The sequence below is a fragment of the Primulina eburnea genome, chromosome 10 (assembly GCF_022965805.1).
Source record: "Primulina eburnea isolate SZY01 chromosome 10, ASM2296580v1, whole genome shotgun sequence".
In the NCBI taxonomy this organism is placed as follows: Eukaryota; Viridiplantae; Streptophyta; class Magnoliopsida; order Lamiales; family Gesneriaceae; genus Primulina; species Primulina eburnea.
Window position 1 is genome coordinate 1804112 of NC_133110.1, and position 139080 is coordinate 1943191.

At 35.8% G+C, this 139080-nt stretch overlaps 21 protein-coding genes and 1 pseudogene across 30 annotated transcripts; 6 read left to right on the forward strand and 16 right to left on the reverse strand.

Moving 5' to 3' along the window:
* Positions 1-2309: 2309 nt before the first annotated feature.
* LOC140842379 (uncharacterized) lies at positions 2310-8354 on the forward strand. Of its 2 annotated transcripts, XM_073210235.1 has the most exons (14): positions 2310-2635; positions 3148-3317; positions 3704-3807; positions 4805-4871; positions 5168-5260; positions 5354-5518; positions 5610-5750; positions 5849-5926; positions 6256-6368; positions 6477-6537; positions 6613-6780; positions 7143-7244; positions 7683-7772; positions 7955-8354. In XM_073210235.1, exons 1-14 carry the CDS (start codon positions 2344-2346, stop codon positions 8015-8017), a joined length of 1707 nt encoding a protein of 568 aa, XP_073066336.1. In that variant the 5' UTR covers positions 2310-2343; the 3' UTR covers positions 8018-8354. The 2 variants fall into 2 exon arrangements, with proteins under 2 accessions (XP_073066336.1, XP_073066334.1); XM_073210233.1 differs by having other exon boundaries at positions 6256-6537.
* A 2824-nt stretch (positions 8355-11178) lies between these two features.
* On the reverse strand, positions 11179-11900 carry LOC140803851 (putative germin-like protein 9-2). The gene has a single exon (XM_073159713.1). The coding sequence runs from the start codon at positions 11860-11862 to the stop codon at positions 11245-11247; it is 618 nt and encodes a 205-aa protein (XP_073015814.1). The 5' UTR covers positions 11863-11900; the 3' UTR covers positions 11179-11244.
* A 3718-nt stretch (positions 11901-15618) lies between these two features.
* LOC140803660 (uncharacterized) lies at positions 15619-16317 on the reverse strand. Its single transcript, XM_073159561.1, has one exon. It carries the CDS (start codon positions 16315-16317, stop codon positions 15619-15621), a length of 699 nt encoding a protein of 232 aa, XP_073015662.1.
* A 1569-nt stretch (positions 16318-17886) lies between these two features.
* LOC140842380 (rho GTPase-activating protein 4-like) lies at positions 17887-22717 on the reverse strand. Its single transcript, XM_073210236.1, has 5 exons — positions 21936-22717; positions 20152-20272; positions 19875-19994; positions 19132-19362; positions 17887-18638 (listed from the first exon to the last, which is right to left on the reverse strand). Exons 1-5 carry the CDS (start codon positions 22361-22363, stop codon positions 18045-18047), a joined length of 1494 nt encoding a protein of 497 aa, XP_073066337.1. The 5' UTR covers positions 22364-22717; the 3' UTR covers positions 17887-18044.
* Positions 22718-25341: 2624 nt separating this feature from the next.
* Positions 25342-27556, reverse strand: LOC140842381 (glucan endo-1,3-beta-glucosidase 14-like). Its single transcript, XM_073210237.1, has 3 exons — positions 27284-27556; positions 25544-26574; positions 25342-25433 (listed from the first exon to the last, which is right to left on the reverse strand). Exons 1-3 carry the CDS (start codon positions 27324-27326, stop codon positions 25350-25352), a joined length of 1158 nt encoding a protein of 385 aa, XP_073066338.1. The 5' UTR covers positions 27327-27556; the 3' UTR covers positions 25342-25349.
* Positions 27557-28682: 1126 nt separating this feature from the next.
* On the reverse strand, positions 28683-30937 carry LOC140842382 (ferredoxin, root R-B2-like). Its single transcript, XM_073210238.1, has 2 exons — positions 30779-30937; positions 28683-29338 (listed from the first exon to the last, which is right to left on the reverse strand). The coding sequence occupies exon 2, from the start codon at positions 29331-29333 to the stop codon at positions 28872-28874; it is 462 nt and encodes a 153-aa protein (XP_073066339.1). The 5' UTR covers positions 29334-29338; positions 30779-30937; the 3' UTR covers positions 28683-28871.
* A 1302-nt stretch (positions 30938-32239) lies between these two features.
* LOC140842383 (large ribosomal subunit protein uL1z-like) lies at positions 32240-35085 on the reverse strand. The gene is made up of 6 exons (XM_073210239.1): positions 34960-35085; positions 34825-34859; positions 33929-34148; positions 33182-33347; positions 32786-32991; positions 32240-32611 (listed from the first exon to the last, which is right to left on the reverse strand). The coding sequence occupies exons 2-6, from the start codon at positions 34827-34829 to the stop codon at positions 32558-32560; spliced, it is 651 nt and encodes a 216-aa protein (XP_073066340.1). The 5' UTR covers positions 34830-34859; positions 34960-35085; the 3' UTR covers positions 32240-32557.
* Positions 35086-35657: 572 nt separating this feature from the next.
* On the reverse strand, positions 35658-37571 carry LOC140842384 (cytochrome b-c1 complex subunit 9-like). The gene is made up of 3 exons (XM_073210240.1): positions 37333-37571; positions 37107-37154; positions 35658-35939 (listed from the first exon to the last, which is right to left on the reverse strand). The coding sequence occupies exons 1-3, from the start codon at positions 37447-37449 to the stop codon at positions 35892-35894; spliced, it is 213 nt and encodes a 70-aa protein (XP_073066341.1). The 5' UTR covers positions 37450-37571; the 3' UTR covers positions 35658-35891.
* Positions 37572-44233: 6662 nt separating this feature from the next.
* LOC140842385 (transcription factor TGA9-like) lies at positions 44234-50099 on the forward strand. Of its 3 annotated transcripts, none has more exons than XM_073210241.1 (11): positions 44234-44450; positions 44909-45003; positions 45254-45327; positions 45565-45813; positions 46729-46788; positions 47200-47277; positions 47445-47490; positions 48792-49063; positions 49339-49560; positions 49653-49795; positions 49901-50099. In XM_073210241.1, exons 4-11 carry the CDS (start codon positions 45739-45741, stop codon positions 49980-49982), a joined length of 978 nt encoding a protein of 325 aa, XP_073066342.1. In that variant the 5' UTR covers positions 44234-44450; positions 44909-45003; positions 45254-45327; positions 45565-45738; the 3' UTR covers positions 49983-50099. The 3 variants fall into 3 exon arrangements, with proteins under 3 accessions (XP_073066342.1, XP_073066343.1, XP_073066344.1); XM_073210242.1 differs by having other exon boundaries at positions 44912-45003; XM_073210243.1 differs by lacking the exon at positions 44234-44450 and adding an exon at positions 44459-44802.
* A 1849-nt stretch (positions 50100-51948) lies between these two features.
* LOC140842387 (probable lysophospholipase BODYGUARD 1) lies at positions 51949-62761 on the reverse strand. The gene is made up of 6 exons (XM_073210244.1): positions 62495-62761; positions 62146-62410; positions 61794-61839; positions 52998-53163; positions 52663-52924; positions 51949-52504 (listed from the first exon to the last, which is right to left on the reverse strand). The coding sequence occupies exons 2-6, from the start codon at positions 62404-62406 to the stop codon at positions 52178-52180; spliced, it is 1062 nt and encodes a 353-aa protein (XP_073066345.1). The 5' UTR covers positions 62407-62410; positions 62495-62761; the 3' UTR covers positions 51949-52177.
* A 6191-nt stretch (positions 62762-68952) lies between these two features.
* LOC140803552 (protein CENTRORADIALIS-like) lies at positions 68953-71334 on the forward strand. Its single transcript, XM_073159463.1, has 4 exons — positions 68953-69307; positions 69411-69472; positions 70846-70886; positions 70981-71334. The coding sequence occupies exons 1-4, from the start codon at positions 69104-69106 to the stop codon at positions 71199-71201; spliced, it is 528 nt and encodes a 175-aa protein (XP_073015564.1). The 5' UTR covers positions 68953-69103; the 3' UTR covers positions 71202-71334.
* Positions 71335-76546: 5212 nt separating this feature from the next.
* On the reverse strand, positions 76547-77940 carry LOC140803613 (beta-1,6-galactosyltransferase GALT29A-like). The gene has a single exon (XM_073159515.1). The coding sequence runs from the start codon at positions 77765-77767 to the stop codon at positions 76586-76588; it is 1182 nt and encodes a 393-aa protein (XP_073015616.1). The 5' UTR covers positions 77768-77940; the 3' UTR covers positions 76547-76585.
* Positions 77941-79284: 1344 nt separating this feature from the next.
* Positions 79285-81255, forward strand: LOC140803661 (uncharacterized). Its single transcript, XM_073159562.1, has one exon. The coding sequence runs from the start codon at positions 79285-79287 to the stop codon at positions 81253-81255; it is 1971 nt and encodes a 656-aa protein (XP_073015663.1).
* Positions 81256-85601: 4346 nt separating this feature from the next.
* Positions 85602-88237, reverse strand: LOC140803807 (uncharacterized). Its single transcript, XM_073159679.1, has 3 exons — positions 87207-88237; positions 86531-87111; positions 85602-86444 (listed from the first exon to the last, which is right to left on the reverse strand). Exons 1-3 carry the CDS (start codon positions 88099-88101, stop codon positions 85926-85928), a joined length of 1995 nt encoding a protein of 664 aa, XP_073015780.1. The 5' UTR covers positions 88102-88237; the 3' UTR covers positions 85602-85925.
* A 3791-nt stretch (positions 88238-92028) lies between these two features.
* Positions 92029-95250, reverse strand: LOC140842388 (uncharacterized). Its single transcript, XM_073210245.1, has 5 exons — positions 94923-95250; positions 94718-94824; positions 93546-94041; positions 92602-92717; positions 92029-92486 (listed from the first exon to the last, which is right to left on the reverse strand). The coding sequence occupies exons 1-5, from the start codon at positions 95169-95171 to the stop codon at positions 92288-92290; spliced, it is 1167 nt and encodes a 388-aa protein (XP_073066346.1). The 5' UTR covers positions 95172-95250; the 3' UTR covers positions 92029-92287.
* Positions 95251-96497: 1247 nt separating this feature from the next.
* Positions 96498-101004, forward strand: LOC140842389 (protein SUPPRESSOR OF K(+) TRANSPORT GROWTH DEFECT 1). Its single transcript, XM_073210247.1, has 8 exons — positions 96498-97155; positions 97323-97428; positions 98080-98278; positions 99159-99227; positions 99297-99371; positions 99467-99565; positions 99659-99814; positions 100613-101004. The coding sequence occupies exons 1-8, from the start codon at positions 96693-96695 to the stop codon at positions 100736-100738; spliced, it is 1293 nt and encodes a 430-aa protein (XP_073066348.1). The 5' UTR covers positions 96498-96692; the 3' UTR covers positions 100739-101004.
* A 1498-nt stretch (positions 101005-102502) lies between these two features.
* LOC140842390 (uncharacterized) lies at positions 102503-106148 on the reverse strand. Of its 4 annotated transcripts, XR_012120393.1 has the most exons (6): positions 105508-106144; positions 105137-105215; positions 103818-104618; positions 103612-103700; positions 103312-103536; positions 103055-103192 (listed from the first exon to the last, which is right to left on the reverse strand). XR_012120393.1 is itself a non-coding variant. In XM_073210248.1 (5 exons), exons 1-5 carry the CDS (start codon positions 105929-105931, stop codon positions 102631-102633), a joined length of 1719 nt encoding a protein of 572 aa, XP_073066349.1. In that variant the 5' UTR covers positions 105932-106030; the 3' UTR covers positions 102503-102630. The 4 variants fall into 4 exon arrangements, 1 of the variants encoding a protein (XP_073066349.1); XM_073210248.1 differs by lacking the exons at positions 103312-103536; positions 103612-103700 and adding an exon at positions 102503-102793 and having other exon boundaries at positions 102941-103192; positions 105508-106030; XR_012120391.1 differs by having other exon boundaries at positions 103312-103700; positions 105508-106147.
* Positions 106149-106527: 379 nt separating this feature from the next.
* Positions 106528-109210, reverse strand: LOC140803662 (pentatricopeptide repeat-containing protein At2g27610-like; annotated as a pseudogene).
* A 2155-nt stretch (positions 109211-111365) lies between these two features.
* LOC140842391 (serine/threonine-protein kinase AGC1-5-like) lies at positions 111366-115209 on the reverse strand. The gene is made up of 2 exons (XM_073210249.1): positions 114484-115209; positions 111366-112238 (listed from the first exon to the last, which is right to left on the reverse strand). The coding sequence occupies exons 1-2, from the start codon at positions 115092-115094 to the stop codon at positions 111440-111442; spliced, it is 1410 nt and encodes a 469-aa protein (XP_073066350.1). The 5' UTR covers positions 115095-115209; the 3' UTR covers positions 111366-111439.
* Positions 115210-117446: 2237 nt separating this feature from the next.
* Positions 117447-124148, reverse strand: LOC140842392 (histone deacetylase 9). Of its 4 annotated transcripts, none has more exons than XM_073210251.1 (14): positions 123889-124146; positions 123744-123800; positions 123482-123599; positions 122228-122302; positions 121929-122148; positions 121111-121174; positions 120359-120451; positions 120167-120275; positions 119960-120009; positions 119794-119884; positions 118729-118799; positions 118377-118475; positions 117797-117863; positions 117447-117675 (listed from the first exon to the last, which is right to left on the reverse strand). In XM_073210251.1, the coding sequence occupies exons 3-14, from the start codon at positions 123489-123491 to the stop codon at positions 117590-117592; spliced, it is 1035 nt and encodes a 344-aa protein (XP_073066352.1). In that variant the 5' UTR covers positions 123492-123599; positions 123744-123800; positions 123889-124146; the 3' UTR covers positions 117447-117589. The 4 variants fall into 4 exon arrangements, 3 of the variants coding, with proteins under 3 accessions (XP_073066352.1, XP_073066351.1, XP_073066353.1); XM_073210250.1 differs by having other exon boundaries at positions 123688-123800; XR_012120394.1 differs by lacking the exon at positions 117447-117675 and having other exon boundaries at positions 117798-117863; positions 118729-119253; positions 123688-123800; positions 123889-124148.
* A 2662-nt stretch (positions 124149-126810) lies between these two features.
* Positions 126811-127464, reverse strand: LOC140803663 (ethylene-responsive transcription factor ERF027-like). The gene has a single exon (XM_073159563.1). The coding sequence runs from the start codon at positions 127462-127464 to the stop codon at positions 126811-126813; it is 654 nt and encodes a 217-aa protein (XP_073015664.1).
* Positions 127465-133620: 6156 nt separating this feature from the next.
* Positions 133621-135292, forward strand: LOC140842394 (arogenate dehydratase 1-like). The gene has a single exon (XM_073210253.1). The coding sequence runs from the start codon at positions 133751-133753 to the stop codon at positions 135068-135070; it is 1320 nt and encodes a 439-aa protein (XP_073066354.1). The 5' UTR covers positions 133621-133750; the 3' UTR covers positions 135071-135292.
* The last annotated feature ends 3788 nt before the right edge of the window (positions 135293-139080 follow it).

The window sequence follows — 139080 nt, forward strand, 5'->3', positions numbered from 1 at the left end:
TAATTATGATCTATTAATAAAATTATCTAATTTACCTACGAGAATGAATATTATTATTAATTTCTGTACAATTTCTTACCCTTCTGAATTTAATAATTAGAAATATATTTAATTTAAATATGATAAATAATGAATGAAAATTTAAGTAAGAATCGATAAAGATACATATAATCTAATAATTTATTGTGTGTAATTTATTAGACAAGTCAAGTAAATGTCTTGAACACTATAATAAAATTTGAAATAAATTTTTTTTTTCGATTTGGTTAAGCAAGAGTAGAATGCAAGAACGAGAGAATGTGAAAGGTCTCTTCCAAGGAATTGCAAAAGATGTCATAGACTAGTTAGACGATTTTCGCCTTGATCGGTCCGATATTCGACGCACCCGATCACACGCTCTTACGCGAACACATAAATCAAGCCTTTTCCAGTTCAAATCGAGCCCATGATGTTCACTTGGAGTTCTGAAGACTTTGTTCTTGTTTCACAGCTACTGCCGGCTATGGTTGGGCTATTTGCGTATAAGGCTGCTACACTGGTGCAAGTATATAGAGATAACGAAGACCTTCAATTTATCTTTCTTGATAATGCAGAAGATCCGATGGACTGAAAGATGGATTTTTTGTGAGAAACAGCTTATCATGACTGACAGGTCTGCCTACGAACACGAACATTCAGGATCTTGAGGTGAAATGCTCCGTTCTTCTTATTCATGCAATTTCACTCAAATTCTCTACTCCGCAATCCCCTTGTTTGGACATTTATTTCCCTTGAAGTTCATGCACAGAAGCACTCCAATGTACGTTGGTTTAGAAGTTTCTTATTCGCCTATTCGAGACTGCTTCACTTTTTTTTTTCTCACGTCCTATTGCAAATGGGCGATTCCCCTAAACTTCTTGAATTATCTGCTGGTCCTATTCTGTCAATATTCTAGTTCAACAGTTTTAAGGGAAGATATTATATATAGGAGCTTGAATGTAAGAATGGATTCTGAATAATATGGTCATTGGGGAGTTGCATACTCATTTGGGGTTCACTCGACCTTATCCCTGCGGACATTGTCCGCAAAGGTCGATCCAACGGCTCGAATTTTTCCGAGTCAAATTTTTTTTTCCTTTTTTTTTACATGGAGGTGGGGGATCACTCATGTGGAGTGATTTAGACCGTTGTCTATCCCTCATTCATTTGGATGTAACAACCAAGATCTTTTTATATACAATTAATTAATGCTTAATTAATATACCAATTGCGCAAAGAAAGCAATAATAGGCTCTTAATGGTTACAAAATCTAATATTTGGTGCCACAAGTAACATTTATTAAATGCACGAGGGGATCTGATGTAAAATATTTTAAAACTAATATTAAATTCCATTATAAATCTAGACTATCTATTAACTTAAGTACAAGGTCTTAGAAAGCTTTGTGCGTTCTCCAAGCAAATCGAATCGATCGAATTTTTCATCAAAATGAACTAAATAAAAAAAAATTAAGTTTTTTTTTTCAGATGATCTTATTGATAAATAATATTCATGAGACGAATTGATCTTATTCATATTTATAAATAAAATTAATATTTTTTATATAAAAAATATTTTCTCATGGATCGAGTTGAGTTGACGTTTCGTTTCATAAAAATGATTCATGAGATGATCTTATAGAAATATTTGTGAATTAAAAATTAGTCTTTTCTATATATAACATAACTAAAATTTCTTTAGAATTAGAAAGTTGAACTAGAAAAGACCGACAATTAATCATATCTGATCCTTATAGCTTATATTAATGAAAGAGTAGGTCTCTTGGAGACGGTCTTACGAATCTTTATCTGTGAGACATGTCAACTCTACCGATATTCACAATAAAAAGTAATATTCTTAGCATAAAAAATAATATTTTTTCATGGATGACTTAAATAAAAGATCTGTCTCACAAAATACGACCCGTGATATCGTCTCACACAACTTTTTGTCTTGATTTAAAACCTATGATAAAATAATTTGGGTCAAAATCCTAAATGAATACAATGGTTCCAATAAAAAAAAAATCCCATTTTCGATTTTTTAGTACAGAAACCAAACCAAATTTAAAAAAAAAAACAATTTTCATTAAATAAAAATACAAATTCATCAACCTATAAAAATCGGTTCTGCCGGGTTTTTTAGATATATCATTATCGGAAATTCAAAAAATACATATATATTTTTCTTTTTCTTTCTTTTATTATTATTATTTTCAATTAATTATTGACTAAATATCAATCATAATTTATATTATATTAATATATTAAATAAAAGTAAAATTACAGATTCTTCCTCTGAATCAAAGCTCTCAGCTACTTCCAATGGCGAAACTGCAGAAATCTCAGCCGCCGGCGTTGGTGGACCCGGTGTGCTCCTCGGTGATAACGTTGCTCATCATAGTCATGGCGTGTGTGGAGCTATGCGACGCCGCCACGGTGGTTGACGTTTACCGGCTCGTTCAGTACGATCTCGGGGGAGTGCCGTTTGGATCCCGCCTCGCCGCTCTCAACCACCACGCTGGCTCCTCCCTCTTCTCCTCCTCTGAAGTCGCTGATCTATCCCGCACGGTCCTCATTCTTCCCGTGCGTGAATTGAATCTCACTCTCATTAGAGGTCTTTTGATTTACTTCTTTCACTTGATTTTACTACTTTTCTTAATCAGATACAAGGTTTACAGCGAATTAACCTTTTTTTTGTGCGCGTTTGATGATTCTTTGAGGAGTTTAGTGCTTGGGGTATTAGTAGTCGTTCGTTTTGGATTGCTTGAGCTGAGTTTATTTATTTAATAATTTATCAGAAAGAGCTGTTCAGACTAATATGTTAATCTGGGTTGCAGTGTATTTTCTTCACATTTGCAGCGTTCTTGAAGGGTGTGAGTATCTATTTGTCTTTCCATATATAGAGAAAAATTGTAACTTAGGGAGCTGAGCCAAGCAATGCCCGTTATGAAGTTGATCACTGAAGGAAATTCTAAAGTTGAACTCTAAAATTGTGGAGTCTAGAAATTATTTTTGCTATCTATTTATTTTTAGCTCTTGCCACCTTAGTCTAATTTGGATACATGTCAATGGTTTCCTCGTTATCATGATAATGGGGCTGATAATTCATTGGCAATCTTACGGCAGAATATATTGGACAAAGGAAGCCACTAGGTGGTTTATTGCTTTTACTTCCATCAGTTTTTAGTCCTCAAAACTTAGACAGCGGGGCTGGTGCCGGTCTTGATTCTGAGAAAGGCTTCATGAAGGAAGTTCTTTCTGAACTAGAACGTGTGCTTATACATGCAAACATCCCTGTGAGTAAAAAAGAACTCTATTTTGTTCATAAAACTCCGTCTTCTCTTTTCTTTTATTTTCTTATAATTTTTTTTAGGGTGACTTACTCTTTACTTCTTTGGTATTGTTTGATTAAAAATCAAAATTCTTTTATCTGCTTGCTATATTTCAGTTGGAGAAAACAGATAAACAAAGTTAGGTTCTTGGACTCAAAATACTTTTTTTCTGAGACTATAGGGACCATTGTATTTCTGATGTCTACATTTGGACCAAATTCCTACCTTATTGGTATTGAAAAATAAATTAATAAATTTACACATATGTAATCATTTACCTTGAACTTCACAATGCTGGTTGGCAGCTGTACGTGTTGTTTTCTATCTGATTGGATGATCAAATGTTTCAGTATCCAGTGTATTTTGGTTTTGAGGATGAGTATGTTAATGCTGTGCTAGCTGATGTGAAGAAGAATGATGCTACAGGTCAGCTGGCAACTGCCACAACAGGAGGGTTAGTTGAATAACTCAATGCATTATTTTGAGAAATTATCCAAACTTAAAATCACTGTAGCCAAGTGTGCCCGCAAACGATGTGGTTATTGGGGAGGGGGAGTAGTATTCTTCTTACACGTCAGACTTTTTTCTATGGATTATGCTCAAGGTTTTATGCCGGTCCTTGATTTTGTTATGTTCAGAGTTTTTTTATCTCTTATTCGTGTCTTATATATCCTAGTGGATTCTTTGTTTAAATCAATCAGAATGATACAAAATAATTTTTTAAATGGTCTGCAATTCGTAATTAAAGAGTTGCCTGGCCTTTCCATAAATTTTTAGATGTCATAAAAGATGTCATAAAATATCTACTATATATCTACTAAATATAAATATATGTAAACTGGCTGGACAACTTGATTTATAGTTTTCTATCCTTAGTTTTCGTACAACTGTTTCAGCTATAGTGAAAGCATTCCGTTATAAATGCTATGCATTAATACTAGAATTTCCAAGTTCCAAACAGCAATCTTCAAACTGGCACTTCTTCAGTCGCGCTTTGTGGCCTCAGGGTTCCATGGTGCAACAATAGTAAATCCGCACTCTCAGTTTCTACCTTATTATAAATTTTTGTAAAGCTACAAGGACTTCTATAACTGTTCCGGACCTCCGGGATATTGATAGTTGCCATCCTGTGCCATCTCCTTATTAATTGGTAAACAAATTTTGAGACTCTGCCGCTGCTATTGCTAGCTATTTATTTAATAATATTGGGTTTTTCCTTTGCTTTGTAACTGTGTCAATGTCATTTGTTTTTATATTTTAAATTTTTTGGATGGCTATTACAACCTCGTTATGGTTTTTGTGGCTTCATAAGTTGGCATCACATTAACATAGTAATACTCCTGATCATGTTCAAGTTTTTTGGTGTTGCTTGTGTCTTTTAAAACTATAATGGGTTTTGAAGTCCATAATGAATAACCTTTTTATAATGGAAATCTGATTTAAAATGTCAGGTACAAACTTCTTGTTGCTGCAGCAGAACCCAAGAAAGTTACCTCTCCCACAATCACAAATATTCAGGTCTAGCTGTGGGCCTGTACCTTTTATATTAAATCGAACTCGCCTGCATCCGATGTGATTAAATTTTCTGTATGCTGCATTCTGTTGTTTCAATTCCTCAATGTGGTGCCAATGATCTTTTAATTGACTTGGCACTGCACCTCCAAAAAGAGGAGGGGTCACTGGTTTGAGTCCGCAATCCTCCTACCCCCATGTCAAAAGAAGTCCTTGATGTGACCGATTTATCTCAGCATTAGTTCCGTTGATATTCAGGCTGTGTTAATTATTTCAATCTTTTGGATTTTGTGGTATGTCAGGGGTGGCTACCAGGCTTGAGAGCTGACGGCGATTCCAATCAACTTCCAACTATTGCTGTGGTGGCATCATATGATACATTTGGAGCTGCTCCAGTTAATTATTCCTTACTAAACATTTACCTTTCTTTCCTTTTTCCTTTTATATTTTTGACAGTCTATAGCCTTATGCCATCTCAATGCTTACAGGCATTGTCTGTTGGAAGTGATAGCAATGGAAGTGGCATTGTTGCACTTCTAGAAATAGCTAGGTTATTTTCAGCTTTGTATAAAAATCCTAAGACAAGAGGAAGGTATAATTTACTCTTTGCACTCACATCTGGAGGACCTTATAACTACAATGGAACTCAAAAGGTGCCTTTTCTTCTCAAAAGACGTACTATCCTTTTCACACCTGTATGCTGGGTGTTGTGTCAGAAATTGATTTGATACCTATCTTTTATAGTGGCTACGGAGTTTGGACCAAAGGTTGCGTGAAACTATTGACTATGCTATTTGCTTGAATAGCCTTGGTTCATCTAACAATGAGTTATGGATTCATGTCTCCAAGCCTCCCGAAAATGCATATATAAAACAAATTTTTGAGGTAATCCTGAGTAATTTTTGTGATGTAGAAACACGGTGATTGGCAGGCAGCTATCTATATGCAACTTTGCTTCCATCTTATTTAGTGGAATTTTACAGGGTTTCTCCAATGTGTCTGGAGAATTGGGGCTTAAAGTTGGTTTGAAGCACAAGAAGATTAACATATCTAATCCTCGAGTAAGTATCTTGTCAGTTTTTGCATAGCTGGACTACAATGGCAATATCTTGACTGTAGTATACTTATGACTACAAATTTTATCTGTCTTGAAAAATTGCGTGTAAGTAAAATTAATGGTGGTTTCTTCAGAAATAGGATATGTGTATGTAGTGAGTTCTGGGTATCTTGATGGTATTTGTTGAGTTCCAGAAGTAGTGTATTGCGTGAAACATGTCTTATTCTTAAAACATTGTCTTGTGTGTTATATTTTATTAATTCTATATTTTCTCACTTTTTCTGTCAACTTTCATATTGTTCTTCCTAAGGCCTAGGCTGTGAAATATTCCAGGTTGCATGGGAGCATGAGCAATTTTCAAGGTTGAGAGTCACAGCAGCAACAGTATCTGCTCTTGCTGTTGCACCTGATTTTCTGGAAAGTGCTGGAGGTTTGTCTGACAACAGGTTGTATTTGTGGGAGGTTTATTTTGTTCTTCACATTCCTTTCTTTTTTCTCTATGTGCTTTTTTTTGCCACGAGTTATCCTTTTCTTCACCTTGATCTCCCCTGCAGACATTTTGTTGATGAAGCTTCAATAAGCCAAAGTGTCAAATTAGTTGCTGAAAGTCTTGCTGTAAGATTATTTTTTGTCTAGATATTATTAAAAATCAGTCGCAGTTTCCTAATAGTGGTCCTTTCTTGCAAGCAGAGGCATATTTATGGCCAGGGTGGGAAAAACACTGATATATTTGCGGATGACAGCAGTTTATCTGTTAACCCATATTATATCCGTTCTTGGTTAGAATTTTTGTCAACAACACCTCGAGTGGCACCATTTCTTGCAAAGAACGATCCTCTCATCATGGCTCTAAAAAAGGTTGTTTTTGCTAAATTTATGTGATGTTATTTATCCTTGGGACAGTATATTTACGTTTGATCTTGTTTTGAATACTTATTCTCATTTTTTTATATGGTTGACACAGTTTTTAAGTTTACAATTAGAAAATCTGAATTAAATCAGACTTGACTGAACAAGGATAACATTCTTTGCGACACAAATGGCATATTGGGATTCATGTATTGTGTATGGTGAACAGCGGGCAGTTTAAACCTTTATTGTTGTTGGATCCTTTTAATTGAATTTTGTTGCTATTTTATCTTTCATGGATATGTAAAATCAATATCCAATACATTGCACTTCTTCTCATACTGGCTAGTGCAACTTTTACCATTGGGTAGGAATTAGAAGACCACACAGTGGAGGTGAATATACAGCAGGAAGTATTTGATGGGTTGCTCACCTTTTATGGTTCAACATCTGCGAGGTTACACATCTATCAGGTAGCAATCAAACTAGATCTCTTTTGTCTACTCTCGCCGGTCAGGAAAATGCACACAAATGGCATGCATAACAACCATGACAAGCAGAATTGCGGCTTCTACATTGATTTTTCTCTTTCCTTCACTTACTATATGTGCTTTCGAAGATCCCTTCTACCTCATTTGATCGTTAATTGGAGAATTAATTGAAGCTTCATATTATTTTAAGAGATCTTGGAACTGATTAGTCTTGAACCATTGCCACAAACTTATCATTACATGGTCAATGTTGGCGAAGAGCTGATTAACACTGTATATCACAAGAAGCCGCTCTCCATCTGTGAGCATGGTTCTGAATGAAATATTTAGTAAAGCAAAGACAGCACAATTTTCCGAAGTAGCAGTTTTAGAATATACTTGGATTGTCAATGGACCCACAACTGTTGTTTCTTATCACAGGTTGCAAGTGTCACATTTGACTTGCTTTTGCTGCTGGTTCTTGGATCATATTTGATTACACTTTTCAGTTTTCTGGTCATCACAACTAGGGTATGAGTTCTTAAACAAATCCTTCTTTTCTCTGTCCCTTTGATCTATTCGTTCTACTGTAAAACGGATAGAGATCCCTAGTAATTTTGGAGAATGAAAACAAGTTTACCTTTTTGCTGATAGACTTGTAACACAAAATCATAACATATATTCAATCTCTCTGGTTTCATCTCTTTTAACAGGGTCTCGACGATCTTATCAGTCTGTTTCGTCGTCCCACTTCCCGTAAAGTGAAATCTGCTTAATTAAGCGGTGGCCACGTTCATTTTTCATAACATTTCAGTTAAGTCTCTGCAGACTGTTTTTTGTAGCTTAAATTGACCTAAGATTACGGATAAGATTTGCCTACGTTCATTTTTTCGCCGAGGCACCTATGGATGGGCTCTTTTCTTCTCTGGTTCTCAATTGTATGTTTCGTAGGTGTGATAAAAAGTTTTGTTTAGACTTAATTTTCGTCAGATGTTATTGCCTAGAAAATTGAGTTTTTACATGAATTTTTTTAATCATGAAAGCAAATTGTAACGTGATATATGACAGCTGGGATTTATTGGGTCGACGTATGTTAAACTCATTATTTATTTATGTTTACTTTTTGAAAGAATGAATCAATTCCATAGTCTTTGTCAATATTTATTTATGGCTTAGGACTTGCAACTCATGGTTTTATCCGACAACAAAACTGTATTTTGTTGCATTATTCACTTGTTGGAAATGATACCAATATGCATAATGTAACTCGTAATAAGCAACTTCAGATGCTATCATTCCCTCACTTTTGGATGACATCACGTGCTTCAATCGGTGCTTCATCATGCGCTATGCTTTGCGCTCAACAAATATGTACAGATAAAAAATACGTACAGATAATGCGAAATCTTCGGTATCAAAATTTTCCAGTTTCAACCTCTATTGTACAGGCCGTGTAAGATAAAGTGCTCTTGTGGTTGTAATTTCCATCCGCGCTGAGCAAGTGCTATATATAATAAGGTATGCATGAATAAATTATGCCAGGGCCACAGCTCCAAAACCATAGCTATTGGAGATACAACACAAGCAATGGAGCCTATGCAGGTAGCGTAGAGCTCAAAGGCTATGATTAAGGCCAGAAGCACGCCTTGTCGAAGCAAGCATATCAAGACGTAATATTTGAGCATCTAAGTATGAAATCTTTTTGGTTAAAACATAATGCAATTTGTGTTACAATCTATTGCACTAATAAACAAATATCCAACGTTCTCAGAGCAGAAATTAATGATTATTGAATTGCGATTCCTATAGGCTATATTTACAGTGTGGTTAATGAGCTCTAGAGCATTTAGAGCACATCAAGCCCATTCTTTGTGGCCAAGGAGCACACTTTATGGGAGGATTGGGCATTCAAACAAAACAGAGAATGAGCCAAACCAAGCTGGAGATGAATAAATCAAGAAACAAGATAAAAAATGATTCTTCCACCCATTACTTGGAAACGAAACTCAGATGATAAACAAATAATGGCAATATAAGTTTCAGTCGAATAGAATATATTTACAATATCTCAGCTTCTATACAAAGAACATCAAATTACACACTTCCCGACTTAAAGACATCAAATACCTTACACAGTAACTAAAGCAACGATAAGAACAGATATGAAACAATCAATCGCTGAAACCTGTCTTTCGCCAAACGGCATTGCGCACCTGCCTGAGATCCCTCCCTTTCAATGTCCTACCAACCCCCTCCATCACCGAGCATGCCAAAATAGGCGAATGCCGCGCCGCCACCACCTCATGCGGCGGCAATATCACCCCGTTCCCTCCACTTCCTCCTCCTTCTCCTCTTCCGGTAAGACACCTTCAAATTCCATCACCTTCTTTCGCAAAGCTTCAGGAATCACCGGCACATTAACCGGTAGCGATTGGTGGTACAAACGCATCCTGTCCACCTGAGAAGGCATAGGAGGAGGCCGCTTTGGTACCATTATCCGAGACGAGAACGACGTGGAGGGGGAAATGGAAGAGGACGAGGAGAGCGACACCGAAGTTGCCGCCTTGTGGTTGAACACAGGCCTGGAACTGGATCCTGATCGGGCTTTCGAGCTATCATTCAAGGCAGCTAAGATACCATGATTCTTCTGGCCGTGATTCTGCGCGTTCGCGGTGGGGCTGAGGCTCGGGTTAGCGTCGAGGTTCGATGGGGAAACACTACCGGAAGAGGAGCTGAAAATATCGTGCTCGGAGAGTTCTAGCGGAGGCGTGGCAGCGGATGATTGAGGTTGAAAGGTTCCCAAGAACCTATCGGCGGAGGGAGGGCTACGGCGGTGGTTGAGGGACCGGGTGACGGCGCCCCCGAGTTGTTCCATAGGAGAAGAGTGCGTGTGGAAAGTGATAGGAACCTTCCTGGTTGGATCAATAAATATTAAGTAATCCCCGCATGACTGGAAGCTAACTAATAAGTCGGTCAAAAAACGTGTCCACAAATGACTTGGACATCAATTCACTCTGGGTCAGTTTTCTAATACAAAATTAAACAACATATTTATATTTTGGTAAAATTCTGTGTGATACGGTTTTACAGGTCGTATTTTATGAGACAAATCTCTTATTTGTGTCATCTATGAAAAAATATTAGTTTTTATACTAAGAGTATTACATTTTATTGTGAATACCGTTAGGTTTAACACGTCTCACAGATAAAGATTCGTGCTGCGAGTGTGCCATATTACATAGAATTGGGATTGTGCTCTCCGCTGGTTGACAGCATAAAAGTGGATAAAGACACACAGCGTTTCTTGATTTCAGAAAGCATATGCTTTTGTTTTGTTTTATCTTATATGTGGTGCAAACCCAAACAAACAGCAAATGACTGGTTTTCAAATGGTAATATCTGAGAAATTTTCTAAGTGCTTTGTTTGACAAGAGCACTAGTTTGAAAACATCTTTAACAGACTTCATAATCCAACCAAATTCTAGCTAATGGGTATTCGCATGGAGGGCATTGCTCTGTCAAAGTTTCATCCTATGAAAAAACCTATTGAAAACCTTGATTCGAGTGGCGGGTGTGGAAGCCACAGAAATCTCAACTATAATAGTTTTGTTCGATGCGAACGTTGACATGTTAATTAAAGTCATGCTTGTATTTATACAACACTTACAGTAAAATGATCTGAGAAATATTTTAAAAAATGAAAGGTTTGTATGTAACAAAATAAAAGGATGCTATATTGCCTGAGGGCTAAGGAAATTAAATCGAAATTGAAATTCAATATTTCTAGGCCAATTTATTGTCAAGTTAAAGTAAAAAATTACCCAAAAAAACTAAAACTTGAAGGCCTAAACAAAGAAATTTATCAACTGGACACAAGGTCTGTGTGTTGAAAAAATATATATGATTCCCTTCCAATAAGGAAAGGCCCTTTATTCATTACAAAGTCTAATGAAACCCCATAAATCCCATATAAAAATCATAGAAAAGGAACATAAAAAGTTGATCATCCCTGTAACCCTGCCTTAATCTTCGAAATGGTGGCGACATCAGTCTTGAAAGACAGAGCCAAAACATTGTCATCAATGGTGGAATTAAACAGGGTGTTTGGCAAAGAAATAGTGCCCGGATTAGCGCTCCCGAATGCAGAAATAGCGATGGCTGGATTCTTGGAATCAGCATTATACTGGTAATGAACCAGTCCTTTAGGAAACACAAACATGTCACCTGTTTGCAAAGTTTGAGTGTAGAGCTTATTTTTTGAATCCACAAATCCGACCTCCAATGAACCCATAATCACGAACAAGAGCTCGGCGGATCGGGGGTGCGTGTGAACTGGGTTGACGGATTGGCCCGGGTATACTAAGGCAGCACCGGATACACTCTGTCCGTTTAGGGCAGGGAGTTGTTCCATGTTTGCTTTTAAAACTTTGAAGGATGGAGGGATTGGGTCGGAAACAAGTGATCGGAGACCCGTGAATGTGAAGAAGTTTCCATCTACTTGGGACAAGTTTGGTGGTAGGATAAAGTCAGTGAGGATATCAGGATCTCCTGCCTTTGCCGTTTGGGATACTGCAAGTGCAACTAGTACTAGGAAGATCATTTTGATCTTGCTGAAAGACATCTGATTTTTCACCTTTTCTCGGATAAGGTGATGATGTTTTGATCTTGTATTGTGGTGGTTTTGGATCCAAAAGTAATGGGATTTATATACACTGCGAGTGTGTGATCTTGTATTGAAATTGGATTGTATACTCCGCTGGATGACATCGTGAATTTGAGACTTGAGGGTACAAAGTGGATATATATGGACATTTTTCTTGTTGGAGTTGTCTTGCTATTTAAAAGGATGTGCTCTTGTTTTGGTTTATTTTATTTGTTGTTGAAGCACATATCAAACGGCAATGACTGGCTTTCAAATGGTACTATCTGATAATTTTAAGAACTTTGTTTGACAAGAGCACAAGTTTGACAACATAAAGAGGCGGCTGATTTAATGTACTAGAAATTAAATGTACTAGAAATCCTGACCATTGGCAATACATATGTGCGTATAAATAGTTTACTTTATACATCTTTTTTTAATTTTAAGTAAATTCAATGATTTTAAATTCAGAAGACGAAAATACTTTAATGAAAAATGAATTAGTTTAAAACTTTTGGCTCGAATTACTTACACGGATCGTCGAGGGCTATGGTGGCAATGTAAGTCGGGCACTCTTTGGTTGCCCTATAATTGAGGTTAAGAACATAGGAGACATGATTGATTAAGCTGTCGGGAAGGAAGCAATCTCCGCCAGGCTTGACCGCGCTGCAATCCAGCCTTGAGCAGGCTTCGTCGAGGAAATGTTGCATGAAGGTTGGCGGGGCATAATACAACACGATACACCAGTCCAGCCCCTGTGCCACCAAATCAAAATAAATTTAAAAACTAGGGGAGATTTTTTATGAAGAAATAGACACTACTATAGTGAATTAAAATCGTTATAAAAACAAAACCAGATATAAAAACATTATTATATTATTAAGGTTCAGTCGTCTATAGTAACCAATTTTGATGTCATAAAAACTTGAAAATTTAAATTTATAATTATGCCAACAAAAAAAATTGTCTGTAAAAACTTGAAAGTTTTTGTACCATGCATGCACTAACGCTAAGAAGCAACAAAAACGAGCAGGAGAACACTTGTAGAGTCGCCATTGATTTTGCTTGATTATGTGTTTCTACTCCAACCCTCGTGTTGATTATATATATGTGCATACAGATATACGTACACAGATAGATATATACTGGCCCCACAAAATCAAAATCCAACATATATAATCTAGTGAAATATTTCATATTACATTAATTTGCCTCGTACTTTAAGTTAATCACCTTGACTTGATTATTTATTACATCGATATATATTATATTCAAGGAAAAAAAATTCAAAAAAACGTATTAAAAGTTGATTTGCCTACATAGATTTTAATAATATAATTAGTTAATTTTTTATTTTTTGTGCAATAAATTAGTTTATCGTAGACCGATTTTCGTCATTTCGTATATTAATAATATATTCGATTAAAATTTAGAACTTAATCGAACTAAATATGGAAAAATATGTCGTAACAAGATAAACTTTGACAAGTTAGATCGATTGCCGAAAATTAAATATATATAGCTAGTTTATATATAGATTAATGCTAGAATTTTTTGACTCACGAGTGACACTGAAGTAATAGGAGGATCGAGTAAGAAAGTACTTTGGGACTGTAATTGATTTGTAATAATGATTAACTCAAATTTACATATGAATCGAGTGTAATCCCTTGTATTTCAAAATTTCCAGTCATAAGTTTCGTAGTAAATTCTATTACAAAAAATTAAATATAAATTTTATCAAAACAATTATATATAAAAATAAATTTTTAATTCCATGTATTTTCCTTTTGTGTGGAAATAATATTGGTGATATTTATCTTATATATATTATAAATGAAGAGATACTTATAATAACTAAATTTGTATTTTTTTAATTATATATATCATCTTCTTTTCAAAATTACTTTAATTTATTGGATTATTCATAATATTTATTTTAATTTATTATCAAGCAAGGGAAAGTTACTCTAGCTAGCCAATTTGTTTTCTTTCATTGTGTTATTTTAACAATCACTTTCCCATTTACAATTTTAGAAAATCTATATTTTCATGCAATTAATTTTGGTCTTGCGTGCTTTATTATATGTTATTTAATTTCTTATCACAAATTTATAAAGTTTCAATATGATATACGAAAATAAAAGTAGTAATATAATTCATTTCTGTAACAATAATTTGTTAAATATAAAACACATTTATTTTTAGCTATATAAGAAAACATTTGATTTCACCCCTTTCAACTTTATTCAAGAGACTTCTCTTTGATCCTAAATCCATTCAAGGGTATATGCACTTGCCACAAGCTGCAACATAAAAGAAACGAATTCCAAATAAATCTTAATAAATTTATTAATAATTAAAAATCACACAGAAAATCAAAAAATAAACTGAAAAAACATTTAACAGGACGAATGGCTTACATGGATCAGTCAAGGTTTTGACAGCAATGTCTGGACACTCACCGGTTTTCCTGTAATAACTGCTAAAAGCATAGTTCAAATGGCTCTTTATAAGGTTGGGTTCGTAGCAATCTCCTCCGGGCCTTATCGCGCTGCAGTCTAGCCTCGCGCAAGCTTCGTCCTTTGTGTTGTCATTATATTTCAAAATAGCCAATTACTCGTATATATCTACACACACACTTGCTCCTATGATGACAAGGGTTCCTTTTTATACATATGTATTCTAAGCATATTTGTCACTGTAACAGATGGTATAATAACAATTACTATCATATCAAAAACTACAGCGGATGAGAGACCCAACGATAATCTCATTTGTACATATAATGACGACTAGGGTTCGAGTTATACTCCCTACCCCTTAACCCCACCCCCGGCCCATATTCCAAAATATATGATGATACTGAAATCTTTGAAAGTTAGTTACAATTATTCTGTTGCTTTCTAACTTTTTTGTTTTTTTGAAAGTTGTTGCTTTCTATCAATTATTGTGTATTTATTAATTCAAGAAAATCAGAATTTATTTATTTAAAATGGGATTCGACAATGGCAGCCCCAAGATTCTGATCTTGAGCTAATGAATGTATATTCTGTATGGAGTAAGGAACGATCGATTATTTCATTTTCATGGATGTTCTACAGAATTCTTCTATTTTGTTTCACCATATAATTCAGCCCCACGTCATGCTTCAATTGATTCCACAGAATTACACTACATAAATCAGTTTGAAATCGTGATCAATTTTGTATACTTTTGTTCTGCCTTTTTCATCGAAAAATACATCATTTCTTCTTTAAAAAAATCTTCATTCCATTAATTTGTTAAATTGTTCTACTCAAGTAGCTAGGTTAGATTTCTCAAATCGGAGAAATTATTATATATCGTGTCGTTTTTTATTGAATGTGATTTTTCCTATCTGTTTGTTTGTGTGTTGTTTTTAATTGATTTGGTTTTTGGTCGACATGATTCTATAATCTTGTAATTTGCTTATTTGGTTTGTGGACTGCTTTAATTTTACTCAATTCACTCATAGTCATCTCTTGCATGCGTCTTCCTTTAATAAAAATATTATATAAGACATTTTCTTAAAACATAACATAATTGCCTCAGATTTTCAGGAAACGGTGGCATATGTTGAGAGTTCGGACCAACTCGTAATGACCAAACTATGATCACCTAAAAGAAATTGATCCCCCACGCCGGAAATCAATTTCTTTTTTGGTTCCTCAATTCCTGGAAATTATATATTTTCACAAGCTAAGAAAAATGAAATCAAGAACTGCCGTGGCAGGTTTCTGCATTCTCTTGTTCTTCATCGGCATACTTTTCTTCATCATCTTCATCAAGAATTTCATCATCAGACAGAATCAACTGCAACCTCAAGCGTCCATTCTCGCGGCATGCATGCAAAACTTCCTGAGTTGGGATCCTTATTTCCTTGAGTATAAATCTGCCATCTTGCCTGTATGATTTGAAACAAACCCCAGGTTGTCCACTGCTGCCGATACAAGAAATCGGTGGAGGAAATTCCCCTCTGTTAAAACGATCATTTTTTGAAGATCTAATATTGTTTCTTTTATTAACTTTTATGTCTTCATGTTGCTGATGATCGTTACGACAAGTATGATCATTGCTCAACAACTCGTCAACATCATCGGAACTTTCGAACCCGAGTCCTTCTGTGCACAGAGAAAAGCTATCACTGTTCTTGTCATATTGCTTTGTCTGGTTGAAGGGATAGCAGTAACTGGATGTAAGGATCTTGTTTTCATGCTTGTCCCGATGGGGATCATCCTTCCCGGCATGGCTTTTCTCTTTGAAATGCAATTCGCCAAATATTTCGGTGAAGGAAGAATCGTCAATAGGTTTCATGGATTTCATCTGTTTCCATGATGAGAGTGACTCAAGAAGAGTCGGATTTTCTGGCAATGGCTTCTCAAAGATGTGATCTAGTCTACCACAGGTAGCCATTGTTTCAGCTTTTCAGTGCTTTTTTAGTTAATTTCTTGTACGAGGAGAAGTGGGACGATTCTTGATGATGGAAAGTGTGTGCTTGATCATACACAAGAAGGGTGTGAAATTAGTAGTTGCTGGTAAAGTCAAGGAGATGAGGCTATTTATACAAGTCGGGCAGTCGAAGGACAAGTGGTTACGAATGCGCTCTTTACAATTTTTAAGATTCTACACCTTTTTCTTATTTTTGGCATTTGCTAAAACATTATATATGTGTACATCAAGACCTAATTATATATATTACTCTTGATTTGTTGATAATATAAAATTTTGGTTAACAAAAGTTAAATGCTCATTTGATTCTACATGTGGAGTCCATCCATGATTCTACATGAAAAAAATATTTAGTTTACGTTATTTACCTAATATCTATTTACACTATACTATATACATATACACCTATTGTTATATTTTTGAAATTATATTTTAGTGTTAATTAAGTTTCAATAACACTAATTAACTATTTTTTTTTATCAAACTGGTTGAACAAACAAACAAGCAAATAATAGTTGGGGGCATAAAGGCGTGATATCTTGTGAGACGGTCTCACGGATCTTTATTCGTGACACGAGTCAACCATACCTATATTTATAATAAAAAATAATATATATATTTTTTTTACATAAAAGTAATATTTTTTCATGGATAACTCAAATAGAAGATCCGTCTGATAAAATCAAATCATGAGATCGTCTTACATGAGTTTTTGTGTTATCCTTGTCATATTTGCTTTTCCGTACAACAGCCAATGTAGCGACAGGAGCTTTAACAAACTCCTGCTTATTTATAACACAGAAAAAATAGTCATTCATGAAAGAGATGAGAAATTTAAAAAATCTACCATATTCTAACCTATTCATTTCACACGACTTCTGCTATGTTTCCCGAAACTAAATGAGACCATCAACTAGCAAGAACCAAATTACCAATGTGTCAACAACCTCTGCATTTTACTTAGAATATGGCAGAGCTACCAATTATTACGCACGCTTTGATGATCAATTGAAAAACAATGAAATCGGTCTACACTCAGAGAGAAAATTATGTGTTACTTTGAAGAAATTTAATCAATAATGCCAAATATTACATCCAAATTCTGTGTTCCTGTAAATTGTAGCATGCTAATGAAGTTTGATGTTTCAAGTTTTGAACATTTTTCTTCCGAATCACATTATAATCGTGGTGCAGTGCTTGCAATGAATGCTCAATTTAGACGTGATTGGCAATAAAATATGAATCTTTGACGTCAATATCTCAGAACACAACAATGGTAATCAATCTACCATTTTTTTCAATTTAGAAAAGATTTAAACTAAATTCCTGTTTACAGTTTTCAAACTTCCAGATAGAAATCTTGCGTTGTATAAAGCAACCAAAGATGCCGACTACTTAAAACAGTATGTACATGACTGTAAAATCCAGTAACATGATTGCCTAGTGGTTTGGTCACTTTAGTGTGTGAATCACATTCCATGTCTCTGTCGTGGTCCTTCGTGTGGATCAAAAGAAAATAGTTCTAGATTCAAATTGAACGAATCTCACCACTTAGAATTCACATAATTTCAGAGTAACAGTAATAAGTAAAAACATACCAGGTTTGGACATGTTTCACTTAATATAGAACTAGATAAAAGGAAGCAACATCATAAAATCAGCCAGTAAAGGAGAGATTCTTGAACCTGTGTTCAACGCCAAGCTTCAAACCGTTCGATTATTGAATTTATACGGCTCAAATTGCTTACCCTTTTGTTCTTGTAATTAGTCTTGATGGATAAATCTACAGCTTGCAGGTTATCAATTCTTGATTCAGGCTTTCTCAGATTGGAATTGCTTGATTGGCTTCCTGTTTTGCTCATTTTGTTCTCTTCAATCTGATTCTGAAGATCATTAATTAATAAAGCTTCTTTCGCACGGGAAACTCTATACACTTGATCGGGAGTTTCACACGACACATTATCATCAGATTCTTCGGTTGAAGTTGAGTAACTGAGATAATCTTCATCAGATATGTCCTCTAAATGGTTTGTCTCTGAACCGGAGTCTAAACCAGGGTCCACGGCCAAAAATTCCTGAATTGCCTCTTCATTCGGCATAGCAGGATTTTCATGACCAAGTATTGAAGAACTCTGGTTTCCATTGTCATCCGAAGGCTCACCACCAGATGTAGGAGCTGGTTCTATCACAGAGTCTTCCCTTTCTTGTAAAGTCTTCTCTATAAGTGTCTTAAGGAAGTTCATCACTTGAACGGCATACATCAAAGCAGTCAGTGGATCGGCCATCTGCAAAAACAGAAATGCGAATGTGATCTTGCAATGTGATGTAGATGGTGTCTGGGTTGAGAACTTTTACTGAGAGCCAAAAAAATAAAACAAAAAAACGAAGGCTTTTGTTAAAAAAAGGTTTTTTTTATTAGTATTAAAAGCCCTTGGAAGGAAAAAAACAAATTCGTAGGCCAAACAATGTAACGCTTCTATTTTAAATTATCTTTAAGAAATAAAAAGATAAGCTTTTTAAGTATCCCACCCAATTAGACTATCTATTTTCATCAAAATTGGACTTTAAAAGACTCAACTTCGTAAAATACTTTTCAAGCAAGAACTTATGCATCCAAACTTGCTACCAGTGAGAGCATACCTTTTTTACCCTTCTCTGGTCCATGTTCCAAAAAATGTATTCAATAGACCTCAAAAACATGATATATCTTTTCCAGAAAATGATCTTGGAAATAACACCATGCGATGGATCCATTTACAACATATTATAGATTCATACCTGTGTCATGTTAGGTGCAAACACCATTGCTATGTTTCGAGCATTCATCTTGTTGAGACATTCCTCTAGTACAACATCAGCCATTAGGTTGATCGCCCAATCCAACAACGATGCTTCTGTTGAGGGTAGAAGCCTTACAAGGGCATCACAGTCTTCTTCCGACTCGCATTGCATCACCTGCTCGGGTGAAAGAGAATCCAGCACCCCTCGAGGAAGTTCTCGGAACCAAGCCTATAAGGATCACAAGAAGATGTTAAGCTAAAAATGCGCAGAAGAGAACAAAATTAACTTCGATTTTTAATGAAGGCTATCTGAGCACACACATGCTTTATTTTCCTTGAATACATAGAACAACATATTCCCAATAGGTAGAAGTCATTCAAATAGCAATTCCAAGAAATCCAGAAGAGGAAAAATCTTTTTCAAGAATGAATTCATGTAAAGAAGAATTTAATTTAAAAAAATAATAATAATAATCTATCAGTTGAACTCTAAAATAAGATAAGTGACGGAAAATGCAACACAATCCAGACTATATAATATACAGACAGACAGGGTTTAAACTTTATATATCACCGCCTTATTTAAGGGAATATATCCAGGGATAAAACGATGTGAAATCTTTGCTATAACCTACACAATAAATCATATATCAGCAAGTTCATAATCTTTATTATAATACAAAATCTAATTTAAGATATATTATTTGATTTCTATTGGCATCTTTCTCAAGATTTAGTAACCTTGATCAAGCCGGCCAAACAGTGTACATCAACACCTTCTGGGATTACTCCCCGGTTTAATTGGTCCCTCACATATTCCTCTTGACTGTTTCCTGCAGTTATTCTGAAAATACCTTCTGCCTGCACACATAATTCCAATAGTGATTGTGTTGTAACTATAAAATACCAGAAGATACACCGCATTTATATTTCTGGCCAGTGTTAGATTATTGTGCATTTTGTTTCACTGGATGTGGTCCTTTTTCTTAATAATCTTCAAGGAATTACTAAGATGCACCTGCAGGCCACCTTGGGAATACAAATGCCTCTGCATAAGCAGGAGAATAGTTGGAATGCTATTGCCATGTGGATCATAAGACAGCTGCATGGACTCTGTAGAAACTCCAAAAACAGTGGCACTGTGTATTGATTTCAAAACCAAAATTCAGAGAGGAACTATGCTAAAACTGACCATGATAGAGGTGAACATCACAAGGATATACAAAGTACCAAAAAAGTGAAATCTGGGATCAAGAAATTTTCAATTATTTTACTTATTTGCATAATCTACAAAAAAGATAATGTGATAATGTGAAGGGCTGATAGTTGGAACTACCATCAAGGTTTATTGGGGATGCCATCTGAAAGCGATTCAGCATAAATTACGACAAGCAACATTATGATTAGAGTACTTCCCTATCAGAGTAGATCAAAAGTATGACACCAAGTCACCAACATGGTAGATCACCGATTTAAAAAAACCACCTTTTGTTATTCCGCAACAAACAAAACATACTAATGGACCAATGATATTGAAATTTCAAAAGCATATTGAGATCATTTATACCGAAGTTTGAGAGATGATTTAGTAAATCTCAGAAAACAAGCACGTTGCAGCACTAAATGGGCCATGTGGAATGAAAAACTCATAAGTTTATCGAGACAACTTCTCCTATTGTTCTTTCAAAGAAACAAGTACTAAATTAAAACTGATGAGCATATACTTATTCTTGAACTGCATTAAAGACCTCCATCAGCGTCATATGATGGGGGAAAAATATCTTTATCTGGTTGATAAGATCAAGAATTTGACACAACAATGAACCAAACATTATTCACAGGACATAAGAAATCGTAATCCTGAATGAAAATTAACACAAAAGTAATATGGGATTCACCCACCTTCTAGAGTAAAATCTCCGCATTTAGAGAATTCAGTGTTAAAAAACAAATAGATTTTTCTAACATTAAAAAATTACTAGATTTGATACTCCATTTTCTTCTCACCGGTAATACATATTCACTCGATGCAACCAAATTAGGAAGAAGAAGAACCAAACTACCAAGTTCGCAATGAGTTGAATAAATATTTGAGAGAAAGTACTAATGGAGATAAAATTAAAAATCAGACTGCAGTTAATGAATGAAAATATTATTCTTAGAATCAAATTTATCACAACTTCCATAGTAAATGTAGACACATATAATCCAATGAAATTAGCCACTTATGAAGCAGACATGAAAGCAGTTATCAACAACATTTTATACAACCGCTTTTCAACTAAAAGCTAAGGCAGATAATTATGAAGTGTCATTCAGGTAGTGAGGGAAATAACGAGGGTTATAATCGTCATCCATTTAAAGTCGTCGACTAAATCAACAGTTACACAAATATCAAATATTTAGTTCGAGGGACACAGACAGATTATAGATTGACAATATCAAAGGTTTGTTAGGAAATCAATTCTATTTCAGAAAACATTGCTATAAATGAAGAAATATAGTTATCCCCAGAATTCTTGCTGATAAAATTTGTCGTCCATTCTGCACTAATATCATCACATTCCAAGTCTAAATTATTTTCAGAGAATGTGCTATAACTTGATAATCCACCAACGACTGCAAGTTCCAAAGAATCGGATTATTTATCAAGATACAATATGCATCAATTATCCAAATCTAAAACCCAAGAATAGAATAAAGATTGTAACAATGAAACATGAAAAAACTAGTCACGATTTATACCTATCAAACGCATGTAAAAGAACCGAAGTTACAGGATTCACGAGAGAGAAAACAAACCTAGCACTAGGAGCCCTCCTTGAAACCTCAGGCTCAAACTCAACAGGCAACCCCAAGAACCCATTAAACCTATCAAAAGTAACATGATTAACATGATGTACATCGGTGGGCCAACCGATCTCCATAACCCTACCACCACCACCACTGCCACTGGCACCAGAAAAAGTAGCACTCTCCGTCTTGCAGGCCACCCAAAAACTCTTTCTAAACAGAGTCACTAGAATCGCCAAAAGAGATAACTGATCCCTCCTCTCCTTCTCCCTCTTCTCCCTCGCCGCCCGATTATCTTCCTCTTCTTCCTCTATGTTATTATTCCCCGCCAGCCCAGCAACCACCTCATCACCTACATATGTCTGAAACAATGTGGCATTGTGGGTTGATATTGAAGGAGAAGATGACGAAGAGGGGGAGTGGAGCACCTCTGTCATCGGTATAAAAGTTGAACGACTAAAAAAATGAGCTCTTTCAACACTTCGTCTGCCAAGATTCTTTTTTTATTCAAGAAAACAGATGGGTACGTTGTGATTTGTGAAATAAAAATATTCTAGACTGAGATTTGCTGCGCAATTAAAGAAAGAAATGGTCTTTTTGATGAAATGGGGGTTCTGATTTGGAGGGAAATTTCAAGAAAGATATTTTTTAAGAAATGTGGTGGATTGGAAATCTGAATTAGAGGAGTGGGATTGAAGGAGTGGTGATGGCATCTAAGACGTGAGAATCATGAAGAGATTTATTTTATTTTCCTTTTTGTGACTTCATTCCCTTCTTTTTTGGGGGCTAGATTTTGCCATTTTGTCTTCTGCAGAATGTTCTTCACAGGGAATTTTATTTGCATAACACTTATTTTTTAAAAAAGAAAACGTTTTTCTTTTAAAAAAAATTGTTTATAAATTTGTTTTAGAAAAACACTTATTTTTAAGAATTTAGAATTTCTGATTTGATTTTGATTTTACTTATATTTAAATAAAAACAAAATCAATTTTCAATATTTATTTAAACATCAAATTACTTCAACTTCTTTTAATAAAAACATTTTAAAAAATTGAACTAAGATAGTATTTGAAGGAGTTTATTTTAAAAGAAATTAAAATTTTTAGTTTACGAAATGTTTGAAAATTGTATGCAAAAATATTTAATTTTTTTTATAAACACTAATTTATTTAAATATTTTTTAAGATACAACTGTTGTATCCACTTACGTTCCAACCGGCAAGGAGCCAGAAATTTTTTTATCGAAGTAATAAATTCGACAGTTTAATTTTAAAATTATAAAGAGATTAAAGAGTATCTAACATTAAAAAAAAAAACCAACGAATTTATTGATAATTTATTCTTAATCAAAACAATAAGCTCAACGGTGTACATGTTTTTTTTAGAAAAATAGTGTACGTCTAAAATATATATAATTTATGATTATTCTATTATATTATTAAGAAAGAAGAGAGGTAAAATCACGTTATATATAATATATTCATATTTAAATCATTTTGTTTTGAGTTAAAATGACATGTCATAATAACCACACGTGAATCTTCCTAAAATACACTTGCATAAAAAACCCACCTTCAATTTTTTTTTCTCATTTCATCTAACTAATAATATTTAATCGTTTGATCACTTTTTTGTCAAAACGAAATGGGCTAAAGACTATACAGATTATTTTTGTCAATGGCATATGTCACTCTTCTGGTTTAAGAGTAAGTCTCATGTGAGACCGTCTCACGGATATCAATCTGTGAGACGGGTCAACCCTACCCATATTCACCACAAAAAGTAGTACTCTTAGCATAAAAAGCAATACTATTTCATGGATTACTCAAATAAAGATCCGTCTCACAAAATTTGACCCGTGAGACCGTCTCACACAAGTTTTTGCCCTGGTTTAAAAGTGGCATCTCCATGTTCTAATTCGATCTCAACATAAAGTTAAATTCGCTCGTGCGTATACGAGAAAAAAAAATAGTTAAGAGCTGATACGTCTGAACTAGTATAATATTATATATATAGTTTAAAATCAAATCCTACTGTATAAAAAAGTTTACATTCTAGTGAAGGATAGATAGTTCATTTGAATTATTGGTAAGTCTGCATGAATCAATTATTCAATAAAAATGTAAATAAATTTTCAGGTATAAAATTCTCCTAATCTACTGCATGCAAAAACATCCTTGCCACTGATGAATATGCATTGGTAACTTTACCCTGCAACCACAGAAAAACTGAAATTTAAACAACTGCTTAAGATAATGTAATCTTTTAACCGGAAGAAATTAAAGAGCCCAGAAGTTCAAGAGTTTTGGGTCAAGATCAGATTATATAAGATTTTTTAACTGTACACGCACACAATGCATGCATCAGACGATTGATCTAACTAATCAATGATACATTAAACCATATTTAAATCAAGTACAATGACAAAAGGTCAATCATCAAGTTCAACATTATCTTGACAAACTGTAGTTGAAATGTTGTAGTAGATAGCTAGCCATAATTATGAAGTAATCAAAAGTGACCTTGTCCATTTGCCTATCTTATCCTATTTAATCCCTGATGTAAGATTCTATGAAAAAGTATTAATAACTGGGCTCCATGATAACGAAAGCCATCATATAACTTTGTGGTTCAAGCAACATATTGGTGGCATAGCCAGAGGGGAATCCAAGAAATCTAGGTGGGCAGAAGGGCAATTTGATCGATTCCAAATAGGTCCAGTGGTTATTTCTCCAGTGTATTATTTTTTGAAATCCAATAAAATATCTCGAACAAAACGATCTGAGACCATATTCAAAAGATTTTCGATATTGAAGTGGTTTTTTGGAGCTTGAGAAGCCAAACACCGTCTCCAGAAGTAAAATAAATAAATATTACAACTACTTATGGGATGTAAAATCTCCTTTTTTGTCATACGGAAAATAAACATATACAAGAAAATGCAAGAAGAGTGGCAACAGCCTCTGCAGACCCCTCTATTCTGCCACTTAGGATGATGCAATAGAAAAATATTGTGTGTTACTTAGCTTCTTGATGGTGCAACACATTACCATTGGAAGACAAAAAAGACGAGCTTTCAACTGTAGCGGTTTAATTAGAAAATAAGAAATGCTCAAATTTGGGCTGCGACAAAGGTTTCTTTCATGACAGGCTTGAAATGGACTTTTGTCGAGAAAAGATATGATATATAAATACCGTCACGATGAGATTCATTTGCATTATTACGGAACATATCCCATCAACACTATATTTTTCTGAAAGGTAAATCATAGCGCAAACTCAAGAAACTAACTTCAACACCAATGAAAAAGTTGGCTGGCCTGTTTGCACTTAAAAACTTTAAAAATAAGAAAAGTTGGAAACTATGCAGGTAAAATACCTCTGAACTATCCAGGAAAAAAGAGCTGGGATGATACCATTCCGTTATGGTAATGAGATAAATCTCTGGCTACAAAGCACATAATGAAAATGCCATGGAATAAGCGAAAAAATGAAGAAAGATATGACCTGAAAAGTAAGAAAAACATTTGTCAAATCCTGTCGTATATAATATAAGTTGTAAAAATGTGCAGTAGCAAAAGATACAGCACAACACGTAAATTTACACACTTCCTTACGTTTCTTTTTGAGGATGAATAATCCATTCGCGGAAGAAATCCTTGTAAACCAATGTTATAGACAGGAGTGCCATCAGGATAGTACAATCCATAATTCCTTTCTGACAAAGGACCAGGTTTTAAATCCTCGTTAAAAAGTGCAAAAACGTATATGTCAATAGGTACTGATGGTTTTCCCGGAGTCCCTTGACTTTGCTCTATCCGTCTGAGCAAATTACCGTTATACAGCCTGGCATTCTCTGGTGTCGCCCCTACCTCATTTGGATCCCCTTTTGATGGCCATCCGGTCTCCGAAACTTTAACTTGTATGTCCGTATGGCCTAGTGCTTTGATTGCTGAATAAACAGAGTCAATCTGTGCATATAACATGTTATCATAATGCAGATTTGTTGAAGGGTCAGTCATCCCAGAGTTTGGCTGGAAAAGTGCATAGCTCAGTGAAACTTGATCTGGATTATCCTTATAGGCGAAGAAGGGATATGCATTAATAAGGAATGGTGAGTCTGTTTGTGCATGAAAAATGAGAATACTCTGGATATATTCGGCAAGATCTTGTCGAAATGCACCAGCCGAAGGTGGGTAGGAGTTACTCAATATTCCGAAAGAATGAGATGTCGTCACAAACATCTCCTTGCTTAGCCCAAGATTTGCCAGAGCCCCGCTAACAGTCTGCATTGCTGGGAGCAAATACGACTTTAACTGAGTGTCATTGCCTGTGAGAACCTCGTTTCCAACAGTGATACACGTGATCTTAGTTAGGGGAATATAAGGTTGCACGTGCTGCTGAATCCAAGATTGAGCTTGAACAGGATCAGTCATCTGTTGAAGATACTCATTTCCTAGTCCAATTACAAATTCAACATCCGAGTTCGCGAATGCTGATAAAACATTTGGATCTGCGTCATAAAGTTTCACTCTACTTATGTTGACAGATTTAAGGAGATAAGAAACACGTGATGGGGATGGTAGATTGTTGGCAATCTGGCCGTAATTGATTCCCACTCCGAATCCTCGGACGCAAACTAATGAATCTGAAAGCAGGTGATGAACTCAGAAAAGGATCACACTGAGAAGAATTAAACAGAATCTCTACCATTTTACAGGAATTGCTTCCTAAAATCAGGAAATATCAGTCCCATATACCTTTAAAAATAAAGGTTCCACTTACTTGTAGATTTTAATTCAGACGTCATCACTATCAATAACCATAATAGAATCACAGACATGCGCAAAAAAAAATAAATTCCTGCTTTCTTTTTAATCAAAGAATCCACTGCGACTACATCTCCTTTACAGGAATCACGAACTATCATATCCAAAATTTCTACAAAATATAATAGTCTTTACTAATTAGATAAGCAAATTGCCAAGAATCCTGAACCTCGAAAACACAGTCTCTGTAAACATCCATCAAAGCAACACAAAAAAGGGTTAAAAAGAAAGAAACTAAACTGATTGATACATGAGAATAGAATAAAACCAGCCCTTCTCCCATAAACCCAAAATTCAAGAACCCATTTCTTAATTCACCTGTCTTGATTTTTAATGTGAAGAATAAGAATATCATAAACAAGGAAACAAAACACGACCCTTTTTATTTTTTGATACAACAAAACACTACCTTTTACATACAAGCAACACAAACACAATCTTTCAACCAAAAAAAAAAAGAGTCTTTTTGCTGAGACTGAAATGTAAAAGAATCAAAACACAAATAAAGCAGTATGAAAAAAAAAGAACCTGACAAAGTGAAGAGGAGGAGAACCCAGAAAAAGGTGGCCATAGCGATTTGCTATGCCAACTCTCTTGAATCTCAGCCTCGATGCGGCTTTATAGTTGGCTGTCTATATTTATACGACGCGTTTGTACAATAAATAATGAAATAAATGGTATTAAATTTTTGCGCCTTCCTACCGAAAGGAAGCTACACAATGTGAAACTGAAATGCTAAAGCGGCCATATTTTGTATGTAAGTGTGTTTTTTCCTACTGTAGGTTTGGCAAATGCCCCTGTGAAACACCATTCCAATGGTTTTACACAAAGCTCGTAATTTCGTTAATTTAACAAAATCTATCATTCATGTAGGCAATAGTTAAAGTATATGGATGCTTTTTATGTAAGAAAACATTGAAATAAATCGTGCGACGTTGAAATTAAGGATATTATTTTTACACCATTCAACTAAACAAATTTTTACAGTCAAACTCACCTACACCTTATCATCACGATTTACATATACATTTTTTCCGAGCATGTTGTACGTAAAGAAATCAATACGCTAAATCACTAGAAGAGTAGAAGGGTTGGATTCAATTTGCAACATGTAAAACACAATCAAATTGTCTGTGTAATTTTTGTCAGAATATAAATTTTATGATTTCATGAGAAATTCAAATATGGCTTTTAGTATGGTGGAATTGAATCGTGACTTGAGAGGAACCAAATGATGGCTACTGGGAAAGGTCAAACAGGTAAAATTTGTTTTGATTGATTAAAATGGTTGTTTTTTTTGACAATTTTGATGAACAATTTGCAAAGAAATAATAATATATTAAAGAAAGAACAACTTGGAGTCCCACTCCACATAGATGCTGATGGCAATTATTTTTTATGCAACAAAATCGTCCCCTACCCATTCGTTGTCTTTCAAATTTTAATTCCTTTCTCACTCAAGTTAAAATAATTTATATAAAAATTATTACACATACAAATTTGATTTTTTTTAGTGTAGGCCAAATCAAGATAATAACTTTTTGTGTGGGCCATTTTGAAATAACTTTATTCTTATTCTCGCTACCACATTGAATGTTCTCTTCGAAGCGCAATATCTATAATTGAAATTATATAATAAAAAAAGGCCACCTTTTTAGACCACAGAAAATGCTCTCAAGATACCAAAATGTTTACAACGATGAAATTCTGTTCGCGGGATGAGAGATGGTGAATTGGGAAAAAATACCATTTTTTTAGGATTGGTGTGTTTAAAGCGAAGCTCGAGGTCATTATCTTTACGACACTTTTCGAGTTCATGACTGAAAATGGATATTTGTGTTTATATGGTAATCCATGTTGGGGTATTTGCTGTTCTTATTTTCCTCGTAAAATGAAGTGCAAACATCATTAACCATGAGTATACGGGTGAGAAACACGAATACTAAGAAATAGAGTTTTATCTATGACATAGTACAAGAAAAGCAGCCCAGAGTAGAGAGAAGAACCAAGTTGGCTCAAATTTATTGCTAACAATAACATCATCTTCAGATCACACAACAGGACAATGAAGTAAATGGATGAAATAACCTGAGACCACAAACCAAAAACAGTATTCTTAATAAAGATCACTCTCCTTGTGAGTGTGAATCACACAATCAGAAGTAGGGTACGAGACACAGGTAAGCAAGTAGCCCTGCTCCATTTGGTCATCATCAAGAAACGAGCCATCTGACTGGTCAACAGAACCCGACACCATTTTACCTGCACAGGTGGAGCATGCACCAGCCCTGCATGAGTATGGTAGATCAATTCCCGCAGCCTCTGCAGTGTCAAGGATATATGCATCGTCAGGGGCTTCAAACTCGCACTCATCGCCCTCTGGTCCAATTAATTTCACCTTGTATACTGCCATGGCAGATACTCTGAAATCTGGTTTGGCTTCTAAGCCAAAGCTTTTGCCGATCCTCTTCACAGAACCCAAAGAAGAAGGGATCTTGACAAAGGTGCTTGTGTTTCGGTTTTGTGGAGCTGGAGCACTATGGAAAATGCAGTTGAGGGGAAGTATTGCAGTTGCCATTCTTCCTGAAAAGGCAGTTTCAGAACTTAAATTTTGTACCACTCACCTTTCAAGCAGATCACATGCTTCTCTCCAATGAAACATTCCTGTAATGTGTGCCATCTATTTGTTGCAGGATGACAATAGACAATACTGTCATTGATTTCTAGCAAAAGAGCAATTGATGTTGGAGCAATATGAGAAGTGCAAGAAAGTTGGTCCTGCCCTTCACTCGAAGCTCCATGGTTTACATACGATAAATCCCATTTATAAGAACTTAAATCGAACTCAAAATTCTCTTTTGTCTCATTATGTGGATTACTCAACATTCAAGATCATAAACAAAAATAATATTGAAGAGAGATCTTGAAAAAAGTGGTCACAGGTATGAACTTTTAGAAAGGAAACCAAGAAACAAAAGGTCATGACAGGGGTAGACAAAAATCAAGACAAAAATTGTGCTATTCTCATGTAGTACACCAACCACGGTAAAATAATCTTATTATAAAATTATTCAAAGCAGCAAACCAATTTTGACCGAGTGTCAAAGTCGAGGTGTCAAAGATTATTAAACAAACAATCTAAACAACAATCAAGTTCATTGTATAAACAAATGACAAATAAAGTCGAACCTTCTTAAACAATTGTTGAAGAATAACCGGTCAAGCACCGAGAATCTTACCAAGGGGGAGGACCGATCTCCCCTCCCTCTTAAATTTTCCATATAGACTGTATATACAAATACCTTTTTATATATCATACATACACAAAAAATACAATTTCATTCCAATTAATTTTCGACATTTCTGGTTCCGGCACTGATTAATTAGCCAAAAATCCAGGCTCCAGCTCGAAATTCGAACTCAGAGAAGAGAATTAACATTTATGGCGAAACATCACCTTTTTCCACAACATAAACGTAGCACATTCAGAAATAACAAATTGAAAGCACCTTTTCTTAGGAAGAAAACAACTTCTTCAAATATCTTGAAAAATCAAAATCCATCAGTAACTTGTTTTTACTTCAAATCATTCTGAACTAAATTTATCGAATTTACAAAAGAGCCGTACGCTTTCAAAGAAAGACCCACAAATAAACATCTCAACGAAGATTCCAGCAGACAAAAACCATCTTCTCACAGTAAGTCCCTAAAACCCATTAAAAAAAACCAGAACTGAATCTCAGCGTCCCTAAAACCCATAAAAAAAACCAGAACTGAATCTCAGCAAAGGTTCCTACTTCCTCCATAGTTCCATTGAGTATCACGCTTTCAGTTTAAAATCCTAAAAGTTTTACACAAAACCCATAATAGAAACAAAGGAAATAGAAGACAAAGAAACTGTTTTAAACTTGTCTCACCGATCAACCAAATGAGGGGAAGTAACATAAAAAAAATAAAACAGAAGCAAAAAAGATCTTACTTTTAAAGCACAGAAAGCTACAAATTAAAGAAAAGAAGTCTTACAGAAATCAAGATCTCGCCCCACGGCAGCGGTATAAAAAAATTAACGGCTGGGTATGACGAAGAAGGAGGAGAAGATAGAGAATGTGGGTGGCGAGTGAGTAGATGTTGCCCTAAATACTGACGCAGGCCATGAAGGTGGCGCTGGCTGGCGTAATTGTTTGCTTAATTAAATTAAACAGTAAAAAGGAAAATTCTATTTTTTTTTAAAATTTGAACTACACACGTAAAAGGGTGGAAGGATTTTACATAAAATAATAAACGAAACAAGAATATGTAAATGGGACCATAAAAATTTAGATTTGGACAAATACTTAGTATGCTAATGCAATATGATTTGTCTTGTTGGCTACCACAAGTGACAAGTATTATATTACGTATCAATGGTAGAATTACTTAATTTTTTTTGTTTTTTAACAAATTATTTTTATACATAAAAGGAAGCATACCATGACGGAAATCTTTAGGGGGGCTCACCAATTTTTTTGCATTTTTCCCAATTTTCGTATTTTTTCCAACGCAAATTCTTGGAAAGATTTGTTTTCTCTAAAAGCTGATGTATTCTTTCAAATAATCATGGATAGTTCGAGTGACATTTCATCTTTAGTCATAACTCATTCATCGATTCTTCGTCATCACTCAGTCCAGACCTTGATTTAATTTCACTCAAGCTTCAGATTGATAATGAATAGATCTCACCCAGTTTTTGGTCCATAAACAGTGTTTGAGAATTGCATAAAATATCATTTTGCAAACAATACAATAAAACTCTAAAACAATATTTTAGAATTTCGCATGAGACATAATAATTCTATGGCTTCAATAGTTTCTAGACCAAAAACTCTTCCATCATATTTTCTGCATGAGAACGCTACAAAATTGAAGAAGTTTCCTAATGTCGGTAAACCTTCACAACAACTTCTTTAGCCAGGCTATGTGCTTGCTATGCATTCACGTTGTCGGGGTGTAACAATACTCTCAAATTAATTTATGTCATTCATTTGTATATGCTCTAGGATCTATTCTAAACGAATCATACAATTTTGAGGTAACTTGCTATCATAATTTAGTGTTACATTTCAACTCATCTCGTGCATTCTTGTCAAAAGTCCAACCTTTACCTCCCCAAAATGGAGTCCACTCCCAATTAATTTGAACTTGGCGATAGAAAACTAGGGTATATTTACTCGAGGTTGTGTTTTAGGTATGACAACTATAGAAATAGGATTATATATTTTAACTCATCCTATGTCACATTTAATTTGTGTTTACAAAAAAAAATTTCATCCCAGTTGTTTAGAGTCTAAACCAGGTATTAATTACTATTTGTTTATGACTATTTATCCCATTTTCAGTGTGATTAATTGTCCCCATGCATAAATTACAAGCAAATGAAACTATAAAAAAGACTTTGGTAAAGGCCGAAAACTTTGCTATACAAGACAAATGCATCACAAGTCGGAATCTCATAATGCAGGATCCTTACCAAAAAACTTTGCTACAAGACAAAGTCAGAGAAACTTCAAATATTAAATAAGGACAGACAATATTACCAAATAAAATCCTGAAGAAATCAGCAAGTAATGGTAATCCAAGTCTAAATACCGAGTATAAACCAAGCATCTCAACAGGTACAAAATTAATGGATCTCGATAATGCATGAAGGCAGAGTATCAAAACGGTGGAAAAACTATAAAATTCACAGCCCAACAAAGATTTGATTGTCTTAGTCCTCACGAGTTTACTGCGTAGGCATTCCAAACAGAAAAACAAGGTGAATCATTAGAAGACGCGTTGTGTCTTCCCCATAGTTGTCTTCAAGTATAGGCACCTTACCTGATTATAATGAAAAATAAACAACGTTTACTAACCACGAAAGTCTGAATACACAATATATCAAACCATCAACACGTGAGAACATATATGTATGAAATACAATTTGACTGATATACTGGTAGGAAAGGAGAGTACTATTAGTTGTTATTAAAGAAAAAGTTTGAATGAACTTACGTTCTGCCAATTTTTCTTCAAAAGAGAAACTAAAAAGTTAACACTCATTTGAACGTTTTGAAATATTTGCTTCTCCTCCATATCACAGTTTCCAACAGCAACTCCCATGCAAAGAACCTTCTTCAATTGGAACTTCACTGTGGCCTTGGTTTCAGCAACCTTGGACTCGAGCGATTCTTGATGAGATACGAGAGTAGGGAATTTACCTGCATTACATTAAAAACAAATCAATAACAAGAATCGAATGCCATGATCATCATATTTGTAGAAACGCATAACATAATCTTCTAATGAAAGCAAATATTCAGGGACATTTAAGCCCATGCATATGGTGATTCACATGTGCTTGTTGCTCATAAATCCGTTAGAAGAACCAACATGTGAAAAAGCACTTGCCTGCCTTGTTCAGACCAGGCCCCAACAGGCGAGGAATCTGCTTGATGACAGCTTCCGAGGCTAAGAAAGCATGATACTTCTTTGCAAGTTTCTTCACTAATTTCTTATTTTTATTCAACTTCTTCAGAGCCTCCACATCCATGGATTCCAAGCCAATTTTTTCAGCCTGGATAAAATATTGCACGTGATGTGAAAAATCATTACAAATACACAATTTTTACAATATAACAGGAGACACAATAATGTAAATGAAAATTACTTGTACGTTAAAATTCTAAACCAAGCAGCAAAACAACTCTTCAATACGCAATTTGTTCACAGAAAATATTAGTATTGTTTTGATTAAAAACAGTTTTATGGTAAAAACAACTCAATAACATGTCTGGTTAGACACATAAATGATATATCACATTATAGTTTCTAACAAATGAGATTTTGTACAGTTTTCATGCAAAATCATTAACTAACCCGGCCCCTTGCTCAAAACGGATAAATTCATGTAGTTTACCACAAAGCAGACATAAACATACTATCGAAATAAAGAAGAAATTTATCCCATTGGAATATACTAGCTCACAAATAAGAGTTTTTCATAGCCACGAAAAGGTGTATAAACTACGAGTATTTAGTTAAAACATATAAGATCATAGTCCTTCAGGTCCATGTAACTAGTGAATCCAGATAATATACCGAAAACTATCTCACGGTTTATATTATGTAAAAAAGCAATGGACAAACGTGATATACCTCTTCAACATGTTGAGCATCACCAAGCATGCATACTTTCATTTTTGGCCTGGGAATATGGGGCAACTTCACTGACCCACTAAAACGTTTGTCCTTCTGAGGATCATAGTTCTTGAGTCCAATCTGGAGCTCAATTGTCTCGGTGAAATTTCTCTTCTTCTCCTTAGCATCAGAAGTAATCTGAGTGATAGCTTCCCTCAGGGCCTCGCTCTGAAGCTTACTGCAAAAACATTACAAAAAAGAAGTGTTCGGATAGGCCTTTTCTTAAAAAACAATTAAATGGAAAGAAGTCAGAAAACATGGGTTTTGAACTCTCCTTCAGCTTCCCCCAGAATTTTTTAAAATAAATATTTCACTTTCATTCACTACAAATAATGCTTTCAAAAATAAAGCCGCTGAACATTTTTATAAGCCGAACTGCTTCATTAATGCAATTTGGACCCAGATTAGCACACTGGTACAGCAGCATTCATGGAGCCTCAGATCAAGACAAATGGAGTAAAACAAAACAGCGGCAGCAAAATTAACAGAAGATCAATTAACAAGGAGTTCAAAGTTTCAACGCCCAATTGGCATTTCCCCAATCCAAATGCAAACAACCATGAATATGAGAAGAAAAAAACAGTAGTATTCTTCGGAGAATGGTTTCTAGCTGTCCCAATTTTTTTCCCTCAAAGTTTCAGTTACTTTAGATAACAGATCAATTCACAATCATTAAAGCAATCCCCAAAAAAAATGAAACGCAACATGAGAACGAATGGAAAGAAACAAGCCACACATCAGCTTCATCAGAAACATATTTCAAATAATAGCTCATATTTCCTTCCGAGATAACAAAAGCGACGACCAAAGCTAGAAAACAGTAAATCATCAGATAAAGATACATATGATGCTACCTCATGTTTCAACACCTTATCTTCTCAAATCACTCCTGCTCGCCAACAAATTCACCGGAAAGCAAAAAAGAAAGAAAAAATGTCAATTTAGCCATTTGGAAAAAGATCGCGCTTACACATACGAGGTGATCCTACCTCTGAGTCGGAAGTACAGGCGACGGCGATTTGCAGAGTAGTGTGGCGCGGACTACCACAATAAATGGCTCGCAAAAACCCTAAAGACCTGTTGGAGTTATTATTCTGATTGGGCTTCGGCACTTTTTTTTTTTTGCTTTGTTGGGCTTCGAAGCTTTACAACCCGTTAGTATGGGTCCAAATTCTCTAGCCTTTTTCCAGTTTTAATTTTTATCTTATTATTATTATTTAAAAAACAAACAAACAATTTAAGACTATGTCGATAGTGCTTGTTATACGAATCAGATAACATTATTTTGGGTATCTCATCTAGTCTTAGCTTGTTTATATAGAATTTAGGTCTTTATTTCTAATGAATTTGTTCTTTCTATTATTTGGTCCAATTTTGGCTATTTATTTAAAATAATCGAATAAACTTATGAGCAGTTTGCGAATAATCGAACAAAATAGTCTAAACACAAATTCAATTAAAATATGTCTGAGTTCGACTCGAATTCAATAATTTCATATACGAATTGAATTTTTTCTTGACTATTCGAAAAACTCACAAGCTTCTTCGGCCCATGTATGTTGCTCACTTTCATTGGACTTCGATTCAAAACTTACAATTTCAATCGTCTACCATGCGGGAGTATCTTTTATCAATAGGTATCATACAGCGGTAGACCGTAGAACTTGGAAGTAACGTGTCACGTGTGTATTCGAATGATTCTGACATTATTCATCATCTGTCATGACAACTCTACTTCCCCGAAACAGAACCAAACGTACTAGTTATTTTACCAAATATTTTTTTGCCCAAAATATTTCTCTACAACTCTTCAAACAAAAGCAAAGAAGATCATTGTTACTGATCCTGTCCTCGAACATCAAAATGGTTTCTTACAATCTAGAGTGAAGACAAATAAGCCTGTGTTGCAATAAACGTTACTTCATTCGGATGGTCTTTGTCCCAAAACAGGAATATCCTCATACCGCTTCTGGGATCCATCAAATGCCATATTAAAACAAAATACAGAATGAAATAAGCAGTTAGTGCAACACACAAAAAAAGGGATTCGGCTATAGAAGTTCAAGAAAATAACAGAGATAACGTCAAGTACCCACCCACAAGCTGGTTAAACATAAAAACAGGTTCAAAACCAACAATGCACATTGTGATAACCTTAAATACCAAGCCTGATATTCTAAATTCGTTTTCAGATCAGGTGGCACATTATCATATGAGTTTGTTAACGACTTTATTTTTAAAAGAAACAGCAATGCTCATAAATTTCTTGTATGATTCAAGATTATCAACATTTAAAAATCATGACTGGTAGAAATGATACTCAATTCAACTCTTGTTATAGGCGTTTAAAGAAAGAACTTGAATCACCAGCCAACATAGCACTTTGCACACCCAAAGTAAGAGGTCTGAGAACTTTAGGCCATAAATTAATACATACAGCAGCTGAATGACATATTTGGGAACGAACTTATCCTGGACCCAGTACTTCATGAAGTGTTGTAGAAAACACTTGATGAAATCAATATTGAACCTATTATGCATCAGAGTCCTGAATTAATCAAATCACTTCTAAGTCTTTAAGCAGACAACGAGAAAGAAGGTATTGTATAAATCCTCCTATAGCATCGAATTCACTCCAAAACACCAGAAACCATGAAATATTTCCTAAAGATCCCATGAATTCCTTCCTAGTTAAAAGTTATCAACAACAAATGAGCGCACTGATCCAATCACTAAACAAATTGAAAGACAAAAAAGTGAATCATGATTGAGACTGGAGATTAAATTAACAACTACACGATGCGACGGATTTTTGAAGCAATCCTAAGACACCATATCAAACTTAATCTCTTCCCATTTTCTATCATACATTTGTTGAACTCGATGGAATCATCACAAACAAATGAAATCAGTTTAGTGTCGTCGAACTAACAAGCTATGAATGAAGATCGAATGCCTGTTAAAAGGGGAAGTATGCATCAGTAGCAAATACAACCAAAAAGATTTAGTATTACTTGTTGTGTTTCCTGAATAAATCTCTAATGCAACACCAATGTAAAATTCCAAATCATTCACCGAAAACTATCACGCTCAGCAATATCAGCTCAAATCAGGGTCAAAAATTAAAATCAAATACCCCGACATTGTTGTGCTCCCAAATCCTACGAATTCCATAATCCACCGTCTGAAATCAGAGCATGCGATATGAGTAAAAGTCTAAAAGAACAACCTAACATAACAATAGCATAACAACACATCCTATGAAACTTGGAATTAGTCAAAACTACAGCTTCACACTACCGAAATGGAATTTCATTCTATAGAACGGACAATTTAACGAAAATACGCGTGAAGATACTGACACGTTCGCCGAGGAACGCGCCGACGACGACGAAGGTAACGTAGATGGGAGTGCGGCGCATAATCAATCGGTACATCCCTTCCCAAACGCCGCCTCTTCGCCTAGCTGCCGGTTCCATTGCTGTAACCTGCAAAAGCAACAACCAACAACAACAAATCCAAATACTCGAATCTTCGTGCGAGGGAGGAGAAATAGAGAAGGTGGAGATGATTGATTTCAATCCAACTATTTTAGTAATTGTTTAATTATTAATCATCGTTAAAAATAAAATTTATTCACCTTATATTTCTTTTTATAAAAAAATATAATGATTTTTTTAAAAATATTGATCAATTTTTTTTTTTTTAAAATGATCTCGAATTTCAAATATATTCAAGTAGGTAGTTTTTTTAGAAAAATAGTTGAACAAAGTTATTACAATTAACATTCTGTATATTTGGCATTATTTTATTTTGGAAAAATATTACTTTTCCATACTATTCATTAATTTATGAAAATAATAATTAAATAAGAACTGAAAACTTATATAATAAAATAATTTTTTAACGTGGATTCAAACACATATTTCTCTATCAAAAGAAGAGACTCATGCAACTTCACAAGGTGTTTCATTTTTTTTCTTTTAAATGTTAAAATGTATTCTATATTTAATATAATATTTGAATTGGCCGATTGGAGACGCTCACATTATAACACAAAAATTCATATGACACGGTGTCATGTGTCAATTTTTTTGAAATAGATATTCTATATGAGTCATCCACGAATCCGTCTCACGAATAAAGATCCGTAAGACCCTCTTATGAAAGACCTACTCCATATATAAATTCAACCTAAAAAATACATAAAATTGATATATATATATATATATATATATATATATATATATATATATATATATGCACACATAGCTTTGATATCCTGCACACCTACCGTGCACACTTTTGTGAATACCGATAAGGTGTCACTCACCCATTGGATGCACAATTTTTCTATATTTCATCACATCCAATAAGTGAGTGACATCTTATCGGTGCTCACAAAGGTGTGCACGGTAGGTGTGCAGGATATTAAAATATATATATATATATATATATATATATATAGATAATGAGAATACCAAGAATGAAGAAAATGACAGTTATTCATTTGAGAAGAAAAAAGCCATAAATCATTCAGTTTCATAGCATTACATTATTGATCTCAAGACTACAATCGCAACCACTATATTCTAATGCATAATCTCATAGATCTGCTTTCTCCTCAGATAAATATAGATTCGGGAAGTCATCCCCGGTACTTGATGTGCTTTGGTGCAGGTGCGGGAGTAGGAGCTGGTGGGTGTGGAGGAGGAATTCTCCGACACGTCGTTGGTTTCGAATCCGAATCCGGTGTCATACACCTCTCTAAGAGTCTGCGAGATGGTTTAACTATTTGTTGCTTAAGATCATCATAAGAATGACTAAAATCGGCTTCTGCATGGGATATGACAATGGCAAATAATAATCCGATGACCACTAAGAAATATCTTGTGCTAGACATGTCTCACGATTGTTTGTAAAAATCTTGATGGTGAAATATATGACGGGTAAAGGCCACTCTTTTATAGGAGGACAACACCATTTGTTTGAATACAAGTGTCGATATAGCTTTGTGCATGTATAACAAATGTTTGCTCCCCTCCGACATACTTCAGTTGTATTTTAATTTTGTTTCAAAATTGAAATTTATATCATAAGTTTGGAAAATCTAGATAAATATTATAATGTAAGTGAGTTAATTATATACCGGTGTTCTAGGAATAATGGAAATAAAAAAATTTATGAAATCCTCTCGTATATTAATTTTGATGTAAACGACCTAATTCATGAAAAAAATATTAATTATTATGTAAAAAAAAATATTACTTTTTTTTTTTATAAATATGGATTGAATCAACACATATCATTGATATAAATCTGTGAGATTGTATCACACGAAAGTTATTAATGGATATAAACATTAAATGGAGTATTATTTTTTAAAGTGAATAAAACTCTCGTGTTCAAATATTATATATAGTAACGAAAAATTGAAATAAATGACATGAACTACTTACATAAAAAATGGAAAAAAAAATCCCAAGACGATTAAATACGGTCAAGTATTATTTTATTTCACATACTCAAATATTTATCGTTCATATGTTTCATATCAGAAAAATAAAATTTTAATTTTTATTAATCAACATATACCATTTTAATAATTTTTTTTAATAAAATTTTGAACCTAGTGGTTGGCTCATAAATAAAAGCCACCAAAAAATAATGCTTTTTTTCTTAAAGCGTTTTTAGAGTAGGGTTTTAGGTGAATTTACGAAATCTCACTTCAAATTCCAATGAAACTGGCATATTATCATATAGCATGCATGTCGTCTTGAATTAGGTAAAAACTTATGTGAGACGGTCTCACATGTCGTATTTGTCAGACGGATCTCTTATTCGGGTTATCCATGAAAAAGTATTATTTTTTATGCTAAGAGTATGACTTTTTATTGTAAATATCGATAGAGTTGACACGTCTCACGGATAAAGATTCGTGAGACCGTCTCACAAGAGACCTACTCGTCGAATTAACTTTTGAAGTTGAGTTAGATACAAATATCAATCTTAACATGATATCGGAACTCATGTTTCACCTTTATATGTTGGACTGCACTTAATTAGGTCATCCATTGTCTTGTAAACTTCAATCACCAGATGTTCATTCATGGACGTGAGAAGCGTCTTAAATATATCACATCGGCCGGATTAAATCCTTGGAAAGTTGTATATATAAATTTAAACAATCATCTCCCTTTGAACTAACTTTTGGAATTGAGTTAAGTTCAAATCTCACACTACAAAAAAAAAATAGATTTAGCGACGGTCAAAACCGTCGCTAAAACCGTCGCAAAAAGGTAAGGCGACGGTTGTAACGACGGTCAGGCTATCCGTAACCTGATTCTACGTCGCCTTCGAAAAGTAACGGTTGAAAATTCCCGTCGTTATATAGCGACGGTTTTGATGAAGAACACCGTCGCTATATTTGCGACGGATTTTATAACCGTCGCTAAAATAGCGACCGTGTTTATATAAACACCGTCGCTATTTTAAGCGTCGGTTTTTAATAACCCGTCGCTAAATTAAGCGACGGTTCTTTATAATCCGTCGCTAAATTAATCGGCGGTTTTTTAAAAAACCGCCGCTTAAGTAGCGACGGTGTTTATCGATAAAATTCGTATAAAAAAACTACTAAAAAATTTACGAACGAAATATGGCACCGATGAAGAATTTTTCTGTAAAAAAACTACTAAAAAATTTTTGTGAAAAAAAAGTTTTAATACCTAATTTGAGCGAAGCCATGCAGCTTTACGTAAGGGAAGATCGCACCGACGAAGAAATCTACAAAATAAATACGAAAAATTGTTAGTACAAAACAAAAAAATCGAAACTTTGAAAAAATAGATAAAGTTTTGCTACCGGATATAGTGAAAACTCGTTAAGAAAATTTTCGCGAACCTTCGTATATATAGAATTATAGCGACGGTTTTTGGAAAAACCGTCGCTATATAGCGACTCTTATATTAAAACCGTCGCTATTATAGCGACGGTTTTTGACAAACTGTCGCCGATCTAGATCAGCGACGGATTTTGCATAACCGTGGCTGATCTAGATCGGCGACTATTATATTAAAACCGTCGCTATTAAATTAAGCGACGGTGTTTTACACGGTCGCTATATAGCGACGAATTTTAATAAAACCGTCGTCTGTTAAATTAAGCGACGGTTTATGAAAATTTGTCGCTATAATAGCGACGGTAGTATACAAGACCGTCGCATGTGTTTTACCCTTTGCACAAAATGACGACGGGTGTGTGGAACAGTCGCAATAATAGCGACCGTTTTTTATAAACCTTCGCTAATATAGCGACGGGTTTTATAAAACCGTGGCTATTATAGCGACGGTTTTATACAACCGTGGCTATTATAGCGACGGTTTTATACACCCGTCGCTATTATAGCGACAGGTTTTATAAAACCGTCGCTATAATTTAAAAGGCGACGGTTCATGAAAAACCCGTCGCTATATAGCGACGAAAAAAGAGAAACCGTCGCTATTTGAGCGACGGTTTTAAAAAAATCGTCGCTAATGCTTCCGTTTTTTGTAGTGTCAATCAACACTTTGCTAGATGATATTTATTAGATTCGATCGAATTTAAATAGTGGAGCTCCCCACATCCGCCCAATGGCATGGGTTGCACGCCGATTTACCCTATCCTGCCAACTTTCAAATAAATTAGCTAGATTCGTCGAATCGATCCACCCCATAACCTAACGCAGGTGAATTGAGTTCTGTGCCGGTCTTTTCCCTTGACCTGTTTTGACATATTTATCAAAAAGTCACTGATTAGTTTGATGATAAAATAGTTAATATTTTAAAATAATGTCACTATCTTTATTATTTTTATAGGAGGCAAATAAGTGCGATCGCCTCCTAGAAAATAATGGAGGTAACTTATATATTTGAACAAAGTGTAACACCTCCCTTATTTTTTTATTTTGACTTATGTTACGATATGTTAAACTAGCCCACTGTCAAAGACTTCCAAGGCATTATATTACACAAATCGTTCTGGTTTCTTCGAACATTATCATTATTCTAGTTACGAGAGTTTTTGAAAAAAATACGTAAATTTGGACTATATGGTTTATCCAAATCTAGAGTTGTTCTTTGGATCAAACCGAACAAAACCGAAAATTGAATCAAACTTAACGGTTCGGTAATGTTAAAAACCGAAATAATTTCCGCTTTATCGATTTTAACCGAATTTTAAAATAACTTCAATCCGACTTAAGATGTATTTTGATTTAATGATTCTCAATATAACCATTAACCATCAGATCGGATTCAACCCATAATGCGGAAAAGAATCGAAATTCTGACTTCGATTTCTCTCGAGACGGGCGAATTATTGATTTGAATTCAATTGCAACAAGTAGTTTTTGCATGTAGAAGCAACTAAATGAACCTATACCTTTGGAGTTAAATGTCAAGTAAAACAATGCGAGATTCTTGAAATATCATTTTCTATAAATACTTGCAAGAAAATCTCTTGAGCTCCTTTTTTAAAATAACACAAATTGAGCTAAAATGTTACAATTTAATACCTAGCTATTTCCTAAAACATGATACTTCTCCATGTAAAATTAAATTTACAAGGGATTAGACGTTGACCCATCAACAAAACGGATAATACCAAATAAACCCATTTCAAAATCTTGGATTAATTATAATTTTTACGCACAAGTTGATCATGTTTATTTAATATCTTGGTTTGATAGGCTATAAGTTACATCACAAAATACAATAATGAATCTTGTCAAGTGATTGAAGTTCGGATAGCTTTATTACTATGAAAGTAAACTCCTTTGTCTTGCTGCTCACACTGTGGTATAATAATGGAGAGAAATCGTCTTAATTGTGAATATGCACTCTTTGTTTTCTTAACTATTTTCAAACCTTCAAAGTTGTATACTTTTCGATCGTACTTTGATTTCTTCCACTAAATTAGTTTTACTTCCACACATTTTGGTTGAAGGCGGAAAAAATCATCTACAATATTTCATGTAAGGGTCGACACCATTTCACACATCTCATTTCAATCGTTAATTTTTTTATATAGCGTGTTTTATATAGCTCGGTTGAGATTCATCGGTGATCTTGATGCACAAGAGAGGCAGCAGATTGTTTGCACAACAGCAGTTCGATGCCTAGCGAATTGAAAGGAGGAGGAGAATATCATAAGAAACTTAAACCTTATTGGATCTTTCTATACATTTTCTTGAGAATTTGAGTGGTAGATGTATGAGGGAGTACTGTTTGCAACCTTTAAAAGTGATTCTCCACTTTTCCTTCAACTTGTAGGATGTTTTCAGCATTTCCTCCCAAGACTTCAGCTTTTTCTTTAGGGTAATTTCGAATAATTGTTAAAGATTATGAATTGGACCTATCCCAATCTCAAAAAAAAAGTTCAAGAGGAGAGATTGTCCAAGTCCATATATTTAACTCTCATAAATTTTATCTAACCGATGTGAGACAAATAACACACGCTCTTACATCCAATAATGAACATCTGGAGTATGAAATTTACAAATGACCTAATAGTTAGAATGAGTGGCCTAACTATAAGCAGTTCAATATTTATATAATGATGAAACATATATCTGATAACATGTTATGATTATGACTTACACTTAACTCAACTCCAAAAATTAACTTAAGGGGAGAAAATTGTTCAAATTTATACAATAGTTATCAGGGATTTGATCTAGCTAAAGAACTATAATCACATATTCCAACGAAATTTTTTACTACTAGCAATCCTGAAGGGCTAGCCTGGCCAATAAGAAAGCACAGGCGGTTAGATGAGAATGGAGTAGGAGTCAAATGATTCTTGCCAAGAATCCCAGCTTTTTGCTTCTTTATGTTCTAACAAATGTTTGTTTTCATTCTCTATTTCTTTTGTTTGAAAACCCCACAAACCACTGATGGGGACCTCAGACAGGTTTACAAGGACAAGATTTCGTGTCAGAGTTTTCAATTCTAATAATTACTTCCTAGCCCAAATTTCAATCACAATTTTTTCTTTCTTCGTCTAACCAAAGAAAAAAGACCCACATTTCTAGCACACTGAGGTAGGCGATGCAGTTAATATTGAAAAATTTAATAAGGTTGTGTAAATTAATATTTTTGGGAAATAATGGGAATTTAGCAAGAAATAATAGTTGTATTTTATAATATTTGAAAAGGAGGAAAAATTATTTTAGAGAAATATAATATTGGTTCTAATTTTGGGAGATAAAAAGAAAGATATATCTGGTAAATGAAAACAAACATCACACATTCACACCCATCTCTTTCTTTCTATTAAAAGCGTCTCAAAACACCAGCTGAGTTTTTGGTTCAGAAATGGCAAATTATTTTAAGGAACTCTATTCTTTCTCCATCTCCCAGCCGAGTTTTTGGCTCAGAAAGTCAGGGATGGCATGTTGTTGAAAAGTTTCAAGCAAAGGCGGCCATCAATTTTCCAGTTCCCAGTTGAGTATTCGCATCATAAATCGTAGAAGTTATTGAAAATTTCCAAGAAACTCCATCAGTTTCCATTTCACAGTCCAGTTTTGTTCCAGAAAGAGCAGGCTGTGGAAAATTTTCAAGAAAAGCTCTTCTTTTTTCCTTGCAGTACTACAATTCACCGCTTCATGAATTCTACGCTCTTATTTCGTCCAATTAATCTCTGCGGTTATTTATTTATAATTAAGAGAAAGTTTGCATGGCGATTACTCGTAGGGTACTTGGAGTGCCCGCCGTTTTATCAGAAACTTCCCACCTTTATCACCATCTTCCATTTTCTCTCCCTCACATGCTTCATCACCCCGATTCAAGTTTCATGTAAAAATCATAGACCCAAGAAAACATTCAATATTAATCTTCATGTTTCAATGCTCATGATTGTCCTTGTTTGATTTCTGACATGGGTTTTCGTTTTATTTGCCAGAAGATTTTAAGAAGAATCCGGTTTTGATTTCGGAGAACTTGAGGAAGCCATAGTACTTCAAGGAGTCAAGATCAACAATAATGAAACAAAACAAAGTATGCTTCTCTCTCTCTCCGTTTATTTAAGTCTAACCACTACAAAACACACAGACACACAGACGGGTGTGTGTGTGCACTTTTGAACAAGTCCTTAAAGGGGTGGGGGGTAACCATATTTAACACAGGAATCATTCTTGGGGGAGGGACTTGAATTGGCGTGGGGTTCTAAACAAACGACGAACTCGACTCCACACAAAAATTCTCAATGATTCTCAAAGATTTTGTGAATTTTTGTGATTTTCTGCAGCTTTATATTCTTCAGTCAACCCTGCGGCAACTCTGGAAATGTTCCGTTCTTGGCCTATGAAATTCCGCCAAAGAGTACGTACTATTTTACTGCCTTCCCCTTATTTAAATCCCCTCCATTTTTGACCATTTTGGATGCATAAACTAAGCTCTATTCTTAAAAATTGCGAGTCTGTGGGCTTATCTTTGTTTATTTGGTTTTGGAGCTTTCTCGACATTGAAAAAAGGATCTAAAATAATGAATTTTCTTTTATTACAGTGATGAAAGCCATTTGACTTATTTTTTTGCGGTGTTTGGTGTCATTAATACAGGAAAGTTCAAATTCAGGAGAAGGGAGTACTGATTCAGTATCAGCACTAATAAAGCCAGAGTCCGAATCAACAATCAGCACAAAGTCGGACCACCAGCAGACGGCGACGGCGGCGGAGGATTCTGACCACAAGCACAACCACCTTTAGCCACCGCTACAACAATCACGTATAGAGATGGAAAGTGGAAGTGGTAGTCCAAGAACAGGAGTATCACAGTCCAAATCAGCTTCCAAACAAACTACAGAAAAGGTTTTTATATTTTTATGATATATTAATTCATCTTCTTAATTACTTCGTCTTCAGCATAATATGATCATTTCCTCCACCAAATCATGGAATCTCTTCAAAAATCCCAGAAATGTAGAAAGACAGTTCCATCTCTCATGACCGAGAGATTTTCTGATTTTTTTTTCCCATATGCAAATCTAAAAAACGACAGAATCTTCACAGTGGTTGAACTCTTTCTTTTCTTTTCTTTTCTTTTTTTTTTGCCTTTAAATAGCCCTGAATAAAATACTGAAATTCTAGTTTTTTGCCAATAATTAGCTCCTTTTATATGAAAAAATTACCACTTTTCGCATCCCAGGAACTAAAGTTCAATTCTTTTTTGTCTAACTTTTCAGTCACTTTTTTCTTGAAGAAAATAACATTTTAGCCGTTTTGCACCGATACTTTATTGGGATTAGAGCAAATCGGGAAAAAAAATGCATTTACAGGTGAATGAATGACATCCATCAGTCATCATCATCATTGTTTACTTTACATATTTGCATATATACTTACTCTTTCTGAAATAATGTTGCAGTTGAATTTAGACACAGATAAGATATATTAGTTTCATAAATTTGATATTTTGATTAAAGAATTACATGTTGTAGCTTAATTTAAATAATATTGAAAGCCATAATAACATGTTTATAAATGGAAGAAGGGGCCTGGATCTAATTCAGAGAAAGTACTTGCCTACTCGGTATCTCTAAGATGATGAAAAACTCACATTAATTATATATGCACATGCAAGCTACAATTTATTACACCAGAAAAGAGTCTTTTATAACATAGTTTTTTTTTTTACTTGATTTATATAACTTTATTGTTGAATGATTATTATTATTTCCCTTCAAAAAAATAATATTTGATTTGTTTCCTGGTCATATGTTGTAGACACTGAGACGTTTGGCTCAAAATAGGGAAGCAGCAAGGAAGAGCAGGCTTAGGAAAAAGGTACATTTCCATTTGTTTAAACACTTTTAACTCGATTAAATATTATCTTTTGTTCAAGTTTATCTTAGAATTCGTTATTTTTCATTTGTCTGATTTTTTGGAAGCACCATTTTTCTCCAAATTGGGTAAATATATTCGTTAATTTTCATAGCATCATTAACTTTATCATTGCATTCATACAAGATTGTCAGTGATATTTTTGATGGACAAAAACTCAAAAGCTGGTTTTTGGATTCCATTAAATGAGACAAAACTGTCGTAAAAATGTGAGAGACTCGAATAATTTGATAGTGCCAGAATATAATCTAATATTTATTTTATAACCAAGTATAATTAAATTTCAAAAGATTTTTTTAATTGCATTAATTTGTTTTGGTGCACTTCGCTAAATTTATGATGTACTTCTTGCAGGCTTATGTTCAACAGCTAGAATCAAGCAGATTGAGGCTCACTCAACTTGAGCAAGACCTTCAGAGTGCAACGTCTCAGGTAAATATTAAATACCGACACATACATTTAATAATACAAGGGCAATAATTAAGTTTGAATTTTTTTCCCAATAATTAAATACCCAAATTTTTTATAAAAAAATTAATGATCTAAAATAATTTTTTTTTTATGTAATTGTGTGTCTTCTCAATTATTGTGGTCAACAGGGACTTTTCTTAGGAGGTGGGGTTACAATTGGGAATATCAGCTCTGGTATGTCTTCATGCCCACCGTACTAATTTACGAAAATGCCATCCTGTTGGCAGAAGTCAACAGGGACTTTTTATGAATAGTTTTTGCTTCTTTTATTTTTTCCAAAAATAAAATATTTTAAATTGCGTGATTGACTTTCTAATTGATTATGACTTTATTTATTATTTAGGTTTTGAAAACGATGTCTTACATTTTTCACTTGAAATTTTCCTATTTGTAAAGAAAAAGTCAATAATAACTTTTTTAAAGTATTTTCAAATACTACTTTAGTGTGCTATCACTTTGCTTTTTTTTTTTTCCAATTAATCAAAAGTCTTGATTTGTATAGATAAATTTGTTTTTAAATAGAGTTTACATTTTCTAAACAATATTTTTAACCATGAATTAACAATTTTTTTCGTCACATTGTAGACGATAGAAACTAAATATGTTTTAGCCCAAAGATAGAATGCAAATATTTGTGTGAGACGGTCTCATGGATCGTATTTGTGAGACAAATCTCTTATTTGTCTCATCCATAAAAAGTATTATTTTTTATGCTAAAAGTACTACTTTTTATTGTGAATATGGGTAGGATTGATCCGTCTCACAGATTAGGATCCGTGGGTCGGGACCTTCCGGTAATCCTCCTATTAAAATCTGAATCAAGAAATCTTTTTTTCTCTCGGTCTCGTACTCAATAATATCGGGACCCAAAAGATCGTTTGGGATACCCTCTGATAAAGAGGATATCACGATATATAGGGCTGAGAACAACAATTCGATCTTTAAACTCTTCTAATTTAGGCTAATTTATTTGAATTATAATATTTAAATATGTAGTTTTTTTTATTTGGATGAATTAATTAACCATTTAATTTAAGCCTTAAAGTTGTCATCTATGAACTAACCCTTTTAAATACGTTAGCCAAGTTCAATATAGACTTCGACCCAATATTATTTTGTTCAAAATGACAATCTTCCAACTGAAAGTGTTGATAATATTATAATATTTTTTTAAAAAAATTAAAATAAATGGGTCGGGTCGAGAATCCCATCGGGAAGATATTACTTTCCTAGTCCCTCTCCTGAGGTTGATTGGGGCAGGAAAATCTCAAAAGCTCGGGTCGTGATTGTTTCGGGACGAGAGTGGGGCGGGATTCGGATTGGGTCGTGATTTTCAGGTTTTTTGCCGGCCCTAATAGTAGACCAATTGATAAAACAGAAATTGTCTCATCGTGCTTTGTTAATATGCATGATTCTTAATATATTGTGAGTGATTTCATAATTAAATTTGATACAATCTTCAATTAATTGTATAGCTGGTGCGATATTCGACATGGAATATTCAAGATGGTTAGACGATGATTTAGGCTATATGTCTGAACTTAGAGTTGCAGTACAATCAAATTTATCCGACGGGGACCTAAGGGTAATAGTCGATGGATACATTGCACATTACGATGAAATCTTTAGACTCAAAGGAGTGGCTGTCAAATCCGATGTCTTCCACCTGATCACCGGGATGTGGGCTACTCCGGTAGAGAGGTGTTATCTTTGGATGGGCGGTTTCCGGCCTTCCGATCTCATCAAGGTTCGTTTAGATCTTTCAAGTTTAGTATTTCTAATATACTATAGGAGTGGTCTCATGTGAGACCGTATCACGGATCATAATCTGTGAGACGGGTCAACCCTACCCATATTCACAATAAAAAGTAATACTTTTTCATGGGTGACCCAAATAAGAGATCCGTCTCACAAATACGACCCGTGAGACCGTCTAACACAAGTTTTTGCCTATACTATACTAAATAGGATGTGTTTGATTCGAAATATTTCTAATGTTCCTTGTTTTTTGTTGATGATTAGATGTTAATACCGCAGTTAGACCCCTTAACCGAGCAACAATTAGTGGGGATATGTGGTCTCCAACAGTCCTCGCGGCAGGCAGAGGAAGCTCTCACTCAAGGGCTCGACCAACTACACAAATCTTTACTCCAAACCATTGCCAATTCTTCTCTTAACGACAGCATGCATCACATGGTTATCGCGTTGGGCAAACTCTCCAATCTCGAAGGATTCGTTCGCCAGGTACGTAAACATATTCTATTCTATGCTTGATTCCTCTATCTTATGATATAATAAAAACTTATACATCCTTCGTTAATGTTACGTTGTTATAGGCTGATAATTTAAGACAACAGACTCTCCATCAGCTACGTCGGATATTAACCGTTCGACAAGCAGCGCGATGCTTCCTTGTGATCGGGGAGTACTACGGTCGATTGCGAGCTCTTAGTTCTTTGTGGGCATCTCGTCCTAGAGAGTAAGATTAACTTATACACGTATAACTCAAGTATCATTTTTCATGTATATGATTCAAATAATAATTTATTTAGTATATGATACAAAATTAATAATATATTTTCAGGAGTTTGGTCACGGATGCAGATAGTTCTTGCCGAATGACTATGGAGTTACAATCTTTAAATAACCAATTCTCAAACTTCTGATATATATATATATATATATATATATATTAGAGGGTTTCTTGGTTATTTATTATCTCTAGCTTTTGTCATACAATATATATTAATTATGATATTGTAAATTAATATAATTTAATTTAATGGGCATTAATTAGTTGAAAGTCTTCCTCTATATATATTAGGGAAAGATAAAATATTTTATTAAAAATGCGAATCGTCAAAAATTATTTTAAAAGTTTAGAAATGTATATATGATTAATTGACCAAAGTGTAATTGTAAGATTATAAAATGATTATATATATACCAATATATTATGGAACAGTACTTAATAAATTTTCAAAATACCGAAAATTTATCCTACTAAAATAATTATTTTAATCAATCATCAAAGATATAAAAAAAATGATTTTTAGTATTCTAAATTTTATCAATACATATTTCTAGATTTTTTAATTATCAACAAAAAAATAACGTACCGACTTCAGTAAGTTGAGTATGTCGATTGTGAGCACTCCACTAGGACCCATGTCACTAAGGAGCTGTTAAGGCTTGTACAACATGTATTGAATTGACTAAAATACTTATTTTAATCAATCATCAAAGATATAAAAAAAATGATTTTTAGGATTCTAAATTTTATCAATACATATTTCTAGACTTTTTTAATTAGCAAAAAAAAAACAACGTACCGACTTCAGTAGGTTGACTATGTCGATTGTGAGCACTCCACTAGGACCCATGTCACTAAGGAGCTGTTAATGGCTTGTACAACATGTATTGAATATGAGAAAACATTAATATCGTGAAAACCTAGATTCAAACAAAACGCCAAACCGAACCTGATGACACATAACTTTGTGCCTTTCACCGATTCCAGATGACAAATAACACAAGCCGAAACACCCAAAACTCTACTTTTATTAGCACTAGTAAAAGATGCACATGCATTGCATGTGCTATTATTATTTTTAATTTGATCAAATAAAACTAAATAATTAACACAAAATTATTTTCGATTTAAAAAGATGTTTTATTTTGATTTTTTTCTATTTAAAATGTGAAGTGACTTGAAAATGTTTTAAGTATGTTAAGAAGGGTAATTATTGAATTAAATATTTTGGTGTCCTCAAAAGTAGTTATTATAAGGACCTCACACTTAATATAATAGTATAGATATACACTTGCGATATCAACAAAATTAGAGATATAATAATAATATATTTTGCTTTCATCAGTAGGCAAAAACTTGTGTGAGACGGTCTCACGGGTCATATTTGTGAGACGGATCTCTTATTTGGGTCATCCATGAAAAATTATTACTTTTTATGCTAAAAGTATTACTTTTTCGAGTGAGTTTCATGTGAGACCGTCTCACGGATCTTAATCTGTGAGACGGGTCAACCCTACCCATATTCACAATAAAAAGTAATACTCTTAACATAAAAAGTGATACTTTTGTATGTGTGACCCAAATAAGAGATTCGTCTCACAAATACGACCCGTGAGACCGTCTCACACAAGTTTTTGCCTACTTTTTATTGTGAATATGGGTAGGGTTGACCCGTCTCACAGATTAAGATCCGTGAGACGGTCTCACATGAGACCTACTCTCATCAGTATTACAATTAGTTTTCAGTTTTTTTAAAATGCTTGTGAGATTAATTGATACACGTCTTTGCAATTTCAAATTCACAACTTTCTTCTCATTCTCTTAACTCGTTTGATACATTCAATTCGGTTCGTCTTCTCAAAGGACCTACCAAATGAATAAACAAGGGTGCGATTTCATTCTCAAATTCATAGTTTCTTGACACAAATACGGCAAAAACTTGTGTGAGACGGTCTCATAGGTCGTATATGTGAGACGAATCTCTTATTTGAGTCACCCATATATTACTTTTTATTGTAATTTTCAGTCCTTTCTTGATTAATTGTTTCTTCTTCTCACATGAGACTCACTCTTATATATTAGACCTACTAAACAAATAAAGGCCAAAATTTCACTCACTTATTCACACTTAGTGGCTCAAACTCGATTACAAGTTCATGAATCTCAATGAACTACAACAAGAACGACCAATAAATTTAGCCGAGTGAAACAATTTTACATTGTGGGTGGCGGATAAGATCAAAAGAATTACAAGTTTTAAAAAATTCTATATACGAGCAACTGCCTTATCCGCCTACTGAGTGCATCACCCAGCGCGAATGGAAGAACTTAGTCCTCTGCTTGAGGTCTATACAACGGAGGATCTTCGCCAAACACCAGAGACCTTAAAATGGCTTCACAGACTACACCATCATACACCAGCAAATGCCCTCCATCCGGCACTTCATGATACCGAATCCATGGCAACTTTTTGGAGACGTATCTTTGCAACTGGTATGGTACGACCTTGTCCTCACGGCCCTGCCAGATGTGCACCATGCTTTCCTTTTGAGGGCATGGATCACGTATGTCCATTGGATCAAACTCCCACTTGCCAAAAGCAACGATAAAGTCACGACGTAGGGAGTCAAATACAACTCGATTCCTCAACTCGTTCTGCATAATGCAAGAATATATGTCATAATCGATGAATAGTCCTGTTCAGAATGCATAATTTAATTACTTTAAGTCTGATAGAAGAGTTGAATTCAACAAGTGATCCATTAGAAACGCAGTTTTCACCCTTAACGAAATCAAATCCAAGAGAAAATTACCCTACTAAGCAATTGGTACCCTGGTGAGTGCTTCAACACCTCTAAATCTTTATTGCTAAAAAATTGTGTGTTTCGGTCAAGGACAGTCGAGGATGGAAAAAGTTTCTGAGTTAGCCACCAATGCAATAATCCAGGAGAGTGGCTCGCAACAAAAACAGCCCATTTCGAAAGGGCCTTGCGGTAATCGTCATTTGTAAGATCACTCGGAAGAGATGGCCACTTATAATTTATGTACGGAACAACAAGCGCAGCACCTGCTAATCTGGTAAAATAAAAAGAAAGAAAAAGAATGAGAACCCATATTGGAACATAGAAGCGACTTCTCGAAATATTACCGGTCGGGTATTCGTTTGAGGCAACCCCAGGTGGGGTAACATCCAAGGGAGACTCCAAGAACATAGAATTTGGATCCCAATTGTAGCTTATCAGCTAATTCCTCGATGTCAGATGCTTCACTCTTTAATGATCTTTTCGGGTTTGGATCACTTTCACCATATCCGGCTCGGTGTCACGCCCCGAGATGCATGGCATGAACATCGGCAATGTTCTTAAAAATTCAGTAATTAAATAAACCAAGAACACTAAGCCTAAACAACAGTCTTATTCCAAAGTAGAATTTATTCAAATAATTCGTTGTCTTACAAAACCAATGACAGAAGAACAAGTCTAATGTTCACAACTTATTCAAAAACAAATGATTATAAATTGTCTAGCCAAATCACCATCCCCAAAATTCAGCTGATTCCTGCTCTTCTATCTCATTCTCATCTGAAATACAATGTAAGGGGTGAGTGATATGGTCGTCACTCAGTAATTGGAGGGAGCATATCTTCAAATTTACAAAAAAAACATTATAACATTTTTGTTATCACTGGATCATATATTTAAACAAAAACTTATATTTGAGTAGATCTAAACATAAAACAATCAATGTCAAATATCTGGTTTAACTCCCCAGATGGGATCATAATATCTGGCTTAACTCCCCAGACCGGATCATGTATGTCTGGCTTAACTCCCCAGACTGGATCGTAAGTATCTAGTTTTACCCTACTAGACGAGGTCACAAACAAGATCAAAACATCTTCAAAAATATTTGTTGAAAACGATCATCATGAAATACATCGTATATTCAAATTTAAAATACCATGAAATAAATATTATAACGTATCAAGAAAATACACGTTCCACTTACTATCTTTTGCTAGTCTTGAAATCAAAGTTGACTCCAAGAGAGCTTGAGAGAGAGTTGAGAGAATTATATTTTTTTAACGTAGTGTGTAATGTGAAAAGTGAAGGGTTAAGTTTTATATACCTAGGGCAAGTTGGGCCAAGGTTGTAATTGGGCTCCAGGGCTTGGGCCTCACATCCCTCCCTCCTTATAAGAAGTTTCGTCCTCGAAACTTGGTTCCGAGAAATCTGTAAAGAGGTATGGGTAGAGTTGGCGCATCCTCTCCTCTAGTTCCCACGTAGCTTCTCGAGCTGTATGGTTTGACCATTGGACCTTGACATAAGGGATGGTTCTTCGCCTCAGGACTTGATCTTTCGAGTCCACGATTCGGATTGGGACTTCCTCATACACTAGATCTTCATTTAGTTTCCCTTCACTCACTAAGGGTTCTGCCTCTAGAATGTGGGATGAGTCTGATATATATCTTCGTAATTGTGACACATGGAAAACATTGTGAACCCTTGAAAGATTTGGAGGTAGAGCTAATCGGTATGCAAGTGTGCCGACTTTGTCTAGAATTTCAAAAGGGCCCACGTATCTTGGACTCAGCTTACCGGTTTTGTCAAATCTTGAGACTCCCCGCATTGGTGAAACCTTCAAGTATGCTTTTTCGCCAACTTGAAAATCTAAGGGTCGTCTCTTCGTGTCGGCCCAACTTTTTTGTCGATCTTGGGCTGCTTTGAGGCGTTCCTTGATGACTGAAACCTTCTCTATAGTGATTTGGATCAACTCTGGTCCTGTGACTGCTTTTTCTCCAACTTCGTCCCAATATAATGGCGACCGACACTTTCGGCCATACAGAGCCTCGTACGGTGCCATGCCGATGCTACTGTGGTAACTATTGTTGTAGGCGAATTCAATGAGGGGTAGGTTCTTGCTCCAGCTGACACTGAAATCTAGTGCGCAGGCTCTCAGCATGTCTTCCAATGTCTGAATGGTTCTTTCAGTCTGTCCGTCCGTCTGAGGATGGTAGGCAGTGCTAAGTGTCACCTTCGTGCCCATTGCTTGTTGGAAGCTCCTCCAAAATTTTGCTGCGAACCTCGGATCTCTGTCAGATAAGATGCTGACTGGGACGCCGTGAAGTCTTACTATGTTGTCCATGTAGAGGGTTGCTAGCTTGTCCAGATTGTAGTTCATGCGTACGGGTAGGAAGTGGGCAGATTTAGTCAATCTATCCACTATCACCCAAATTGCGTCCTGCCCTTGATTGACCTTCGGTAGTCCCACCACGAAGTCCATGGATATATGTTCCCACTTCCATTCTGGAATATTCAAGGGTTGTAGAAGTCCTCCTGGTCGTTGATGTTCCGCTTTAACCTGTTGGCATACCAAACACCGCGCAACAAATTCTGCCACATCTTTCTTCATACCATTCCACCAAAAATTTTGTTTCAAGTCTTTATACATCTTAGTACTACCCGGATGTACTGAAAATTTTGATTTGTGTGCCTCTGACATCACTTCTCGTCGAAGGTCATCTGTTTCTGGTACGCATATCCTTCCTTTCATCCATAGTATTCCCTCGTCATCAATACAGAAATCCGGAGCCTTCCCTTCCTTCACTTGCTCTCTTAGCTTGGTCAAATTCGGGTCGTTTCTTTGACTCACCTTGATGTTTTCATTCAAACAGGACTGTGCTGTTAGTGATGCTAGAATCGCTTTACCTGCACTTTTTCTACTCAAAGCGTCTGCTACTTTGTTTGCTTTTCCGGGGTGATAGTTGATTGTCATGTCATAATCTTTTAGAAGTTCCATCCACCTCCTTTGTCTCATGTTGAGTTCTTTCTGAGTGAACAAGTACTTTAGGCTTTGATGGTCGGTGAAAACTTCACACTTTGATCCATAAAGATAGTGCCTCCAAATTTTAAGCGCGAAGACCACTGCTGCCAGTTCCAGATCATGAGTAGGGTAATTCTGCTCATATGTTTTTAGTTGCCTTGAGGCGTACGCGATCACCCTTCCTTTTTGCATGAGCACACATCCGAGTCCCTGCTTGGATGCGTCACTGTAAACGGTGAAGATTTCATCTCCAGAGGGTAGCACCAAGACTGGGGCGGATGCTAGCTTTTGTTTTAGCGTCTCAAAGCTCTCTTCACATGCTCCATTCCATTCGAATTTGGAATTTTTCTGTGTGAGTTTAGTAAGAGGTACGGCTATAGAAGAAAATCCCTCAACAAATTTTCGATAATAGCCTGCCAAACCTAAGAAACTCCGAATTTCGGTCACGGTCGTTGGCCTTGGCCACTCTAGAATTGCTTCTACTTTCTTTGGGTCTACAGTCACGCCGCCTTCGGAAACGATGTGACCTAAGAAGGCAACACTCTTCAGCCAAAATTCACATTTCTTAAATTTAGCATAGAGTTCCTTCTCCCTCAAGGTTTGGAGTATGACTCGAAGGTGTGTCTCGTGTTCTTGCTCGTTAGCAGAGTAAACGAGGATGTCGTCAATAAACACAACAACAAATTTATCTAGAAAAGGTCTGAACACTCGATTCATGAGGTCCATGAAAGCGGCTGGGGCATTTGTCAACCCAAATGGCATCACCAAGAATTCGTAATGTCCATATCTCGTCCGAAATGCAGTTTTCGGGATATCTCCTGCTTTTATCTTCAGCTGGTGGTATCCTGACCTCAAATCTAGTTTCGAGAATATTTTAGCTCCCTTCAATTGGTCGAACAAGTCATCTATTCTAGGCAGTGGATACTTGTTCTTAATGGTAATTTTGTTCAATTCTCGATAGTCTATGCACAATCTCATGCTGCCATCTTTCTTTTTCACAAACAAGACTGGAGCCCCCCACGGTGATGAACTAGGTCGGATCTGTTTCTTGTCAAGCAATTCCTGAAGTTGTTCCTTGAGCTCCTTCATTTCTGCTGGAGCCATGCGGTAAGGTGCCTTGGATACTGGGGCGGCCTCGGGAACAAGGTTTATCTCAAATTCAATCTCTCGATCTGCTGTTGGAGCTGGCAATTCTTCAGGGAAAACGTCAGGGAATTCTCGTACTACTGGGATGTCTTCGAGTTTTACTTCTCCATTTTCTTTAACTTCATTGATGAAGGCCAGAAAGGCTTCATTCCCCTCCTTCATAATCTTCCATGCCCGAGAAGCGGAGAGAATGACTTTCTCCTTAGATTTTCGTTCTCGTCTGCTTCCTTGATACTTTACTTCTGCATGATCGGGCCGTTTAAGTGTCACACTCTTGCCATTACAGTCCACAATGGCGTTGTTCTTTGATAGCCAATCCATCCCTAAAATAGCGTCAAAGCCCGACATGTTGAGTTGTATAAGGTTGGCGCTGAGTTTGCATCCTTTCAAGTCAATCTCGCATTCTCGATAAATGGTGTAGGATACCAAGGTATCCCCTCCGGGGGTTGCAACTTTGTATGGTTCAGCTAGTAACTCACTATCCTTTCTAAGTTTTCTAGCAAATCGCTTTGATATGAAGGAATGAGTAGCACCACAATCAAATAGCACATAGGCAGGTAAGTGGCTAATAAGAATGGTACCTGCCACCACGTCATTTGAAGCGTCAGCCTCCTCCTCTGTCATTGCAAACACTCGTGCGTTGGTGCCCACCTTGTTCTCCTTATTGCTAGTAGATGCTGGGGTACTTTCTTTTTCTTCTGGCTTTGTGCATTGGTTCATGCGGTGCCCAAATTGTCCACACCGAAAACACGCCCCCACAGTGAACCGGCATTCACCAACATGCTTCTTCTTGCACTTCGGGCATTCTTTGACTTCTTTCTTGTACTGCGGTGGTGCTTGCCCTTGGTACTGGCCATTTGAGGCTGGCTTCTTGAACTTTTGGTTTTGGTTAAAGTTGGGCGAAGGCCTCTTGAGCTTATTTTCTTCCTCTCGTCTCTTGATGTCAGCCTCTGCTCGGATATCGGCTCCCATCATGTCCTCAAAGTTGTTCGGCTCATAAACGGCTAGAGCAGACTGAATTCGGCTTGATAAACCTTTTGTGAAGCGGTGTATTTTCAGTGTCTCATCAGCCATAATTGTAGGTGAGTAGGTCCCCAAGGAGTGGAACTTGGAAGCATAGTCTATAACCGTCATTTCGGGCGTCTGTTTCAAGTTTTCGAACTCAGACATCTTTTGCAATTTCACCGCAGTTGGGAAGTAGTGTTTCAGAAAGGCTCCACGGAACCTTTGCCAAGTTATGGGTCCTGTCTGCGCCATCGGGGGTGAAACTCCTTCCCACCACTTGGTTGCTTCACCGACAAGGAAGGGAATGGATACTTCACCTCTTATGTCTTGAGGAACTTCCATTAGCCGCAGATTAGTCTCCATTTCCTTTAGCCATTTCTGTGCTGTTTCTGGGTCGGGACCCCCTTCAAAGGTGGGGACTCTCGCCTTCTTAAGTGCTTCATAATGGTACTTAGTCCCCTGAGGTTGTGGAGGTGGATTCGCCAGAGGAGGGTTCCCCAAGCCGTGCAAGGTCGTTGCCACTACTGTTGCTATCGCCATGAGGTCTTCACGGCTGAGGCCTCCAGGGCGTTGATTGGGTTGATCATCACCCCCACCATTGGGGTTACGTGTGTTGGCATAGCGAGGGTTGCGGTTGGCGCGGGGTGGTCTGTCTGCCATCTCCTGCCAGGAGTGTAGCTAACTAAGATGGTTTGTCGTAACTAGTAACATGGAAGAAGGTGTAATTGGAAGAGAAAGCAAGTACTGGTAAATGAATTGCTCATTAATTGAAGATAAACAGTTGAAAGTTTTAACATACTAAATAATAAGCATAATAGTCATACCAAAATCAACATTCAACCTCACCGATCCTAAAATGCTACTAATAAACCACCAATCCTAATAAGATCACTAGAACTCTAAATTATCAATATTAGCACTGAGTTGTTAGCACTAGTCCGTATCATCCTTGTTTCGTGGGTCTTCTTCTTCTTCTTCCAGGTCGGTTGGTTGCTGTTGTGACACTTGTTCTACCAGCTGGTGTTGTGTGCATGTCCTTTGATAGAGATCAAGTCTGTCTTTCATCATGGTGGTCTGTCTTTTCTCTTCCTCACATCTAACAACTAGCTCTTGGTTAGTAGTTCGGACTTCTTGGATCGTCGTCTCGGCCTCAGCTAAGTAATACGCAAAGCGTTCTACATCCTGTCGGTGGTGCTCGACCTCATCCTTGAGGTCTCTTAGCTCCTGCCGGGTTTGTTCCAAGGTTCCTCGAAGTGCGCGATTCTCTCTTGTCTTGGTTCGTAGTGCGTGTTCGAGGGTGAGGATGAGAGACTGAGAACGAGTAATCGGCATCTCCTATATTAGTATCAAGAAAGTTAGAGTGCACAACCGTAACTCAAGTTAGTAATGAATAAGGATTTGCATTGTTACTGCCACTGTGCGTAAGTTTTTTTTTTTTTTTTTTTTTTAAACAATAATTAAGTAATTACAATTTAATTAACTACATTACAATAAATCAATTATTTAATAATTAATTAATTAATTAATATTATTTTTTTAGAATAATAATTAATTAATTACATTACAATTAATCACTTATTTAATAATTAATTAATTAATTAATATTATTTTTTTATTAGAATAATAATTAATTAATTACATTACAATTAATCACTTATTTAATAATTAATTAATTAATTAATATTATTTTTTTTAAAAAAAATAATTAATTAATTACATTACAATTAATCAATTATTTTAATAATTAATTAATTAATTAATTATTCCCTTTCGTCAGATATAAACGTATTTTATTTTATTTATTCTTAATCGATTAAACATTAGATAATTTATTATTTTAAATTAATCCCTCTTCCCATAGTTTAATGATCTACAATCTAGTTCAATCGATCTCCAGAATTAGATTAGATTTGATTTCTTGACATCCCATTTATATTTATCTTTTAGTTAATATCTAATTATATTCTCTTGTAGATCGGTTATGATTAATCCAACTTTGAAATTTGAATAATGATAACACTTTATCTTCAAAGATTTGATTTGATTTTATTTTAAATTTAAATCACTCTTGATAAATTGGGTGGATTGAGTAGATTTGGTGAAAAATTCGGTTCTATCCTAACTATTCAATCTCACCTCCTAATAAACCGATAAAAAAAATCTTATCCTACAATCAAAATTGTAATTTGATTTATTAAATTTATTTATTTCTCTTTTTTTTTTTTTTTTGTTGCGATATTCTTATAAAAAAAAAAAATTTATATCCTATGCCACTGCTTCGAATTACGGCAATTGGTATCCAGCCAAAAATTAAATAATTTGGTTATTTTAATTTCCTGGATAAGGTAAAGGTTATTTTCAAGACTAAAAGAAGGAAAAGAAAAAAAATAATAAAATAAGAGATTATTATCCTCCAAAAGACAGCTACCTACTGCCACGTGAACAATTCTCACACCTATGTTCTCAACTGAATTTGGTATAATAAGGGACACGTGTGACTCCATAAATCCCAAAGATATCAACCACCAAATCCTATCACATCTAACCAAAATTTGAATTTTCTTATCCTCACTAGTTACAAATTTAAATTAATAAAATTTTATTCTGATATTGCTTCGAACTACTGATTCCAAAATTCGATCTTTTAAGGTAACTTAAATTTCCCATCAAGATTATGAACCTATCGCTCTGATACCATTCTGTCACGCCCCGAGCCCGGGCCCGTGTCTGCGTGACTGCACAATGGGTTCCTATAGCAACTACTTCGTATTCGTCCTCGCTTTACGAAAATGATTAACCCAAGTTGCTATAGAAGTCCATTGTAAACCATTATAAACTCATTTTTAAATCTTGATTTTTTCGATGTGGGACAAGGGTATCACAATCACCCCTCCTTCAGAACGCGACGTCCTCGTCGCGTCCTGACCACTCGATCCACCAGCACCGAGAATCTAGAGGTGGCTCCTACAGGTTCAAGAGGTGGCTCCCGTCATGTAGCACTTTGCCCCGCAGGTTCAAGAAGTGCCTCCCATGCACGTAGCACTTTGCCCCGCATAGCACTTATTTCCCGGTGTTCCATGCCGGTGACCGGCTCTGATACCACTAAAATGTCACGCCCCGAGATGCATGGCATGAACATCGGCAATGTTCTTAAAAATTCAGTAATTAAATAAACCAAGAACACTAAGCCTAAACAACAGTCTTATTCCAAAGTAGAATTTATTCAAATAATTCGTTGTCTTACAAAACCAATGACAGAAGAACAAGTCTAATGTTCACAACTTATTCAAAAACAAATGATTATAAATTGTCTAGCCAAATCACCATCCCCAAAATTCAGCTGATTCCTGCTCTTCTATCTCATTCTCATCTGAAATACAATGTAAGGGGTGAGTGATATGGTCGTCACTCAGTAATTGGAGGGAGCATATCTTCAAATTTACAAAAAAAACATTATAACATTTTTGTTATCACTGGATCATATATTTAAACAAAAACTTATATTTGAGTAGATCTAAACATAAAACAATCAATGTCAAATATCTGGTTTAACTCCCCAGATGGGATCATAATATCTGGCTTAACTCCCCAGACCGGATCATGTATGTCTGGCTTAACTCCCCAGACTGGATCGTAAGTATCTAGTTTTACCCTACTAGACGAGGTCACAAACAAGATCAAAACATCTTCAAAAATATTTGTTGAAAACGATCATCATGAAATACATCGTATATTCAAATTTAAAATACCATGAAATAAATATTATAACGTATCAAGAAAATACACGTTCCACTTACTATCTTTTGCTAGTCTTGAAATCAAAGTTGACTCCAAGAGAGCTTGAGAGAGAGTTGAGAGAATTATATTTTTTTAACGTAGTGTGTAATGTGAAAAGTGAAGGGTTAAGTTTTATATACCTAGGGCAAGTTGGGCCAAGGTTGTAATTGGGCTCCAGGGCTTGGGCCTCACACTCGGTCAAATAGCAAAAGGCATATGCCCAACTCATCTAAAAGTTCCTGAATACAGAAGCAACATCAGGCACTCGTATTCTCACAAAACCAAGTTCCTTATCAACATATTGTTAGCAACTGTCTTCTGTAACCAACAAAATCAAAATTGAAACTTCGAAAGTCTGGACTATGAAAACCTCTACAAGCCAGCAGGATTAGAATTGAGGATCGGACAAGCTAGACTTCGAAATAAACAAGAAATACCATCTTGATGAACCATACTAGGATTGCACATAGGGTTTAAAATTTTAATTCAAATCACAAAAAAAGAAGAAGAAACAATTAATCAAGAAAGGACTGAAAATTCTTTACTTGGGAAGCCATGAAGTTCATGTCTTTGGAGCTCCCAAAACCATGAATTACAACGATTCTGAAAGTGGACTTAATCTTGGGCACTCCTCTTTCTTTATAAGCCAAGAATCTCCCATCACTTAACCTAATTCTTAGTGAATTCATGATATGCAAATCAGCTCCTGAGGAAACGCCGTCGACCACAGGAAAATCAGGCCGTGTCGGCCGCTTTGATAACCCCAAACATCTCATCATCATATTAAACAATTCCCTAAACACCATTCTTTTGCAAAACACAAAAAGATAGAAATCTTGAAATAATTCATCTGGGCCAAAAAAAAACTAACAATCAGATTCGAAATGGGATCACCTTACAAAAGAATATCAGGATAACTGCTGATTGATTTTCCAGTTTGAAGTCTACAGATCTTTGGAAATGTAGTAGAATGAGGCTCACTTGCTCTTCTTCTGCTCAACTGGTGCCCATTTGAAATTATTACAGTCTTGCATGCTTCTAGCTTCGAGAGCTGGCAGACGGGCAGTACTGCCCCTGTGCGAGCATCAATGGCCCAAAATCAATTGCACACCTATCGGGTAGCTACCCGAAGGAGCATCGAATTTCCCGGTAGAATTATTCCTCTTTTGACACAAATAAATTAAGGTAGAAATATTCTGTTAATTGAAATTTCGTATATATATTTTTTATTTTTAAAGTATTTTTTTATTCTTTTTTTAATTTTATTTTTAAAGTATTTTTCTTTACTTTTTTTTTTAAAAATTAATAACATGAGCCGTGCTGTATTTCAATTACAAAATTTGAAAAAAAAAATTTATATTTTAATAAATATAATAATTTTATATATTTTTATATTAAAAAACATGATAAATCGAATAACAGTTAAGTATTGCTATTGTTAATTTATTTTATATGATTTATTTTTTTGTCAATATTAATAGGTTTTCTAGATAAAAATAATAAAAGATAACTATATTTATCAAAACGGAAAAAGAATAAAATTTTGAGATAAAATTTTCAAATCCCTGCCCCATCACTTTAGAGAAAATTTTTGTTTAAAAAAAGTTATTATATTATATTTTGGTAATAAATGAAGTTTTTGTATTATTTAAATAAAAAAAAATCTTATATTATGCTAGTTAATTATTTGCCCGATTGCTAATTTTTTTTATGTACATATTCTTTTCATTTTTTTTAAAATCGCTATTTCGAAATGAAGAAACTAAACTGATTATATTTGCACTTTAATCTTCGAATTTATCTTATATTTCTTAAACAATAATATTTTACATGCAAAAATTTCACAGAAAAATACAAAAGATTGTATTTATGAAAATTATGAATGTGAAATGGACCAAGAATTGGAATTGTGAACGAAGTTAGAAGGATGGAAAACCACTATTTGTACTTGCATACCTATGCGGGACGTATTTTAGGCAACTGTAAACAAGATACGCTCCAATGGACATGCAAATCAAGTAAAATTTGGATCCAAGTTGCAAGCCGTTAATGTCTTAACACGATTTTTTTTAAAAAAATGATTAACTTTTAACAGCGCACATAAACATACACGCTGTTAATAATACTATTAACGGCGTTCATTTATTGTGCACTGCGAAAATTGCATAGGTTATTAACAGCTCACATATAACTGCACGCTGTAGTTTATATAATTTATTAACAGCACACATAAATGCATGCTGGGTATACTAATATCTGCAGGGTACTTTTAATACACGTCGTTATTTCTTTGAAGTGCAACACTATTAACAGTGCACATATGGATGCACGCTGTGAAAAGTAGTATTCGTAGTGTGCTTTTAATGCACGCTGTTGATGACGTGATGCGGAAAATTTTGTAGTGGTTCTTGAATATCAAATGCTTCACTTCGTATTGACAGTTTAGGATTTGGGTCGCTATCTCCATAACATGGTTCGCCGAAACGGGAGTTCCGGAACCGGAACGTCTGCAACCTCGTTCCGGAACGTCAGCAACCTTGACGAGATTCCGGGGGGAACCGGAACGCAATTTGCGACGATTTTGTTTTGAACTGTCGCTATTAGCGACGATTTTTATTATCGGCGATAGTTTTAATAATACCGTCGCTATATTTAGCGACGGTTTGAATAAAACCGTTGCCAAATTAAAATCGGCGACGGTTGAATCAAAACTGTCGCTAAATTTAGCGACGGATTCTCATAAAACCGTCGCCCATTTTCACAAAACCGTCGCCAATTTTCACAAAACCGTCGTTGAATTTTCATAAATATTATATATTTATAATATTTTTTTTAAATACCCGTTCCGCGACCGTTCCGTGAAATTTCATTGTAACTGGAATGGTAGCATCCGTTCCGATCTCCGCGACCGCCGACCGCGACAGCGAACCATGCTCCATAACCCGCAGATCAAATGACAGGATATAAATTCGGAGCTCTTTTACGAGTTCCTGGAAATGAGGAAACAACAAAATTTCTTGATGGTGTGTAAAGTTAAACTGGTAACAGCTCAACTTTCAAAATATTAAGTAAGAATAATGTGGTATGCAGCCATTTTCAGAGGCATTAAACTTTAACATACCTCGTCTCTACCAGCTTAACATTTTAGATGAGTTAGCATTAAAAATAGTTTTGTGTTATCTACACTCCAATTCATCTGTAAAATATGTGCTAAATTTATCACCAATGGAGTCCAGATAACAAGAAATGGAGCGTAAATATCAACTCCCTTAAAAATATTATTGGGAAAATATAGATCACAAGGATAGATGATTTCAACTTAAGTGTCACACAAATGAAATACTTCCTTTTCTAACTCTTTCACCAACACTTGTAGATATGTACCAAATGAATTCCATTTTGAAGAGAAAATAATAATGTCAACGAGTAAAAAATAGTTGATACAGGATCCACAGGGATTTCTTAAACTCAGGAGGTCCAGTGGTGAAACAAAGGGAAATGGATTGAGTTCAGGGGATAATGTCAAGAAAAAATCATGCTAAATAACAGAAAATGACTAACTTATACTCTCAAGAAAGGATGGCTCAAGAAAGTAAAGATATTCTGAAGAGTGCCTATGAAAATAATAAAAACAGTCTTTTATACAAATAAAAACATTCTCAGAAAATATTTCAAAAGTTGTCCTGTTAATCAATTCATATTGAAACTTGAGAGAGAATTCTCCAACCTCGGATACAGCTAAACGGAAGTCTTTAGAGTCATAAAAGCCACGAGTAATGACAATCTTGTACTTGGCTTCTTCTTTTGAAACACCCCTCTCCTTATACGCCAATGTCTCCCATCACTAAGTTTGATCCTTGGTGATGTCACGGAAGGTGAGCCGCATATTTTGGAGGGGGGCTCTTAGTGAAAGATAAGCATAGTTCCCAGAAAACACCCCACTACTGCAACTATTAAGGCAATCATACTGGAAAACATATATGAACAAGAGGTAAAACAAGTTATAATAACAAGATGTGCACGATAAATCAACAAAATAGAGACATTGGAGAAGGAGGCCGTTTTTCATATTGAAATCAAAATCAGAAACTGTTAACAGCTAATGCAGAACTATTTTACAGCTGCAAAACCATGCTTAGCTCAAGGAATAAGCTCAACAATCTCCCATGCATAGCCGAAAATTACTCGTGTAGTTTTCTCACTGTTATTAAAGGCGTAAATGTGCTCCATAGGCCATAGCCCTTGCTTAAGGCTCAAAGTGAAGCACATTGAGTAACACTAATAAAAATTTAAAAGAACAAAGAAAATTATGTCAAAATTGAATGTAATATATAATTAGAACGCCCTTGAACAAGAACAGAGAAAATATTCTTTTAAAATACAAGCAAACACGTATGATTATCACATTAAATTTCAATTAAAATACACAATCGTGGATCATCTAAGGTGCACGAAGCTTGTTCCTCAGTAAAGGGCTGAGTCTTGGCATGTCATTAGGAGCAACGGCTTGGTCTCACTTCATCTTGAGCCAAGACGCATACCTTGTAGTCTTTTAATAACCATGGCCGCTTGTGTGTTAAACTAGGTAACATAAGCTTGGAACCTCAAACCCAGACACAGAAGGTTTTGATCAGATGTTTATCGAAGTCCAATGTCTGAATTTTGCGCTTAATTCCTACAAGCACTTCTCGAGAATTTAGCTTGTCGCCATTGTGCAAACTTGTATCTTAAGTGTGATCGAAAGACACATAAGTAAAAGTACAGGGAAAGTTAGCAGGTTGAAAATTTTCAGATAATCTCCTCAAATTTTAAACATTGTCCTATGCTGAGGGATACATGGTTATACGATTCCTTAGTTTTTAGACTCGTCCTATACTTGGTACCATATCGAGAAGATCGTGGAAAAATCAAAGTCAAATAACATAATTTTAACAAAAATGGTGTCACTAAGCACATCTATCTAACTTTTCATAAGGTACTCGACATAATCAACAGCAAATACACTACATGTTAGAATATATTCACCTACAATTGAGAAAAATTTGGCATAATAAGCATTCATAAACGGCCTCGCCCCCTTAGAGAAGTAACAATTAGGAAATGATCAGTATATAATGAGATAAATAACAGTGTTCTATATAAGTTGATACTCTAATTACGATATGTTTTGATATGTTGTTACGAATTCTATTTGTCTCGTTTATTGAGTCATGTTGCAACATGTCACCTTTGAACTCAAATTGTATGTATATTTCGTATTCTTGTATACAATTGGCCCCCCTCATACTGAGTGTTTCTCCAAACATTCACCCCCTTACTTCTCTCCCTAAATAAGGACGAAGTTCAAGTGGAAAAAGGTGAACAACACATGTTTTGGGATTTGTGATCAAGTTCGAGACATGAAATATCAAGCATCGATTTTAGTTTTATTTTTCTTTACGTTATCACTTTCGAAATTGTGCTATGCACCGTAAAAACAATTCTGATTATGTAATAGACTGGTTTGTGGCTATTTTATATATTACATGACTTGTTGTTTTGCGACGGTAATGCGTCTCGGTTTCAGGACGTAACAATACTTTCTCCTGAAAATGACAAATGATAGGTACCATGCTCATCAAATATTCTAAAATATGACTCAAGGACGTTTTTCAAATAGAAAATCTATGTACTTTTTTTTTTATGGAAAATGCAGCATTTTTAAAAACATCGAGGATATTGGGACTAGTACTACTAGACCCCGAGCTCTCGTTTTGTTCTCTATATGTGCTTTGATGCGAAAAAATTAAATATGAAAACCAAGCATTACAAGGAAGAAATTGGGAAAGTAAATGTGATCAAACTTTTCATTAACTACTTTCGTAAAACGAAATACATGTTGAGTAGTTGTACATAAACCTATTATATTATATGTTACTTTTTCCATAAACCGGGTTTACTATATACATCGGTTCACTAATTTTTATAATATTTTTACTATTTATGAACATTAGTGGACGGTAATTTTGTACTAAAGTATCGTCATAGATTTTTAATTTGGTTGTAAAAAAAATTAATAATTAGTGACACATAATTTTAAATTTGGTCCCTAAGTATTTCATTTAAAAAAAGTATTTCATTTAAAAGGGCACAATGTATTGTCGATCGGGCCATCTGGGCAGAAAAGTGCCAGACATAAGACGTTGTACCAAAGCTGATTTCAATGGTAGTAACAAAAAAGTAAATATGAAGAGAAATGGTCTAAGTTTGTTTACTTTGTATTTTAGTTGAGTAAGTATTCAATTTTGGGTTTTGGTCACGTAAGTTCACTCTGTCAATGATAGGACGTTTTTATTATTCCATTTATGCGTGAACCTTACAAAATGTAGAAAATATAAATCATATTTTCTCATATTCAGATAATATTAGTGTTAAAAAATTATACACCTCTGGATATGTTTTCCAAATTGAAATCCCTATTGTTTCCATATATAAATAGATCATAATAATGAACCAGCCATAGTTTCACCGTCGATGTATTTTTGAAAGGTTAATCTAACGGATAACACTAAATAAATTAGTCATTTTTACATTCTTTACGATATCACGATTTTATCATAGAAGGAAGGATACAATGTGTTAATCAGTTATATAGTATTACACATATAAATATTATAATTGGTCTTGTCAATTCATCTTTCAAGATTCCTTAGTAAGTTATTCTGAGATTGCAGCATTCCTCATTTTAAAAAATTATTAAAAAAAAATTCAAATTCACTTCTTGATTAGCACGTTATGCAACTTGAAATACTGCATACATCAAATATTTGCAAAATCAAATCGATCAATTAAAATACAATAATGAATTTTGTCTATTCATACAAGTTACGAAATTTGGAATCCATAATCTATTCATTAATTCAAGCTCAAATTACAATTTATTACTTTTAATTCTTGAAATGATCACCTCCCACCATTATATATATTATAATTAATATATGCAGCAACGCAAATGTAGTCTTGGAACTAAAGGTTCACAAAACCCATTAATTAATTGCCTTAAAAAAAGGAAAAGAAAAGGAAAGAAAACCCATTATTGGAGAATAATCCTTTTTTACCTTAAATACTAAAGATCATAAACCTTTTCTGCAAATTCCCATTTGCCTTTGATTTCCCTTTTAAAATTCTAAGTAAGAAAGGCAGATAAAGCAAGAATCTAGCTCCTCCAATGTCAAATCATCCTTTATTTACATATAAATTTTACTTTTACTTTCAAGAGTTTACTATCTTAAAGAACATAACCCTTGTTCTCTGGTTACATGTCGGACAATCACTAAGCCCATTGTATATACATGGAAACTAATATACTTTAATGTTTTCCACTGGCTTTGAAATTATCTAAAAGTTGCTCAATTAGTAGGGTTCTTCCTTGTTGCCACTATAAATACATGGGGCTTGCTATTCCATTCTCCGCAAAGCAAAAATCATCTCAAGAAAGAAATTTTCTCTTGAAATACATATTTTATGGCAAAAATGTCATCAGATCCTCTGGTAATCGGTAGAGTGATCGGAGATGTTGTCGATGATTTCTACCCCCGTGTGAAGATGTCGGTGACGTACAACTCGAACAAGCATGTGTACAACGGGTATGAGCACTTCCCTTCCACAGTTACTTCTAAACCTAGGGTTGAAGTTCATGAAGGCGACATGAGATCATTCTTCACCCTGGTAAATATTGGGTTTTTTTCCCTTTTTGATATTTATAATTATAATTTCAGTGAATCTTGTCAAGCTTACTTGTTAAATTCTTAATGGTTTATTTTTGTTTCAGATCATGACGGATCCTGATGTTCCAGGACCAAGTGATCCATATCTCAGAGAACATTTACACTGGTATGCTTAATGATATCATAAATGGATAATGTCTGAAAATATAATGTTTCCCCACCTTAAAAAAATGAAATAAAATCTGTAGTACTTATTAGGTTGGGGACACGTAAAAAATTAAATATTCAAGTTGTAGTAATTCTTTTTTCGATCCGCCGTAAACTGTGGTATATATGACTCTACGGCCATGAAGTTAACTATGCACTGTTCATCCCAGCTGATATTATGAATCAAAAATATATTTTTATTCAGGTTATCGATGAGCATAACCTGATTTTGTTAGGGTTATCAGTATGCAAAAGTATATGGATGGAACATCAAAGATTTAATTTTTGACTTTTCGGATTCCGATCGATATCACGCTTACATCAAGATCTAGTCGGTCATGAATTCATCAAGTATTTTGATATTTAGTAGTCCAATTATTGTTAGAAATTGGGTATTGACTCTGAAGTTCTGTTATATATTCATTGCATTTCATCTTAATTAGTTAGTGTACGTTTGCGATATATTATTTTAAATTCTTCTCTACAATTTCTAAACATTTCATTGGTTAGAAGTTTGAATTAAAACACATAAAATAAGTTATTCCAGACACTACCTTAATTTTTTTGTTCCATATTCAACAAACAGATTCTAAAAGAGCACTTGTCCGCGCATATCATTTTTTGACATATCAACTTAATTTAAACATACAAAATAAAATACTAGGTTGAGTTTATCTTCCACGATAAGCTAATATACTATGAAAATAATAATTATTCATCACTTCTTCGGTTCAAAAGAAGCCTATTTATCCAAATCAACGATGCTCTTTTTATCTTCATACGAATATTATTAATCTCATCGAACCAAAAAATCAATATGAAAGATGTAATATGCAATTCTAACTCTGAAAAAATATAATGTTTAAGGGGTTAACTGTAATTACAACATATATATTCCAATAAAGCCTAATTTTCTTTAGTCATGAAGGGAGTACTTGAACAAAATATAATGCGGGAAAATTGTATTTTTGGCCATATATATTTGAGTATTGATGATTCTTTTCATTCAGTATTGTCAGATTTCAGTTTCAATGTGTTATCTTTGTTTGTTAATAATTTAAACTCTTTTTTCGATATGACACGGAAATAATACTAACATGTGTAGAATCACATCAGCATTCTGCCACGAAGGAAGATTAAAATTAGATATAGATCAATTTGTGATCCTATCTAAATAATTTGGAGTACAAAGGCATATTTTCACACACATCCAGATCAACGAACAGCTTACAACGTCGCCAATTATTCATACCACATTATATGTTGGCACATGTTTATCTTGACAGTACGTACCACACTGACAGATATAACTTGATTTGACAAAATTCACAGGATAGTTACAGACATCCCAGGAACCACGGATTCCTCGTTTGGTATGCGAAAACCCATTTGATTAATCTTAATATTTATTAATTAGCAAAATAAAATCAATAATGATCAAGAGAATAATAAAATACTAAAAAACAGGGAAAGAAGCAGTAAGCTACGAAATGCCGAGGCCGAACATCGGAATCCACAGGTTCATATTCCTGTTGTTCAAGCAGAAGAAGAGACAATCGGTGATGAAACCGCCGATATGTAGGGACGGATTCAATACGAGGAGGTTTGCAGAGGAGAATGAATTGGGTCTTCCTGTTGCCGCTGTCTTCTTCAATTGCCAGCGGGAAACTGCTGCAAGAAAACGTTAGCGGCTTCCTAGGTTTTCACTGGAATATCATTTATTGCAAAATGAGTTTCAAGAATCAATGGCTGATTGTCTTGTACTAAGTGATTTTGATTTGCATAAGTTTAATGGGGAAAATAAAATAATTCTTCGATCTCCATGAGCCAATAATTATTAATATTATGGTGATATATGTTTGTAAAGTTTTTATAATATATAATATAATTGGATTGTACATGTTTTATTTTTTAAATTTAATTTACAAGAAAAAGATAGATGATAGATTAAAAAAACGAAACTCTTTTTTTAACTAAAAACTAGTAATTTTATCGATGATAATAGTTTATTATGAGTTTAATCAATCAAAAGGGAATTCACCATTCATCCAAACAAAAGATGATGGGAAAAGAAGAAGTAAATCAAGCTAGCAACGTGATGTGCTACTCAATTAGGAGATCAAAAAACATGAATGAAATCTGAAACCACGTGTTTCTGCATGATTTTTCAATCAGAGACTAAAACTTTTTAAATGAATGTTTCATTAGTACTAATTTTATATCCTATTATATATATGCTATATATATAATATGATCACTTGGTTTTAAAATACTGTAGTCACCATGCATTTGGAGCTATTGGTTTTAAATATAAATGACTCGACACAACCACATTTAAGTCAAAATTTCAAATACGTGGAACCTAAATTTATGTAATCCAAGAAATCATGTTCATTTAAAACTAAGATTAAATTTAGGCTGTAGGTGAAGAAAAGATAAACATTTTAAACTACACTTGATATACTTCACAGAAGAAAGTTGACCTGGAAATAATTGGCAGAATGAAGATTATCCTTAGAAAACAGCACTAGTTCAATCTGATTGATGTTTTCGGTACAATAATAATCTCCAAAGGAAATCAATCGAAACGTGATGTTTGGACTGCTCTCTACGGTTTAAAAAATTTGAGTCGCGTAATAATGAAAACCAAAAAGACAAAAAAAATTAAACTAAAAATTTTCTATGACTGGTATAAGGCATCTAACTACTTTGAAATCACGATTTTTTTATAGAAAAAGTTAGTAATCAAGTATACACACATATAGATCTATGCTTCTATGTATAGTATGACATCTTTAACTACTTTAAGCAATGCCTGCCATTTTAATCGAATATTTTTTCGTACAAAAAATCCCACTTATTAATTACCTTTTATTGTTAGGATTATCTTAGAGTGCCGTTGAATGTGACAGCAGATAGTAGAGTATTTTAGGTAATTTTAATTGTCTGTTTGTGTACTTATCTACAAGATTACTTGTGTAACCAAAGGATAAAAAGTACACAGAAAATGTTGCTATGATCAGTACCCTAAGGTTTCTGTTTGAATTGCATGCATTTTTCAATTATGACAGCGGATCGAAGGCTTTTTTAACGTTAAGTTTGCTGTGAGAAGAGGACTATTGATTCGCCAATTAGTGTGGTTGTTTAGCTAAAGGATTCGGACCAGACTGATGTATACATTTTTGTAAGGGTTCGTTGCTTTGAAAAGACTGAAACCGAATCTTTATTAAGTACGTACACGGCGTAGTCTCGAGGAGATTTTGCGATTTATATATATATATATATATATATATATATATATATATATATATATATATATATATATATATATATATATATATAATATATATATATATATATCTGTACGGTATATATATTTGATATTTTATCAAAAATTATTGTTAACTGAAGTAGGGCAACTTAATTTAATTTTTTAAAACTAGATGATAAATCAAATATCAGGTTTTGATTACTTTATGGCAACACACTCATCCCCAAATTATTTTGTAAATCTTATTTTATCTAAAATATTTATATATTTGGCCATATTTTTAGGTTCATCCACCGAAATATTTAACAAATATTTTTTATTTAATAATTTTTTTGAAACATTTTTATTTAAATAATTATGTTATCCCTCAATAAAAATTCTTTCATTTTTATATAATTTTACAAATAAGATAAATAAATAAAATAAAACAAAACGATAAAAACAGAATATAAATCTTAAACAAATTTACGCAATTATCCTATATTTATCGTCCTTTTTTTTCCAAATATACTCTCTCATTGATGCTATCTTTAAATTCATGTCTTTAAGCTTTGTAAGGTGCTAACATTTTGTTTTTTAATATCTCCAAATATATTCTCTCATTAATTACAGATATATATTGAAAACGTTCACGAGTTTGAAATTATAAAAATTCGAACACAATTTAAGATAGTTAAGCATAATAAATAAATGAATAATTTATGATTTTATATATACATTTTGTACTCTAGTTTTTATATTCTCAATTGGATTGAAATTATTAAAAATTATTATTTTTACTCAAGCATAAATATTGTTATAAAACATGTCGTGGATAAAAACATCGACAACTTTGATACTATATCTTATAACAACTCCTTTGTCTAGGCAATTTATTTCAAAACTAAAGTTATTTGTATTGTACTAAATATTATTTTTATAATTAGGTTTTTTGTTCAGAAACATAATAGTAGTTGTCATCAACTTTTATATTTTCTAATTTTTTTTTTAAATTTCAATCCCCATGATCGAATTTTCTGGTTTCGTCCCTGACCATAACACAAGTATCAGTTTATCTTGCTTAACCTCAAGTCCTGAGCATTCTTGCATCAATTATTTTTGTCGAGTATGAGATTATACCAAAGGGGATTGAACATGATTGTTTTCTCTTGGTTAACTTTTGTATTCATATTAATTAGAGAAAATAAATTTTTTTTCTCTATGTTTTCACATTCCAGTCCTAATCTTTTAATTTTCAAAATCCGGCAATTAAAGTCTTTTTTTAATGAGAGTGTTGATGTGACATTGCAATACACATCGGAGCTATGAAAGCACCACATTAACACCGCTTCGGCATCATATTGGAAAAGAACTAAAAATCAATGTCACATCAAGAAAAAAAAAAATTTCAAAAAAAAAACATAAAACAAAGATATCAAAAAAAAACATATATAACAACAATCATATACAAATTTTCTTTCATCATAGTTTTAAAGAAATGGTAATTAAACTGTTTATAAAAACCATATTATAGAGGCTGCCGTACTTTTTGAGCCTATCCAGAGGCAAAGACTAGTGTGTGTTATTTTTTCAAACTAGCTTGTATGGGGCTCTAGGACAAACCAATGGTGGAACTAATTTGAAAGTTTCAAGAATATCTAGACTATAGGATAAATAATTGATTTAACTTCCCTGTGACCAACCATGTTAGGGTAAATTAGTGGACTCGGTCTGTAAATTTATTAGTAACAAAATTAAAAAAAAAACATAATTAAACATGCACATATATTTAAAAAAAGAAATAAATTTTTTGATCTTTTCTCGAGTGACTAGTACTATTCAGAATGATTCCTTCTCAAATCGCACTAGTACTGCTACATTCAATGATTGGAATCTTATCCAACCTTGTTCAAAGCGAACATAAAATGACTCAAACTACAACTGCCGAATTCGAAACAAAACATGCATGCACAGTGTCCTTTCTACGTACGTACGCACCTAACACTTGGGAAGATAGAATCACAACAGTTCCAACCGTAGGTGTCGTGTTTGACAGAGAAGTGACCAAGTACAAGACACCCTCCTCCGTTTATCGACAAGTATTTAGGGATTAAACAAATTAAAGACCTAAACGTACACCCTCCTCCGTTGATCTGTCTTTTCTTGGATCGACAGGACTCAACACAAGACCTAAATGTATAACTTCAATCAAATGTTCTCAAATATCTCCTGGTGTGAATCTTTTTTTTAAACAGGGACATTCTCAACTTTTGCATGCATGCTTTATTCATAAAACTGGGATGGAGCAGATATATAGCTAGCTAGCCTAAACTTATTTCCTGTTTTACAAGTGAAAGTGGCTAATATGTATAGAATCATTATATATGATGCCACCTTTCTGGTTTGAGTGAGTCTCATGTGAGACCGTCTCACGGATTATAATCTGTGAGACGGGTCAACCCTACCCATATTCACAATAAAAAGTAATACTCTTAGCATAAAAAGTGATACTTTTTCAGGTGTGACCCAAATAAGAGATCCGTCTCACAAATAATACCCGTGAGACCGTCTCACACAAGTTTTTGCCTTATGTTTTCAGCTCCTTCATGCTCTTGGAGGATGCGATTTTAAGGACGAGAATTTTAATGAGTGAGTATAAATGGTGATTATTTTATGATCCGACTGTTATATTAAAGCTAATAAATACAATAATATAATGAGTGACTCGAATTCTGGATATTATTCGTCGCATATATCACTGCTTTTCAGACTTCTGATTAATAATCTAAACATGCCTTTGCATAATAAGTTCTAGTTCTGTCAGGCTAAATTACCCAACAATTTTAAGATTGTAACCTAAACCCAGTTGGGCTTAAATAAGATTGGATCCTTTCGTAGGAAAGAGCTGGCCTGATCATAATTAGGCTTTCATTTTTCATTTGCACTTCCTTGCATCCTAAATATTTGTTTGAAGGAACAACTTTCTACCTTCCCTTTTTCTGCAAAATATTTTATATTTTGACGCATTTAGTTTTTTTTTTTATTTCTTTTTAATCAAATCATTTTATTATTTGACTTCGTCGTATAATATTTATTTAATTTAGTGCCACCTCGTTATTTATCAACTTCGTATCAAAATTGATTTTCAAGAATAGAGCGTCTCAACTCTCCAGGAAGAACGTACCGAAATAATCTAAAAATTATGTATATATAGTTTCAAGCTTTTGAGTTAAAAACATATCTCGTCTTGTAATAAAGAAGCAGCGAGACACCTTTGATCTTTCGGTACAACAAGTCAACAAAAAAACCATATGACCAATTTCACTGCAAAGTTATGAAATATTGTACTTTAAAACAAGATAAATTAGTGCACATAACTACAATAAATCATTTTACTTCAATAATTATTCTGCATGCCTGATTATCGCCATTACACTAACTAATTGCAAAAGATCTTACGGAAAACTCATCCCTTATTAAAATAAACAAAATTTTGTCCATACACTCCTCTACTTGAGTCCATACTTATTACATGCCAAAAACTATATATCGTTAAGTACGCAATGTGTGCACGAAACCGTTAAATAACGTAACATCCTCACTATCAAAGTTTGTTAGTTTGAGGATACGATATTAAAACACCAAATACATGATTTCATCGATTTGATCTTCGTAAAGATTAATATTGACAATTCAAGAACATCGAAACAAGCGAAAAGGGCGGCTTCAGGCTTGTAAAATATATTTAATTTCTTTCATTTTCATGAACTTCTTTAGTTACAATGAAACAATATATGTTGCACGATTGAAGCCTAAAAAATTTTAGTGATACATTTCAACAGAAGGAAACTTGAATTTATCGGACATGAAAGGAACAGCCTCTGGTCTTTTCATTAAATCCTCGTAAAAATCATATTCTGCATCGTAATCGTGTAGCGAAAGCTCGGCCTTCTGATTCGTATGGTAATGATGTCTAGCTGAATTAGATTTCCCAAACCCAAAAATACTAACCTTCTCACAAGTTCCCACAGCAAGCATGATCGCTTGCATACCCGAAGAGTAGTGGAATTCGAGTGCATCGTGAGCGGCCCCCCATTCACCACAATCCTTCCCGGTTGTCTCCAAGAACCGTTTCAACGAGTAATACTTCACAATCCTAGCACACAACATATCAAATCTTGGATCAGTAACAACCAAAGGCGCCTTATGCGAAGCATTGCACACCGAGAAATCGAAAAAGTGAACCGGTTGACAAATATACATAACTATAGGCACTCTCTCGCCGTAAGGATGGCAAAAACAATCTGCCCTGCTAGCACATGAATGTAATATGTTACTATTGATGAAAGATACACTCGTTTTCACCCCAACGTTACGCTCATAACCCACAGTTCTCGCGTTGTTTAGCCGAATAACAATCTCGTGACTATCGATCAGCTTACCATGATCACTTCTCAACAAAATCCCACTATTTCCCACCACAGCACAACTCTTGTATCTCTTTCTCGAACCCTTTGTTCCACTATACTCCTCAACAGCAACCTTAGCATAATTAACAAAATCCAACAATATTGTATCCAAATGAAGCCTTCTATTCCTCCACCAACCACTCAAATACTTCCTAAAAGTTAACCACAGACGATTAAACTCCGGAGAATGGAGCTCCGATGGAGTCCCTCTAAACGATTTATGCCTCAAATCAATACGGTACCTACCAAAAGACAGAAAAGACGTCATTTGGCCACGGTTTCCGAAACTCCCATCCAACAAATCCTCAACCTCTTGTTTCACACGAGCCTCCCCACTTTCAATAGCAGCATATTTCCAAAGGGTTTCGTTAAAGACTGGTTTTTGAGGGATTCTAGCTGGTGAGATTTCATATTTCAGCTGAAGGGCACCGCCATTAAAGTGGAGCACTGCCCGGATGGTGAGAGTGGCGGCCAACACTATCAGCAGCAAAGTGATGTAATGAGACCGCAGTCCGGTCTTGACTGAGCTGTACATTAATGGGTCGTTGAGAAACTACCAACGAAAAATCAATCTCAAATCTCTTTACAGATAATGTGCAAGAATTCGGAGGAAATAAGAAGGGTCTTGTTCTGATTCATGTTGAACAAGGATTTAAAGAAAAATAGAAACAAATGAGGATTTGGATACGAACTGTAAAATTTGGATTATTGAAAGCGAAACAACAGAGGGATCTGGTGCAAATGCATATTGGTGGAGTTGGATCCGAGGTCAATAGGGGCATTCAGAAACTACAACGAACATGCATGAGAAAGATTAGAAATTAATTAAGCTACTAATTAATGTTTTTAGTCATTAATTACTGTGTTTGGTGTGTTATTTTGAGTTTCCAACTGATTTCTTTTGGTACCACTAGAGATGTAATCGAGTCGAGCCGAGCCGAACTCTTGAATGTTTGAGCTTGGTTCGTTTATAATCGAGCCGAGCTCGAGTTTTATTTAACGAATATAGAGATGGCTCACGAGCTTATTCAAGCTTTTATCGAGCATAAAAAACTTAATAAATATAAATTATACATTTACATTTTTATTAAATTAATTAAAAAGTAAATTATATATTTAAAGAAAAATATATTATTCTTATTAAAATTTGTAACTTTATTATAATAATAAATTTAATAGATTTTTCTATATATTTCATAAATAATAATAAATCAAATATCAAAACCATTATTTTTTCCTCTAAAAGATTACTCATGAACTTGCTAACGAACATGTTCACGAGCTAACGAGCCGAATCATGTAAAGCTTGAGTTTGGTTTGTTTATCTTCACTAGCCTCATTAAACGAGCTCAAACGAGCTTTTATCGAATCGAACTTCGAATAGCTCACAAACGGTTTGGTTCGTTTACATCCCTAGGTACCACACTGAAGAATTAGGGGAAATTTGAATTTTAAAATACTTAATAATTGCAATTTATAGGTGTATTTAGGACAACATTTGGAATCTACGTACAATATTATTCATTCATCTTTCTGACCAGGTCAGATAAAGAAACAGAAACAACATCATCGGCTTTCTCAAAGTATGTTACACACCTTGACAAGGAAAATTATTATAATTAGGTCCCGAAAAAAAAAGGATTATCAGGTAACATGGTGATACCCCATGGATGAGACCATCAAGATCTGGCCCAAACCCTCGGCCCATATCTAAGGCCCAAAGGTAGCCCACAGGTGAAGGGCCCATGTCAAGCCCATGTATTCTCCTATAAATACCAGGTTTGAGCGTATAATTATTCATTCAGTATATTGTTTTCAGCAGCACCCTTAGCTGCTCCCCCCATATATCCTCAGTCACTGACTTGAGCGTCGGAGGGGCTACGCCAGGACACCCTCCTGGCCCCCTCCTAACGATCTTATTTGTGATTCCAGGCTCAGGGTAGTTTCAAAGCCCACGTCTGAATTAGTGACGCTTGCGTGGATCGGACCCTAAATTTCCCGTGAGTATCACTTGGCGCCGTCTGTGGGAACAATCTGAGTTGAGACGTAGAGATGGTAGGCAGGAGAGGAAGCAGAAGAGTTAACTCAGCGTCATCGCGTCCTCAGAGGGGACCCGAACCGTCTCATGTTGAGGCGAGGCAGGAACAACCTCGTCAAGAGACAAGAACTGAGCAGCCCCGTCACGAGACGAGGGTTGAGCAAACCCGTCCTAATGAGAACGTGGGAAACTTGACCTTGGAACAGTTGGGCCAATTCATCGTCCGTACAGTAGATGAGGCCATGAGGAGGAACCAAGAGTCTATGAGTGCTGGGGAACGGGCCCATCGTCAGGAGCGTGAGGAAAATGTTGAAGTCCACCAGAGCAGGGTTGAAGAGACGCAACCACCTCAGAGTGGAGAAATTAGTGAGATGGGGGAGATGTGGAAGGAGATACAGAGATTGAGGGAGCAGGTGGGAAGCAGGGCGCCGGTACCCAAGAGAGGAAGCCCTTTTTCACTAGCCATCTTGGAGGAAGGGCTCCCTCCGAATTTCCGACAATCAAACGTTGGAGAGTATGACGGACATACAGACCCTGAGGAACACTTGGGGAGATTTGAGAATGCGGCTCTGTTGCACCAATATTCGGACGGAGTCAGGTGCAGGGTGTTTCTGGGCACGTTGGTGAGGTCAGCCCAGCAATGGTTTAATACCCTGCAGCCCAACTCCATACAGTCGTTCGAGGATTTCTCTGCAGCCTTCTTGCACCGATTTGCCAGCAGCAAGAGGCATCAAAAGAACTATTTGAGTCTATTTGTGATGAAACAACAAGAGGCTGAAACATTGCGGGACTTTGTCCAGCGCTTCAACACTGCAGCACTAGAAATACCAGCGGCTACCCCGGACATCATGATAAGCGCCTTTACCCAAGGGCTGAGGGGGGGAGAATTCTTCAAATCGCTGGTCAAGAAGCCTCCGTCGAGCTATGATGACTTGTTAGCTCGGGCGGAGAAATACGTAAACTTGGAGGATGCTCAACGATACAGGAGGATGGAAAACCGGCCCGGAGGAAGTAGGGTGGAGGGAGCCGAGAGAGGTGGAAAGAAGAGGGGTGCAGGGGAAAGAGATGAGGACAGAACCAAAGGTAGAGGACAATTCTCATCACATGTTCCTCTGAATAGGAGTCGGGATAAGGTGATGGAAGTGAGGGAGTCAGGGGAGAGGGGGGAGAAGTCGCAGAGGGTTGAGAGCAATGCTCGACCTCCGTCGCAGGGTAGACAAGAAGGATCCTCGTCCAGGAGTGAACTGAGATCTCGCCCATCTTCTAGGCGGGGTCGAGGCCCTCCATGGATACATCAGAGGATCGAAGAGCCGAGAAGAGAAGGGCGGGGTCAGGATGCTCCTCGGGAACCTGTCGAAGCGAGGAGGAGAGCAGATGGAGATAACCACCCCACAAGAGGGATGATTCATATGATCTCGGGGGGTGCTACTGATGGGGATTCCGGGCGAGCGCGGAAGGCCCATGGGAGGAGGTTGGAGAATTTTGAAATATCGAGGAGTGCGAACTTACCCCAGGATCCTGTCATCAGTTTTGGACCGGATGACCTCCGAGGCGTTGTGGCTCCCCATAACGATGCCTTGGTGGTGACAGCCACCGTTGCCAATTACGATGTGGCACGAATTTTTATTGATAATGGAAGCTCTGTTAATATCCTGTTCAAGAGCACCATGGATCAGATGAAGGTGGAGGGATTTGAGTTCGAGCCGATCTCCACTCCTCTATATGGATTTGCAGGACATGCCATCCCGCCGCTCGGTCAAATTGTCCTTCCTCTATCTTTGGGACATGAGCCTCGGCGGGTAACGAAGATGACAACCTTTACTGTGGTGGACACCCCATCCGCTTACAATGGAATTCTGGGGCGACCAGCCCTCAAGGATTTCAGAGCTGTAGCGTCCACCTATCATCAGAAGTTGAAGTTTCCTAGTCGGGAGGGAGGTGGGAGTCTTATGTGGGGACCAGAAAGTCGCTCGTCGATGTTATGAGGGGATAGTGAAAGAAGAGGGGAAGAGGGCACGTGTGGAGGTCAATATGATTAGAAGGGGACGAAGCGGGTTGCCCGTGGTAAAGAGGGAGGTTCATGAGGTGATGGATGAGAAGCCGGAGATCGTGACATTGGGGCCTGACCAGAAAACTCTAAGAATAGCCCCTGACCTTGACCCAGAGGTAAGGGAAAAACTTATTACTTGTTTACAAGCTAATCTCAACAGGTTCGCTTGGTCTGCCCAAGAGCTCACAGGGACGAGTCCAGAGGTAGCAGAACATCGGTTAAACATCTTACCGAATTCCCGTCCCGTGAAACAGAAGAAAAGACACTTCGGGCCCGAGAAAGATATAGTTATAAAAAAGGAGGTGGGAGAGTTGCTCAGTGCCGGGCACATTCGAGAGGTACAATTTCCTACTTGGCTCTCGAATGTCGTTCTTGTTCCGAAAAGTTCAGGAAAATGGAGGATGTGTGTGGACTTCAGAGATCTCAACAAGGCATGTCCTAAAGATTGTTATCCTTTGCCGCGGATAGATCAGTTGGTGGACTCCACAGCTGGACATCAGTATTTGTGCATGCTGGACGCTTATCAGGGGTACCATCAAATCCCCTTGGCAGTGGAGGATCAAGATAAAGTAAGTTTCATCACCTCGGAAGGAACTTTCTGTTACGTGGTCATGCCCTTCGGACTCAAAAATGCCGGAGCCACGTATCAGCGGTTGATGGATAAAGTCTTTTCTAAGCAGGTGGGGAGGAATGTGGAAGTGTATGTGGATGACATCATGGTAAAGTCTAAGGATTCGACCCTGCTCATACCTGACTTAGTGGAGACATTTTCCACCCTCAGGTCCTATGGGCTGAAGCTGAACCCTCAAAAGTGTATATTTGGGGTGAAGAGTGGGAAGTTTCTGGGCTATATGGTGACAGAGAGGGGGATTGAGGCTAACCCCGAGAAAGTTCAAGCCATCCAGGGTATGGTCTCCCCTCGGGGGCCCAAAGATGTTCAGCAGTTGACAGGGAGGATTGCTGCGCTGGCACGTTTTATCTCGAGGTCCGCCCACAGGAGCTTACCTTTCTTCCGGACCTTGCGAAAAGCAAAAAAATTTGAATGGGGGCCGGATTGTGAGAAGGCTTTCACAGAATTGAAGGAGTACCTGGCCGGGCTTCCCGTCCTAGCCAAACCGGCAACGGGTGAGCCTTTATGGGTATATTTATCTGCCACTGAAGGGGCTGTGAGTTCAGTCCTTGTTAAGCTGGATGGATCAGTTCAGCAGCCGGTGTACTATGTTTCGCATGCACTCAAAGGGGCAGAGATCCGATACTCCGGGTTGGAAAAATTGGCTTTGGCTTTGGTAATGACAGCCCGACGCTTGAGGCCTTACTTCTTATCTCATCCGATTGTGGTGCTCACCAACAGTCCATTGGGTAGAATCCTCACTCATTCTGATATATCCGGCCGCTTGGTTAAGTGGACTACGGAATTGGGAGAATATGACATTCAGTATGAGCCGAGAACAGCTATTAAAGCACAGGCCTTAGCCGATTTTCTGGCTGAGACTGTTCATCAAGAGAATGAAGACCCTTGGAAGGTGTATGTGGATGGTTCATCGTCGAAGGATGGAAGTGGAGTGGGAGTAGTACTAATTTCACCAGCTGGGGAGGAAGTGAAGTTGGCTGTAAGGTTGGACTTTCGAGCCTCCAATAATGAGGCAGAGTATGAGGCTGTGCTGGCCGGACTTCGAGCAGCCAGAAATGTGGGAGCTACCCGAGTACTTATTTTTTCTGACTCGCAGTTGGTAGCACAACAGATGAAGGGGATGTATGATGTGAAAGATGAGAAACTTATTGAGTATGCTCGAGAAGTAGACAGAGTTAGAGAGAAATTCACGGAGATTACATTTGAACAGATCCCCAGGAAAGAAAATGAAAAGGCGGACGCTCTAGCCAAAATGGCTGGAACAATGGGAAGTTGGAAGAATAGAGATGTGGTATTTCAAATCGAATTCGCACCTCACACGAGTTCACCTGCAGTTGAGCAAGAAGAAGAGGATTGGAGGACTGGCATAATTGATTACCTGAAAGAGGGAAAACTTCCTGCTGACCCCAGAGAGGCTCGTAAGTTGAAGACAAAATGTGCACGCTATGTAATGGTGGGGGACGTGTTGTTTAGAACGTCTTTTGCAGGACCGCTTCTTCGGTGTTTGAGTTACCAAGAGGCTGATTATGTGCTTCGAGAAGTTCACGAGGGGTGTTGTGGAAATCATTTGGGAGCTTATGCATTGGCAAGGAAGGTGCTCCTCGCCGGTTATTCTTGGCCCTCAGTGCTGCATGATGCTCAAGAGTTGGTAATGTCTTGTGATAGTTGTCAACGTCATGCGCGGTTGAGTCACCGACCGGCCGCGATGATGAAGGCTGTCACGGCCGCCTGTCCCTTTGACCAGTGGGGAATGGATATCGTGGGACCATTTCCTATAGCTCCGGCTCAGAAAAAATTCCTACTGGTAGCAGTTGATTATTTTTCAAAGTGGGTGGAAGCAGAGCCTTTGGCTAGAATCACTGAGAACGACGTCCTGAAATTCTTGTGGAAGAGTATAGTATGCAGGTACGGGGTACCTAGGAGGCTGATATCCGATAATGGGAGACAGTTCCAAGGGGCCAAAATCGAAGCTTGGTGTAAGGAGATGAAGATCCAACAAGTCTTTACCTCTGTAGCTTACCCGCAGAGTAATGGCCAGGTGGAGGTGACTAATCGGACGCTGGTACAGGGTCTGAAAGTTCGACTGGGCAAAGCTAAAGGCAATTGGGTGGATGAGCTACCAAGTGTCTTATGGGCATACCGAACCACTCCGAGAGAAGGAACCAAAGAAACTCCTTTCGGTTTGGTTTATGGTACTGAAGCAGTGCTCCCGGCTGAGATCGGGTTGGAATCGGCAAGGGTGATGTTTTATGACGAGGACAATGGTGCGAGACGCGCTACTGACCTTGATCTGTTGGAGGGAAAGAGAGAATCTGCCAGCATTCAACTGGAAGCTTATAAGAACCGCATTGCACAGTCTTATAATCGGAGAGTCGTGCAGAGAAACTTTCAAGTGGGTGACTTGGTCCTAAGGAAGGTGCAAGAAGAAAAGAGGGGAAAACTGGACCCAAAGTGGGAGGGTCCCTTCAAGGTGGTCGAGAGACTGAGCTCTGGAGCCTATTACTTAGAGAATACGCAAGGCAAAGCTTTGAAGAGGCCTTGGAATGCTTATCACCTCAGAAAATATTATTCTTGATTCTGTCATTGATGTATTTTATTTCCTAAATTTTCCTATGTAATCTATTGGGATTCAATAAAATCAAGTTCTTCCCTTTAGTTCATGAAGGTTGTTATATTATGAGAGTGATAAAATAATTCTATTTTCCTACTAAGGCATCGCCTAGTAGAGGAGCAGCGTGAATAATTTTTATTTTCCTACTAAGGCATCGCCTAGTAGAGGAGTTAGAGGGTGAGGGTGTTGATTTTTATTTTCCTGCTCAGGTGTCACCTAGCAGAGGAGTTAGAGGGTGAGGGTGTGGATTTTTATTTTCCTACTAAGGCATCGCCTAGTAGAGGAGTTAGAGGGTGAGGGTGTGGATTTTTATTTTCCTGCTAAGGTGTCACCTAGCAGAGGAGTTAGAGAGTGAGGGTGTGGATTTTTATTTTCCTCCTAAGGCATCGCCTAGTAGAGGAGTTAGAGGGTGAGGGTGTTGGTTTTTATTTTCCTGCTAAGGTGTCACCTGGCGGAGGAGTTAGAGTGTGTTGATTTTATTTTCCTGCTCAGGTGTCACCTAGCAGAGGAGTTAGAGTGTGGTGACGTTAAAATTTTATTTTCCTGCTCAGGTGTCACCTAGCAGAGGAGTTAGAGTGTGGTGACGTTAAAATTTTATTTTCCTACTAAGGCATCGCCTAGTAGAGGAGTTAGAGAGTGAGGGTGTGGATTTTTATTTTCCTCCTAAGGCATCGCCTAGTAGAGGAGTTAGAGGGTGAGGGTGTTGGTTTTTATTTTCCTGCTAAGGTGTCACCTGGCGGAGGAGTTAGAGTGTGTTGATTTTATTTTCCTGCTCAGGTGTCACCTAGCAGAGGAGTTAGAGTGTGGTGACGTTAAAATTTTATTTTCCTGCTCAGGTGTCACCTAGCAGAGGAGTTAGAGTGTGGTGACGTTAAAATTTTATTTTCCTGCTAAGGTGTCACCTAGCAGAGGAGTTAAAGGGTGAGGGTGTGGATTTTTATTTTCCTACTAAGGCTTCGCCTAGTAGAGAAGTTAGAGGGTGAGGGTGTTGGTTTTTATTTTCCTGCTAAGGTGTCACCTGGCGGAGGAGTTAGAGTGTGTTGATTTTATTTTCCTGCTCAGGTGTCACCTAGCAGAGGAGTTAGAGTGTGGTGACGTTAAAATTTTATTTTCCTGTTGGGATGTCACTTAGCAGATGAGTTAGAGGGTGGAGATTTTATTTGCCCTAGCGGGTTAATAATATCGTATATAAACTCGGAAGAAACCATAAATACGAATGCAAAATACTCAATGTTGCATAAAGCGAGTTCATACATGTCAAAAGTGCGCAAAAGGAAATAGCCAAATGTAAACGTCCCAAAAGTCGCATAATCCTATGGAAAATAAAACAATGCAGAAAATAACATAAATAAAGGATCTCAATCTAGGAATCGGGGGGGAGACTCGATATGAAGCTCTCGAAGTCGATAAAGTCAGTAGGGGCGCCTGGCGGAGGATAGCCCTGAGCATGGAAAAGGCCGACTGCACCCTCGAAGCCCACCCCCAGGTAGTGAAAAGCTTTCGGGCCACAGATCTCGACAAATTCTTCGGATTTGAGAAATTCCTCTTTGAAGGAGGAAACTTCTGCAGCGTGTCGCACCTTGGCATCTTCGAGCTCAGCTTGTGAATCTTTTAAATCTGTCTTTAACTTCTGGATGTCTTTAGCTTGGTCTTCTGTCAGTCGCTGGAGCTCGTGTTTCTCTTTCAGAAGCTCTTGTTTTTCCTTCAGAAACTCGTCACCTCGAGCTTGGCACTCCGAAAGCTCCTTAGCATGTGACGCTTTCATCTCATCAATAGTAGCTTGAAGCTGTTCACGAAGAGCCATGCCCTCGCGCAAGTCTTGGCAGGCAGTAGATCGAGTGGTGTTGGCACGCTCCACCAACTCCCCTATGTACATCATGCCCTGGGTAAATAGACAAGAGTGAAAAGATGACAAGGAAATCATACATGTATTGGACATTAATCTAGAGAGTATAAAGAGAAATATACCTCAGTGATGCTGCTGCATGTCCGACGAGTAAGGTCAGACCACCCCAGTGAATTAATGAACGCCGCATCCGCTTCGGAAGGAAGCTGATACATTATCTTTTGAGCCAGCTGAGTAGGACCCCGCCCCACAATGGCTGTATCTGGTGTGTATAGAGGATGTACCCCTGATGCAGGGGGAAGCTCCTCATCCGACCCTGACCCTTCTGGAGAAGAGACCGACACGACTGAGATCTCAGAAATCTTGCGCTTACCAGAATGCGGGACTGGCGGGCTAGGATCAGTGGATGCATTTTGCTTGCCAGACGGACGAGGAGACTTGGCACGGGGAGGGGGAGAGGAGGCTCGCTTTGGGGCAGAGGAGGAGGAGCCTGTCTTCTTCTTCTTCGCGGCAGTAGGGGAGCTAGCAGGCCTCTTCGCAGTAGTAGAGCAAGAATCTGTTTTCTTTTTCTCAGTAGCAGAACAGTCTCCCTTTGTGCCCATCGTGACTGCCGGAATAAGTGACTTCTGGGGTGCTGATGAGGAACCCTCGGCCTTCTTCTTGGAAAGCTCACGGAGAAATAGAGCGTTCATGACTCTAATACCTGCAAGCAGAGACAAGGAACCGAATAAGAATTTTATCAAGTAACATAATAAACAAAATAAAAAACAAGAAGTATGAAAAAATGAGAGTATCTACCAGCATTCTCCTTTAGCTTAATTTCCGCGGGACTTATCCCGGCGTGACACAGAAGATCTTCAGATAGAAGTTTGGGAATGTTAAAGCATCGATCTCCTAGTACCCTCATTATCTTCAGATACTCTGTATCTTTCTTATAAATCTTGGAAAATTTTGGTTTAGTGAAAGAAGGGCACCAATCGGTAGAGCAAGTCAATTCCTCGGGTGGCTGTACGAAGAAAAAGTATTTTTTCCAGTCCTTCACATGACTGGGAGCCCCATCGAAAAGTTTGTGGCTAGACCGGGAGGTTACATAAAAAGGTCCATCTTTTGATCTGGACAGAACTAAGAAGTAAGAGAAGGTGGTGCAATTTAAAGGGAGATCTAAGGCCCTGAATAACACGGCGAAGCAACTTATTAAACGGAAAGCATTGGGCGTGAGTAAACCTAAATGCACCTTGTAGTACTTGCTTAATTCTTGGAAGAAATCGCACAAAGGGAAACGGAGACCTGCATCAAAGTGATGCTGAAAGAAGGTATAATAACCCTTAGGGGCTAGATAGGGCCGGTCCTCTGGGCTAGGAATGATAATCTGGTGGGAGGAAGGAATGTGCCATAAAGTTCTAAGTTTTGGTTCGCTACCGGAAGGGATGTGGGATGACAGATGACCATACCACAAGTTGTCTGCGTTAGATATGTTCATCTGTTGGGTCACGTGACGAACTTCCTTACCCGGACGACTATGAGTGGTGACTTCCTCCTCAGGAGGATCAATGGTAAAATCAGGATCGGCTAGGGAAATCTTACCCTGGCTAGACTCGCTGGACTTGCTAAACCTGCTGGACTCGCTAGACTCGCTAAACCTCTCAGAACCACTCGAAGAACTAGACTCGGAATCGGAATCTGAAGAAGACATAGGTGCTAAGGATAATTAAACAGGTAAAGGGGAGAACTGACCCGGGAGAGGCGTGACAGAATACTCGAAAAGTCGCAAGGATGAGCCGGAGGTGAGCAAGTACGGTGCACGCTCGTGCGAGGCAATCGGGCGAGTGTGCAAGCGGGGCGCTCGGGTGAGCGTGCAGGCGAGGCGCTGGCGTCTGGACGAGCGTGCAGGGGCGCTCGGGCGAGCGTGCAAGCAGGGAGGGGCGAGCTCGGGCGAGCGTGCAGGCGGGCTCGGGCGAGCGTGCAAGCAGGGCGAGCGGCGAGCGTAGCTGCGGCACTGGGCGAGCGCGCGAGGGGCGAGCTGCGCGTGGGGCAGGGCGCTCGGCTAGGGCAGGGCGAGCGTGGGCGAGCGGCGAGCGTGGCTGCGGCACTGGGCGAGCGCGCGAGGGGCGAGCTGCGCGTGGGGCAGGGCGCTCGGCTAGGGCAGGGCGAGCGTGGCTGTGGCACTGGGCGAGCGCGCGGCTGGGGCGAGCGTGGCGCTAGGCTGCGGGGCGCGCTGGCACGGGCGAGCTTGTGCAGTGAGGGAGGTGGCTGCGTGCTGGGCGAGGTGCTGGCAAAAGGGCGAGCGTGAGTGGCAGGGGCGAACGGGCGAGCGGCGAGCGTTAGTGCAGGGGCGAGCGTGCGCGGGGGGTAGGGCGTAGGCGACGCTCGGCGAGGTGGTGGTCGGTTGTGGGAGGGATGAGGTGTAAACGAAGGAGGATTATAGAATGTATCGTAGGGGTAATTCAGAGGGAGAAGTGAGAATGAGATGGGGAAGGAGTCTATATTTATAGGGGGAGCCCGAATCTTTCTTTTCAAGGCAGGATTCTGATTTGATTTCCTCCCATCCAGGAGAAGATTACGACTCGATATGAAGCTCTCGAAGTCGATCCCCGTAATAGCGGTGAACACCGTTCGTTAACGACAAACAAAATTATCTGGCACGGTCCGTCCTCATCGCCGATAAACCAAGGACAACACAATTAATCGAACTTTGAACCTACAATTCAGTTCGACTCGGGAGGGGGAGACTGGTGATACCCCATGGATGAGACCATCAAGATCTGGCCCAAACCCTCGGCCCATATCTAAGGCCCAAAGGTAGCCCACAGGTGAAGGGCCCATGTCAAGCCCATGTATTCTCCTATAAATACCAGGTTTGAGCGTATAATTATTCATTCAGTATATTGTTTTCAGCAGCACCCTTAGCTGCTCCCCCCATATATCCTCAGTCACTGACTTGAGCGTCGGAGGGGCTACGCCAGGACACCCTCCTGGCCCCCTCCTAACGATCTTATTTGTGATTCCAGGCTCAGGGTAGTTTCAAAGCCCACGTCTGAATTAGTGACGCTTGCGTGGATCGGACCCTAAATTTCCCGTGAGTATCATAACATAAAAATTAACACCATCGGCATCGAAAGTGATCTAGAATTGGGAGATTTTTTTTAATTAAATTATCGGAGACAGTAATTATTTTTGTGAGAAATACAATAGAAACGTGACGTTTAAAATATTATATAATTTAAAAAATTTAAAGTTCACAAGCAAGCAGGTGAATATTTATTGGAATGAGGCATGTAGGGTAGCAATCTCTGTTATTAACGCCTCCCTACTGAACATGCATATGGGTCCATTTGCACCTCATTTATTTGAGTGGGTCTCGTTTGACCGTTTCACGGATCTTAATCTGTGAGACGAATCAATCCTATCCATATTCAAAATAAAAAGTAATATTTTTTCATAGATGACTCAAATAAGAGATTCATCTCACAAATACGACCCGTGAGACCGTTTCACACAAGTTTTTGCCCATTTATTTAGGGGTAATTATCTTTTTTCGTCCCCATCGCATCGTTTGTATCAAAAACCATGATTTTTCTTTGTTAAAAAAATAATTGGACGGTTTTATTCCGCAATCAAAGTTTATAAATTGAACCTGCAGACAATTTTATTAATTAAATTTTAATTTTTTTATTTAAATAGTATTTTTACTATGAAACACATGTTATATGTGTGCATATTTACATTTATTATTTCAAGTCAGTGAATGTTTCCATTGAATCTGAGATTAACCATTTCAATTTAACATTTATCATCGTTTTACCTAATTTGAAATAAATATATACATGAGTGTGCATAGAATTTACTCTATTGCGTCTTGTCAAAAGTTATAACAAATGGTATAATCATGTAACTAAAATATTGTAAAAGAGCTTTAATTTCCAAACCAACGTTTCTTTACTTCTCTCCACGGTTTTGATTTCGGTTTTAAATGCTTCCGATCGAATAAATAAATTTATTAAATTTTAAATTATGATAGTTACGTCAAAACTGTCTCACAAATCAATTTTGTGAGACAGCTCTCCCAGTGGAATAGATCTCATATCCAACCCGACCGATGAAAATATATTATTTTTAGTAGATTTAATGTAAAACGTTCTTACAAATCTATTTTCGTTAGACAAGTCGACCTGATTTGTGTCTGGAGTGAAAATCTATTCTTTTTACATTAAAAAAATATACTTTTACATGAGTAGGGTGTGGTAGTAGATCTGTTTCACAAAATCGAGTTGCGAGACGGTCTCATAGTGTGGTTGCCGGCTAAGCCTATAAGTGTGGTTGCTTGTGTATTAAAATTACAAAAAAAAATAAAATAATATGCTTATGTCTCACAAGCATGTGATTCACACCTTCAACCGGTGTATCGTCCATTATTTATTGAGAATAAAACTCACAGAATAGATGTTTCATCGGACGAAACTCACCCGATGTAACATAGTATCTCCGTGTTTCACATCATGATACCTATCAGATTACGACTAGCCAATCAAATTCAGTAAAGAAAGAGTTGCCCAACGATCGGCAAACTTTTCATAGCCATAGCCCATATTTGAAAACTCGACCGATGGATGCAAAAGAGAAATCAAAATGAACTTTTGAAAGTACCAACGATGTCGATCTTTGAGTTTGAGCGAGGCATTTGAATAGTATCATAGCAAACAATGGTGTACATTGGATTGGAAGTTTTGGCTGAGTGGAAAAACTAAAATCCCAATTGAAACTAATCGCTGAAGTAGGTCCGATAATGTATCACATAAAATCTTTTACGTCTGCTACATTATTTCGGAAGCGTCCACATTTCCCACAGCAACTCCAATGTTGAGAAGAGTCGGGCAAAATTTAAAATACAAAAAAGGGTTGCACATGAAAAATTAATCCATATTTTTTTAGAAGGAACGTTGGCCTCCTTCACCCCGAGGCTCGATCTACCATGTGTTCCAGTCTCACCAATTGCGAGAATTTTGGTGTCTTAATGTCATCCATGTATGTATAAGTGCATGGGTTGAGACTGGAACCAGAAGTGATACACGAGAGGACCACTCCACTACTCTTTCAAGTGTTCAGCATTAATCCCACCATGTGCTCAATGGAGCCAAACTCAAATACATAAGCCAACGTTTTCCAAACATCATGCGCATTCATTGCTTTCGAAGTCAGGCTACAGCAAATCACAATTATTTCCCTAAAGAAACAACTCGAGATAATAATGCTAAATCGGGCGTGATTACAAACAAGCCATGAAAAATACATCTTCAAGCTAGAGTCTTAACACAGCTAGCACACACGCTAAAAGTGTAAGAAAGGGTGTCGCGTCGAGTGTTCTGTAAGGGAACCTGATTTCAAGAGTGTTGTTTGGTGGTGATCATACGAAGTATAACACAGCACAATTTGTGTCCAAGTTACAGAATCAAATCTGCACAACAGCCATCAATTAGTGTAAGTAACATAATAAATCTTTTAGCCTTTTAGCAACCGACACACCGTAACTGATTAGTATGGTTAATCAGAGGAACTAAGTTTTCTTGTTTACCTAGTTTCTACTCGACTCTACCCCTAAATATCCTGTACACGTACATTCATCTGGGCAAATCAAGTCTTGAAAAACTAAAGCAAGGAAATCGTGTTACCAGCTTTCTTTAGTTCAACACTGAAAGAACATCAATATAAGGTGTCACGTAATGAAACTATGCCATAACTAACCAGTACATAAGGTAAACACCTCGGTCTATTAATCCAAAAAGAAATAAAATTCGGTGTATAACAAGCTTCAATTAAATTTTCTTTGATGACCAAGACAACGACGGGAATTGCCTGATTTTTGTGCAGGATTTCAGAAGTAACTATGCAACACCCACAATATATGCATTCCATGCATCTTGTTGTTTGAAACTCGTAGCCTCTTCATACTTCACATCTCTTCCAACGGAGAAGCCATCTGTGCATCTAATTTGTTCACTGTCGGGCATACTGCGAATCCATACGTGAACGGCACGAAACCCAGCCTCTTCCAAACAATCCTTCACTTCAGGCAAGGACCATCTAGAAAACATCGTGATTAAATTATGCATGTTTTGTCAAGAAAGTGACTATAAAAAAAGGCATTGAAGATTTATAAGAAAATTTATACAACAGGTGGACAAGGAGTCGAGCTTACAGTCTCCAGCTATAGCTAAAAGCATGCCGCAGCTTTTTCTGCTTTTGGAGATGGAAGTGGAGACTGATTCTTGTTTTTCTCTGAATGATGTCAAATTCAGCTTGCTCCCAAACATACTGCAAAAATATTGATAGCATCAACAATCATTACGGAATGGTGGTGAAATGCTGTAAAATATTATAGGATTCAGAACTTGAAATCGTCTGTTTGTCGATAATATTTATGTGAAGTGGTAGAGTGCAGCAAGATTCAAGAATGCTATAATTAAAAAAACAGCACATACACGAGTAATTGTGAGTCTTTAAACAACAAATCCTGGTTTCCCACTGGGCTAAAACACGAAAATGTTGATGCTTCAAAATCCAACTACTCCATTACAAAACCACACGATAATAGGTTTTACCGCGGTAATTGTTTTTTCAAGGTTTAAAATGAATTAAAATGCATTACATGGAGACTTGAGAACTCAGATTTTAGGGAAAAGAGCTACAATCCAAAAAAATTAATCCTTTCGAGTAGATGGATTTCTTTTCAAAATTCCATCATCTGAATTTTGGATGCCTTTTGCTCTTCCTAAAATATCTTCTTGGGCATGCAAGTCATTAGGGAGTACTCATATCTTCTATTTACATGATGGATGATTGAATGAGAAGATATCTACGACGACAATCAAAACAAATTCCAATTAATTCAGTACCCCAACCACATTTCGGTAGCTCATTGATTATTATTTTGTCTTCAGAGTTTAAAAAGATGCCAAAAGCAATGAAGTTTTCATGTTCTGATAATTCTAACGAGGGAAAGAATATTTTTGACTTTACGATACTAATTCTAACAACATTAAATATAATGTTGCAATAAATATCACATAAAAGGAATATTCAGCCCATATGCAACGACGTGCCACTAAAATGTAGAACTTTGTAGGCTGTAGCATAAGATACCGTAAAATTCGGAAATCTTCTCTGCAGCCTCAGTTCATTTTCTGATGAGGTACCACCATATAAATCCATCACAAATATTCCACCTTTGTTACTCAGAGCATGAAGTGCATACTTGAAGTACAAAATCAGCTCTTTGCGGCTATGCAGACAGCAGCAACTATAGTTGAAAGCACACACTATATCTCTTCCTGGCAACTGAGTTTCTTTCATGGATTGAGTAGCCTCAGGCCTTCCCTCCGACAAAAAATTTTCGGTGCAGATCAATGAATCACTGTCATCACCTTTCGATCTGGTATTCTTGATAATCTCGTCGTGATCAAAGTTGATCAATTTTGAAGCAAGAGGTTGCAAAACATTTCCATGAAACAGTGTTATCCTAGAGCAGATATCAGCCCCGATTCTATTAACATTGTTCTCCATGCACCAATTCAGCGCTTCGAGATCCAAATCTAATCCTACAGCAGTTCGCCTAGCATCCCCGTGAACCCATTCTACACTGTTGAATAAAATAGGTAAAAAGGGTACGTCCGTAAGTATAAAATTGCATTCATAAGCCATAAACAATACTCAAATATGGGCTGACAAAGCTTTGAAGGAATTAATACAAGTTTTTAAGAAGACGGTAACCTGTACTAACCTAAATTGATAATTTTGTTATCTGCTTGCATGGAGACCAGACACCAAAATTAGTTTGTCAAATTATTTTTCACAAGATTGATTGGAGTAATTTCCTATTTTCCAATTGTACATTTTAGCTTCAATAAGAAAATTGTTTCCTATCTTAACCAAAATAAAAGGGAAGCCAAGGAGTTCGTTTTGTCTTCCACAAAAGTGTCCATAAAAACTACAACCTTAAAGGAAATGCGAGACCGGTCAGGAAAATAATTTATAGAATTGCATCAAACTGACCGATCAGGAAAACAATTTATTGAAACATAACATGTAGACGGACATTGAAGTAAGAAACATGTCATTGTATCAATCCAGATGACGAAACCAAACGACAGACTCGTTGTTTTCTTGGGATTAAATAAAGAATGCAATTTCCCACACAATAACAGAATGATAAAATAATAACCAACTACACGCATAGAGCAATTCGGAATTATAAAAAAAAGGAATAAAAAGACTAAAAGAAAGAAAGAAAGAAAAGGGGCCAGTATTAGAAATACCTCAAAAGGGCAGTTCCACAGAAGTCTTCCTGGAGATGGAGGGGAACCCTTCCACCCACATACATCATAAAGAACTTCTGCAAATAGCTTATGTCCCCTTTGGGTGACTGCATTTGCAAGAAATACATATAAAACAATTAGTCCCATTCATATGCAAGATTTAACTAAATAGAAACATAGATAAACACTAAACTAAGTTGCAGACCTGCACAGCTTGTTGATAAAGCAAAAATTTTGAAGGCGCGTCATCATTATTCGATGGGATTTCTTCGGTCTCCGTTTGTTCTTCTTGGGATTCTTGATCAGAATCGGAGAGAGTAGTTTTCTGAAGAGTTGAAGTCTGCGGGCTTAGTGGGCAGCCTTGGATTTCTTCATCGTCGTCTTCATTAACAGTGTACGAGGTTCTTCTTCCCCTGCGGTGGTCGTGGCTTTGCTTCTTGCCGTGTTTCCCCATTTCCCGGCAGCCGCGGGAGAACGCAGCTCAGATGAGTAATTTAGGAAATTTTGGACCCAACCAGTGGAAATTACACGCAATCAAAGATTTTAACCAATTTCTTTTAAAAAAATATAGTTATTATTAATATTTTTTAATTATGCCTGTAAATGAGTGAATTAACTACTAAAATAAAGGCTATTTTTTAAGATTTCTTCATCAACAAATAAAACATGGATGTTGACTTCGTCTCAAGATATTTTTCAAAGCAAAAGCTTATCTGAAATGATTTTATGGGTCGAATTTTATGAGATGGATCTCTTATTTGGGTCGTCAATGAAAAAGTATTATTTTTTATGCTAATAGTATTATTTTTTATTGTGAATATCGATAGGATTGACCCGTCTCACAGATAAAGATTCGTGAAACCATCTCACAAGATTTCTACTCTTTTTCAAAAGTTTTAAATTAGTTAATGGCTAATTCTTTTGTTTAAAGTTATAAGATAATTTTAGATTTCTTATTTGACGATTCGAAAAAGACAATTAGTAACAGCAAAACGGTGGTGATGATTATATGTGTATCATAGAACAATCTTTTCTCTACTTAGTTACAACATAATATTGATATTGTTTTGAGAAAATTAAAGCACGTGAAGGAAAAAAATAGAAGCAAACATGTTATTTCGAATTATTTAATAAAAAATTGTGTAGGATAGTTTTATGATTTTAAATATAATGTATAATTGGATTTGGTTGATGCTACTTATATGGGTAGTGTTTTTATCTACTTAACACATGATACGTGTCTTGAGGGTGGTGAATAATGTTCACTCATCCATATATCATGGTTGAATGAGTGATCATAATTTATTCGTTTAATACATAGAAAAAGTAATAGTAATGTCTCTCGTTGGACGGTCTTACGAATCTTTATCTGTGAGACGGGTCAACTTTATCGATATTCACGACAAAAAGTAATATTCTTAACATAAAAAGTAATATTTTTTCATGTATGTCTCAAAGAAGAGATCTGTCTCACAAAATAAGATCCGTGAGACCGTCTCACACAAGTTTTTGCCGAAAAGTAATATTTTTTCATGGATGACCCAAATAAGATATATGTCTCATAAAATACGACTCGTGAGACTGTCTCACACAAGTTTTTGCCAATATATTATTTATATGAATAACATGAACACAATAGTATGAGTGCATGGTGAGAGTTGAATTTACATACAAATAAAACCAAGGGATCTAAAGATGCATTATTTTATGGTCCACAACAATTGAGTCTCACGCGGCCAACAAAAGCGTGTCGCATTCCCCAGTTCAAAAGCAGAATCGTGTCGATTAATCATCACTTCCTCTACGATTCAACCCCCAAGCAGAAATTGAAATCAACCAATTGATCAAAAATATCAACCCTCAAAGTATCGATTTTTTCTTCCGATCCGCCTATTCCCGCTCCTTCCGATCCACGAAATCGCGCAGGAGAGCGTAAAATCATACGTGCATGTATCAATATTCCTGATCGGAGAGGATGTATAGCAATTTCAAAGAACAAGCGATCGAGTATGTGCGGCAGGCAGTGGCGGAAGATAATGCCGGAAACTATGCCAAAGCTTTCCCTCTGTATATGAACGCTTTAGAGTATTTCAAAACCCATCTCAAGTACGAAAAGAATCCTAAAATCAAGGAAGCCATCACGCAGAAGTTTACCGAGTACTTGCGGCGGGCTGAGGAGATACGGGCCGTGCTCGACGAGGGTGGGTCGGGCCCGGCGTCGAACGGTGATGCTGCGGTGGCTACCCGGCCGAAAACCAAGAAAGATGGGAATGAGGGGGAGGATGGGGACAAGGAGAAGCTGCGAGCTGGGTTGACTTCTGCTATAATTAGGGAGAAGCCGAATGTTAAGTGGAATGATGTCGCGGGATTGGAGAGCGCGAAGCAGGCTTTAAAGGAGGCAGTGATTCTTCCTGTGAAGTTCCCACAATTCTTTACTGGTATAATTTTATCCTTTGTGCACCTTTCTTTTTTGTTTTTTGTATTTCTTTCTTTACTGGTCATAGAGTTGATTTTTTTAGTAATTCGAAGAACTAAAGAAGTTTATCTGGTTAGAATATTATTTCATACTTGAGTTTTTACTGAAATTACTGTCCTGTGCTTTTAGGCAAGAGGCGTCCGTGGAGGGCTTTTCTTTTATATGGTCCACCTGGAACAGGAAAGTCATACTTGGCCAAGGCTGTTGCAACTGAAGCTGATTCAACCTTTTTCAGGTAACTTGTCTATCTTCAATGGCTCAAGAGTTTTGTAGATATGTATTTAATAATTTAATTCCGTCAGCTCTACACTTGCATATGGTAAACTCTTTTAGATAAACCTACCATTCATCGATTATTCGCTCTTCCGATATTATAATGTCAAAATGTCAATATACTTTCTGCCTGTTGGATATGTTTTCCCTGTAAAGGGATCTACTGCTTCATTTTGCAGTTGCTTGATCTGATTCTTGTCTTGTTATGTTTTTTGATGATCTAACTTTGAAAAATATGACACGAATTCATTGGAAAAAACTATTATCTTATTTTTTTATCTTTGTCTGTTTGAAATCTCAAAATGTATTTAATTCCTTCAACTCTTCTATTGCATACGGTAAACTCTTATAGATAAACCGACCATTTATTGATTGAGTTCTTCCAATCGTCTTATGTAAAAATGTTAATTTACTTTCTGCCTGTTGGATATCATTTCCTGAAAAATCTACTGCTTCGTGTTTGTTTTGTTTGATATGTTTCTTGTATTGTTGTGTTTGTTGCTGTTCTAACTTTGAAGAATATGCCAACTGCTGAGTACATTTATACCACATTATTAACTATTGAGTACTTGGGCCTTAAAATTGGTGCATGCCAACTGCTGCTCTTTCCCAGTGTTTCTTCTTCAGACTTGGTTTCGAAATGGATGGGTGAAAGTGAGAAGCTTGTCTCCAACCTTTTCCAAATGGCTCGCGAAAGTTCTCCCTCTATCATATTCGTTGATGAAATAGATTCCTTGTGTGGCCAGCGTGGAGAAGGAAATGAGAGTGAAGCTTCAAGACGTATTAAAACAGAGTTGTTGGTGCAGATGCAGGTAATATTTGTGGCAAACAATGAGAGTCACATCTTAATTTCTCTTGCAACCTGAAAAAAACATATACGCAACAATTTCTTCTGTCTATTCTATCTACACTTATTGGAAGTTAGGCTTGAACTGCTAATTTGTTATTCCTTTTTATTCTATCCACTTCCGATTCAAGTAAGTATGTCCGAATTAGCCAATTTGGGTTTCATATGTTGAAAGATTTCTTTATCTGTTCTATGCATTTGAAAGTTTTTATATGCCGTTGTTTGAGAGTTGCTGTGCAATTGGATATTCTTTCTTAGTTGGCCCTTTGCATTGGACGATGTTCATGCACACCAACATTTAATGGAACATGAATTTTAAGACTTTTATCAATATGTTGTCTGCTGCGTTCAGTATCATTTTTTTTGTGAATTGGGGGTTTTGACCTGCTTTCCAACAGTAAACCAATTTGGTTTGTATGTTCACGCACCGGATTTGGTTATACCTGCCAAAACTTGATTGAATGGTGTTAAAAATCACAAAAGAAGATTGAATGCAATTTTGTAGTGGAATTTGCTTATTATATTTGTCCTTGCTTATTGGTCAAAGTTGTGTTTGTGATGATATCTGTGCCATTACAAATATAATCATATAGAAACATTTTATGTTTTAAAAAAAAGAAAGAAAGATGATCCCCAACTTGGAATGTAGTTTAATATTGCTTCATTAACTGTTGATTTGAAATCCTGGGACTGCCATTTATATTGAGGTACTGAAACAATTTGTTTTGCCATCCCTGGTCCTTGTTTGTTTTTTTAACCCTGGGCTTGGTGTCACTGATAATTCTTTTTGATGAAGAGAACTTGGATTGCTTACGATTTTATTTCTATCTAATGGCAATCATTAGGGTGTAGGCCACAATGATGATAAAGTTCTTGTTCTTGCTGCCACAAATACTCCTTATGCTCTTGACCAGGTAGCAGTTTGTGCAAAGTGAGTAGAATTTCTTTATCTAATAAAGTTAGGCTAACTATGTATTTTGTAGGCTGTTAGGCGACGATTTGACAAGCGCATATATATACCTCTTCCAGATCTGAAAGCACGACAACACATGTTCAAAGTAGGGAATGTATCTCTTTTCATTTGTGCGGAGAAGGAATTGAATAAAAAATGCTATGTAAATTTCCTCTCATTTGTATTATTGCTGTTATGAAGGTGCATCTAGGAGATACTCCACATAACTTAACTGAAAGTGACTTTGAAGTCTTAGCTCGTAAAACCGAAGGCTTTTCTGGTTCAGATATTTCTGTTTGTGTAAGTGCAAATGGCTTTATCCACTGATTTTAATGATTGAATGGCTCATTTTGTCTCCTTCATACCTGTTGGCTTTTTCATGGCTGTGAATAGGTTAAAGATGTTTTATTTGAGCCTGTACGTAAAACACAAGATGCTATGTTCTTCATCAAAGCTTCTAATGGTACCTGGATGCCATGTGGACCCAAGCAACCGGGTGCTGTCCAGATAACCATGCAGGAGCTTGCTGTACAAGGACTTGCTGAGAAGGTATTAATTTGGTCGTATGCAGATTCTTTATATTCTTGACTGCATACGAAGTTGATGTTTTTATTATCTGTGGAGTTTCTCTTTCTTTTTACCGTGCATTTCGTGCGAATGTGCTTTGTTAATTACTCTGCTCTGGGTAAATGTTCATCATGCATGAAACAAGCATTTAGCTCTTGTATGGTCACAAGGAGTTAGTCACTCTAGATTATGTATCTTGTGGAGTCAAATATATGTAACAGAAATAGGACAGAAATTAACGGATGAGGTGAAAGTAGACAAGGGTGTGATTCTATTGGAGTTTAGAGTATAAAATGATGCACAATTGAATATAAGAGAAGCTACTGTCATGTTCATGGCTCTGGCGAGTTAAGGATGGCTTGGAGAATGATTATGCACTGACTTAACCGTCATGATACTGGTGAATGGGAATTAAAAAAATAGCTACATGATAAACTCTTATTTTACCAGGGGCTGAGGTATCCCATAACTTATAACGTATACTATAACATGGTGGTAAGCTTTTATACCTTGGTCTCAAGTAAATCCATAGCTTTTTGTATTCAATGCTCAACATTAAAACCCGACTTAATTTTTTACAGGATAGAACAATAACTTATTTCTTGTGCATGCAAGGTAGTCGCTGTAGTGCCTCTACTGAGATTCTTGATTAGCAGCTTAACATGTCTCAACTATGATTGATACCTGTATAGAGATTAGGACCAAGTGTGTCTTAATTCCGATTGATTCCTATGTCATTAGCATCTAATTGCTTCGCAATTATGGTCCATGCCTTTGTAGATTATCCCTCCTCCCATTTCAAAAACAGACTTTGACAAGGTTCTAGCGAGACAAAAACCAACAGTTAGTAAATCTGATCTTGAAGTGCATGAACGATTCACAAAGGAGTTTGGTGAAGAAGGTTGATGAACTTGATGTGCTTACTATTCCAGATGCTGGTGTAATTCGTATCTTGTGTTTTTCAATGGGCTCTGTCATAAACCCCTTCAAGTGGGATGGAATTTGACACGCTATTGTTTCGTCAATGTTTGGCAGGAAATGAGGCGACACTTACAAATTGCATGTAATTATTAGTGCACACTACATGAAAATGATATTCGGCAATTGTGTATTCCCGTGCAATTCTTATTGCATTGGAATTTTCGAAACACTTGCTTCATTAAGGCGTCTCATACCTCATCTGTGTACATTATACAGTTAAATTCATCATGTGTCGCATAGAGAAAACCAGGTTCTTTGACGACATTCTAGTTTTACCCACAGTTTTCTCCGGGATGAATCTTGAAGTGCGGTTATGAAGGAATCATTCCAGGGAAGAAAAACTATCCGATAATTTTTCAATGAATATAAGTTTTAACACACGAAATATGGAGTTGTACTCGTCTTCTTGAGTCATATAATTTTGATCGACAACCTGTTTCGGACTCTTCCGTTGCTAGATTTTCCTGATGTTTGTGAGGAATTTTGGTCAGGCAGCAGTTACATTACTTAGCGCACGGTTGTTTAAATGGCAGAAACAAAATTTGTTATTGTTTTGGAATATGGGCGTTCGGGGTAATTCTGATAGAGAAATGAGAACAAATTATATTTGTTATGATTATAATTTTTTTTACCTAAAGTTTTAAACTAAAGTTAACCATCAACTAATTTTAATTGAACTGTTAAAAAAAATTGAGTTGTTTCTAAATGAGCTCGTCTTATTTTCTCTATTCTTTATGATTTATAACATTAAGACATTTTTTGTTTACCAAAAATAAATCATTTATGATTAATCTAACTCCATATAAAACCAGCAAAGGAGTTATCGATCGTCTTCGGGTCATTGAGATGGACAGATGGAATCCATGTGGTAAGGAGTCCGATTGGTCTCAACGTAGTATCCTTGTAAAAATCATTATATGCAGGAGTACATAACAAATCATGGTACATGAATCATTTCATACCAAAATTGAATAGATAAAACATCCAGTGAACCTAATTAATTCATGAGCAAACAGCCTCTAATCATTCATTTGTAGTTTGTTTTCTTGCAGCCTTAAAACTTAAAAAATTGTACTTATGATGACAGGTTCAAATCGATGGTAATTGCAATAAACACAACCTCGTGTGTTGTAAGAGTGAAGAACAACTCAACCCATAATGTGCTGTACCTTTATTTAGTTACACTTGTTCGATCGAATGCTCCATCTAGACTTTTGATTCACTTTTTAGTTTTCGTTTGAATAGGTTGGATTATCCGAGGGGTTATTTATCCAGTTTATGTGATTTTTATGCGACTTGTCGTTTGGGGTTTAGTGTTTTTGGTTTTCTAGATGGGTCATGCTTGTATAAATAATCTTTGCAAAGGATTCAGTAAACAAGCTTCAATTTATTATCAACAACTGTTTTAGAGACCGTGAGATTCTCTGAGTCTCAGCCCCCGTTCACTCAAAATGGCAAGAAGGGAGGCAAAAAACGAAGGCACAAGAACGCAAACATTGAGGGTTGACGTACAATCGACTCATAACCAGTGATGGAGCCAAGTATAATATATTTTGCTCCCTCAACCTTCATTTTCTAGCTCCGTCCCTGCTCATAACCAGATCCATTTCTCGTAGTCGTGAGTCATGACAGATATTTTTGAAAAAATATCTGGTACATTATAGTAACCAGATATTATTAGTGTAGGGATGCTAAATCAACAATATAATATAGATATTGAGATCACCATTACAATATTTGAATAGATTTCATCTAAAAAAGTGTTGCTCCCTCGTTCTCAAGTTGAGTTACCGTCACAATAATAGTATTACAATACATTACCTCTTCATGGATGACAATAAAACACCCTGCAGTGACTTGTATGATTGTGGATACCAACTGTTTGAAAGCTCCAAACCCCTAACCAATTCTTGTAGTTGAGATGAAAACATGTATACTTCTTCATCAGCTTCATTCTTGCCCCCCCATCCATCCACACCTCTGCGCATGAACACATTATCAATTTGATTACTTCATGATATACTTGTTTTTATCTCTTATATCTAACATATACATACTTGGACCCTACAAATCGGAGATGGATTAACTACCTGAGAAAATGCACATGTAAGAGGTGGATTAACTTACCTGGAATCAATTTCCATGCCATTACTACAGGTAGAGAACAGTACTTTGATAGTAGGATACATCAACAGGTTAGCAACTGGTTCCCCGGGGTGCACACAGCATCCAGTACAGCACCACGCATTTGGATTCAGGAGAGTTATTCGCAAAACTGGGGATTTAGTTTGTATGTCTCTAACAATAGTCAGGAATGATAATTCATCTTCTGCATTTTCCAGTAACTGGCGAGCAAACATCTTCTCCAGAGTGTAGTTCCTGTTAGCAGGTTAAGTTTCGCATTAATTACTTATTGATAATTAACCTCAAGACAAGGCTTTTGGTAAAAAAAGGATTAAAAAGAAAAGGCAAAGCAAAGTCGATGGAACTACAATTACAAGGTTCAATAAAACTCTAATACTGTCACTGGTCACTTTTCTGTTTTCCATTCATATATTAAACATTTCCCTCCAATTTGTGCAACCCTCGACCTCCATTTTCGCTCAGGATTACAATGTTGATTGCTGAATTATCCTTCCATATGTCCCAATGACAGGTCTCCATCAACATCCTCAGAGGGTATAAAGCATGTTCATCGGGCAACATTATATAGGCAGGTAGGTCTACACAGAATCCAATTGTATCAAAGTCTGAATATGGCTGATCAAGATTATTACACAGTAATTTAGACACCATACTTGGAAAGAGACCGCATTGTAACAATAGATCAAACAAGCACATAAACATTTTGGAGTGAACCATCACATATGATGTATGATACGCCATGCTGATCCAGGTGATACAATAAAAAAATGAGGATAATTTTACGTGAAAGCCGAATATAAATTATAAGATGATGATGTGCATCCATAAAAGGAGTAAATTTTTAACCTTAAGTGCTCACCTGAATGTATCATGGAATCCACTTGAGAGCAAGCGAGTTGAAATACAGCATTTGAACAATCGAATACCACCATCCAATGATACATGATCCTCAAAGCAAGGATATGATCCAACAAGAGATGAGCATCGAGGGCAACAGAAGTCGGTCCACTTTATGTTTTTCGAAAGGGAAGAAGATTTAACAATGAAACCATCCCCAAGAAAACCGTCAAGAAACACTTTCTGATTTTCAAGAAGTTCATCATACACTCCATCTAAAGAGGGAGAACATCCTGTATCACAGCTACTCGTATGATATTTTACATCTGCAAAATGTCCATTCATCAGTGCTTCCTTTTCTTTGATCTGCAGTGCAGGAGAGGTGCATGATAAACTATCCTTATTGGATACATTTCTAGAAGGCTTGTGTTTTGAGTTGGTCACATCTATTTCCATGGAATGAAGAAAATTTCTGCTATCATCACTGTTTGAGGCCTCCACATTTTGATTCCCACATTTTGCATGTCCTTGCGTGCTAAACCCATTTATAAAAACTCTATCACAGCCACTATAACCTGTCGAATTTAGCTCAGGCTCACAATGCAGTCTGGCCATCGCATCAGAGAACCCGCATCCCAGAACATCATTTTTGCATAAAAGAACAGATGTCTCGTTCAATAGGCATACACCAGCTGTGCAAGTATACGATTTTGCATATTCTGTCACGAGTTTCTCACCTACACCGCCAAACGAGCAACAACAAGACCCAAACCAATTGTCAGCAACATCTCGCCAGTTAATAGATGGCATTTCATCAAAGCATCTGTGAAATTACAGGTGTCAATTCAATCTGGACCAAAATCATCACAGTTAAATCGCATTAGTTGAGAATGCAAAAATACAAGCTCAGCAATATATCAAGTTGAATTCATTTTTCATGACCTAAGGCCATAATCTTGGTCTTTCATGTTCCTGTTTGGATCAAGATGAAGATAGTTCTCTAGGGTAGTGAAGAGATCTTGAATGATTTGGAGCTTCTTCTTGTTTTTTTTTTTTTTGAAAGGTATGTTTTGGCTTTTTAAAAAATGTTTTCAAACTTAATAAAATATAAAATATTATTTTATAAGATAATCCTCAATTAGTTTAAATAGAATGAGCTCCTGGAGCACTTAAAATCGACGCACTACCAACAATTTTTAGGACAACAAATATGGTCGATTAACCTTAGAGGCCAATTACTTTATTGATTTGTGATGATATGAAATATCAAACTTGATAATAAAGCATCTTTAAATTAGGAAAACGAATTAATCAATACATCATATTTCAACGAAAGACTACCTGATGCCCTTTGTAAGCTTGGTCGAGCAACTTCTGCAGTAGAAATGAACCTCCTCCAAACCCGATAACTTTTTCAAATCTGAAACAATATAGTAAAGTTTTTTTAAAAAAAAAAAATATATATATATATATAGTATATATATATATATATATATATATATATAATAGTCTGGTCGAAAGAGATAAAGTTTCTTGTTCTTTCTCAACAAATCATTCCTGCACTTGGAATATTTGAGGCAAACCATTACAGACTACAATGTAAAAGAAAAGAAGACGAGCCACTGGAACTAACTGAGTTATCAGAAACAAGATCAATAATCACAATACACACACACACACATATTGACGAACCAATTTTGGTAATTACTTGCCAGTATTCACAAAAAGCTCACGAGGTTCTTCCCTGCTTTCCCCAGAATCAACGATTGTATCAAAATCAGAAACGAGTGGATGGTTCACGGGGAGCAACAAAACGAGTTTAACCTCGATGTGGTCTTCGAATGTCCTGAAATGGATTGGTGATTCCTGGTCAATCAAAACCCGAGGAACAGGAACGTGAACTGAGGTTCCCTTTTCTGCTTCTTGACTTTCGGAAAACGACATCTTTAGTAGATTTTGTGCAGTAAAAAGGTTGAATTTGAGGTCTCTGCAATGAATGGAGGGTTTGGTGCTTGAATTAAACAGGAGTAAACGAAGCGTCGGTGAGTGCGACTGGGATTCCCACGTGAACCGCCAACCACTAGGGTTATCACAGGCGGCGGTCGGAGGTCCATCGGCCAATAAGGATGGTGGCATTTTCGCGTTCCCTACGGCGACTAAGATCGGCGCGGTGTTGTAGCCAAGTTTAAGGGCATCTCATTCTCTGGTATGACAAGTGACAACGGTCAACGGGGTATGGTAGAACGGGTACCATATCCGAACCAACTAGTTTGGGTCGGTTTTGGTTAAGGTTAAATGGGTAATCGGTTTTGTATTCGGAAAGTATGATTCGAATAACATGTTTTACAATATCCGACCCATTTAGGTTTTTATTATCTTATTTATTTGGGCATCAAACGGGCACGAACCAACCTCTTTTGATTTTGTTTTTTATATGGAAATTTATGGTTTATATATATATTTTAATTGATTCCAAAAAATCTTAATAACACTATAACTTCTTTATTTATTATCTTATATCCCTAATAATTATTTTCCCTATATCTTACCTCAAATGCAATCATTTTGTTTTTCAACAACTAAAATTTTAATGTTTTAAAAAAAAATTCATGGTTTTCTTCGTATGAAACACCGGACTGATAGATGTTATAATCTGAGAGACCGGGTGCAAGATCTTATTGACCTTCTTAAGTTTGAAAAGAGAAGCCGAATGTGAAGCAATAGCCAGTCTCTCACTCATGCATGTGCTGAGAAAGGATGGCTTTTTTTTGTTCCTCTTCAATATCATGGAGAACATAATTTGTGTCTTGCTGAAATCCAGCATCCTCAAACGAATGCTTAATTCTTCCAGCTTCATATAAATGCCATCTGATAAAGGATGTGAAACATCACCAGCCATGAATGCATAGGTCTTGTTCTTCACTTCAATCCAGCTCAAACCTGTTTCCTTTTTAACTTGTCTATCATCCATCAATTTTTCACTTTCGCCCTGTCTCTCCAGTGACCAGATGCAGCAGATAATTAGCAAGCAAGACATAAGCGGCTGACTCCTGGGGTTGACGTGAGATTGACTTTCTGGCGGCAAATTCACCTAGCTCTTAGTTTCGATGAACTCTACATGCAGCCAACACTGTATGCCAAACAGTTGGACTTGAGAAAGAGCATTTGCGAGCATAATTACCTTACTCTTAGTCGATCTCCTGTTGGAGGGATGTGAAGTTTTTTTTTTATCATCACGTCAAAGAATATTTGACCTTCATGCACTAGTCCTGTGTGATTACAGGCAGAAATAACACCAATAAACGTAATTTCATCCATTTCCAAGTTTATGCTTTGCATTTCCTCAAATACCTTTAATGTTTTTCCCCATAACCACGTTGTAAGTACTCTGAGATTATCGAGTTCCAAGAGACTTACGTCTCTTTCGTGCTGCCTCTTGAAGACTTCGTTAGCACTCTCAATATCTCCCTTTTTGCATAGATGGTTACCAGGGCACCACCGACAATCACAGCATTATACAGCAAAATTTTCGATTCATTGAGCTTGAATGAAACTGTTTACCTTGTTGTGGAGCTGCTCCGGGCATAGCACATGCATTGATTATGCTAGAGAAGGTAATCCGGACATCACACAATCTTGTAATAATTCTAATGATCGAAAAATGATATGAATAAACAAAGTTAAAATATAAAAAAGTGGAAAAAAAAATTATAATTTATAGATGAAATTTTTAGATATAAATCAATCTATATTTAATTAAATCTATATTATAAGTTGAATATCGATGTTTTATAAATACCTCGTATTATATTTTTAAGAAATCGGAAGAAACTCACCCAACAACGTTTTTTAGTGGCTTCCCTGTTCTCTCGCATCTTAACATAAGCATGAAGCAAAGCTGCTCCAACTCAAGGTGAATTTTCGATAATATCCGCATCAGCTTGAAACAAAGCGTTATTTGAAAGAGCTGCTAGGTAGCTAGCATTAATTGTTGAATAATTGAATGGTTTGGTCTAACACCTTGGCTTCTCATTTGCTGAAGCTAGCCACTTTACCATTCTGCAAGTATCCTCCAATAATTGCAGTCCATGAAACCATCCTCAGCTGATAATATCTTAAAGATAGCACTCGAGTGTGACACTGTTATCGAAGTAGCTCGGGTGATAAGCTTCTCGGGAGATGGCTCGAGAGCCGGGGCATCTACATAGGAAACCGTAAGAGCAGTTCTGACATAATCATGAAACTCAAAGCCACTCTTGTCAACTTGAGAAAATGGAGCTGTCTCAAAAAATCCAATTCTTTCAGATTAGCACACAACTTAATAGGTTGATTCTGTAAAATTTACACATGCTAGCCTCATCAAGAGATTCTTACTCAAAACCCATTCACAAAAAGACATGATGAAATCATCCCATTCCAAGAAATTGCATCTCTGGACTGTACTTCATACCATCAAACACGTGTTTAGCCTCCCTAATTAAACCACATTTATTATAGAGATTGACCAAAGAGTTTTCCATAACTGATCTGTTTTGTATCAAAACTATTGAATTATTGTATTAAAGAAACATGTGTTTAAGAATTAATGAGACTGTGTAGCCGTGTAGGGTTTTGAGTAAATTAAAGGAGGGCAGGATGCTAAAATTATTTTTAAAAAATAAATATTTCTTAATTAGATAAGTGTAAGGGGAGGAGTTGAAAGGAGCCAGAAGGGGATCGCACCCACCGCCCCCGGCACCGTCTTCGTGCATTCGATACAGAAGAAAATGGATGATCGATGAACTTTTAATTTGATTGATATATATGGATAAGTCGATGTAGTTTACGATCATGACGAAAAAAAACGACGAGATTACTTTTGTTACCCACTTGGTGTCATGGGGGCAGCGTCACCTTTCATAGCAATCTGGATCCGATTCAATTATCGACATGCAAATTGATTGTATTCAATTAACAAGATGTGGAAGTTATTTTTCTTACGAGAATTTAGGGTTAGGATATATTTTTTTTTTAAAAAAAAAAAAGTTGATAACTCAGACTCGCAAACAGCAAACCTTAGGAAGAAGGGTACCTCTTCTATAGCGAGCTCTCTCTTACAAAACGCAAAACAACAAAATCCGACAAATTAGTATTTAGTAACGAGTTGCCACATTAAGGGCCTCGGATCATACCCGTCGAGTAATATTTTTCTTGTTATTTTTTCAATATTAACTATTAGATATATTTGATCATAATCATCATTATTTATATTTACGATTAAATTTATGGAATTGTGATTTTGGGTTATCGGGTTACCTCTCCAGCCGTGAGCACTCTCTTACAAACGTCGACAATATTTAGTAACGATTGCCACTTCGACATACCCTCGTTATTGCTACTTGATGGACCCCACCCAATTAGTTGAGAAACTGTCATATTGTTATCAATAGAAGCTCATAACTCATGTCGTGAATGATCCGATACAATTGTTAAGATTGGAACTTGGACTTAAGTCAACCCCAAAAACTAGCTCAAAGGGGGAGATTGTCCAATCTTATATATACCACTCAAAGGTTATTTATCCAACCGATGTGAGACAACTAAACACCCCTCTCACGTCCAGGAATGAACATCTAGAGCGTGGAGTTTAAAAATGACCCAATTATGGGCAGAACGGGTGGCCTAATTATAGGCAGTCCAACACATAACGGTGAAACCCGGGTTCTGATACCATGCTAAGATTGGAACTTGGACCTAACTCAACCCCAAAAGCTAGCTCAAGGGGGAGGATTGTCCAATCTCATATATACCACTCAAAGGTTATTTATCCAACCGATGTGGTACAATTAACAACAATAATTGAATAGCTCGAATCTGGGTTAATAGATTCTTCAGCAGCCGGGCAGGGAGACGCTCGAGACATTCTCCTCCCGGGCGATCGAGAGTCTGGGCTTTCATGCAAGTGCCCGAGAACTTCCACCCGGGCTACCTCGATAATTGCACCACACTCAAGTGTATTGATATGGTCAATCTTATTTGTCAGAACAACATGTCTTTGGCGTGCCGTATAAGTAATCAGATATTATGGGTAGCCGACTTGACATATTTAGTAAGTAGGCACTGAAAACAATGTACCTACCATATTTTCTCCTATAAACAGCAGGTATATTTCTCATTAAAAGGATTCTGAAACTTTGAACTCGAAGCAAACATATATTCTCACATATATTGCTTGTGTTCTTCCTTCTTCACCTGCTGACTTTAGCATCGGAGTTGCCACGACGGACACCCTTCCGGCACTCATTCACGAGTTCATTTACTTGTTTTCACGGTTACAGTTGAAGCCATAAGCCATCCTTACTCATATTCCTTAAACACAAAATTATTCTCATCATCCGGTGGATTGCCCACTTAGTCATTCCCAATTCACTCGGATAACATCAATTACCTTATTTGAAGTTTATCAGGAAACATGTGAGTGAGAAGATAAATGCGTTGGAAGAACTTGTATTGATACAGTAGAGACCGTCGCTAAATTTGAGTCTTACATCAATATCTTTTCTGGCATTAAAACAATATATAATTTCTATTACAATAAAAAATTATATATAAATATGATGTTGATAGTTCCACTAAATCCTCTATTGCATCCAACCCCATGTACCATCATCGAGAATAAACAATAAAGCAAAAGAGGAATCTCGAAATCCAAACAAAAACCAACATACCCCAATTGCTATTATCGCAAAATCTTTAGAAGTTGATGAAATCAAATGGTAACATTGTGATGAACTCAACCCCACATTCTTCCTCCAAATGTACACAAAATCACGTGGGGTGGGATAGCTTTGCTTGTTTGCTTTCCACCATAAGATCTTAGCTCATGACATGGATGTTGGCTTACATGTGTATTGTCGAGATCTCTCAAATAAATTGTAATGCATTGACTTTTAAGGGATAAGAAACTAAAACTTGAGGCCTTAAATCAATTCCATTAGGAAACTTTCTCGTCCCCCCCAACCCTTCACTATTATTGCAAGAAAGCAATGGCTACAAAACAATTTCATACAATCTGTGTGTGGAATTTCGAGTACTGGAGAGATCACTCACCCATAATCCATCGTCAAATTAAAGCCATGCATTAAATAAAGATTTGGTAAAAAATAATATAATGAAAGCGATTGTTTTTGTTTTCTTTCATTTCGATCCACGCTTGAGTTTCGCAATTTACTTAATGGGATAGATTTTTAGGTTCACTTTTGTTGTTGGCTTGACATATGTGTCCACAAATATTTGTGAAAGCACTCATGTGAATTTCATTTTTATAGACTATCCACAAGAAAATTGTGGAGCCATGGACCTCATTAAGTGGCTTGACATACAATATGTATGTAAGAGTGTGTGTGTGTGTGTATATATGAAAGTAACGAGAAAATACATTAATATACAATCTTAAAACAAATTCAAATATTTCTAACAATCAATGGTCTTAGGAGGCTAATTTTCAACATATTTGGTTCCTCTAGAAATCATATTATATTTGAAAACATGATTTTTTTAAAATCAAATTTACATATATATATAGTGATGAAAAAACATCTCCCAATGGAGTATAATAAATTATAAATAAAATCTCCTCAACAATAATAATTACATTTAATTTGACTAGTAATAGTCCACAGGAGGTTCAGGGCAACATTCATCAGATAGAAAATCTCTGCTAAATGGAGGAGGAACAAAAGGTGGAGTTGTGCATCTCAACAATGCCCAATTCACCCCTTGGAAAAATGGGTGGTGTTTGATGGCTGATGCACCCATGGTCGATCCCATCCGTCGCACCGGATCCTTTACGAGCAATTGTGATATCAGTTCCTTGGCTGCAGCCGGAATAGCAACCTCTTTTGGGAACTCGAGCGCTCTAGCGATGATATTAGCCAGCGTTATCTCGTGGTCCATCCCGCGAAAAGGCGTCACACCATAAAACAACTCGAATATGAATACCCCCAATGTCCACCAGTCCACTGGACTACCATGCCCTTCTCCCGACACTATCTCCGGTGCCAGGTACTCATGCGTCCCGACAAACGACATCGAACGAATATCGATGGGCTCAGCCACGAACTCGGGACCCATGTGGCGGGTGGACTTCTTTTTGCGCTTGCGCTTGAGATGGAAGCATGATGCGGCGGGAACTATACAACTGGGAAGAATACATGAGGTCGAGCTGAAGGAAGGTGGGTCGATGGTGTACTCATTTGATGGTGCGGCATTTGGCATATTTTGGCCGGAAAATACTTGCGCAGGGGTGGATGTTGAGTCGTCGCATCTAAGCGAGAGATCGAAATCGGTAAGCATTATATGGCCGTCGGATCGAACTAACACGTTTTCGGGCTTAAGATCGCGATATACAATCCCCATCATGTGTAGGTACTCTAGAGCTACCACAACCTCAGATGCATAAAACCTGTCCACAACATGAGATTTGATCATTCATATAACTTGTATTTTAAACTAAACTGGCTAAACTTTCCGTGGCCGAGTCAGTCGGCACTTTTGAATAGGAGTGTCAATTCGGGTGGGTCGGGTCGGGTCGGGTCAAACAATAGTACTATTCAAAAATTTCTCGACCTGAACCCGAGCCAACAAAAAAACGCTCAACCCGATTTTGAATTTTTTAAAAAAAAATTCAAAGAAAATTAAATAAAATTCAAAAAAAAATTAATTTATACACATAATAACAAAATCTCTCTCATACATACGATTTAAATTTGAAAGTCCAATCGTAGAAAAATAAAGTATATATACTAAACAAATAAATAATTGTTTAAAAAATAAAAAATGTTCAAAATAAATATTAAATTATGAAAACTTATGATATAAATATAAAATAAATATTTTTCAGGCATACAATATATAAAAATGTAGGTAATATTTATTAATTATATTTTTTAAAAAAATAAAATTTTCGGGTCAACTTTGGTCCGTTGATCCGAACCCAACCCGATCCAACCCGACCATTTTTTTCGGATCAGTTATCGAATCAAACCCGATCTGACATAAACCGGAAAACCTCAATCCCAAGCTGATTTTTTTCGGATTGAACCGTGTTGAGTTGGTGGTTCGTGTCTGATTTTGACGCTCCACCTTAACATAATTCTTGGTGTCGAAACAAAGACTGATTGAGTAAAGAGTGACAACTAAGTCCAAAATTACGTTCAATCATCCTCCTTTAATTAATGTAGTTAAATTCCTATATTTTGTCATTGTTTTTCAAGTTCTATTGGCTGCTATATTGGCACTACTTCCCTGGCCAAACTTGGCATCAACCGGGCTTAGCTATCAAGAAATCAAATCGAGTAGGGACGGACACAAGGAGAATGGTGAAAATGCTGAGTCCATTTCAAGAAATCCCCAAATTCCGCATAAGTTAGCGGAACACATTTCATGTGGCATCTTATAAATGACTTTGCCTGTGTGATGGGTAAAAATGATCCGAGAAATAATCACAGGCCACGTGCATTAGATTATGAATCCTACAAGGTCAACCATAATATATTATAGTAATAATAGTATTTTCATCTTTCATAATATAATCATAATCACATGATAACAATAATAATTAAAAGGAAAAAAATTTATGTGAGACAGATTTCACGGATCGTATTGTGTGAGACGAATCTCTTATTTGGGTAATCCATTAAAAAATATTACTTTTTATGTTAAGGATATTACTTTTTATTGTGAATATCGGTAAGGTTGACATATCTCACACATAAAGATCCGTGAGACCGTTTCACAAAAGACCTACTCAATAGTCAAAATTCTAGAAAACAGGCGAAGTCCTTAAATGAAGCTATTTTATGCTTATATTTACTATTTTATATATAGTAGTAATTTCAATAGGGAAGTTTTAACATTCTTTAGATGTATAATCTTAGGCAAAAATTTATATCTAAAAGATCATATAAATTTCTCATAATAATTACAATTTTTTTTCATAATAAATTGCTCATTACTCTGACGTTGAATTAGTATATTAATATGAACTAAATGCACGTAACGTGTGCTTTTAATGCACGATAATGGTTGCATGAAGAAATTCTACTTAAATATAATAACTTCGGAAAAAAAATGGTTTTCAGTATTTGTTCATATTTCGATATATATTTTTACGTTGTTTAATCATTAATTTTCTCTTAAAATTGAAACAGAAAGCAAAAAAAAATGTTTATATATTAAAATTAGAGAAAAAAAATTGAAATTATATAGTATAATAATAATATTTCTAATAAAAAATATTTATTGAATTTTTAATAATAATATGAAGATGGATAGAGAAGCCAGAAAGCTTGAGCGTCTCTCACCAACCGAACAGAAAATACAGTAAATTTCAGTTTCTCCATTAATTTAAAAACTGTGAACCCATCAATGGAAAATGGAAGGTAAGGTCACCCATTAATGGGCAACGCCTCCGCCAGGTGTTGGCCCCACATCTCAACCATCACCCGTCACTCTCCCAACTATCAATTTCAAACTCGAACTCGAATTTTTTTAAACTATCCCACTTATTAATGGCGATTGGATGGACAAATCTTGATGGGTTTTTAGTGTAATTAACGATTGAACTTAGATTTTTACTCCTCGGATCAATCTATGATCAGTGCATGCTTGATGGAATTGATAAAGTAATGGAGGATATGGTGGCGTACCTTACGGCGGATTCGGGGAAGCGTTTACACGGCTGGAGCTGGCGGAGGACGTGGAGATCTCCGCCGGGGCAGAATTCCGTCATCAGGCACGACCATTTCGGAGAATCGAGGGAGGAATAGAGCGTCGGCAGAAATGGATGGTCCAACATTTCGAGGATTTCCTTCTCCGTTCTCGCTCGGCTCTCCTTGTTACGGCTCGCAATCTCCCTCTTGTCCATCACTTTCGCCGCGAAGAGCGCCGTGGATTTGGATTTAGTAGGCTCTGCCCCGGATGATGCCAGGGCCGTCGGAGTAGGAGGAGGAGGTGGAGATTTTAGCTCGGCTAAGTAGACTGAGCCGATATCTCCCGCGCCGAGGCGGTGGAGGAAGCGTAGGTCGACGAGGGAGAGACAAGGGAAGCGGCGGATGGAGTCCCAGCATGGATCCCCGGAAGGTGCTATGGAGGAGGAATGGAGCTTGAGCGCGGTGGAGAGAGGGAAATGGGAGGATGCGGAGGTCCAGTCAGAGCCGGAGCTGGTGGAGCGGTGAATATCGGTGGCGGTAGTGGTTGTGGCGGAGTTGAAGCTCATGCTCTGGAGGTCGTCGGCGATATCGTCCACCCATGGCTCCATTAACAATGGGTTCTTGGGTAACGTGGGGCTGTGCCTGTGTGAGTGAGGAGGATTGAGTTGGAAATATAAAAGGGTGCATCGAGCCCGGGATTCATGTTTTTTCTCCAATTTTCTGAATTTTTTTTATTTTAATATATCTTGGTAATTGATATTTTTATTTAATTTAAATTAAATTTAATAAACTTAACTAGTTACAAAATGTCCCTATTTATTTTTAAAAAATAATTAAAACAAAAGAGGTCCCTATTGATACTAACATGTATTTGCATTATTGAAGCACACATCCATACATCTCATCAATATTCCATTTTATCTCAATGCAATTTCATAATATAATTTCAAATTACCAATTCTATCACATTTATATACACCTAACGCATGCGACGAGACATTAATTACTATTAACCAAAACTCATTTTAATAATTAATTGGAATAATTAGGTAAATATAATAATTTTTAACTAATTTATAAACATTTTTATTATCAAGAGTCATATAATTATTTAATTTAAAAATCTAAAAGACCTACTCTATTGGCTATGGGTGAGTTAAAATTTACTAAATCATCTATATTTTCTCCTTGCTTGATTGGTACTTGATTGAGCAATGTGGATGCTTTCGGTTGAGAAATTTTTGGAAATTAAAGCCATAGAAAACCCCATGCTTTTGGTGTGTATCAACAAGAAAATATGTTTTGGTGAGTATCAACAAGAATAGATTATTTCATCCTTCTTTTCCAAATCTTCCGTCCCTCAATTGACCATAAAATCATTTATTTGTTAATTCCCCAAATTTGAGTTTCCTAATCTAAACATAAAATTTTCGGGGTGTAACATTCGTTCTACGTCAAAGATAAAATAAGCGCATAACAAGGAGAATCAGTTCAAATCACCTTAGATGATTTACATAAAGATGCAAGCTTTTATAGACAATGATAAGCCGCAAACATTACTTTCTAAGCCGGAAAAAGCAGCACCGGCCACAAATCCATCAGCTGCATCTTTAAGAATGTCCCTTAATTCTCATCCTGTATTTCTGGGCTAACAGCTTTACCCCAAACAACCCAGAGTCCACCAGTTGCAGCACATATCAACCCTTTACTCCCTGTTATCTTCAACGCGGTAATCGAAACAGGAGAAACAACTATCCCTCCAACATGAGGCTCCACGTGAGCATCTGCAGCAAAGCTACCCCAGACCCCCAGTCCCCATATCATGCCAGGAATTAGATCGACGGCAGTCCCCTCCATTTTCATCATAGAAGTCTGTTCATCATCCGTTTGCCTATACGCCGTAAAATTCATAACAAAGTAAAACCTTTCTAAAATTTCACACAGCAACTCGGTGATATCATTCTGCGATGCGGAGAAATTCTTCATAAACCGTGGTTACAAATAGAAAAACATTCCACAACGCATAGTATGGGAATCATATGTTAAATAAACATCTCCAGAACTTTGATCCGTTCCGGCAAACCATGAATTTCACATGGTAGAAAAAGGAAGGAAGCTTACCAGTTTATAATAGTGAAAGCGGGAGATTTGACAAAAAGTATGAGGGCTTTAGGAGCATGGATCGGGGGACTATTCGGTATATGAGCTTGTTTGTCTTGTAATATTGGAAGAAATTTGGGCCTAACCTTAAAATGGGCGTTGATTGTTTTGATTTTGGGTCAGACTATACGTGATATTGATATTCAAATTCCTCGCAAAAAGTAAATATTAAATAATAATGATAATAAATTATTCACAACATGTGACAAAATCGCGGCCTTAATTTTTTTTATAATAATCGGGGATTTGAAACCTCGAAAGAAGGCTAGAATCTGAGGTTAGAATTTTCAGATTCTAATTCAAGAGTATTTACGTTTTAAAAAAATATTTATTAATAAAACCATAAAAAAAATCTACGCAAATGACTTTTAATAATTACAAAATAATTAATAATAATAATAATCTATGATTGAAATTTGGTTAATTAAAATCGAAAAGAAACTATTATACATTACAAAAAGGTCTATGTATGCTCAGCACATAAATTAATAACACGTGAACATTAATTTATTTTGAAATCAAAACGTCAATAATGATGAAAAAAAAAATCGACACTGAAATCTGGAGTGGTTGGGGGCAAAATTAGCCTTAATGTAACTCCAATCATTCTCAAGACTCAGACGCTAATTCTAAATACTCATTTTAATTAATAATTTATCTATATAACATGATATTATTATGAAAGAGACCAACATAAAAACTAATTTGGTCTATAAAATATATAATTTTTTTTAAAAAAAATATCCTTCTCTATAGTAATCATTTTTTATGAAAAATAAAACAAAACAAAACAAAATTGATGGGTAAGAATTATCCAACATGGTTAATCACTTTTTTTTATCTAATCCGTCAAACTTAATTTGATCATTTTTGTTTGTGATGCGCCAGAAATAAGACAGCATTCTCGATGCATAAAAATAATCAGAACCAGCAATAGGCCTTCTCACGCATCATCCATTATCTGATCATTGTCATTGTCGCCTTCATAATATTCATCGTCTCGCTGGATTTGCTTGTCTCGTGTTTGTCCTAGAATGACATTACAGTCCAGTACAACGTTGCCATATTTAGTATGTTGATAAAATTATATTAAACTGAAATACAAGATGAAAAAACGAATGACCAAACTCTATTTTCCAATAGTACTTACTGTGAATACGTTCGTCGGGATTCTGCGCATCTTCATCGATATCAGGGATGTAAAAATCAGGCGGCACCTACAACAGGTTATACAGATTTCAGTTTCCAATCCTCGAATGATTAAACAGTCATAACAAATACCATCCATCTATTAAATGGTTCAAAATGCAGTTTTATCCATCAGGTATCAAGTGCTTCTATGATCTGAAAAAAATGAAGATGGTTTGGAAACTGCAAATAGAGATAAACTATGCTTGTCAGATAAAGATAAATATCACATCGAATATTAAAATCTATCACTCTTTCGCAGTTAGCCACAGTATGTGATACCTCACCCTAGTTGATAAATGATTGCTTACAAAATGTGTAAGGTGGTCAAAGAAATAAATCACATACTCCGGTTCAGAAAGAAATAGCAAAAGCTACGAGCATAGTGTGCTCTTCTACACATTAAGAATAAGATGTTACTAACACCAGTACAATCATTTGTGTAAATCAACATCATTCGTTCTCCATGTATGTAAAAAAATTAATTTAACTTGAAAAAATAACAGTAGTACTGAGTTCCAAGAAATTGTCAGTCTGCGTACCTCATGCATTTGTACACCAGGAGCGTGTTGGATGGAGCTAAGATTTTCACAAACTTGCTGTCTGATTGAGTTGAGATACGATTTGGTATTCATATTCTCCTGTTCGATCAAAAAATTTCATATAAGATATGAAAAACCACAATGCCATTGCTTCCTTATTCGAACCACAATGCACATTTCTTGGATCAACAAAATCATGGTTGAGACAGTACATGACACAAACTTTTTTTTATATATACATAACACAAACTTAAAAGTTACATCTATTAAACCTTCATGTATTAGCTAGTACAAGTCGATCAAGCAAGTAGCATGTGGCGTATGAAAAAATTAGAACAGTCAGTTTACTCACCATGTGCCCACTTGGAGATTTCAACGAGTAATCTGGTGCAAAATATTTGATATAATCATTTTCCGGGATCTCTGTGAAATTGAAAACACGGTTATTTGGAAAAGATAACGAAGTTCTGCCCAGCAGTAAAAAGACAAGATAATGATGGCTCAGTGAACTATGTCTCGCAAAAGCGTACGTATTTCAGAGGCTAGGCATAGGCATAGGCATAGGCATAGGCATGCTACAATAACATATGTTAGCATAAAGCAATAGAATAAAGAAGAAATAGGTATGAAGTCATTAAAAATGAGAAGGAACGGTTAGTGCCATAAAAGTGAACAAAGTTCATCAAAAGATGACTAAATGATGTTTCTACAAAATAAACAAGCTCGACCAATAATAATTTCCATGTGGTAAATAAACAAGTAGGTTGCATCTGTGAGATCAGCAAGTTAAATTTACGGGACTCCAAGTATAGCATGGCTACTTGTCTGCGGACCAAGACATTGTCAAGAATCAAGATACAACTAGGGAGAAACCACTCTGCATATGCCCAGCAGAGGAAGAGAAAGAATGAATACTTTTGACATGTCAGTTTCGGCAAAAGAAACATGAACGTGAATAAATTAGGTCCTTGCGATATATGATGCCACAGAAGAATATGATGGCATTTGGTTGCACTTTCAACTCAATTTAACTACATTCAATTTCAAAGTCATGTATCACTTTTTCTCCGTACTTTGATATACAGTTTAGAAGTCAATATGATATGTAATCAAGTAATATTGTTTTAACGATTGAATGATAAAGGCTAAATAAAAGAATCGTTGTTTGGAAATAATATGTGATTATGTATCAACTGTATTTTGAATATTTGATTTATCGTCTGCGACTCAGAAAAAATAAATCGATAGAACATTTTGAGAAAAAAAAATTGAGTGAAACATTTTGAATAGTTGGTCAAACTTTGAATTGAATTCGTTTGAGCTGGACGACCGTGAGGATCTAAGAGGTCATACGCACTTCAAAAAATACAAGTAACCAAATACAAGAATTAAAATAAAGCAAAATCCATAGACATACCATTCGGTAGCTCCACACCTACAAGAGCTCCAGTCTCCACTGTCCAACATCTAGCAACATTCTCTTTAGTGTATCCTCCACCTCCAGTTACCTGTAAGAAGAAAACATTTTATAATCAACCTGAACCCCTATAGAACCACTAAATTTATTCTAAGCACAATCCTACCAGCAAAGGCAAATTAAGCTGCTTCACAAACTTAACACAAGCTGCATGGCCTGTTGAAATAATTCAATACAATTAGTAAATACCCAAATAAATTGCCAATTTGGCGAGGAAAATGTAACCCAAAAGACAGAGCACAAAACAAAATCATAATTGACAATAAACAAAACAGTGTAAGAACAAAAACTGTTTCAATTACAAGCAGAGCACCATCAATCGAGAGGTTGAAGCAGCCCAATCGATCCCCAGCAAGTGAATCTGCTCCACATTGAAGAACAATTGCTCCAGGAACATAGCAGTCCATAACCTTCGTTATAACCTGTAGCATTAAAGATTAGAAACCTCAAATTTATCAATTCCTAAAAAGGAACTTCTCACAACTAAAGTTTACAAAGATGTCACCGTCTTGAAGAGACGTAAAAAGCTGCCATCATCTATTCCATCCTTGAGAGGGACATTTATAGCATAAAATTTACCTTCTCTCTCCCCTACATCCTTCAAAATTATTTCAACAAATGCATTAAACTTCTTCAATAACAGCATACAAATCTTAAATTGGCTAGAGGAATAACTGAAAGTATCCTAAAATCTTTTAAATCCCTCTATGGACTACTAAGCCAATGGATATATATATATATATACACACACACACAACACAGTCTACAAGCTTCCACGAGTCACATTGGGGCAATTCATTTGATACTCAGAATTAATATTCCAATTCAAACCTAAAGATAATACACAATCAAGTATACACAAATTTGACATCTTAATGACATAAATATTTTTATTTTATACCATTACAGATTCTGCAGGCAAGCCTGGAAAACACCCATTTTAGATTTAATCTGCAAGAGTGTGGGTGTGTCTTAAATATAGAAGGCATATTTCATTTTATCTACGCTGGTCAGGCTCGCACCCAAGATTCAATCGTGGTAGACAACAGATGAAAATGTGAGCAATGACCGAACATAGCCAGGTATTTAGAGTACCAGGCACACTAACTAGATGAAGAACAAATGGAAATATCTTCTGTGGAACTAATTATCTAATTTTTTAAAATACATCGCATTCAGTACATTGCGTATATTCCACTGAACAAAATGTCTACACATTAAAGGGAAACCCCAAAGCTCAAACCCTAGAGGAAGTACCTTAACATCACCAGTTCCAGGAAAGAACAAATCTCCGTATTTGTGAAAACTGACAGTCATTACCCTGCATGTCGCAAGTTTAATTGAAATACCAAAAAAGGCAATGAGACAAATAACAGGTCATATATAAATTGGAGCATTAAGTTTCCCAAAAATGCCAATTGTTATCCTAGAGAGCCTAAACAGTAAACAAAAATGTTTGAAGCAACCCGAGTAACAGATATCTAAGGTTTACATCAAATTTGGACACACATCATGTTATGGCAAAAGCAGTTTTCAAAAGCACAAGTGTGCCCAAACAGAAATCAATGCCAGGACCTTGTAACATTTCCAGAAGCACCCAAAAACAAAGGTAACTGAAAAGATATACAGAGGCGCTAGGAGTATAAAATATCAATTGCAACTATTGTATACTGCCACTTACTTCATTGTTGATTATTCTTCTCTGAATTGTTGGGTTATACATATTTACTAAAGAATAATAAATCATAGCAGAAGCAGAGAAAATTGAACTCATCAGGAGAATGTCTTCATTCTCAATTCTTTACTTATCTTGTTAGCTCATCTTCCCTCAATTCACAGGCATTTACTATTCATAAAAAAAAATTATACTATTTCACATGGCCAACATGCTACATTGGCGCCAACAGCGTTAATGGCATGGCACTCGTCCGTCAATAAAAAAATCGTCTGACGAGGCCATCTTCTCTTCAACTGTATTAAGCATGAAACATTCAACATTCATAAGATAGACATGTTGTCAGCATCTTCATATGTAATGTTTACATGACTGTATTAATACCTGTCAGTCTTAATACCTGTCAGTAAAATAAAACGCTTCTTCAACCCCGTCACCATGATGCACATCAATATCAATATACAGCACGCGGGCATGATACTTCAACAGCTCCAAAACTCCCAAAACTAAGTCATTGATGTAACAAAATCCAGATGCCTCACACTTTTTGGCATGGTGCAAGCCACCAGCCCAATTTATGGCAATGTCACAGAGCTTATTATTTAATCTCCGGGCAGCATCTGCCACAAAAATCAACCAGGATCAGTGAGGTTTGTTCAACCTCCAACTCTGGGTGGAGGACAATTACCATACGATTACCTATAGTTCCACCAGCATAAATTTGGCAAAACTCAAAAAGGTTGTCAAAGACTGGACAATCTTCCCCAAGATTATCTACGGGAGAAAAAACAAGTAAGTGGACAAATTAATACTATGCAAAGCTATTTTATGAATTAAAATCAGGCAGAAAACTTGTAATCTGAAAGGTAATCAATTATTCAGAAGTTTTTGTACTGTGAGTTAGGAAATCAAAGAGCGCGTTGACTTCTGTAAGCTAATATTAGTTTTCTGTTGCATCCCCCCAATATAAGAATAATCAGTAATATCTCATTTTTATTTCCTTGAATAAACTTTCCCTTATTTTAACATTTTTAGCATCATCATTACTTTTAACTAAATTTTTCATCACTTTAAAAATATTTATGATTTATCAAATAAGGTCTGACATGATTTGATACAAATAACAAATTTATTCCCCCGAACAATGAAACACTCATTTTATTTACCCCAAATATTTCTCCAACGCTGATGAAACAAACCTGTTATGTCCTAACCTCAAAAACCAGCTAAGTAAATAATAATTATGCAGCAGTCATCCAACTATGATAGTATGAAAAAATCCGGCTGTGGAAGTTAAGAATTCTAGATAGAGGATGTGAAATCAAAAACTCAACTTTTCAGCAGCTGCTTAAAATATTAATCTAATTGTTGATTTCAGAAGTTTTTTTCATTGAAGATAAATGATATGAATCCATTATAGGTGTTCCTAAACACTGATTATAACACTTCTCCAATGGGACCTTATCTCAAACGCTCCCTAAAAAAGAAAACCCATGACTCTTAATGCAATTTACTTACTCCATTGTTTTTAACCTCTGTCGATTAACTTGGTCACTCACAAATGCTAAGTAGAAGATGACATTAAAATTATGGGGAAAATTTTGTTAATATGACTTGTAGAAGTGCGCATCAGTTCCAAATATATGATGTAGAAATTAGAAAAATAATGCATTAAAATAATAAACAATAAAACACGAGAAATATTGTTTGTGTAAAATCCAAAGCTATGACACAGACAAAATGCACATGTAAGTTATATTTCTCAAAGTCATGAATATTATGTGAATGTAACTCAATCCGGAATATGTATATGTAAAATCCCACTTCCTAAGGTTTCCTCAAAACAAATAAGACAGGATAGTTTTCATAAGCACAAAATGAGGATGCCTTTCGATTATTTCAAGGTCAGCTACATTTGAATACAATAAAACCAATACAAATCTAAATACTCACATTTTGTCATTTCATTCAAGAACAAATTTTGAGTGTCCGGAGTGATTCGCTGCAGAAACTCCACATAATCAGGAGAATGAAATTGAGCTAGCTCTACTGGGTATCCTTTGTGAGGCCTCTGAATATTAAGACAAAATTTGAGCAGCATAAACCGAGAAAATAACATATACAAGCTAAAAAAAATTAGTTGAAATGTTGCAACGAACATAAATTTCCATCTTCTTATGGAGCTCATAAGCGAGAACCAAATGGTGAGTCATACATAACCGATGTGGCTTCATAGGGTGATTCGGCCCAAAGTACACGTTGCCCACATCCCCTGCAGTTCAAATGAAAGTCCATTTCACGTCTTCAAAACAAATACACATCAACGCATGAAAGAAGAAAATGAGAAAAGAAGCAGAAACCGTCGTAGAAATAGGAGATTCTGTCCTTGCTGCGCATGCTAGAGTGAGGCCTGGTCCGTGGAGAACACTGTGATGCCTTTATTCACCGAATTTCTTCGACAAAAAGTAGAATTTCGTCTACTTCTCAGGCAGAAAATTGAAGAGACATTAAAAAATCACTTGTCTTGCAAAAACCAAACCCTAGTCGATTTAGGAATGAGGTTTTCGGCAAGTGTATCCATGATTTCTCATACAGTTTCATTCCTAAATTATTAGAGAGGAAATAAATAAACTAGTGCTATATAACAAAGTTAAAATTCCATAAAACCTTTATAGAAAATAAATAATGATGTACAATCTTATGTTTTTCAAATTTAAGCAAATATTTGTAACCAAATTTTATTTTTAAAAATAAAATAATAAAAAAATAAATATATTATTATTATTATTATTATTATTATTATTATTATTATTATTATTATTATTATTATTATTAGTTTTGTTAAAAAAATTATATCGTTAAATAAAAAAATAGTATTAGCCAATTGATAGTTTTTTTTTGTAATTTAATTGTTTGTTATGTTGGAGAAACTTAATTATTCTAAATTAAGTAAATGACACGAAGATAAATCATTACATTTTTATTTAGTAGTAACAATATTTTATTTTATTTTTTGAAGATAAAACTTGTATTTTTATTGATTTAAATCATGTCTCCAAGTTTAACCAATCAAAAAAGAAAATCATCGTTCAACCAAACAAAAGGCGAAAAGAAATCAAAAGCAAAACGAGCATAAGAACCGTTCGATGATGTAATCCTTCTTTCAGATGGTCAGATTGTTTATGAGGGTGCTCGTGAAGATGTGCTCCATTTTTTCGTGTACATGGGATTCAAATGTCCTGAAAGAAAGGGAATTGCAGATTTTCTACAAGAAGTTACTTCGAAGAAGGATCCATGTCAGTACTGGTGCAGAAACAGTCAACCTTATCATTATATCTCCATACCTGAGTTTTCACAGACTTTCACTTCTTTTCGAACGGGGCAACAGCTTGTTGAAGAGCTTAGAACCCCTTACCATAAATCAACGGCTCATCCTGCAGCTTTGGTAAAACAGAAACACGGAATCTCGAACTTGGTGCTTTTTCAGGGCTTGTTTCGCCAGGGAATGGCTTTTGATGAAGCGTAGCTCATTTGTATATATATTTAAAACTACGCAAATAACGATTATGGTGACCATAGCCTTGACGGTGTTCTTAAGAACGGAGATGAAAGCTGGAACAATGGCGAATTCTTCTAAATTTTTGGGAGCATTGTTCTTTAGTCTTATTAATGCCATGTTTAATGGGATGCAAGAGCTCGCAATGACTGTTTTTACGCTCCCTGTATTTTTCAAACAAAGGGATTCGTTATTTAATCCGGCTTGGGCTTTTTCTTTGCCAATTGGGGTCCTTCGAGTTCCGAGTTCAGTAATGGAGTCTGGTTTGTGGATCGTCTTGACATACTACAGTATTGGCTTTGCACCCTCGCCGGCAAGGTGATCACAAGTTCACAAATGATTGACTTAAGTCTCTATTAAAAAATTTGAATCGCATCTTTACTATCAGAGACAGATTTTGATGGTGTGGCTCACTCTGTCCAACAGTATAGATTGAAAATAATACATCTTTTTAAGTGATAATTTTTTATCCTTTTTTTCCTTCAGATTTTTCAAGCAATCCCTGGCATTTTTCCGCGTACACCAGATGGCGCTTTCTTTGTTCCGTTTCATTGCAGCAGCTGGAAGAACTCAAGTTGTTGCAAACACGCTGGGACCTTCACTTTACTTTTGGTATTTGTGCAAGTAGGCTTTAATTTGTCGTTGCGAAAGGTCGATCGGTGATTCATTATTCCATCAATGATTCACATGTGTTTTTGAATAATATATATCTTGGCCGTGAAATCAAGAATCTAGTGATAAAATGCAATGTTTCCATGTCATATAGATGGCATTCAAGATTGCTGACACACTTGGTGTTATGGTAATATTATCGGGTGTTGCTGACACACTTGGTGTTATGGTAATACTGTAGAGAAAGTTACCGTAAAAATGAAAATTCAATACAACAAAACCAAAAATGAAAAAAAGAAATGCAACTTACAAGACTAAAAATGCAAATTCATTGTAGGAAGAAAAAAAATAAATTACGGAATTAAAAATTTAATTTCACATGTTGTAATATATGTGCTACGATGTTCATTCATCTTTATGCCCACACAGACACACATATCTAATTAAAGATATGAAGTATGTAATACCTGCAAATTCATTGATTATGCTTGTAAAGTAAAACGAGTAGATCCACAGAGTTTTAACTTTTTTGTAAGTAAATATTGTTGCACGTTATTTAGTTCAAAGTGTTGCCATGCATGCTTTATATATGTAAGACACCCAAAAAAATAAAATAAAAATCAGTACATTAAATTTCGATCAATCAGGATATCAAATGTATAATTTTTCTTTTTATATCTGTAGATATATGGATTTTGGTTTAAAATTTGTTTTGAAAATATGGTTTTAATTGATTTTATTTCCTTAAGAATTTTACCTCCTCTTTGTCATTTTGTTTTATATAGTTTTCCGGGGTAAACAACTCACATTATTTAGACAAAAAAACAGCTAAAATTTCTTTTAAAAAATTATTAATCCTAACACAAATTTGTAGTTAAAGACTTTAACGGGACCGGACATTTTTTGTAAACTAATAATGCAAACTTCAAGAGACCGAAAACCGTCGTCTAATGTGATGTTAATTCTATGACATATAGTCCTCGACGTTTTTTTTTTTTTTTTTTTTTTGGTTTCCGAAACCAATTTTAGAAACATATATATCCAATAATTTGTGGTAATTTTTAATTTTCACAATCAATAAATAAAATATAATGTGTTAAAAGAGAACAAGGGTTTATGAATTTTCCCACAGATTAAAGTAAATGTAATCATCACGATCATCAATATCATCCCATTTGAATCCACTTTTCATAGCTGGTGGAGTCAGCAGCATTCCCTCCGCCATGCTATTCACGAAACCCGGCATGTTAAACACCGCCTCCTCGTCCATGAATCCGATATTCCCGTCATGATCACCACAAACATTATTTCCCCACAAATCCATCGCTTGAGCATTTGAAACCATTTCTACGGGAGTTTTTTCGGCAGGTAATTCACTCATAATACCACTAGAAGAGCTCGAACAAGAGAAATATCTAGCAGCATTTTGGATATCATCATTGGCGTTCGACGACTCGGCCCAAGGAGGGCAGACAAGAGAAGCAGAGAAATCCAGCCGCGGGACCTTACCACTCAACTTGACGGCTGCCACGTTGTCATACGCGGCGGCCACCACCAACTCAGGGTTACCGAGAGATGATCTTGTTGATTTCTTGTTGGGATCACGCACTTCAGAGAGCCTCCTGTTTATTTTCCGGCCACTCCTTTTTCTTTGCGCGGATGCAATGCTAGATGTTTCATCAGGGTTTGCTTCTGCAACAAGCTGTGCATCGTGATCAGACGATGAAGAAGATGGATTCCACCACTGGTTTGATTGATCAAAATCCATGTTTAGTAGTTCTGCATGGACAATGCATGCAACTATATATATATATATAGATATATATACACACACAAAATTATATATGCATGTACACATCAATTATGCTAATAAAATGATGGAGAAATAGATTATGTTCGTCGTACGAGAACCCTACTTTGACAAGGCATAAACAAGCAACAAGTGCGCGTGTCTCTAGGAAATGGATTATGGGCACGTGGGAATTAGATGAGTTAGTGACGGTGGCTTGACCATTCAAAGCGGGCCGGGGTTTGTTTTTACGTTGAAAAAATCCAAGCACAGAACGTTGACTTTGTCAAAGCATTGAATTTTGACTCATTCAAAATTTAGATAGTGAATATATGAAAAATGGACGTATTTTCGGTTATTTTAGAAATTTATAGATTATATTCGAATTATATATAGTTTAAAGGTTGGTATGGTTTAATTTGGAAGTACTTGTGGTGGCGAATTGGGATAATATTTACATAATTTCAAATGAATAAAACCATAATTTTATAAGTTTTTAGTTTCAACGTATGTATCCAATTGACAAATCAAGTATGGTTTAGAATCGATCGACTTCAATTTAGCCCATTTCTTAGTTTTCCCATCCCATTATTAAGTTAACTTGACGTCTGAGTACACATGTTGCATGGCATTATAAAATATAATAATTGTTAACTTTTTTTAATAGTTTGTATCCAGGTTTAATTTTTCTTTGTGCATAACATAATTTGAAAAAAAAATTAATTCGTAAATATAAAAAACATCATGTACATGATTTTTGTTCACTTATGGCACAAAGATAAATACTTAAATAAATATCAAAAAAAATTAAACAATAAATTCATAAAATTTTAAAATATAATGTTTTTTCAGTATAAAACGGTATATACTGATATCGTATCGAAATATCAGTATATCGTTAAATTTCTCTTCGGCACGGTATCGGTATAAAAATTGTTTATGCCGTAAATTCGATACGATATACGGTATATAATTTTAAGTATGATAATAAACACCTAGTCGTGAATGAATGTGAAAGAAATTAACGAAGAACGACTATATATTAACTTTATTGCACGTTTTGATTAAAATTCATGCAATATAATAAAACCAATCATTTATTTATCATTTATTATTATTATTGTTGTTGCTACTTGTTATGTTTCAATATCAAGTGACATACTACAGACTCGTCGTCCTTGTGAGCTGTCGAGAAAATTTTAAAAAATACAATATGCAAAATTTCCGAAATTCAAGTCTTGTCTTTCTTAGATTATATTAATTTTATCCCCGAAATCAAGAGTGTTCTTCATGAATTTTTATGCATTATTCGATTCGAATCTGGAAAAAAAAATGTTTACCTATAATGATAAAGAGAGACATATGACACGCAGTAACTTAACTCCACCCGAAATCAAGTGTTAATTCATATTTCTTATCGAATTAACTGATCGTCATGCCATCATACATTTGATTATGATATACGTACTCAACTGTATACACTGTTTCAATCGTGTTTTCGAGACGAATTCAGGTTGCACGTCGATAGACCTTCAATAGTTGTGTTGCGATTATTGGACGTGTTCCGTCTCGACGTGTATGAATAGGTTAGATTGGCGATTCAAAGAACAAATAAAAGCTTCCGTAGTTGCGGCAGGATGAGGTAAAATCTCATCCGTGTGTAAGGACTTCTATTAGACATAGTTTGGTACATGAGATAAGAGAGAGATTGATAAATTATCCTCCTTATCCCATGTTTGGTATATTTTTAAAAAGCTCATGATAATATCATGGGCCCTTGATAAATATTTTTTTAGAAGGATAAATTATCCCTAGTAGAAAGTGTGGTGATAATTTTAATTTAATGATAAAATTATAAACTACAAATGACTTAATTACCCTCAATTTATAAATTATTTTTATAAATCTATGCTAGTACGTAGGTAGAAATTAAAATCAAATAAATATTTTATTTATTTTTATATATTATATAATATGATAATTATATAAATGAATTCGAGATAATTATATAAATAATTTTTTATAAATCTCAATAAAATTATTAGTATCACTCGATTAACCTTAAAAATTGATATTTGACTTGACTCAAAAAATCAAGGGCTCAATTATCATATTATATAATATATAAAATTAGGTAAAAACAATTAAATCATGCAAGTACTATCGGAACATGAACAGATAAAAAATATGAACTCAAGCATCAACTTTGAAATTATAAAATTTATTATGATAAGGTTAATTTTGTCATTACAATCTAATATATAAATTTAATCACTCTTATTAAAATCATACCAAACATTAAATATAGACAAAAACTTGTGTGAGACGGTCTCACGGGTCGTATTTTGTGAGACGGATATCTATTTGGGTCATTTATAAAAAAGTATCACATTTTATGCTACAAGTATTACTTTTTATGGTGAATATGGGTAGGGTTGATCCGTCTCACAGATAAAGATCCGTGAGACCGTCTCATAAAAGACATACTCTTAAATATAATATCATACATCTTATTTATCCTTAACTTATCATTATATTATCTATCACATGTTTATCCTATCATGTGTATCAAACTATGCCTTAATGTCATAATAGTAGACACGATAGATGAACATCGTATCAAAACTCTGTGTGTACTCAATCGAGTATACTTTTATATTTAGATGAATTGGAGTGAATAGTTGACAAATGCCCGAATTGATAAAATGTCACCATTTCTATCTCAACTTAAATTTAAAAACAAAATTGAGATGGTTCATCGTGCCCAAAATAATAAACGTTACTTATGAGTTAGTTATATTTGGGATCACAAATTTAATTTTTTTTTCCCTTTATAATTAATATATTTTTGTGGGCTCAAATGACAAGTTGACCTCACTAGGTTCGTGAATTTTACGTGCAAAAAAAAAAAAAAAAAAAAAATCTTTTATGTTAACCCAAAAAAGTCAATTGCCCTAGCTACTTTCTTTAATCCTTTTCAATGCTGAAATAATTATTTATTTGAGTCACTGAGCTTTCACATAATAAACAAGAGGCACACATATTGTGTTATATAAATCTTGTATTTTGGAAAATCAATTTTCAAAATTTATACAACGGTCTTTCCAGTAAGTTCGTGGGATATAATTGTCAATTTTCCATCATTATTGTTAATAAATATGTACATTTAGTTTGATTAATAACAGTATTAGATTTTATGATATCGCTCCATTTGTATATTAATTAATTAATTAAAATATAATTTATTTGTCTGGCTTTAATGATGATCAGAAGCCAAAAAAAAATAGTCTAAACGTGGAGTGAGTCTCATGTGAGACCGTCTCACGGATATTAATCTGTGAAACGGTCAACTCTACTAATATTCATAATAAAAATTAATACTCTTAGCATAAAAAGTAATATTTTTTCATGGATGACCCAAATAATAGATCCGTCTAAAAAATACGACCCGTGAAACCGTCTCACACAAGTTTTTGCTCTAAATGTGTGGTGGCTGAATTAAAAGCCTCACGCCCACTTTTGCTACTTCAGTGGGACTTTAATTAATTACTTGTTAAATATTTTATTAAATTAAAAACAATTAATTATATCTAACAAGTGTTGGAGAGATCAGAGATGGGATTAAAAAAATAATAGTCCCATTGAATTTCAGTGATTTGTGCTAAAAGCTGTCAATTTTAAATTATAATTCAAGCCAAACAAAACCAGGTTTGCCAAATTTTTTCCGCATGGTTTTCCACGTGTCAAAAATATGCGATATATAGTACGTATGATAAATTTTATAAAAAAAAAAAATTGTTTTATATATTATTTTTATAAGTTGTTGTTAATTTAAGTTTTGTCATTTCGAAGCCAATTAAAACAAAACTGCATCGTAATTATTTTAATATATATACATATATATACGTGATTGTAGAAATTTTTACTTTTTGAAAATTTTCTATGGAAATTAATAAGTTTTTTATAATTAATTTGATTTATGTTATAAAATAAGAGTAAGATATTTATCAAATTGGCTATACCATCAGACAAATCGTTGGTCTGATACGATGGTATAAAAAAAGGTGATATTATGATCACGGAAAAGTAAAAATTTGTGTGTGACGGTTGAGACGAATCTTTTATAATTGAGTCATCCATGAAAAAAAATTTATGCTAAGAGTATTACTTTTATTGTGAATATCGATAGGACAAGTAAAGATTCACACACACGATTATATATATTCATCAAAATCCATGGTGTCTTAAATTAAATATCACAACCAGTCAAATCCGGGCAGCTGATTGACAAAACATGTTATCATATAAGTAAGCTTCGTATCTTTGCGATAACCAACTCTGTAATTATAATTAAACGAACGAAAAATACTAGTTTTTTATCCAATAAAAATAACATAATCCTATTTTAATAAAGTTGTAATCCATCATACTAAATATATGTATATATATATTATATTTTTACCTTTCGATTAACATTGTAATCTGAAAAAAATAATAAAAACAACCGTAAATAGTACTTGAATTGTAAGTGGATAATACTCTTTTTGACTATGTTTTGCATTTATATAATTCAAAAATTTTAGACACATGGTGTAATTTTCCATGAAGTCAGCCTGAAAATAACAAGAAATTGAGTAATTTGGCATTATCGTCAGAATTGTTGAGGCGTCGTCCATTTCTTTATACGCATTTGTTGACTCAAAAAGTCTAAAGAATATATATTTATATATATATATATAATTTGAAACATATATTTGAAGTTACACAACTATTTAATTTTTGGGAATAAAGAGAAACAGAGGGGAAAATACTTCTAAATAATTCAAAACACAACTTGCCAAGATATGAATTGAGCATCCTGCTTCAACATTGTGCTCAATTGAATGAATGCTAGCATTAACCTCTGTTCTCACAATTAAAATATGTCATAATTCTCGAATTAACTCTTAAATTAATAATTATATATTTCATTTTGAACAGAAAATATTTTTAAATTTTACATTTTCCAGCAATATAATAATAAAAACACATTTGTTTGATGATTCAAGTATTAAGTTCAAAAACAAGACAAGCTACAAAGTTGAGCTGCCGTGAATCCTTCGAATCCAATACCCCATCGAAGTAAAAAAACAAAAAAAAAAAAAAAAGCTTGGCCTCAATTTTCACCATTCAAATGATGCTACATATGATAATTAAGATCAAATTACTTATTTGATCTTAATTTATATCGTAACCAGCACCGAGCCACAAAAAACTTGTATGTTCATTGGATGTTACTCAAGGGGAGAAAAATAAGCCTCTTAACCATGATTTATTATCACTAATTTGTGCTATACCCCGAAATTTATCCGGCACTACGTTAATTAATTGATTTATTGCATTTTTCTTCGAGTTGTCTGCTCAATTTAAAAGTAAAGTAGGTACTGACTATAGATTTCATTAAAGATATAACGGTATGTTTCAAGATTATTTTGAATAAAAATTTGTATGATATTAAAATATAAGTAGTTATGACTTGTAGTTCATCTGACACTAAGAAAATAAATTTGAGACGAGGTCTTGATCTGAAATCTGATTGTAACTGTCCCATTCTATATATATATATATATATATATATATATATATATATATATATATATATAAAAGTTAGATATCCAATGTCATAAACATAGCTCAATAGAAAATATATTTGAGTTTCATGACATCATGTGATAGTGTTGTAGGAAAAAACCTCACCCACCATGGAATCAATATATATGACGTTTTGGACATTTAATTGCAAAATCCAAATTTCAAATTATCTTTTGTTTAAGAATAAATTGAAATTTTCCCATGTTTTGGATACTGAAATTATCTTGACTAACATGAAAAGTGGTGAAATCTTGTGTAAAATCTTGTGTACGACCAACAAATCAAATAATATATTAACTAATAATCGAATTGACAACACGAAAATTATGTATTTTTTCATTATATTCGACAAATCATATAATATATTAATTAATATTTTATGGTGGTATAAAGATTTGAAATGAAATATAAAAAAAGAAAATAAGGAGAAAAAAAATTGACCGGCGGTCGGTAGAAGCAATTTCTCGGACTTTGAACAATATATACCCCGACCCATCTTTCTTTTCTCCTCAGCTTAAACGTTTCCTTCCTTCGGAGAACGATAAGCTTTCTTGAAACAAGTTTTCTCCTTCTTTTCTTTCATCTCTCTCACAATTTTTCTTTTCTTTTTTTATTTTCCTGAATCTTGATTGCCATGGTGTCCCTGAATTCTCCCTGTTCACGTCCGGATCTGAATTCTTTGTTCCGGACGGCGGAAACTGGTCTGAACCGCCACCGAGTCGGATGGGATAGATCCGTCATCCTGTGTGTTTCGAGGTTCGATTCTTCGAATCCGAATTCGACCGCGGCTTCGATTCAGAACGGCTTAAGCTTTGGCGCTGGGTTGGTTGGAAGGAGCCGGTTTGAGTGGCAGAGTTCTTGCGCTATTCTTGCAAGCAAAGTGATGTCACTGGACCAAGATACCGAGAAAAGTAATGGCAGCGGCGATAGTATCGCTGCCGTAAATGGCCACCCGACATTAGACCTCGTACCGATCAATAATCGGCCTTTTTCACCGGCGTTACTCCATAGGCCGTTGAGTATCGCCGACCTGTCTCCGTCTCCGATGCACGGTTCTAGGCTCCGGGTAGCGTATCAGGGTATTCCCGGAGCTTATAGCGAAGCTGCTGCAGGAAAGGCGTATCCCAATTGCGAAGCTATTCCCTGTGACCAATTTGAAGTGGCATTCCAGGCGGTTGAGCTTTGGATCGCCGACAGAGCCGTCCTCCCCGTGGAAAACTCCCTCGGCGGATCCATCCACCGCAACTACGATCTGCTCCTCCGCCACCGCCTCCACATCGTCGGAGAAGTCCAACTCCCCGTCCACCACTGCCTCCTGGCACTCCCCGGAGTCTGTAAAGAGTTCCTCACCCGCGTGATCAGCCACCCACAGGCCTTGTCCCAATGCGAGCTCACGCTAACCAACATGGACCTCAACGTCATCCGGGAAGCGGTCGATGATACGGCCGGAGCTGCGGAATACATCTCCACCAACAACCTCCACAACACCGCGGCGATCGCCTCGGCACGAGCAGCCGAGCTGTACGGGCTGAACATACTAGCAGACGGGATCCAGGACGACTCGAGCAATGTAACACGATTCGTCATGCTGGCGAGGGAACCGATCATCCCTCGCACGGATAGGCCATTCAAAACAAGCATCGTATTCGCACACGAAAAGGGAACCAGCGTCCTATTCAAAGTCTTATCGGCCTTTGCTTTCAGGAACATCAGTTTGACAAAAATCGAGTCCCGGCCGCGCCGGAACTGCCCGATCAGATTAGTGGACAACGCGGAGACCGGGACGGCCAAGCATTTCGAGTACATGTTTTACATAGATTTCGAGGCGTCGTTGGCGGAGGTGCGGGCGCAAAATGCCTTAGTGGAGGTGCAAGAATATTCATCTTTCTTGAGGGTCTTAGGAAGCTACCCCATGGATATGACTCCATGGGCTCCATCTTCCCCCCAAGATTAAAATGCCTCTAAAGTTTTAAATTCTAAATTTTCAACCATTTAAATTTAGTTTCAATATCATGTATATTTTAATCAAATAACATATTTAGAATACATGTTACTTATGAATCCATGTATCACAGTATGAAACCAGGGATCAAGTGCGTAAATAGTTCACATTCCCTGTTTTTTATATATACAATGTAAATATGTGTTTGATATCATTACAATATAATCACAAAAATTCACGTGAGATAGTCTCATTAGTTAATTTTGTGATACATATATTCTATTTGGGTCATCAATAAACAAATATTACTTTTTATTATAAATAATGAGTACGATTGATCCATCAAATGCAAAAAGATAACAAGAGAGATATATATATAACAATTTATCGGTGATTAATTGTAATATTGAGAGGAATTTATAGTTGGGAGTCAAATGTGCGTGTCTATATGTTGCGGCATGGAAACCCTTGAACAATTTCTGTTTTCTATGATAAATAAATGAATTTGACCATTTCTACGTCACATTTTTGGTACAAAATTGACTAGCATCTAAATTATTGATTATCGAGATTTCTTGCCTTCTACCAAACTAGACTCTGAATTTTTTTCTCTTAGAACAAATAAATTGTATTTTAGTGAATGTACATGACTTTTATTTTATTTTCAATAATTTGTTTTCTAATATTTTCACCAACGATTTTTTTTCCAAATAGATGCTTCGTTCATGTCAACCAACATAACAATTGCTTTTCAATTAAGCAAGGAGACCTGCTGCAGTGATCTAATTTAATTTAGACTTCAAGGCATGCCCAATCACGTATTTACATATAATTATTTATCTAATTTTGATTTAATACTTATTAATTACGTGATTGGGCATGCATTTACATATAATTATTTATCTAATTTTGATTTAATACTTATTAATTACGACTAGATCTTGATTAGGGCCAAGATGCCAGAAAAAGATTCATATGTGTGATGCATGCCGACAAATATAAATATTTAAATCAGACAGTGCCCCTTATTCAAACTTTTTTTCCTGAAAAATTGACAAACTTCATGTATGCGTGATCATTCTGAAACCTTTTTAAAACATTTTTTATGACACACACTACACGCATTAAAAAAATGTAGACCCGTGATTAAGCGATTTCTAAACCTTTTGTAATAGTATGTGTGTGTCAGTGTGTGTCTCTCTCTCTCTCTATATATATATATATGTTATAAGAAAAAACTTGTGTGAGACTGTCTCATGGATCGTATTTTGACGGATCTCTTATTTGGGTCATCCATGAAAAAATATTATTTTTTATGTTAAGAGTATTACTTTTTATTGTGAATATTAGTAGGATTGACCCGTCTCACAAATAAAGATGCATGAAACCGTCTCGCAAGAGATCTACTCTGTATTATATTAATAAGTTTGAGATCCTTAGAATAACTAAATTTTGGTGTCATGATCTGTTATAATAATTATATGTATTAATAAAGTATTTAAATTTTAATATAAGGCACACCATGTAGCATTTGTTTTTTAAGTATCAAGTCGTATGTTCAATTCTTACTTTAATTTTTTCTTTCTTTCCTTTTTTTTTTTTTGTTAATTCATATATCAAAATTACAGTATAGTCTCTCATTATTTCTTATAATTATATTTTGATCATCATATAAATATAAACCAAATAAATTATAAAAAAATTGTACAAGAGTGCACGTCAGTGCACTAAAATATATAAAGTATGTACGATATATAAAGTTCATTGTAATCCCTTATAAATTATTTCAAATATGGATTTGAATCCGATGAAAAGAAGGGTATTACCGTATTAGAATCGCATGTCTATTTGTGTCAAGGGAGTTCGCGTGTCAAGATTAACATGGATTGAGTGACATATAATGTATCGCATTATAATAAAATTGTAACGCAAAAGACATGTATTAAATCGCCAAATTATGGTTCAAAAAAAAAATCGCCAAATTTATTTTCATAATATAAAGTTTATAAATATGTTAGCAAAGTATTTGTTTACTCGTTTAATTTGTGAAAACTTACAAAATATACAGAAAAAAACACTGCATGTGCTCAATTATTATTATAACGATAAATGAAATTTTAATAAATAAGATTATATACAAACTGCACAAAAAAAAAAAGAAGAGAAAATTGAAAGATTTAATAATTTAAAAAATCGTGAATATTGTTTGTAGAAGGATAAGGACACCAATTGTGATGATTAATTATTAAGGGGAAAAAAAGGTTTGGAGGGCTAAGGAAAAGGGGTGACGGTCGAACCGGTTTTTTGGGGTAGGTGAAGGTGGGCCGGTCTGGTTTGTTGGTGATTGAGGACAACTCACCCCCACAAATGTTGCAAAACTTACGTGTCACCACTTTTATTATTATTATTATGATTATTATATCTTTATTGTTTTCATGGATTAAATTACCAATTTCTAAAAAAAAAAGAGTATTGTAATTGACGTGACTCTAATCCACATTGTCTTAAAGATAACTTGTTTGTTTATATCACTAAATTAATAAATAATATAGCAAAAGAAGCATACAACTAGTTTGGCCCAAAATTGGAGGGTCGTAACGGGGATGCGTATATAAATGCATACGACGTGTGTGAAAATCTAATCAAACTTGTCAAAAGTCCAACTAAATACTCCTCAATTTGGTTGTTGGTTAAAACATCCTACTCGGATATTCCTGCTTGTAGTTCAAGATTTTGAATGGACAAATGTTGTTATTGTGAAGACCCTGAAATTCCACATGTTTAGTGGCATAAAAACATGGTTTAGTAACTAATTAAACATGTCTTTATGACCATAAAAATGTGGCTTAGTGCTGAATAATCATTGAGTAATGGCTTGTGAGATATGGGATCATGACATGTAGTGGGGTGTTTTACAAACTCTCTATAAAATTGAATTGTCACACATAAATCATATTTCATAATCTCGTAATCTCATATTCGGAAAGTAATTCAACAACAAAATACTCGAGCAATACTCTACTCATTTTCAAGCAAAAAATTCCGAGAAACAATCCAAGCAACACCAAATTCTGAACAACACTCGACCCTTGTTTGTGACAATTCGAGCGTCAAAATAATATCACTTCGAGCTGCAAGCAATTCGCACTTTATTTTGAGAAAGGAACAAGTAAGTGGGCTTATAAGTATGTTTTAAAATAATGATGTTCCAGCTATTTTTGAAAACTCGATCGTACACTACAAGTTTCATAACATTTGATTATGTATATGTTTCGTTCAGCATGATCCCTTTGTTATGCAATGAAATCTTGAAAATTGACTGTTAGGATTCGAATTAAAAGTATTAAAGAAATTTCCGAAACATCACAAGATAAGATAAGGCCATGATGCGGTGTATTATAATAACTGATATCGGTCTCGCTCCTTTAGATGTGTAACAATTAGGGACTGATCAGTATATCATGGATAAATAGATGAATAACAGTTTTTTATATAAATTGATGCTCCAATTACGATATGTTTTGATACCTTGTTTCAAATTCTATTTGTCTCATGTATTTATTCATGTTGCGACATGTAACCCTTGTCAAATTGTATGTATATTTCGTATTTTCGTATACGATTGCCCCATTCCCACGTACTGAGTATTTCTCTAAATACTCACCCTTTTACATATACATCCAGAGATAAGGGCGAAGACCAAGTGGAAGAAGATAATAACACATGTTTTGGGGTTGGTGATCAAGTTCGAGACATGAAATTTCAAGCATCGATTTTAGTTTTATTTTTATTTACATTATTGCTTCCGAAATTATGCTATGCACCATAAAAACATTTTTGATTATGTAATAAACTGACATTTGGCTATTTTATGTACTACGTAACTTGTTATTTTGTAATTTTAATTGTTAAACAACGCCGGTTTCGGAACGTAACAATTATGTTATAATATTTATTTATGTGTTTTTCTTTTTGTTGGAAGTACAAGGCCGAGAATTCGTACCCTATAAGATGGCTGGCTT

Excerpts from the sequence above, each read along its gene's own strand:
- LOC140842379 (XM_073210233.1), top strand. The coding sequence starts at position 2,344 with ATGGCGAAACTGCAGAAATCTCAGCCGCCGGCGTTGGTGGACCCGGTG. Across the intron at positions 5,261-5,353 it reads ATACATTTGGAGCTGCTCCA|GCATTGTCTGTTGGAAGTGA; the intron begins GTTAATTATTCC and ends CAATGCTTACAG. Across the intron at positions 7,245-7,682 it reads CGAGGTTACACATCTATCAG|GTTGCAAGTGTCACATTTGA; the intron begins GTAGCAATCAAA and ends TTCTTATCACAG.
- LOC140803851 (XM_073159713.1), bottom strand. The coding sequence starts at position 11,862 with ATGTCTTTCAGCAAGATCAAAATGATCTTCCTAGTACTAGTTGCACTT.
- LOC140803660 (XM_073159561.1), bottom strand. The coding sequence starts at position 16,317 with ATGGCTACCTGTGGTAGACTAGATCACATCTTTGAGAAGCCATTGCCA.
- LOC140842380 (XM_073210236.1), bottom strand. The coding sequence starts at position 22,363 with ATGACAGAGGTGCTCCACTCCCCCTCTTCGTCATCTTCTCCTTCAATA. Across the intron at positions 19,363-19,874 it reads GTTTGGCCGGCTTGATCAAG|GCTTGGTTCCGAGAACTTCC; the intron begins GTTACTAAATCT and ends TGATCCTTATAG. Across the intron at positions 18,639-19,131 it reads TTGCACCTAACATGACACAG|ATGGCCGATCCACTGACTGC; the intron begins GTATGAATCTAT and ends CTGTTTTTGCAG.
- LOC140842381 (XM_073210237.1), bottom strand. The coding sequence starts at position 27,326 with ATGGCCACCTTTTTCTGGGTTCTCCTCCTCTTCACTTTGTCAG. Across the intron at positions 26,575-27,283 it reads CCTCCTCTTCACTTTGTCAG|ATTCATTAGTTTGCGTCCGA; the intron begins GTTCTTTTTTTT and ends ACCTGCTTTCAG. Across the intron at positions 25,434-25,543 it reads ATTCATCCTCAAAAAGAAAC|GTCATATCTTTCTTCATTTT; the intron begins GTAAGGAAGTGT and ends CTTACTTTTCAG.
- LOC140842382 (XM_073210238.1), bottom strand. The coding sequence starts at position 29,333 with ATGGCAACTGCAATACTTCCCCTCAACTGCATTTTCCATAGTGCTCCA.
- LOC140842383 (XM_073210239.1), bottom strand. Across the intron at positions 32,992-33,181 it reads GCCTGGTCTGAACAAGGCAG|GTAAATTCCCTACTCTCGTA; the intron begins GCAAGTGCTTTT and ends AATGTAATGCAG. Across the intron at positions 32,612-32,785 it reads TGAAGAAAAATTGGCAGAAC|GTAAGGTGCCTATACTTGAA; the intron begins GTAAGTTCATTC and ends CATTATAATCAG.
- LOC140842384 (XM_073210240.1), bottom strand. The coding sequence starts at position 37,449 with ATGGAACCGGCAGCTAGGCGAAGAGGCGGCGTTTGGGAAGGGATGTAC. Across the intron at positions 37,155-37,332 it reads GCGCGTTCCTCGGCGAACGT|ACGGTGGATTATGGAATTCG; the intron begins GTCAGTATCTTC and ends CTCTGATTTCAG. Across the intron at positions 35,940-37,106 it reads GGGAGCACAACAATGTCGGG|AAGCGGTATGAGGATATTCC; the intron begins GTATTTGATTTT and ends GATGGATCCCAG.
- LOC140842385 (XM_073210241.1), top strand. The coding sequence starts at position 45,739 with ATGGAAAGTGGAAGTGGTAGTCCAAGAACAGGAGTATCACAGTCCAAA. Across the intron at positions 49,064-49,338 it reads GGCCTTCCGATCTCATCAAG|ATGTTAATACCGCAGTTAGA; the intron begins GTTCGTTTAGAT and ends GTTGATGATTAG. Across the intron at positions 49,796-49,900 it reads TGGGCATCTCGTCCTAGAGA|GAGTTTGGTCACGGATGCAG; the intron begins GTAAGATTAACT and ends ATATATTTTCAG.
- LOC140842387 (XM_073210244.1), bottom strand. The coding sequence starts at position 62,406 with ATGGTGTTTAGGGAATTGTTTAATATGATGATGAGATGTTTGGGGTTA. Across the intron at positions 61,840-62,145 it reads TGAACTTCATGGCTTCCCAA|GAACTTTTAGATGAGTTGGG; the intron begins GTAAAGAATTTT and ends TTCTGTATTCAG. Across the intron at positions 52,505-52,662 it reads GGTACCAATTGCTTAGTAGG|AACGAGTTGAGGAATCGAGT; the intron begins GTAATTTTCTCT and ends TGCATTATGCAG.
- LOC140803552 (XM_073159463.1), top strand. The coding sequence starts at position 69,104 with ATGGCAAAAATGTCATCAGATCCTCTGGTAATCGGTAGAGTGATCGGA. Across the intron at positions 69,473-70,845 it reads CTCAGAGAACATTTACACTG|GATAGTTACAGACATCCCAG; the intron begins GTATGCTTAATG and ends CAAAATTCACAG. Across the intron at positions 70,887-70,980 it reads AACCACGGATTCCTCGTTTG|GGAAAGAAGCAGTAAGCTAC; the intron begins GTATGCGAAAAC and ends ACTAAAAAACAG.
- LOC140803613 (XM_073159515.1), bottom strand. The coding sequence starts at position 77,767 with ATGTACAGCTCAGTCAAGACCGGACTGCGGTCTCATTACATCACTTTG.
- LOC140803661 (XM_073159562.1), top strand. The coding sequence starts at position 79,285 with ATGGTAGGCAGGAGAGGAAGCAGAAGAGTTAACTCAGCGTCATCGCGT.
- LOC140803807 (XM_073159679.1), bottom strand. The coding sequence starts at position 88,101 with ATGTCTTCTTCAGATTCCGATTCCGAGTCTAGTTCTTCGAGTGGTTCT. Across the intron at positions 87,112-87,206 it reads TAAGCTAAAGGAGAATGCTG|GTATTAGAGTCATGAACGCT; the intron begins GTAGATACTCTC and ends CTCTGCTTGCAG. Across the intron at positions 86,445-86,530 it reads CATGCAGCAGCATCACTGAG|GGCATGATGTACATAGGGGA; the intron begins GTATATTTCTCT and ends CTATTTACCCAG.
- LOC140842388 (XM_073210245.1), bottom strand. The coding sequence starts at position 95,171 with ATGGGGAAACACGGCAAGAAGCAAAGCCACGACCACCGCAGGGGAAGA. Across the intron at positions 94,825-94,922 it reads TTTATCAACAAGCTGTGCAG|TCACCCAAAGGGGACATAAG; the intron begins GTCTGCAACTTA and ends TTGCAAATGCAG. Across the intron at positions 94,042-94,717 it reads TGTGGAACTGCCCTTTTGAG|TGTAGAATGGGTTCACGGGG; the intron begins GTATTTCTAATA and ends TTTATTCAACAG.
- LOC140842389 (XM_073210247.1), top strand. The coding sequence starts at position 96,693 with ATGTATAGCAATTTCAAAGAACAAGCGATCGAGTATGTGCGGCAGGCA. Across the intron at positions 99,228-99,296 it reads CTCCTTATGCTCTTGACCAG|GCTGTTAGGCGACGATTTGA; the intron begins GTAGCAGTTTGT and ends TGTATTTTGTAG. Across the intron at positions 99,372-99,466 it reads CACGACAACACATGTTCAAA|GTGCATCTAGGAGATACTCC; the intron begins GTAGGGAATGTA and ends GCTGTTATGAAG.
- LOC140842390 (XM_073210248.1), bottom strand. The coding sequence starts at position 105,931 with ATGCCACCATCCTTATTGGCCGATGGACCTCCGACCGCCGCCTGTGAT. Across the intron at positions 105,216-105,507 it reads TGAGCTTTTTGTGAATACTG|ATTTGAAAAAGTTATCGGGT; the intron begins GCAAGTAATTAC and ends ATATTGTTTCAG. Across the intron at positions 103,193-103,817 it reads GGATTCCATGATACATTCAG|GAACTACACTCTGGAGAAGA; the intron begins GTGAGCACTTAA and ends ACCTGCTAACAG.
- LOC140842391 (XM_073210249.1), bottom strand. The coding sequence starts at position 115,094 with ATGGAGCCATGGGTGGACGATATCGCCGACGACCTCCAGAGCATGAGC. Across the intron at positions 112,239-114,483 it reads TTCCCCGAATCCGCCGTAAG|GTTTTATGCATCTGAGGTTG; the intron begins GTACGCCACCAT and ends TGTTGTGGACAG.
- LOC140842392 (XM_073210250.1), bottom strand. The coding sequence starts at position 123,925 with ATGCGCAGCAAGGACAGAATCTCCTATTTCTACGACG. Across the intron at positions 118,800-119,793 it reads AGGTGTGGAGCTACCGAATG|AGATCCCGGAAAATGATTAT; the intron begins GTATGTCTATGG and ends TCAATTTCACAG. Across the intron at positions 117,864-118,376 it reads CTGGTGTACAAATGCATGAG|GTGCCGCCTGATTTTTACAT; the intron begins GTACGCAGACTG and ends AACCTGTTGTAG.
- LOC140803663 (XM_073159563.1), bottom strand. The coding sequence starts at position 127,464 with ATGGATTTTGATCAATCAAACCAGTGGTGGAATCCATCTTCTTCATCG.
- LOC140842394 (XM_073210253.1), top strand. The coding sequence starts at position 133,751 with ATGGTGTCCCTGAATTCTCCCTGTTCACGTCCGGATCTGAATTCTTTG.